The 144179-nt window shown below is 35.5% G+C and overlaps 7 protein-coding genes, 2 long non-coding RNA genes and 1 pseudogene across 12 annotated transcripts; 4 read left to right on the top strand and 6 right to left on the bottom strand.

Moving 5' to 3' along the window:
* Positions 1–5801: 5801 nt before the first annotated feature.
* On the top strand, positions 5802–9743 carry LOC121247830 (auxin-responsive protein IAA13-like). 2 transcript variants are annotated; one of them, XM_041146285.1, is made up of 5 exons: positions 5806–6539; positions 7426–7739; positions 8371–8488; positions 9031–9092; positions 9197–9743. In XM_041146285.1, exons 1-5 carry the CDS (start codon positions 5893–5895, stop codon positions 9244–9246), a joined length of 1191 nt encoding a protein of 396 aa, XP_041002219.1. In that variant the 5' UTR covers positions 5806–5892; the 3' UTR covers positions 9247–9743. The 2 variants fall into 2 exon arrangements, with proteins under 2 accessions (XP_041002220.1, XP_041002219.1); XM_041146286.1 differs by lacking the exon at positions 8371–8488 and having other exon boundaries at positions 5802–6539.
* A 2403-nt stretch (positions 9744–12146) lies between these two features.
* On the bottom strand, positions 12147–21954 carry LOC121246619 (3-isopropylmalate dehydratase large subunit, chloroplastic-like). The gene is made up of 15 exons (XM_041144812.1): positions 21788–21954; positions 21514–21648; positions 21245–21415; positions 20448–20600; positions 20286–20354; positions 20072–20188; positions 19199–19273; positions 18979–19056; positions 18706–18801; positions 18294–18343; positions 17948–18002; positions 17604–17735; positions 16936–16983; positions 16677–16835; positions 12147–12530 (listed from the first exon to the last, which is right to left on the bottom strand). The coding sequence occupies exons 1-15, from the start codon at positions 21836–21838 to the stop codon at positions 12390–12392; spliced, it is 1530 nt and encodes a 509-aa protein (XP_041000746.1). The 5' UTR covers positions 21839–21954; the 3' UTR covers positions 12147–12389.
* A 32196-nt stretch (positions 21955–54150) lies between these two features.
* Positions 54151–73771, bottom strand: LOC121246859. 2 transcript variants are annotated; one of them, XR_005937174.1, is made up of 4 exons: positions 73537–73771; positions 67613–67615; positions 62004–62010; positions 54151–54165 (listed from the first exon to the last, which is right to left on the bottom strand). It is a non-coding gene; the product is annotated as an uncharacterized LOC121246859 (long non-coding RNA). The 2 variants fall into 2 exon arrangements; XR_005937173.1 differs by lacking the exons at positions 54151–54165; positions 62004–62010 and adding an exon at positions 58626–58638.
* Positions 73772–75476: 1705 nt separating this feature from the next.
* Positions 75477–80798, top strand: LOC121246965. The gene is made up of 3 exons (XM_041145293.1): positions 75477–76187; positions 79604–79645; positions 80596–80798. Exons 1-3 carry the CDS (start codon positions 75675–75677, stop codon positions 80665–80667), a joined length of 627 nt encoding a protein of 208 aa, XP_041001227.1. The 5' UTR covers positions 75477–75674; the 3' UTR covers positions 80668–80798.
* Positions 75621–76723, bottom strand: LOC121246966. The gene is made up of 3 exons (XR_005937200.1): positions 76457–76723; positions 76337–76371; positions 75621–76205 (listed from the first exon to the last, which is right to left on the bottom strand). It is a non-coding gene; the product is annotated as an uncharacterized LOC121246966 (long non-coding RNA).
* A 9710-nt stretch (positions 80799–90508) lies between the features above and the next one.
* On the top strand, positions 90509–91090 carry LOC121247415. The gene has a single exon (XM_041145769.1). The coding sequence runs from the start codon at positions 90509–90511 to the stop codon at positions 91088–91090; it is 582 nt and encodes a 193-aa protein (XP_041001703.1).
* Positions 91091–97562: 6472 nt separating this feature from the next.
* LOC121247854 lies at positions 97563–100323 on the top strand (annotated as a pseudogene).
* LOC121247853 lies at positions 99717–102033 on the bottom strand. The gene is made up of 2 exons (XM_041146317.1): positions 101468–102033; positions 99717–100891 (listed from the first exon to the last, which is right to left on the bottom strand). Exons 1-2 carry the CDS (start codon positions 101887–101889, stop codon positions 100735–100737), a joined length of 579 nt encoding a protein of 192 aa, XP_041002251.1. The 5' UTR covers positions 101890–102033; the 3' UTR covers positions 99717–100734.
* A 12791-nt stretch (positions 102034–114824) lies between these two features.
* On the bottom strand, positions 114825–121702 carry LOC121245931 (histone-lysine N-methyltransferase family member SUVH9-like). 2 transcript variants are annotated; one of them, XM_041143852.1, is made up of 2 exons: positions 119360–121702; positions 114825–115279 (listed from the first exon to the last, which is right to left on the bottom strand). In XM_041143852.1, the coding sequence occupies exon 1, from the start codon at positions 121452–121454 to the stop codon at positions 119445–119447; it is 2010 nt and encodes a 669-aa protein (XP_040999786.1). In that variant the 5' UTR covers positions 121455–121702; the 3' UTR covers positions 114825–115279; positions 119360–119444. The 2 variants fall into 2 exon arrangements, with proteins under 2 accessions (XP_040999786.1, XP_040999787.1); XM_041143853.1 differs by lacking the exon at positions 114825–115279 and adding an exon at positions 117119–117234.
* Positions 121703–136475: 14773 nt separating this feature from the next.
* On the bottom strand, positions 136476–138778 carry LOC121245932 (ribosomal RNA-processing protein 14-C-like). The gene is made up of 2 exons (XM_041143854.1): positions 138632–138778; positions 136476–137761 (listed from the first exon to the last, which is right to left on the bottom strand). The coding sequence occupies exon 2, from the start codon at positions 137759–137761 to the stop codon at positions 136733–136735; it is 1029 nt and encodes a 342-aa protein (XP_040999788.1). The 5' UTR covers positions 138632–138778; the 3' UTR covers positions 136476–136732.
* Positions 138779–144179: the final 5401 nt, after the last annotated feature.

The following is a 144179-nucleotide window of genomic DNA, read 5'->3' as shown; positions in this document are numbered from 1 at the left end:
AACCGTGCATGCTTAGCCAACCCATCTGCAGCTCCATTTGACAATCGATTAGAATGTTGAAAGGAGACCTTAGGAAGCTGCTTCATTAAGTCCTTAATAGCATATATCAGGTAATTACCCTGCATGAAATGCTTTGAATTGCTTGTACACTTAGTAGAGAATCATATTCCACAATTAGTTCTGACATACCCATTGGAATGCGTAACTGCAGACCCCTCAAGATGGCAAGCAATTCAACTTCAATTGGATCTTGTACCTCATTCTCCCTGTCACTTGCTGACAGTAATACTTTGCCAGGAGAATCTCTTAAGATCACACCAATGCCTGATGAAGATAAATCTGCAAAAATAGCACCATCAGTGTTTAATTTTAGCACTGCAGCTGGAGGGGAATGCCACTTATAATTCATAGCTAGAGCTTGAGTGGGATTCATCACATTCTCTGTAGAGAGTTAGAGCATGTTCTAGAGAGAGTGCAGGACTTTGAATAATTCTTTCATATAAGTACTGATTTCTTCTGTGCCAAAAAGCCCAAGCCATGAGGAAGAATTTTTCTAAGCTTCCTGAAGTACCAGTCTGTATAATCTTCTGAGATAACAACAAATATCTTCTTGCTCACCATCTAAATCCAGAAAACTGAACTGCTTCTTCCAATAGGGCGTCAACAGAGAACATAAAACAAGTGCATGATTTGTATCCTCGAGTTTATTCTGACAGAGCTTGCACACATCTGCTGTTACCACCTTCTTTTTTTTCCAGATTATGTAGGTGGGAAGCCCATATATCCTTAAGAGCCCTCCAAGAAAACACTTTTACTCCACTTGGAATCTGTAATTTTCTTAATTTCTTCCAGAGGGAATAATGAGATAGAGCATTAATGGAACATTCTCCCTCATTGCTGCTAAACTTCAGAGAATAAAAGAACTTATAGGCACTTTTTACTGCAAACACCCCATTCTTATCACGTACAGTTCCATAAAAGTCTATCCTCTCGAGGATAAGGACCCAAATTTAACTGTAAAACCTCGTAAGCTTCTTTAGGAGGCAGCAACCATCTAACAAATTTCTAACGAAGCGGGAGACGATATATGGAAACTCGCAATATCGAACGGTATATCAAGTACGTACGTCATTCGTAGTAGTACTTATCCTTCTCCCTTTTTCCTGCATGCATGCACGCACAAATTTCGCTGAGGTTTGATGTTAGCATTAAATTAAGCTCACCCAGCTATATATACATATATATATATATATATATATTTATATATATGTCAATATATCATGTGCGTGTGTTTCGCCATGATCAGTGATATTCCTTTAAAACAAATATATAGCAATGCGGTCTGCATTCAGATTGTCTTCTATTTGGTCTTGCCGACTTATTTAGAAGCATGATATATATGTATGTAAACTAAGGAATTCATAGGGATTATTATATATATGACATTTGTACGTACATACGTGATCTATATCTATACGGGGGGAGAGAGAGAGATCAGACCAAATTTGAATTGCACAACTAGAGAAGGAGGCCTTTTGTCCATGAAAATTAAGCACCTAAGTAGTAAGTACCAAGGAACATATATATATATATATATATATATATATACACACACACACACCCACACACACACACAAATGAAAGTTGAATTAAATGAAGATATTTTGCGACTCACCGAATATTGACAAGATTTTAGCAATTCAAGATTTCTCTTTATATTGATCTTCTCCGTCCATTAATATTATTGTAGTATGCACGTACGTACCATGCATGCATGATTTTTATATTAATAATGTTGATCTTGCCATTCCATGCACAATATTAAACTTCTCTCATCATGAGAGTACGTACGTACGTCGATCATATCTATATATTTAAAAAGAGAATAATCTAATCAAGATAAGTTTATCTAAAATATATAAAGTACGTACTGTTCAGTATTCTCATGAACCTGATGATGATCTAATCCTTTTTTTTACCTTTAATAAATTGAAACTGATAATCTAATTATAGTTAGCTAGTACATGATCAACTATATACGTACTTCAGTAATATTAATTAATTGAACAATCTCCACAAATTAAACGTATTCTCTCCTCATTGAAATCATACATCGATCTCTAACTAATTACGTAAAAAGACCTTGTTGGAAGATAAAAAGAAAGAAAGAAAGAAAAAATATATCATTTATTTTTCTTTTTGCTTTTGAATCCAAAAGAGAAGAAAAAAAAAAAGTTAAAATAACTCTTAATTTTATAATTAGAATAATATAATTATGGAATGATATATCAAAGCTTAAGTAGGATATATCCTTATGTGCTCCATACAAACACTATAAAAAAAATGAGTTTTTGTAGCCATTTAATTGTGGCGAAAAGACCATTTGTGATCAAAACAGATTCATTTTAGTTGTAAATAATCATTTCGCTAGAATTAACTGGTCACAAATAAACAGTTTTATTATAGTGAAATCAAAGTAGTACTTGGTACTTTACTTGATCAGTTCACTTAAATATTCAATCATGTATTAATTAAGAAAAAGTTTGAAAAACTTTACACAAGGAATTCATTTTAATAGGCCCCGTAGAAAATTTATGATAACCAATATACAGTAGTACTTGAATATTCAAGCTTTTGCTAAAAAATAAAAATAGTGATCACGATTAGGATCACTAGGGACACGTAAGTACGTACGTAGCAAAGTATATATGCTCGCGCGTGAAGAGGAATCGATCAACGTACAGAAAGTAGTACTGCATGATGTGATATCATATATATCAACACAACGAACATCTTTTATAATTTAGGCTTTTAAATTCACCTTAATTTATTATTATAAATTTTTTAAATTTTAATATAAAATATAATACACAATTTAATTTTTTTAAATTTTAAAATAATAATAATATTAAAAAATAATATTTTAATAATATTTTATTATCTTAATTCAACTTAATTTAACATCTAAACTTAATTATAGACAAAAAAAAAAAAGACAAAGCACATATAAATGTTCTCTCTGAACAGATTCCATTATATATATATATAAATGAGTTCTATTACATATAATTATTTTTATATATTTTTTATATATTTTATTGATGTAATTGGTTAAAATAGTTATTTTATATTAAAAAAAGTGACGTAACTAATGACATTAATAGAGTGCACAGAGAATACGTAAAAATAACTGTATATAAAATTTTTATATATATATATATGTGATTGCTATTCATGTGGGAGAAATATTGTAGTAATTTGAGATATATCATTCATAAAGATATAGAGATTCTTATAAATTTGTAGTGCAACCTGCAATAATTAGTCAATAAAGTGATATTTCTCGTTGGAATATTAATAATGTTGTGATCGATGATCTGGTACGTAATTGAAGTGTGTATATATATATATATATATATATATATATATATATAATGCGAATGAAATAGTAGTAGAAGTAGTGGAGGAGAGAATTAGTTCATAGCAGACTTACAACCATATTCCCCCCCGCGGGCATGCATGCAAAAAATAGATCACATGCACTGCTTATCGCAGCAAAAAGCATAATATATATCTTGTAGTGAGATGATCAGTTAGCAAAACCTACAAGATCGATGCATGTACAGGTTATTTGTATTGTTCCACACTTGATCATAACCCAGCCGGGCGGGATTGTATATATTAATATTAAGGAAAATGCTAAATATACTTAAAAAAAAATTTACAAAAAAAACTTACTTATCCACGTGTCAGTTATTAATAATCTGAAAATCATAAAATTTAAAATTTAAATTTTAAAAAAAAAACTAACAGAATGAATTTTGTAAGTAAACTTGTAAGTAAACGTATAAATATATCATACAGCACTACTATGTTATTAATGTTAAATGTTTGTGTCAAGAAAATATAATTGAAAATACCAAAATTAGCTAGGTTTTTAATTATATACCTTGATCAATTTGACATGATTTTCTTACCATATATATTAAATCAATAATCCATGCATGCATTATCCCAAAATTCAACAAGTATTTATAGAGTGTGTATGTAAGCACCACATACTCTTTTTTTCATAAATATATGATACATTTAAAAAATTAATTTTTTAATAGTAAACCTTGTGTTTCTTTAAAGGAAGTGCGCGAGATTTGTACTCTTTAAAATTGTATCTAACATTACACTTATTGTATTTAAGTTTTGTAACTTATATATATGATCTATTAGTACCGTTATATATATATATATATATATAAATATATATATATATATATATATATATAAAATCTATTGATCATCTATTTTTTTATCGTCCCATTATATAGTATTAGATGATAGGTTCACAAGTGAAATATATATTAAAGGTTACAGCTTGATGTAATAGATATTAATGGCATGCAATACTTACCAATTAGTGTTTCCACTTCAGGTAATCGGAATTATGAAGACATCCTCCGAACAGTGACAGTGTATGAATATATGAGACCGAACAGTTAATAATCATGTCTAGCAAACCATGCATGGAATTTAATTAAGGTATGCATCATTAACTATGAAAAAACTGCCCCATAAAATCGGACAGCTTGATTTTAGAAGAAATAAACACATCATGTACTACACTCTAAAAAAAAAAGATCTCCAATATTGCTATATTTTGTGTTTAATTAATACCGATCTCTTCCTCTCTTTCCCAAACAATCAATTAATGACCAGACCATGCATGCATCTGTACTAGAAAAATTGTTTAGATCGATGTGGTCCCTGGAAGAATAATAATTTGTAATGAATGATAAATGCGGTTTTGTGAATAATTAATAATGAAGATGTTTTCCTAGTCTTGAAAATTTCTCACCTTTACTGGCTGCAGGCCCACTCATGCATGTCCACTGGCAATAATATTGCATCTGATCTCTTTAGGTCTCAACTTTCTAAAACAAGTTTTGGCGCCGTTTGTCGTCTAAGTAGTAGACAGCAGTACATAGAAAGAAAGAAAGGAGCAATATTGAGGAGTAAAGATCATTATAAGAATAAATTAATAATGCTTTTGCATGTAAAAAGACTCGACCTTTAGACTTTAACCTAATGCTCTTTTATAGTACTAAGAGACACCTAAGCTCAGATTAAATGAATAGGTATTAATTCTCCGTTCGAGTAATTATATATATTTGTTATATATGATCTTGGTTTGGGTACTGATCACTACTTCAAAATCTTGTTTTAAGTCTGCAATGCGTGCTCCTTTAGGTTAAGGAAGATTATATATATAATAGCTTGAACACAGAATGATTAGATTTTGTTATCTTTCTTAATTTGTTTTCCATTTTCACTTTTCTTAAGCAAGCATTTTTCTCGAGGAAATTCGCTCAGTTCAAAGAGAAATCTACAAAGAAACGGTCTTAAGTTTTCTTTTTGATGACAAGACCTTACCTGCTTTTGTAGTAAATACATAGTTGATGTGCTCAAAACACAAAAAAAATACAGTGTTGGATGGTAGTTCCCCACAAGTCCAGGTCAAAAGATCCAAGATCAACTTCTACTAACATCATTAGCAATCATATACTAAGGCTTAAAAAAAAAAAAAAAATTGCAAACATCATAATAGAAAGACTTTTATATCAATTCCAACCTTTATCATATCAGATCCAGGCTATTTTTAACAACTTAATTTTCTTCTGATCTGTATAAAGAACTGTGCCACTCGGATGGCCAAAAACAATGGAGATGGATATTGTTTAATTGGAATTTCAAGAACCAAATTGCATTTGCTTATGCCCATACTGTGAGTATTCGATCCCCCTCTCCCTCTCTAAAAAACTATTAACCTTTTTTCCTAAACTATATCTTTCTCTGCACTATACCAACATAGAAAATCAGATTCTTAAAGAGAAATGAATCATGTCAAGAAAATTTGAGGTTGGGGGTGGTGAGAGTGCAAGGCGCACTACCGGACACCTGGGCCCCAGCACCATCACCCCCTCCACCACCTCTCTTCAACCTACCCCTCCCTTCCCTTCCCTTCCCTTCCCTTCTCTCTTTGCGTGCCTTTTGCTGCCCTATACTCTCTTTTCACCCCCTCATTACTCCAAATCTTTGCATTCATTCTTTAAACTTTTCTTTGGCTCTGCTAGAAATTTGACTCCATATCTTGCTCTCATGGATGTTACTCTTGGTTTACTAGGTGGTGGTGGTGGTTCTTCTCGGGCTTCCACTAATGAGTCTACTGTGTCAAAGATGGAGGTGGTGGAGCAAGACTTCGTGGGCCTGTCCTCTGAGGCATCCTCATACCCCCCGGTTGAGGCTGAACTCGAGCTGGGTCTTGGTCTGAGCCTAGGTGGTGGTGGTGCTGCTGTAAAGGGTAAGCCTTTTGTATGGGGAGAGTGTCGTCGAATCTTGACTCCCAAAGACTTTCCTTCAGTGGTCTCTCATGGTTCCTCAGTTTCTTCTCGGTTCTCAGACAGAGCAACTGCTGTTGCTGCTGTTACTGGAACTAAGAGAGCTGCTGACTCTGTTTCACAAGAGGGTGGATCTCCTCCTAGTGCCAGGTTAGACAATTCATCAAAGTTCTTTCTCTCTGTCTCTGTCTCTCTCAATCTCCCCCGTGTTTGTTAGCAAAGAAAAACTAGGGAAAAAGTTGAATTCATCTTATGGGGTTTCGCTCTCCAATTCCAGAAAATAAAGACCTTGCAGTCAGTCAGACGAGCGGATATGTGTTAGACCATCTGTATCTGGGGTCTCAAGTAATTTGCAAGCATGATCTGATTCCCTTCCCTCCCACCACCACACCACACCCCCCCCCCCCCCCCCCCCCCCCCCCCCCCCCCACCCCCAAACTTTTTTTTTTTTTTTTTTGTTCATATTGTTTAGCTGTATTTGAAGTTGATCAGCGGCTCTAAAAGATCCTTGTATTAGTGGGAACTTGGTTTCTCATGTTGAGTTCCTCCTTCGGGTAGAGTGAAAACTTTTTCCGTGTAACGGTTTCTTTACGTGTCATCTGCCTGAATTTTTCCTTACTAGCTCTATGTCTTGCGTCTGTTTATATCTTTTCCTTCATAATCTCTTAATGGATTATGGACCATGCCTTCTTTAATCTATATGAAACAGGGAGCTTATATTTCTTATCTAGAATGCATGTCCCTTTTACTTTTGTTTCTTGTATATACTTTGTTACAATGATCATATTTCTTTATTTTTTATCTTAAGATATTCAACAGTGTAGAAGATGCTACGAATAATAGGCTTCTAGTTTTTATTAATTTATTTTTCTTATAAGTGCTTTTCTTATCAAATTCCCAGCATTCTACTTTGTTCAAGCAATTGCCTGGTTATTATGAGAAAATGGTTATGACTGATCTTTGTTTCTGTTCGTCAATCTGTTCCTTAATCATTAATGTTATCATTCCTTTGTTGTGATTTGCATTGTGAAAGCAGTCAGGTTGTGGGATGGCCACCCATAAGGGCTTACAGGATGAACAGCTTGGTAAATCAGACAAAGAGTCAAAGAGATGAAGAAGACAAGCAAATTGGAGAGAAAGATGAATCCAACGATTCTTCAAAAAAGAAAATTTATAGAAATACTGAAAATACTGCTAAAGAAAAATGTCATCTTGGATTTGTGAAGGTGAATATGGATGGAGTTCCGATAGGAAGAAAGGTTGATTTGAATGCTCATTCTTGCTATGCGACTTTGGCCGAAATGCTGGAAGACATGTTCTTTAGGTCCACCACCACTGTCAAATCCATGGGTTAGTTCTCTTTCCCTTGTGTCTTGATCCGGGATGTTGAAATTGGATTGATTTTCTAAAACGATCTTCAAAGTAAGCACATAGACATATAAAGTGAAAAAAACTTGCTCGGACAACTATAAATTTTGTCAGGCCCACTGTCTGATTGTCTTGTCCACTTTTGTTCCTAAGTTTCAATAGAAACTTGAATGATCTGCGACCAAAACTGAATACCCCAGTTGAGGTAGGCCTAAGACATCCAATGTTTACCCAATGGCCGTGTTCTCAGATAACAGTGCTGTCTTTCAGACAGTTTGTCTATAGAGGGTTACAATAATAGATTAGACCATGTCAGCTACAAAGAAATTTGTGTATTAGAGAGTATTAAAAGCAGTTGACTTGTATCCTTTATATTTTAGGTCAAAATTGTAATATCCCATTATGAATAAATGGAGTTTGTTCTGTCTTTAAAAAAAAAAAAAAAAAAAAAAAATTAGAGGTTGGGTGAGTGAAAGGGGGAAAAAAAGGGTCCAGTATGAGTAGTAAATATTTCTGCCAGTTAATAATGCACATTTTTTTTTCTGCATGTATGGATAAGCGAAAGGTTGATTGACGCTGATAGTGCATATTGTCGTTATTTGTCTTGCGTCAGGTGGAGAGAAAGAACAGGTGACAAAATCCCCTAAGCTTTTGGATGGTTCATCTGAATTTGTGCTCACTTATGAAGATAAAGATGGAGACTGGATGCTTGTGGGAGATGTTCCATGGGGGTATGCTCAATCGTTTAACATTACAACTTAAAAACGGAAAAAAAAATACATAAAGAAATAAAATGGGAGTTGGGGAAAGGGGAAAATGGGCATACATAATGTTGAAGTGAGCCTTGCCACTCTTAATGGTCCTAGCCATTGGTGGACCATATTACTAGGTGGTCTGGTTGAGGGTGTCATAAGGTTCGACTCATGAGTTGTAGCAATCTTGGAGGACCAAAAAGATTAATAGGTGGTCTGGTTGAGGGTGTCATAAGATTACTAGGTGGTACTATCTCATTTGTTTTCACAGATGAGATGAGATGAGATGAGTTGAGATAAAAGTTGAAAGTTAAAATAAAATATTACTAGAATATATTTTTTTAATATTATTTTTGTTTTGGAATGAATTGTTTATTTTATTTTGTATGAGAATTTAAGAAAGTTGTAATGATTAGATGAGATGAGTTGAGTTGAGAAGTTTCCTTAAAATAAACGAGTATATATCTCTTTTTTTTTTGTGCTGCTCCCAGTGTTTATGCTATTTTCTATTGCAATTTCAGGATGTTTCTTGGCTCTGTGAGACGGCTTCGAATCATGAAGACCTCTGAGGCTAATGGACTTGGTATTTGAAATTTACAGCTATAATTCTAATGTCTGGCATTCAAATATTTGGATTGATTTTGTTTCCCCTACTTTTTCAATTCTAGCTAACACATATATTTCCAGCTCCAAGATTTCAAGAAAGGAATGAGAGACAAAGAAGCAAGCCCATATAATGCCACTGATCTGACCATTCTCAAATTGAGTACTTGAAGAAAACCCACAGATTGAAAACAAAGGAAAGTAGAAAAGTTCATGGGACAGAGTGTCCTGCTGAGATTGTTCTTCCACTGGTTTTTATATTGCTCCCTTTTTGTTATACTCAACCAGTCTCTGGTTGTTGCTGCTTTTTTGTCCTTGTAGGTCATTTTGATTCTAGTTTTTACAGTCTCTTAATATAGTGCTACCATACAGGCCTGCCAACTTGGCTGAATGCTGCTTCACAGTATTGTAAATATGGGAGTACTTTTATCTAGAGTGTTGAGTCTGCTGCAATCTAGTGGTCTCAGTTTTTACAAGGTTGAAAAAAAAAAAACTTGGGTTGTTTTAGATTTTTAAAAATTTTGTGGTTGTGTTATTTGGCCATGTTTTCTAAATGTGATGCTCCAGCAGTGTTTTGAAAGTGTTCTTTTGTTTCTGATTTGACATAATTTCATTTTTTTTAATTACTTTACAGCTGAATCAACCTGTTCAAATTATTCTAAACCTTCGAAGTAGCAGAGTTTTGTAATTATCATTGCCATAGCTGGTTTTACGTTCACTTCTTCATGTACAGACATCGAAATATTACCAAAAGATCAGAAGGCTACCACATCATAAATGTTAACAAGTCATAACTCCTTAAAATCTTCCTTGTATTGTGTAAAAGTTACACTGATGAAAAGCTAACGATTTAACCAGTTTCGTGTAGGAAACTTTCGAGGGTGCGGTGCACGGGACTAGGGTTTACTCTGCAGGGATAGGTCTGAAGGGCCCTGCCTTGGAGAGATTTCCCAACATAAAAAAAAAAAAAAATGGTTACACTGATGGGGGTGAGTTTTGCATTCACAGCATCACAGCTGCTGCTGTCTAACTCGAACATTACAACTAACAAGAATGAACAATCTCAGCCTAATTGCCATAATTTATTAGCAATGGTAATACAAAGCATAATCAATGTATATGACGATGGCTCTGTACACCATAATTATGTCTGACTGTATATTTCTAGATTGATTTAAATTACAAGGTGGTTTTCGAGATGGCTGAGCAATTAGAATTAGGATTCGTTTTCATGTTGATTGTGTAGAACTGAAATTCAGTAAGGTTACTCAAAAGTATATATATAACACAAAATCAATGACATGCTATCTTCAGCATTTTTGCTTGACATCGTTCTCAACATTTCACACGTGTTTTTTGTTTACTTCAAAGGAAGGCCTAGGATTCTCTCTCTCTCTCTCTCTCTCACATATGATAATAGCCGACCACCAACCGACTAATCTTCAATCTTTACTTAGAATGTAAAGGAAACGTGGAAATTAAACCCTATACCCCTTAGTTAAAGTTGAAGACTTTCTTTAATTCCAGTAAGTTTGATAGTGAAAAACATTCACAAAGTTATAACTTATATTCCGTTTCTTTTTCTTTTTCTTTTTTTGTTTTTAGTTTGTGGTTTTCCTTTCTTTATTATTTGTTTTTTTCTCTTTCGTTTTTGGATAAAGGTCCGATGCTATCTGCTATCACTTTGGTGAGGTTTATGAAATACTGATACGAAGAGAGAGAGAGAGAGAGAGAGAGAGAGAGAGAGTGAGAGAGAGATGGCTGTCTTGGTTCGTAAGATTATGCGATCATGAAAACTTTGACTCCAGACGACAGCCTATTGATGAAATGAGATGCTACTTTTTCTTTAAATAATTACATTCTTTTAATTGATTGGGGAGACAACTGTATTTCACAAAGTTCTCATGAGTTAAAGGGAGACATGCGGGGGCTCTTTCAGCTTTCCTCTGTTTCCCGTACATTCTTGCTGGTTTCCATTCCATGTCTTGCAAAAAGACAGCAAATGAGCCTTAAGGGGTTCCCCCAATAGCTGTAAAGCTTTTGATTTTGTTTTTATGGCTTCACTCCAATCCTAGAAAATCCTTACTTGAGTCTGAAATATTTCAGGCCGAGAAAGGAAAAGAGACGAGAGAATTTGGAATGTGTTGAAAGCTTTTAAAATCAGTCTTGTCACTTTGACAGAGGTTTCTCTTTCTCAAAAGCTTTGTGGCGTTGAGTGCACTCTGGTGGATAATCGGGCAGTAATCTAAATACTGAACAGTGCAATCGGATCAAAGATATGGCCCCCAAACTGTATGATGAAGTTCAGCGCATTGTTTGTTGAGGCACCATGAGGCCTGGTTTCTGATTTTGGCACTTTAAATGATTGTCTTTCTGCAATTTTGTGCAGATACTACGGTTACTAGCGTTACAATGTACTTAAATGGCAAACCAGACCAGATTACATTGGCCTAGAACAGACTATTTGCTTCAGCTTCTTCTATTAGAAAAAATAAATAAAAAAAATGTTCTGGTTCAGTCAGATCGGAGAACAGACAGACTGCAAACCAGATTCCCCTGGCCTAGACTGAAATCTTCTTCGCAGTACCAAATAACTTCCGGTAAATGGTTGCTCTCTCCACATATGATCTTTGTAAATTTTCAGGCTCAACCCCAACGACGCAAGGAACAACAGGAAAAATAGAACAAATGTTGTTTTGCATTCATAATTGGTCATTTCCCTTGAGTAAAGGGCCTCCAAAAGAGAGGAAAAAAAAAAAAAAAAACAACAAACAGATAATAGAGTTTGCCAGCAATTCCTTTCCATTTTTAGTATTGTCTTCTGCGCTCCAATATTTGTAGAAACCCCCCCCTGCTGCGATGTCTGCCTATCATCACACCCCTGACGAAGATCCATACATCAAAGATTCAAAATCAGAAGCATTCAGGTTCCACTGTTACGCAGCTAGGCAGGAAAGTTCAAGGTTTTCCTATTATTTGGCCATAAAGGAAGAATAAAAACCAAAGTCAGGAATAATTATTACGATGACGAGTCTTGCCAACCCTAATCGAACTTCATTTTATTTCATGGATAATTTTAGCACAGCCATAAGACACGGTTTCTGGCCCAGGCTACAACTCACTTAAAAGCTCAATATTTAGTACCAAGTTCCTAATAATTATCATACAAAACTTCTAAGATCCATACTTCTTCTAAGGTCCGCCATTAGACCTACAGTCTTCAAGTACAAAGTAACCATGACATACATGGTGATGGTGAGCAGAGTTATGATATAGCCTACTGCAAGAACTCCCTTGGATCGGTAACATAGCCTGTCAAAGCTGATGCTGCGGCAGTATATGGAGAAGCAAGATATATCTGGCCTTCTCTGTGTCCCATTCGACCTGGGAAGTTCCTGTTTGTTGTTGACACACAGACCTGCAAAGACCATCCCATACAGTAACATTAAATTCACGGAAAACATTCTCATTGGCCTTAAACATAAGCAATCTAAGTAAAACATAAAGGGGAGTCACAATAGAGATTGAACACATCACAATGGCTAGCAGTAAACTCATGCTTGAACAAAATCAATTGGGTCCTATGTTTAGATACTCTATAGTATCTGTATGAAGAAGCATCTTCAGTCCACATCTTTGTGGGAGTATATAATCCCAACAACCATCTTTTTTGATCGCTAATCAAAGTGTTTTATTCCTAAAAGTAGGCAAAACCCAAGTATACATGGAGAATACATGAGAAATACCTAACTAGAGTTTACAATTGATAGTAAAAAGTCACGGACACTTAGTCCGTTACAAACAATGGCAAACAATGGCCCCCACCCATGAGAACAATGTTTTAAAGAAAAAGACCTTCAGCTCCTCCATTGTCTTCTCGCAGTTTTCAAAGCTTCTATCATTTTGTTCCCGCCATATACACCAACACATGCAAATAGGGACTATTTTCCAGATTGCTGTGACTTGTGAATTCCCCTAGAGACCTCTCAAACTAGCTAGAAAATCCACCAATTTGAAAGGCATGACCCACGATACGCCAAGTCTTGTAAAAAAATAGTCCCACAAGGTCTTCTTCACCTTGCAGTGTAGAAACAGATGGTCTACTGATTCACCCTCTTTCTTACATGTAACAACAGTCCAACAACATTAACTGACATTTCCTTAAGTTATCTATGGTGAGAATTTTGCCCAAAGCTATTGCCCAAAGGAAAAAGGCGACTTTGGAAGGAGCTTTTGCCTGCCAAATGCTCTTCCATGGAAATGAATGTATGTCTAGACTCGTTAAAACTCTGTGGAGTGATCTGACAGTGAATTTACCTTTCGTGGAAGGGCTCCAAATCGTCTGATCCATGGAACCCTTAGTCATATGTACAGAATACAGTGCCGCATAGAACTCTGTGACCTCCTCCAACTCCCAGTCTTGAGCTGCCCTAATGAAATCAACATTCCATTGAGGGGAGCCACTAGAAAAAAACAAGTGGTCTGCTATCGCTACATCCTTCACTCATGCAAGCCCAAATATGGCAGGGAAAGTGTCTTAAAGTATTCTTTCACCACACCAGTTGTCATACCAAAATCTGACACGAGAGTCGTCACCCACTACAATATGTGTATGTCTCCGGAAGAACTCCCAATTTTTCCTCATGGATTTCCATAGACCCACCCCATATGGGCCACGTACCTCATTTGAACACTAACCACCCCATTCCTCCCCAACCAGTGCATCTATAACAGTCTTCCACAAGGCCCCCCACTTTCGCGTTGATACCGCCACAACCATTTACCCAATAGAGCTTGGTTGAACTTCATCAAGTTGCGAATCCCCAGTCCATCTCTAGAAATTGAAGTACAAACCATCGACCAGTTAAACAAATGAAACTTGAACTCATCCCCCAAACCACTCCACAAAAAGTCGCGTTGTAGCTTCTGAATACGGTTGACAACCTTTGCTGGTAGCGGGAGCAAGGACAAAAAATAGGTGGGTAAATGGGAAGGAGTGCTTTTAATTAAGGTGAACCTACCACCTTTAGATAAATACAACTTCTTCCAAGATGCCAATCTGCGTTCCACTTTCTCAATCACTACATTCCAACAATCATCTTACCCCAACCCAAATAAAATCTTTGAAGTTAGGATCCCCCCCAACATAATGTGACTCCCCAACAACTCTGGCTCTGGAAGAAATAAAATATCACTCACACCTAACCATGTCAGCCACAAAATACATAAATACATATGTATATATAAATATATATCGATTATTTAATAACTGCTAATGGTTGACTCAAGTAGTAAGAGCCTCGGTCTTGAGAATAATATATAAAATCCTCTTGGATACATTTTGCAGCCAATTTAATAATCCAATGTGCCATTTCATTGGCAGTTCTTTTCATGTCTATTTTCCAAGCTCACTATTGATCGAAGTAGTCATCCCTCTGTGTCCTCCTATAATTAAGGAACAAATATTGCAAGAGCCCCCTAAAAAATTAACTCATCCAGATTTACCATCGAAGCTTCCTACATAGCAGTGAGAGCAGCCCTAGCTTCACCAATAATAGGGGAACATGTTTGAGATTTGTTGCTCCATATGCCCTTTATATAGCCATTCCAGCCACGACAGACTGTGCTAATCGCAACATCAAAGTTAACTTCCCGCCATCATTGGATTAGAGAGTCCCAGGTAAGGCTCTGTATGCATCTCTTTCTAAGCCTTCAAGTGTTTTGGGAATAGAATTATGATTTGTGTATCCACTTCAAGGGGCTGCCTTTTTCCTCATCTGTGGACTATTTTAATTCTGTCAAAATCGGGATGTTCAGTTTGCCCAATTTTTCGTTTGCATGAAAGAGAATCCTAACCCACTCCAAGATAGTAATATTATGAAAAGCAAAGGTATCCGATGGGCCAAGGTAATGAGATCTATAGCACACGTGCAACGGCACATTCCAATACAGACGTGGTGGTTTTGAAAGTACATTGCACAAGGGGCATTGAATGCTTCATTTTCTGATATGAACTTACCCCATTCATTTGAGCAGGGAGAATACTGGTAGATATCTTCCATAGCTGTAGCTTCAGTCATCCTGTAATCGGGCGAATTGGGCTTTCCACAACCGTTCCTAATCATGCGTTTTTGTAAAGGATTAGCTAGATCCCATCCCCTTTCATCTCCAAGTGCAAAGGCTGAGTTGACTGAAAATTGACCATCATCCTCGTGTCCAAAACCGTTTATCATTATCTTCTAAATCCTATAAAGGATATCAAGATTGCTTCAGCCCTCTCAGCTTGAAAAGCTCGACATAAATAATCTACTTTCTAGGATCTTTAGGATTGATTGATGAAAGCCTCCACAAGTGCTTCATTCAGCCTCATTGATGCATCTTTCAACTTTGGGGATAAATCCCGATAAACAGGGAACCCTTAAGCAGTCTGCAGTAATTGATTCTTCGATATTAACAATCTGCTTTGAGATCCATGAATATATTGCTTTTGCTTTCGGCCATACCAAAATTACCATTTGGTAGGTAGTTCCCTCTCAATTATTTTACCCGCAAGCTCTCCTTGTTTAAAACCACTGCCTGTCCTAGTTTTTCCACTAGTGCCCATTTCAATTCTGGCATCTTCCTCATAATCTACCCGTAGACAAATGGCATCCCATGCTTTGCATAAAATTTTGTCATTTGTGGGCAGGAAAACCCACCAGAAGTCCTTTAGTTTGCAATCAATAGATTTGCAAAGAGACTTCAGCAAGAGGAAGTTAGACATGGTGTAGGTAGGAATCATCACTGCCATTGCTTTAAAAATGTGGTTCAGCTTAGACTTGTAACAAGATAATGGTGGATAGCAAAGTATGGAGGATTAACAGTGCACAGTAATGTACATTGGAACTTAGCATTGCATGGCTCCACAAATCGTTTAAACGATGCACAAAACATCCCAGGAAAGGGTGGGCTGATTTTCTCATACCTTAAACATGATATGCTGATGTAGTTATTCAGCATTACCATCCAATTACTCTTATGCTAATTTGGTTTTCTTGATAAATATAAGTTTCATCCAAACAATTACTCTTTTTTTAGCCAACAATTACTCTTGATCTAGTATAAAGAATAATCCACTACTGGGATCCACAAAGGGTCAGAGATCAGTCCAATTTGTTTGCACATTTTGATGTGAAATGCAATTGTCTATGAACTCCAGCACAGGAAGATCAGGCCTAATTGTATCACAATATTGGTAAACAGCATAAAAATGTTACGTTGGTCAGTCTTGACAAGATTATTATCTCACTGTAATAGTGCCAGGAATAATTTGAAACTCTCAGGGCACACAAGTGGACTACATTCAGAATCTCATCCCAGATTGGCTCAGGAATTTCTTTGGAAAAATGTGGAGGCAACAACCACTAGGGTGGAACCTTAGGCAAGTTGTTTATTTCAATTTAATTATGCTATGAGTTTTTCCAAAAGATACCAGCTGGAAATAAGGATCTCCATTCAGGAAGTAAATGAATAAAGAGCTAGTTAACACTTCCAAAAGAGCAAGAGAAGTATAAAAATAACTCACCATTGGTTCATTCATGCGTGCATAGGTGTCTTTAGGGCCACCCAAGCAAGCACCACAGCTGGGACTTGCAGGAGTGTCACATCCAGCTTCTTCAAATATCTGGGAGCAAGTCTTGCCACCAGATCCTGGTACTTGGAGACCATATAAATCCATCCAAACCTACAATTTTTATCATATAGTTGCTTAAAAGTTTACTTATCTTCAAATTATTCAAATCATTGCTTTCTATCTACCCATATTGAGCTTTATAATTACAAACCTTTTGGGTTGCAGGGACAAGGAATGTTGGAACTTTGACCTTCTTGCCCTGCAGAAGAAGTGATTGCATCTCTTTAGCTTACTCCCCAAAAGTACCCGCGGGGGGGGGGGGGGGGGGGGGGGGGGGGTTGGGAATAACATTAGCAATCCACAAGAATGGCACTGGGTAAACCACTTAAGCAAAAGAAATTAAGAAGCTCCAGAAAGGAGCATAGTTACTAAAAAACATTACAATGAAGTCTTAATAACTCCAAAAGAAGCGTAAAGTGCAATCTATACCTTAATCTTAATTTGATTCTTCATTTAAGTAAAAAAGCTCATATGTCAAATATAAGAACAAAAAATATGCAAAAAAGGCATAATGCAGTACAAAAGTTATTAAGATACATGTTTCATGAACAAAACACATCCCTGATGCTTATGAATTATATGAAACTACTCATATAAGGCAGATTAGTAGTGGTTTTTCTCATGATTCTAAACAAATGGATAAAGATAAAGCAAATTAGAGACCGGCAATCAAACTTTCCAAGACTCAAGTTAAGATTAAATTTTTAAACAAAATATATCTAAAAATAACACCATATTTACATTTTAACCAAGCCATTATATAAGTAGCAAAAAAGTGCCCAGTGGTCTTATATATGATAAAGATATACAGCTTCTTACTGAAGCTAGGAAAACTTTGGCTGCAGCCATAAAATCCTCCGTCTTCCCTCCCGTACAAGATCCGATGTACACTCTGTCAATTTTCACATCTTTGCATTCTCTTGCTAAAGCCCGATTATCTGGAGAATGTGGCTGTAGAAAAATATTGAAATCGTTACTCATAAACAGAGTCAAAGCAAGCAATCCCTCTAGAACTATAACAGAAGACCCATTTTTAATTAGTAGATCGATCATGTGATCCACCACCTACATTGTTTCCTAGTTTTAATCGTATTAGGAAAGTAAAAATAAAACAAAAGAAAATTGAGCAAATCTTCTCTTTGACAGCTATCAAAATCACGCACCTTTGCTACCAGAGGTTCCAGTTTTGACACATCAAATCTGTACTCAGAAAGAAATCTAAAAGACAAGATCAAACCCATCAATACAAATGAAATCCAAAAGCGAAACAAAAGAAAAAAAATTAGTCAAAAAGTAATCGAGTTAATTCAATGTCATCAAGGAACATAAATGTGCCAAGGTAGGAAAGGTCCCCCAAACACCATTCAGAGCTGACATCAACAGATTTAACTACTAGTACTTGATGCACAGACACCCTCCCCTCTCTCTTCCAAAAAAAGTAAAGAGTTTTTTCCTCATACGTCCACATAAAGTTCTAATCATATAGACAGTACAGTTAGGAAAAACTACCTTGCTTGTTCATCACTATAAACTGGTTCATAGGCCACAGAGGTCTTATCCTGTGCAAAAGAAAATATAATATTATAAGCAAATGTTTGATATGATACATGTAGACTACACAAGAGAACATCTTCTGTCCAAAAACAACAAAGTTTTTAAGCAATAAGTTTTTCTTCAAGATGACAACCCAACCCGATTACAACAAATATGGATTTCAAAACCAGGATTGTGGTCTGCTATCATCAGGATTTAGTATTAAAACTAGGAATAAGTTAAATATATCTATATCATGATATATAGCTAAAATGGAGTGGCACGGTCTCAAAAAGTTAGCATGTTTGCATAAACACACATCTAAGTGCATGGACAAGCACAGAGGGGACTATCAAACCAAATGCATTTAATGAACTATTGCACCAACCTCAAGGTACTTATATGTGGTGCTATCAGCAGGGACAACACCATTCTTTCCCCCGGCTTCAACAACCATGTTACATAATGTCATCCTTTCTTCCATCTATACAGAGAATTAGAGAAGTAAAATTCATGATCCACTTAAAAAATAAAAAATCACTAAAAAATAAGCATGAATAACGTTAGCAGACAAATTTGTGTGGACCAGAGACTCACAGAGAATATCTATTAAAAATTTACTTACAGTTACCTACAAAAAAAAAAAAAAACATTTACTTACAGTTAAACTTTCAACAGTTGAGCCAACAAACTCCATAGATTTATATGTTGCGCCAGATACAGATATTTCACCAATAATCTGAAAGGTAAAGATTGTTCAGGAAAACAACAAAACAGAGAAGGGGAGTACATTTATATGGAAGATCCAGTTAATGCATATTGGCAATCAGGAAATTTTATTAAAGATAATAGGCATCGCCCAAGAACCTGTTTTAACTTACTTGTAAAATCAAATCTTTTGCAAGCAAATAATCCGGCATTTCGCCGTCCATTACAAATCTCAGAGTTTGGGGAACCTGCAAATTATATATAGATGAAAACTCGATATGGGAATAGTACAAATACATTTCTACATAAGACGGGAAAAACTTTGTCAATTTATAAGATGGAGCACATGTACAGGTTGCAGAAAATTGGAACATGCACATAGCTAGAAGGAAGTTGAAAGACATAATTTTCCCATACTCTGGTTTCTAGTTCTCTTATATGTAAACAGTAGCAAGTTTTAAGACTTGAGGATCTACTAGTTTTCCTATCAAAAACTAGGTGTACTCACTTGTATACATCTTGTGTACTTGGGCTATGCCTATTTACTTGGAATAAATTCCATTATTACCTATCAAAAAAAAAAAAAAAATCTACTAGTTTTCTAAAATTTAACAGAATGCGTATAGTCATGGTCATGCTTATCAATGGAAATGCTAAAAAGAGCAAAAAAAATTGTATTTTAATCATCTTTCTTGGCTTTTCAATAATAATTCAAACTACAAAGATGTTAAAGAGTCTAACACAAGAATGCATGGCTCTAATAAAATAAGACATCTGAACTTACCAAAACGGATAAACATGATACATCCCAAAGTCAAATAAATCATTTGTATGGGTATATATACACACACTAGACGGCAGTATCTTAACTACCTTCCAATCAGTGAAGAATATCTAAGTTCTTACAGTTTCTGGAAGTCCTAGAAGTGAGAATTACAATCATATTTTTGGAAACCTTAAATATGAAATTAGTTTTCCGAGCAAAAATTAAGTTGTTAAAGTGAGGAAGTCCATGTCAGACGCCAAAATAAAGCATATATATAGACCTTGAGCAGGAGTTTCCCAGTGCCCAACACAAAACCTGCATCAGTGTTGCCAATTCCAGTGGCAAATTGGCCAAATGCTCCAGCTGTACAAGTGTGAGAGTCTGTACCCAGCAGGACCTGAATGCAATGAATAGGGTTTAACAACAGTGGAACTTTAAGGCACAAAAGTTACATGAATTATTGACTTTGCAATGGATTTGATAAAAGAACTTACCTCTCCAGGCCTACAGTGACCTTCTTGTGCAAGAGCAATATGACATACGCCTTTGTAATCTGGGTTAGCCTGAAAAGTTAGGAAGGAAAATTTAGATATAAGCTCTTAAGGATAATGGATTGGCATGATGGAAAGAGAGCAAATGAGAGAGTAGAGCCATACCTTAAAATTACCAAGATCTTTAATATCATAAAAGTACTTGATGTTTTGCTCCATGCAGAAATCCCTTAGTATATCCACATTACGGTTTGCACGTTCATCACTTGTGAATATGTAATGGTCTGGTATTATTACAATCTTCTCCCGATCCCAAACCTCAATTCCAAAAAACAGTCAATCTCAGACAGTTATTACATTATTTAAAACAGTGCTAACACACACACACACAGTTCACCTCACAATCACTCGTGAGTATGGCATACACCTTCATCAAAATGATGAAGACTGTGCAGCGAAAAAAAAAAAAAAAGCATATCTCACAAGTATGCACATTTCTCGCTCATGTGAATATTGATACGATCAAAATTCACACGCTCATGTGAACCTTGACATTATCAGACTATTGTAAACTTCACGCTCAAGTGAACATTAATATGATCAAAATTCTCACGCTCATGTTGACGTGATCAGACTATCAGGTATGGTTGATTCGCGTCAGTTATCTATTTGAACTTTTGCAATCACTCTGTCTTGATTCGGTGTTAAAAATAACAACAGCTTAATGAGCATCAACACGACCTTATCGTTTTATATGGAACTTTAAATTTCAAAGAAGATATGCAAATTCTGTCCACAGATTTTCATCACATCACCGCGTCAGTTTTCCGCCACTAGATATTCAAACCACTTATAATAAAGTTCATATATTAGCTTTAGAATCAGTAATCATTAAATGTTATTGAAGCAAAAAAAAAAAGTCATCAAAAAGTCACATTTCAATGCGACAGTTTATCCAATACCTTGGCATTCTCTCCAAATTCTTTCTTGAAGATTCCAATTGAACCAGGGCCGCAAACATCATGGGTCATTAGAACATCAATGTTAACCCAAACATTCTCACCGGGGATCAACTGGGTTTTCTCAGAAGCCCTAGCCAGTATCTTCTCGGTCATCGTCATCCCAGTCTTCACCTGTAATTAACCAAAATCCCGCCATTAAATTCCACAAAACAATCAAATCCATTAACCCAAAACAAAAACCCGATCAGGCAGGATGATAGGAACCCAACCGAGCCAGTGGTCGAAGGCTTGCGTTCCGACTGCTGCGGTGCCATGACCGAACAAATTTTCTTGGAAATCGTTCTCCGGCATTTCGGAATGGAAAACCCTGACCGAGTCGAAAAAGCAGAGAACCCCAAATCTTTCTGCTGAAAAGAAAAAAGGATCAAAACAGGAACGAAATACTAGACATGGGCTATTACATTATTATCAGAAAAAAAAAAGGCGAGAAAATACTAACAGAGAGGAATCGTGGGGCAATGGGAACTGGGGTAATGTATTGACCTTGTTGAGTGTGAAAGATGTGGGAGTTGGAGCAATAGTAGAGGAAGCCATGGGTGGATGCCCTGAGAAAATGTAGAGTGAGAGACGGCGGCCAAACGCTTTGATTTAGGGATCCATGAGCAGGGGATTTTGATTTTTCTACTTGAGGTGGCTGTTTGTCTAGGGAGGGGCCTACTGGGATGGCTACTCTTCAAGACATCGATCACACAACGTGTTACAATCACACGTCACAAGGTCCCGTTCGTTGCACGTATGGCAAGTAACAGGCAGGTGTTTGTGTGTTTTGCCTCGGGCGGGGAGGATATTAGAGAGTTTAAAATATTATATTTTATTATTATTATTATTTTAAGATTTGAAAAATGTGAATTGAAATTTGAAAAAGTTGAATTGTTTATTATATTTTCTATGGAGATTTGAAAAATATGTAACGAAGAGATGAAATGAGAATTTTGTATCTCATCCTACAATAAAATCTTAAGTTGGCTGCATGTGTTATTTTTATGAAATTTTTCTAGATTTCTTTTACTTTCAAATCCATCCAAAAGTCACCATCCATATATGGTGGGAAAAATTGAATGAGAAAGATCCCGAAAATGACAGATGAAACAGTTGCAGCTATTTTCAAAGACGTTTTAGGATTCAGATATGGATACGCACAAGGAATGGGGCACATGGTCATTCTTGACCCCCCCTCCTTCAATGAAGAAAGACAAGGCATTTCTGCGTCTGGCCGAGGAGAATGAACGGAATAAAATTTGTACAGAAATGTACAAGAGTAAATTAGACCAAATTATGGGTGATATGACTGCTATGAGAAAAGATTTTTATAAGTATAAGAAATGAATGAACTTTCAGATATCTGAATTGGAGGCAAATAGTGAGTCTCATAGAGAGACTTAGCGAGATGCTTAGGCATCTCTATTGCTGCAAGCTACATAATTTTTTGTGAATGGTTTTTTATGGATGGTATTTGCATGAATGGCCTTCTGCTGTATAGTTCATGAATGGCCTTTAGAATCATTTTGCAAGAATTTTTTTCCCATTAGTTGTAACTATTTATGGTATTTCTCTGATGGTTAGTTGGTTTTCAATTCAATATAGTGATATTTGAGTATTTCTCATTGTAACACTTCGTGGGAAAAGTGTAGCTAATCTGAGTTTTTCCTATAAGCACCATTTGTGAGAAGATACTTTTTAAAAAGAGTTGATGTGGTACCAAAATAGGTACTCTGCACAATGTCCAGAAGTATTTCCCACAGCTAATGTCCATGGAAATGATATTTTCCGAAGATTTAGGGTAGTCTAAATAGATGTTTCACTCACCTTTACGGACACACTGGTTTTTCTTGGAAAATAGTTATTTCCACAAATACTTTTCATGGGAACAACAGTTATCCACCAGTTAATTCCATGGCAAACTGTCTTATTTCTCACGGGAGAAGTCTAGATCATTACTTATTTGTGGCGAAATCTAAATGTTTTCTCCATCAATCATGTTGTGGAAAAAAGTAGTTTTTTTCCACGCATTGTCGTTTTGGTAGAAAAAGAGACCTTATCTCATTAATAATATGCCACGAGTCTCCTACAAAATAAATTAGTGAGAAAAGCATTTTTCTCACTATGATATACCACTAATATCATACAATTTGATTTGCAAGATAGATTTAAAATTATATTCTCTTCCAAATCAAATATTATCATCATCAATTTCTAAAGATAATTTTTGTTCTTTATAACATAAAATTGTACTCTTCCACCTTAAATTACAATATTTTTTTATTACTCTTATCCGTATTATTGTTCTAGACATTCCATCACCTCTGTTCACTTTAGTCAAGTTGAATTGTATCATTAAAGGAGTTTACACATGAAATATAAAGTGGAAGAAGCTCACTTTTCCCATGGGCTGTTATTGACTTTTTCATTTCGAGAAGTGTTACAGACACAAAAAGATTTATAAAAATAAATTCACAAACCGATATTGTTTCATGTAATTTGTTATATCTATTTTATACTAAAAATAATTTTACAATCTAACGTACCATATTAAATCATGTTAATTTTGTAGCTTTACTTTTGTACAATTTCTTTATGGCTAAAGTATTTCTCCTTTCCAAATAAAGTAATTAAGTCCTCACCCTATTAATTTAGAGGTTGATGCACCACCATCCAGGGAGCATATAATTAGTTTTGCTCAAAACTATACTAGGAGAAATATTTGGCTAATAAACAAATTTTATAAGAGTAAATTTATAAATTGACATGACTTGATATGATATATCAGATTATAATACTTATTCCATTGTAAAGTATATAAAATGGCTTACCTCAAACCACGTCAGTTTATAAGTATACTCTTATAAGATGTCTTCGTATATCTAATACTTCTCATATACTAAAGCGAGGGATTGGTTAATTCATTCCATGATAAAAAAATCCTTTTGAAGCTAGTTAAAAACGAGTACTAATATTATTTTTTCGAAATGAAATTTCGTGAATTACCACATATTATGTTCTATCTATCCAACTTTGCATCTTAAACTAAAAAAAAAATTAGAAATGTGGGTTATTTACACCCTAAACTTTTAAATTTTGATAATTTGCACATTTGATTAAGATTTAGTTGTAACGATTGTGATGCATTCATATCGTTGATCATCAGTTTTAAGGATAAATTATATTGTTCAATATTACAAATCACAAAAGTTTAATATAGTTTAGGATACGAATTAAGAACATTGATATTTTAGGGCGCTATAAGACATTTCTTCTGTCTTCCATGACTTTACACCATGGTTGACTCCAGCAACTAGCTAGCATGGGAGCTGACCGACACAAATGCACGAACATGCTGCAACATGTCAATTAAATTGAAACAAACTCATCGGTACAAACATTTTTGGTTCCAATTAAAGATCAGGCAGCCCTCAAGTGTGCAGCTCAAACAAATCAAGGCCTTTGGCATCGCGATCGATGGAAGAGCAGCTGCAGCTTACTACAACAATGCTCGGGGAACTTCGGGCTCTGGCATGCAACTTCTTCCGCTCAATGGATACGGATGGCGATGGCCGAGTTCGACGGCTTCTTCAAGCAGTGCGGCTACAACTGGGTAGCTATGAAATTTTTTGTTGAGCTAGACTGCAATTAACCGGGACGGTAGCTTAGATTTCTGGGAAGTTCTTGTTGAAGAAAATTGTGCAGATACAGTAATTTGAAAATTAAATGCGACTTTGATATATGTAGAATACTATCTTTAAAGTGATAATTGCTTCCACTCGAAAGAATTTGCTACCGGGTTACAAGCAATTTACCTCTAGGATAAAACAAATTTACCAACTGCAGATAGTAATTTTAAAGTTTTTCCTTAAGAGTTTCTCTACAAAATTGTGTAAGTGACTGAAGATATAGGAGAATGAAATAAATAAATTCGTGGGTCTCATCCCCTATTTATAGAGAATGAAGTGGCACAATATAAAAGATCACAACTCTTAACTTGTAACTTTTCAATTGGTAGTTACTGGTTTAAAGATCATGATATTTCACTTAAAGACAAAAGGGTATATGCCTAGCCTAGTGGTCAGCAGGCGCTTCCCTTAGGAAAGGAGGGCATTGGTTCGAGCACCCAAGTGTTGTGACTGTTTGGCCCATGTGCAAGGTTTGGCCAGTCCAAACATTGAGTCCAACACTTCACAAAATAAATCAAATTATACCTGTGAAGTTTTAAACTCATGTCCTTTCATTTGAAGCAACACCCCATTACCACTGAACTAATACATCTCTTTGAAATAATGGTTCACGTAAATAAATAATAACTCACGTTCAATAAATTCACATATTTAATATCACAATCTATAATAAATGTAACAGTTCTTACCTTGTACTACGTACATCATGAAAACCAGGGCTGTCTGGTGCAAGCATTGCAGATCCTATCCTACCTCATGGGACTTTATTTTACATGCTTTGACTGCCTCGGTGACACCTACGATCTCTGTCCCAACTGCTATAGCGCACGGTGCTTCCAGCACCCCCACGCATCCTTCTTGGATGGCTACATGTTGCTCCGATTCAAGCGGGGGCTTCGCCGCCCTGTTGCAGATATCAATCTGGTAAGGAAAGTAGACCGAAACTGTCTCTTCAATAAGTAAAATATGGTTGGAATTAACTTAAAACATGGAAAGGTACTTATTTTGTTACTTTTTCGTTAGAGAATAATATAGGAAAATGATTTTTACAAGACTTGTAGATATGAGCGGACAAATCTCATCTAAGTCATGACTTTGAGACTAAAGTCGCGTCATGCCGTGATGTAGATGATCCATTTCTAATTTCCATATCTTCTCCACTTTAAGGGCCTCAAATTCGAATGGAAATCTTCATTCGAGTTTGTATGAAAATTAATGAAGCATCGGACCCTAGGCCGGTACATAATCAATCCAATTTAATTGAGCTGAATTGACCCAAAAACTGATACATGAATTATCTAACGACGCAGGCTCTAGTTCCATGCAGCTGTTGCTCCAAATACACATCGAAGGGTATACCCAGCTTAGTTTACATGAATTATCAAATACACGTAAGTTTAGTTCCTCTCTTCTTCTTTGTCCTTTGATCTTAATTTACCCAGCTTGATTCATAATTTGGATTAATATACATATTGATATTATAAAACATTTTGGATTTAACACTAACAGAATATTAATGACCACCAACATTGAATATATATATATATATATATATATATATATATATATTATCCAATTAATTACGTACTTTGTAAAAGAAAAAAAAAATGACAGATACATGGAATTGATTTTTTGAGTAAATTAGGGTACCTTATTAATGATCTCGTTTGCTTATGCTTTAAGCTAGAGGGGCATTGGTGGACGGCATTTCAAGCATTGGAGATGGCGCTTGGTGATGTCGCTTGGTGTTGCAAATATTTTGACTTAAATTGTAGCATTATGTGATGCGATTGAATGGGCAGGGCATGCATGCTGGTTACTATAATTAAGAAGGGAATGGAATTAGAAGAATAAGCATATATTGCTTTTATTTGTACTGATACGTGATAAATCACATGCATGCATGGGCATGCATATATATATATATATATATATATATTGCTCTATAAGGGCAAAATTACGGCATGCGCATGCGCATGATCATATCTAATTTTTTCTTTTGTTTTTTTTTCTTCGATTTGTTCTGCTTTAAGCATCACTGATCAATTGATTTGCTCGTACGCGATACGTACGTGTTGTTTCTTCAATAAGGAAATTTGCATCTATGATTCTTCCCTTTCTCGTTATGGCTAGCCAATATTATATATTCATCTCGTCTCAAACTAGACCGGCCAGTTGATATGATCTTCTTTCTTGATTTCTTGACATAAAACATATATATATATATATATATTTAAAAAATGGGAGCTAAAGAATATTATAGTACGTAACTGAAGAAATGAGGGCTAATTAAATAAATAAGGGTACTCGATCGATCGTATCATGTGATATTTTTTTTGTCCCAAAAGTTTAAATAGTTGAAAATATATAAGGTTATTAATCTTATTTAATATTTCAATGTTCATCAACGTTCTAGTACATAGCATTTTGCGTGTACTATTTGCTGTCGACAGTACTTAGATCTTGTTTTCATAAAATTTCTTAACTCATCTCATCTAATCATTATAACTTTCTTAAATTTTCACGCAAAATAAAATAAATAAATCAACTTTTTCAAATCTCAAAATAAAAATAATATTAAAAAAATATATTCTAATAATATTTTATTCAAATTTCAATTTTTATCTCAACTCATTTTATCGCATTTACGAAAACAAACGAAGTCTTAGAGTGTTGGCTGCCGCAAAAAGTAGAATTCCATTTCTGGTGATTTTTGTCGCCACAAAAAACAGTTGCGACAATATTTATCAACGCAAATGAGAATTTTGACAATAAATATGTTACAAATACTAATTTTCGGAAATTTTTATATGTTTGCGACGATAAAACCGCCAGAAATAGTTTTATAAAAAAATAGTAGCAAAACTGTATGACTGTCATACCTAAAACATGTATTGTAACCTACATCTTTATTTAGCAGATATTGGTAATACAACATAAGGGTCAATAGAAAAGCACAACAAGACTAGTAGTACTAACCCGGAAACAATGGTAACAAATAACAGCTTTACCCACATTACAATAATTATATCATCTTTCACATCCACAATAATATTCCACTCTCAAACAGGCTACTATGTCACTATAGTAAATTTGAACCCTCCTCAAACCTGTAGCTGTAAGTCTACCATATAAAAGTCAAGCTAGTATGAAAAGAGCTAAGGTTGAAAACATTACAAGTAATAGGGAGAACATTAAAAACTGCCCTTGCAGAAGACAACAAACATGTGTGACGTGTGTGTGTGTGAGAGAGAGAGCGCTACCCCAACTTAAAGAGGAAGCCACTTTGATCCCTTCACAAGATTTAATACATATGTGTAACGTTTTAATAGAAGGCTCAAATTATATGATATATATTTTAAAATGACTAGTTAATGATACAATTGGATATCTATTAATAGAATATTATAAAGAGCAAGAATTTCTCATCTCTAAGTAATGTGGGATCCCATATACTACCTACACGTACCTTATCCTTTTATCATATAGGGTATTCCAATACAGAATCCCTGAAAATAAAAAAAGAAAAAAAAAGATATTAAGCTTTTACTTTGTATACAAAAGTAAATATATCCTTTGTGAAGATAAAGGAACACAACTATTCCTATATGGAAACCACGAACTACACTATGGATTGCACTAATATTCTTTTTACATACTCGAAAAAGATCCAAAGTTATGAGCTACTAATATGACCAAAACACATGATCTCCTTAACTCAAATGACAACCCATTAGCTCCAACAGATATATATTTAAAGTCAGGCTTAAGATTATGGATGGCCACCATCCCTTTAAGTAATTGGAAGGATGCCCATAGCTACCACTCCAACAGCCAGCCATTGCAGTGGCTATAGACATATTTTAAGAATAATAGCAAAAGCAATGACCCACAAGCAACTCAATAAGGGCTTCGTCATTTCATCTTGTAATTGTGCTTCCCATATAAAGAAACAGGTACTGCACTTGATTTTATTTTTGAACACACAAATATTGTAATTCGTATTAGCCTTAAATACAAGTTTCTAATGAGCTATCTATGGAAATATACAACGTAAAGCATTTACATAGGAAATCAAAACTGACAACATTTACAAATAATTTTCAAACAATCCCTTGATTTACTGCTGGACAGATTTGCTGCTGATTTATTTCTTTGCTGCTGATTTGTTGCTTCGGTTGGGATTGTGACAGATCTTCATCATCTTCCTTAATACGCCCCCGCAAGAACGGACTTCCATCAGTAAGACCGATCTTGTTCTTGAGATGATCTGTACGTTGCCGTGAGAGGGGCTTGGTCAATAAGTCAGCAAGTTGATTATTGGTATGAACATGCCGGACAGTAAGCATATTTTTCTGAACCAAGTCACGAACAAAATGAAGATCAATTTGAATGTGTTTCATCCTTGAATGCTGAACCGGATTGAAGCTAAGGTGAGTGGCTCCCAAATTATCACATAACAACAGTGGAGGATTTATGAGTGGAAACTGCAATTCTTGAAGGAGAGATAAAATCCACATACATTCGGCAGCAGCTGTTGCTAATGCCCGATATTCCGCTTCGGTAGATGAGCGAGCAATCGAACGTTGTTTTTTTGAGCTCCATGATATAGGTGTTGAACCAAATAGAACTAAATATGCCGATGTCGAACTTTGATTGTCCAAATTTCCTGGCCAGTCCGAATCCAAGAAGCATACAAGAGCTGGATCAACTGCTTTTCTTATGGTGATGCCATGAAAAATTGTATTCTTCAAGTATCTCAACAATCTCTTGGTAGCTGTCTAGTGAGTTGTAGTGGGAGCATGCATGAACTGAGAAAGTTTGTTAACGGCAAAGCTGATATCAGGCCTAGTCAGTGAGAGATATTGCAGACCTCCAATAACTTTTCTGTATTCAGTGGGCATCAAATGAGGAGGTGCCATAATCAAGCTTTAATGAAACTGAGGTTGACAAAGGTGTTGTGACATCTTTGGCACCTTCCATGCTTGTTCTACCAAGTAGCTCTCGGATATATTTGTGTTGACTTAGAAATAGTCCATCACTTGTGGGTATTACTTCTATGCCAAGGAAGAAGTTTAGAGACCCCAAGTCTTTAAGAGAGAATTTTTTTCCAAGCTGATCAATTATACTTTCCACAAATGTTGGATTATTGTCAGTAATGACCAAGTTGTCAACATAAACCAAGCAATAAACAAGGATAGAATCATGGTGATACACAATTAAAGAGGAATCAGATTTCGCATTCATAAACCCAAACTCAAGTAAGGCATGTTTGAGAGCAGAGTACCAAGCACGAGGTGCTTGTTTGAGTCCATATATTGCCTTTTTAAGGCAACACACATAATCTGGTTTTTCCGAATCCCGAAAACCTGGGGGCTGTTTCATGAAGACTTTCTTAGTGAGATGACCATTTAAAAAAGTATTGTTTACGTCTAATTGTCTAAGTGACCACCCCTGCATCACAGCAATAGATAAAATTGTTCTAATTGTCACAGGTTTGACCACGGGACTAAAAGTCTCTTTGTAGTCCAAGTCAGGCCTCTGATTGAAACCTTTTACCACAAGTTTGGCTTTGAATCGATCAATTGAACTATCTGCATTTCTTTTAATCCGAAAAACCCATTTGCATCCAATTATATTGCACCCTTTTGGGGGTGGAACAAGCTGCCATGTATCATAACGCATGAGGGCAGTTAATTCCAAAGACATGGCTTCATGCTATCTGGGATCAGAAATGGCCTCAGAGACTGTGTTGGGTTCCAATGATGGAGGAATGGGATGCTTGGTGACCAAAAAAGATTTTTTTTGGTTTGTAAATGTTATTCATTGATCGGGTTACCATAGTGTGTGTGCGCAAATCAATAGTAGAGGGCATCACAGACTCGGTTTGGGTAGGAACTGATGGATGAGGTTCAAAAATTGGAACATATGAAATTTCTTGTTCAATCAACGGAGATGAGAAAGAAATATTTACTTGAGAAGGATTTGGAGCCGGAGAAGACGCAACCAGAGGTGAGCGATCCACGAAGGTATCCATTTCCGGAATCGTGAGAGGCAGAGCTGAAGGGGATGAGATTTTGGGCAAGGAGATCGGAACATGAGATTGTTTTTCACTTGAGGGCAGAAATGGGTCTGCACGATTTAGAGAGCTGGGCGAAGCGAAGGGAAAGTTCCCTTCATCAAACAGGACATGGCGAGAGTGATAAAGACGCTGCGTTTTGGGCTCCATACATAAATAGGCATTTTGAGACAGAGAGTAACCCACAAACACACACGGCGTCGCTTTGGGTTCCAGCTTATTATTGTTATAGGGCCTGGTAAAAGGGTAGCATAAGCAACCAAACTGTTTGAGTTTCATGTAATTTGGTGCTTGTTTAAACAGATGCTCAAATGGGGATTTATTTTTGAGATATGGAACTCGACATCCTGTTGATAAGGTAGGCAGCGGCTTGAAAGGCATAGGGCCAAAATGATCGAGGCATGTGAGCATCTGTGAGGAGAGTGAGCCCTGTTTCAACAAGATGGCGATGTCATCTTTCAGACATGCTATTTTGTTGTGGGGTGTGCGGAGCAGTAGTATAGTGAGCAATGCCATGGACAGATAAATAAGATTTTAACTCAATATACTCTCCACCATTGTCCGAATATAGACTCTTGATTTTGGTGTTAAATCTATTTTCCATAAGATGTCGAAATTGAGGAAAAATAGTTTTGACATTGGATTTATTGTCCATAAGATAGAGCCAAATATATTTGGTATAATGATCAACAAAAATAATATAATATTTTAAACCATCAATACTAATATCATGAGCGGGACCCCAAAACATCCGAATAAATTAATTCCAAGGGAGCATTGCTAGTCAAGCCATGAGAATTATAAGGTTGAAGATGAGATTTATTTTGAGAGCATGAATTACAAAGAGATGAGTGCCCATGATTTTTTGTGGGTAGGGAAAAAGTACGAATAATATGATTAACAATTTTTGACGAGGGATGACCAAGTCTTTTATGCCAACCGTCAGATGTAGTACATTCATGCACGTATGCTACAGCTTTTTTTGAAACCATGACCAACGATTCTGGTAATGGATACATGCCATCTTGACATTCACCTTTGAGTAGCGTTGTCCCTGTGATCTGATCCTTCACCAAGAAATAAGAGGGATGAAATTGTAAATAAACATTGTTTTATTTGGTGAAATGATGAACTGAGATAAGATTTTTGTGAATGGTGGGAACGCAAAGAGTATCATGTAAATGAAAAATACGATTAGGTGAAGCAAAAGACAAGGAACCAACATGAGATACAGACAAACCTGAACCATCACCGATTACCACCTCATCAGTACCATCATATTCTGAGTGGATTGAAAGGTTGGAAAGGTTAGTGGTCATGTTGTGGGATGAAGCAGAATCAACAAGCCATTTATGATTCTTTCCTTGAGAAGAAGCTGCACAATTTGCTGTGATTTCAGTTGAATTAAACTTGAAACAATTCTTGGCCGTATGGCCCATTTGGTCACAGAGTTGACATTTGGGCTTATATTTCTTGAAGCACGAATCTGAAGGCCCACGTCTGCCACGACCGCGAGAGCCATGTGAAGGGTTCCTCTGTGAAGAAGGCCCTCCATTTCCAGAGAAGCTCCCCTTCTGTTGCGTGTAGTTGGCAGTGGCTATGAGAGTTGCTAATTGTACTTCCAGTCGGTAGATATAATTTTTGTGACCAACTAGCAAGTCATGAAATTTCCCTAGCACGGATGGGTGCTGCAATCTCACGGAATTCTGGTCCAAGGCCATTTAAAATATAGAGTGTGAGATCATCATCCAAAACAGGATGATCTATGATTACGAGTTCATCAGCAAGCATTTTTATGCTTTGGAGAAATTCGGTGATAGATCTACTGCCATGGGTGCTCAATGTTAAATCCTCCTTGAGTTGCATTGCACGTGTTCGAGATTTGCCCGCATAAAGTCGAGTAAAAGCAAACCAAGCCTATTGAGACGTTTTGCAACAGGCAGGAAGTGGAGTGATTGTCGTGGAGGTGGAAGCCAGAATGGCATGGAAGAGAAGTTTATCTTGGCAAACCCAGTGGGAGTATGTGGCTTGGGAGGTGGCAGAATTTGTGGCATCAATGGCTGGACATTGATGTTTTCCGGTGACAATCAATAAGGTCGTAACCTATGAGCAGTGCCTCAAATTGAGCTCTCCATTGGGGAAATGTGGCAGGGGTAAGTTTTTCATTAATGGTGGTGGCTGGGTTGATTGTGATGATGGATGTTTCGGAGGAAGAGGATTGTGCAGGAACAACGGCCATGATCGAGATAGAGGAAAGAAAAACAATGTAGGAAAACTCGTTAGAGGATTGGCTCTCTTGATACCATAAAGAACCAAGGTACTGCACTTGATTTTATTTTTGAACACACAAATATTGCAATTCGTATTAGCCTTAAATACAAGTTTCTAATGAGCTAGCTGTGGAAATATACAACGTAAAGCATATATAGGAAATCAAAACTGACAGCATTTACAAATAATTTTCAAACAATCCCTTGATTTACTGCTGGACAGATTTGTTGCTGATTTATTGCTTTGCTGCTGATTTGTTGCTTCGGTTGGGATTGTGACAGATCTTCATCATCTTCCTTAATACCATATATCCTAAGATTGACCAAAAAAAGACGAAAATCACTAGCAACTAAACACAAATAAACAAGAAAAAATATTATATAAGTGTGATTGTAAAATGATGGTGACTATATAGAGAATTGAAGCCATGAATTCATGCTGTAAGTTGATTAAAAAAAAGGTAGAAATCCAATGAAGTCAAGTTAACTATACTAAATTGGCTGATTATTTCATGATAAGGATTCTAAATCCATATGAGAGAGAGAGAGAGAGAGAGAGATGCACCAAATCCTCTACTGCAACCTTGGCCTTGGTATAAAAGTGCAAATCTCTCAGATTTTCTACATGGTAATGGATACCAAACCTTTGAGTATTTATTGTAGGCATTTGACCAATAATAAACATGATAAGACAAATCTGGACATGTATAACTTAACAGTTTTATCTAAAGCTAAATGAATCATCTAGAATGTAGCAATCTAAAATATACTATTTGGAGAGATACATAAGTTAACCATTTGGCAGATCCTTTTGTAGCATAAAAATGCAGTTAGGGTGGAATTTACAACAGAAAGACCCTATATGTTAATGTATTTAATTAACACTTTATAATTTATCAACTCTACCATGTGGGTAGTGTAATTGATGAGTGGAGTATAATAATTACTTGTAGATGCTCCCAACATTGCGGTTAGAGCGCTAGGGAAATAAAGAATCCACTGCCATGCAGCAGAGGGTAGCCCCATGCACTTTGGATGTCCCACCTACCCAAAACACTTGCTTCATAATTACATTTTTAAGGTTTAGCTATAATTGATTGGTGGATTTCATCAACAAAAATGAGAAGCATTTTTTATTTTTGGCCATGCTAATAACAAGAGTACTCTGTCTTCAAGGCCTTGCCCACAAGGCATCCATGACAATATTAGAGAACTGTTCCTACCAAATGGGGATAAAGAGTCATGAGCTTCCATAACAACTTCCGAGAACTATCTTCAATTGCTGCCCCAACCCATTTAGTCAATACTTCAATTGAAGCATGATTTGCCACTTTCCTATTTTTTCTCTCAAGTATGAGCTCAGGTTTAGGCTGCATATTTCCATCACTGTCCACTAGAGGTAGAGTAGGTAGTGGAAAATTTTGATCTCCAAGCTTCTTTTTCAAGCAATATACATGAAAACGGGATGTATTTTAGATGAGGAAGGTAAGTCTAATATGCAAGCCACCTTACCAATCCTCTCAAGAACCTGAAAAGGTCCATAATATCTAGGAGCTAGCTTCATATTTCGCCTCATTGCCATAACTTTTGTCTAGAGGGCTGCAGTTTAAGGAAAACCCAATCACCAACTTCAAAAACCCTTTTAGTTATTCTCCTGTCAGCATATATTTTCATTCTACTTTGAGCCTTCTACAGATTCTCTTTTAAAAGAGATAACACCTCATCACGTGATCTCAGTTGCTGATCTACTGCAGCATTAGTAGTGGTGCCTGGGACATATGTTAGCAACTTAGGGGGAAGAATGCCATAAAGTGCTTGAAATGGAGACATACCAATAGATGAATGCATAGTGGTGTTGTAACACCACTCTGCCATTGGTAACCAAGCACTCCAATTTTTGGGTTTGGTGCCAATATATGATCTCAGATAGCCTTCTACACATTTATTCAGGGCTTCAGCTTGGCTATCAGATTGATGGTGATAGGTTGAGTTGAAGGCCAAATTAGTTCCTTGCATCTTAAACAATTCTTTCCAAAACTGGTTAGTAAAGACCACATCACAATTAGATACTATGGATTTAGGCAAACCATGGAGCTTAAAAACTCCATCAAAGAAAACCTTAGCTACTTTACTAACTGTGTAGGGGTGTGCCATAGGAAAGAAGTGACCAAATTTGGTTAATCTGTCTACCACAGTCAAGATCACAGACATACCATTAGAGGTTGTGAGGCCTTCAATAAAATCCATGGCAATGTCAAGCCAAGGAGTCTGAGGAATAGGCAAAGGTTGGAGTAGTCCTGCTGGAAACATTGTTTCATGCTTATTCATTTGACAAATCTGACACTCCTAACTAACATACCATGCCAATAAAAATCAAGCCTGACCCTCTGCAAAGTTTTGTGGTATCCAACATGGCTTGCCTTTGGGGTATGGTGGATATATTATGGAACTTTTTATTGAAATGGGGATGAGGATACTATAACTAGCTTACCCTTTTTTGAAAAAAGACCTTACTGAAGAGAATACTCTTTAGGAGTTTGACCATCTTGTTACAATGCAGTGACAATATTGCTGATATCATTAGAAAGAGCATAACTAGCTCATCCAACAAACAAGTGTAGGAAAAGATATGAGAGCTAGTGTAGCTGACTCATCTTCCATTTTCCTTGAGAAAACATACGCTGCCTTGTTTTCCCTACCCCTCTTATACTCAATTCTGAAGTCATACCTCATAAGTTTTCAAATCCATTTCTGTTGAGCCTCAGTTGCTGCCTTTTACTCCAATAAATGCTTCAAAGCCTGCTGGTCAGTTTTGATCTTAAAAGCTTGACCAAGCAAGCATGGTCTCCATCTCCCCACTGCATAGACCAAGGCCAAAAGTTCCTTCTCATACGTAGATAGTAATAATGCCATGCCTTTTAAAGCCTTGTCGAAGAAGGTTATTGGTTGACCTTCTTACATCAAGACAACACCCAATCCAACTCTTGATGCATTACACTCAATAGTGAACTCTTTTGAAAACTCTAGCAGGCTCAACACAGGAGGCCGAGATACAACAACCTTCAATTTCTTAAAAGCTTCTTCAGCTTCCCTAGACCACAAAAAGGCATGTTTCTTCAATAATTCAATTAGTGGTGAAGCTATGGAACTATAGTTCTTAATAAACTTTTGATAATAACTAGTAAGGCCCAAAAACCCTTGCAATGCCTTAATTGTTTTTGGAACTGGCCAGTCAAGCATTGAAGAAATGTTGGCTGGATCAGGCCTTGCTCCATCCCCAGAAATAATGTGGCCTAAGTAATCAACTTCAGTCACATCAAATCAGCACTTGGAGTTCTTTGCAAACAAAGTATGTTGCTGTAAAACAATCAAAACTACCCTTAAATGTGTAAGATGCTGAGAAAAATCATGGCTATAAACCAAGATGTAATCAAGGAATATCAACACGAACTTCCTGATGAAAGGCTTAAAAACATGATTCATTAAGCCTTGAAATATGGCAGGTGCATTGGTAAGCTCAAATGGCATTACCAAGAACTCGCAGTGGCCCTCATGAGTTCTAAATGCAGTCTTAGCAATATCCCCTTCTCTCAGCCTTATATGATGATAACCTAACTTGAGGTCAAGTTTAAAGAAAATCTTGGCACCATAAAGCTCATTAAGGAGCTCATCAATGATATGCATATGGAACTTGTCCTTGATGGTTTCATTATTAAGGGCTCGGTAGTCAATGCACATTCTCCAATTACCATAAGCTTTCTTCAATAGCAACACAGGTGAAGAAAATGGGCTTTGGCTAGGCCTTATAACCCATTACCTATATTATCTTCTCAATCTCAGATTTCTGACAGTGAGGATAACGAAAAGGGATCACTGAAGCTGGCTATGCACCATCCTTCAACACAATCTGATGGTGAACTGCTCTAGGTGGTGGTAAACCCACTAGTTCCTCAAAGAAAAACTTAGACTGGCCAAGCAACTCTTCCACTTCTTTCTATAATGGATCACTGACCCCACTTGTTTCTACAACCATCATTTGCAACAACCAACCCTGTTACCTCACAAAAGAGGACTTCAACAAACTCAAACCAGGTTGTACTGCCGTTGACTCAGAATTAATCCTTGTAAAGAAAGCTTCCTGCCATTCACCACAAATTGCATTGTCATATTAGTGAAGTCCTATTGGATAGAGCCCAATGTTTTGAGCCACTATACCCCCAAAACAATATCACAATCCCCTAGAGACATCACATGAAAGGGAACCAAGAATTTAGTCCCTTGTATCTTGATAACTTCCTCACATCGACCTTGGCTGAGAATCTTAGCACCATTAGCTACCTTCACCTGCAACACCACATCTTTCACCATCTACAATTTAGCTGCTTCCACAACAAAACTAGAAATCGATCACACAGCACAAAAGATTTTTGTGGTCTAGCAACGTGCCTAGGGCCATGTAAAATTTATGCCAACTCCAACTCCTACCACCATCCCCTTCGGCTCTGACTCTAATGGAGTAGAAAAGGTTAGAGTTCGGAGTCACTCTAAAAAAAATAGTCGGAGTCGAATTCAGAGCCAAAGCTGACTCCGAATATATATTAAATAAATGTAAAACGACGTCGTTTTTTTATCTGTTAGGGGTCCAAAGACATTGGATGAAACAACATCGTTCCATTTCAAGTGGAACGGCGTCAGTTTGATCAAGTTCGGGCCCAAAATCGATTTCGCCTCTTCTAATCTTCGCCCCCTCACTTTCACAGACGCTCTTCTCTCACTCCAAACCCTCTTTATTTCTCTCCTCTTTGCCGTGTTTCCATTCTTCCTGTCGTCATCGCCTACCCAACTAGGGCTGGGCAAAACTTCTGCCAGCTCCAACTTCAGTCGATGTCCGCTCCAGCTCTAACTCCGATGGAGTCGAAAAAGTCGGAGTTCCTCCAAATTTTTTTGTCAGAATCGGAGTTCATATGGGCTCCAACCTCTAAACTCCTAAGCCCATATGAACTCCGACTCAAAAAGATTAAATTGTTTTTTTAATCAGATGTAAAACGAAGTCATTTTATATCTGATACTTTAAAGTAATTAACTCAAACAACGTCCTTCCATTTCAAGTGGAACGACGTCTTGAAATGGAACGACGTCGTTTGGTGCTCATCAGCTCCAAAATTGAGGACCCCTCTTCTCCCCCTCACTCTTTCCCGGATCTTCTTCCCTCATCTTTGTTTCTCTTTGCCCCATGAGCCGTGTCATTGTTGTCGTGAAGGCATCTCAAGTCCAACCTCATCGTGTAGACTAGTTTCTGGTGAGATGCCGTAAGTATATTTTGCCCTGTTAATTTAGTTTTTTGTTGTTGTTTGAGAGCTGCCTAATTATGGAGTCCCGATTTTTAGGGTTTGAGAATTTTTAGCATTTTTTGATTATTCTATGTTGCTGTTGATTTCATTGAGTTGATTTGATTATTTATTAAGTTCAGTTTGTTGTTTAAGAGCTGTCTAATTATATAATTTTGATTTTTAGGGTTTGAAATTTCTTAGGGTTTTTCAACAATTCTATGTTGCCGTTGATTTGAATTAATGATTTCATTGTATTTTCAACAATTTTGTGTTGCCAAATCATACCAAATATTAATCTGCTGCTAAAATCAAATCATGCGGAAAGAAATAAAAAAAATCTGAAGCTCATAGAGGTGAAAGGCCGGTTGATAATGTTCCCAAAGCCGCACATCCAAGCATGTAATAGCAAATCAGTAATAAAATAAGCATTTTTATCTTGTAGTCCAACACCCAAAATCAAAGACCTTCACAAATGCAAAGAGAACATATCTCTTTTTGCTGAGTTGACCAAAGCAGCGTAACTTGAATCTGCATGTTTGTTCCACAGGAATCGTGCCTGTGGTACTCATCATTGTTTCTGTTATAAAGCAACTGAATATCATTCATTTCATAGAAGAATCAGAAACATACACATTTATTCTACAAGGTAGCATTCTAGATATCAATACTTAAGGCCCGTCTGATTCAAAGTTGATCTCAACTCATCTTATCTCATCTCATTTAATCATTATAATTTTCCTAAATTTCCATATAAAATATAATAAACAATTCAATTTTTTCAAATTCTAAAACAATAACAATATTAAAAAATAATATTTTTATAATATTTTATTAAACTTTCAACTTTCATCTTAATTTACTATCCAAACCTCACATAATTATGTAAAACTAGAATGCATACAAGTTATGTCGTTAAGAATGTTGTTATCGTTTGAACTTTTTCGTCTTGTTTATTAAGTGGATATCTTGTATATATACTTCATACGTACTGCGGCAACATCCTCTTTCATCATTCATGAAATCTTTATCTTACTCCTTTTTATTGCATCATGTGCAAACCTAAAATATGGTTCCTCAGCCCTATATGATCATGGCTATTTTTTTTTAATTCTTTTTTTCTTCTCTTTTTTTGGGTAAGGTAATACCAGATTCCTGGATTGTTATATTCTATAAGTACCATTCCTAAATTACTTTATAAAAAAATTTGATTCGAGTTTCTAATTGAATCATTAAAAAATCCATTCCAGAAATTATGGTATGATTATTGGTATCATTACTAAATTGTTTCTTGACTTCCTTCAAAATCTTTAATTCTACATGTCCCATGTCTTTCTTGCTGCTTTTCTAACTCTTAACTTTTTTTTTAAAAAAAAAAAAATAGTATTGGTCATCATACACTAAAATGGATTTTGCATTTCCAGTTTTTAGAGAAACACCCACAAATGCAACCAAATTCTAGAGCAATTTACACCAAAAAGTCACCGCTAAATTATTGATCTTCAATTATTCAAATTGAAGATTATGGTAGTTTATATGTTTGAAGATTTTAACTTGTTTCTTTAATTTATTTTTCAGCACAAGTGATATGGATATGGATGCTACACCTACTCCAGATGATCCTTCACAAGGAGATTCTTCAACTCCTACACAGATAATAGATACTTCCACCCCTAGACCCACATTTGTAGCTACGTCTTATGCAAGTAGTCGAGTACGGCCTATAGATGTTGAAGATGAAGGTATTCCTAATGAGGAGGATGAATTGGAGATGGCTGCCAGTTGACCACCACGACCTAATAAGAGAACGTCGTGGACAAGAGACCATTTCACTAAATCCTCGGTGATCATGAGAACTTGCAAACTGGGTAGAGGGTTTCATTCATGACTGATACATGGACCTCAATTCAAAACCTTAGTTACATATGTATCATAACCCACTTCATTGACAAACATATATATAGGGTTGTACGACAGAAATTCTAATTTCACAATTATCGCATTATTCTTTAAAGCAATGTGTCGAGGGAGCTTAAGTGAAATTTCTACCTGATGTTCACTCGAGCGACATGTAGAGCAAGTGTCAAGTGAACTTTTTATCTGAGCTTTGCTCGAGCGAACTTTCTATCTATCGATTCCTAAGTCACAAACAGGATAAAAAAAATTCTCAAGGACATTACCCCTAGACTATCGCCCCAAGCCAAATCGAATATGGCCCAAGTCTCATAAAAAAAAAAAAAAAACCATTATGAATCCTTGTTGGATCGAATCATCAAATCAAGCCAACACAAGAATGAACCAGGCTCAACAAACCCAACATTTACGTGAGTTGGCATGGTTCAGGATCCTTGTCAAGTTTTCAATGGATTCAACCTAACGCCTTGTTATATATTTTTGGTTAATAGAAATACTAAATGCTCATTTTCAATAAATATAAACAGAACAAAACATTTGAGGTCATGGATGCCTTTGAGTCTGTCTCTCTTTTGACATTCCCAAAGATGCCTTGTTATTGAAAGTGTGATGCCTTTCAGTCATGCGGATCTAGGAAGGTTGCATGAGAAAGGAGATTAGAAGGCCAAGGGAGGAGTGGAGAAGAAAAGGAAAAAAGAAAAGGCATTAGAAGTCATGACTACAAAGTATCGGGTGCTTTAATTTTAGTACGGGTTTGTTTGGGAAGTAAGATGATATGAGAATTCTATTAATAGTAATGAAATTATTTGTGAATAGTAGTGAAATGATTTGAGGTAAGATGTCTTATTGGATTTTAGAAAATGAGAGAGAAAATGTAGAATAAAAATATTATATATAAAGTTAAAATATTGTCAGAATACAGTTTTTTAATATTATTTTTGTTTGAAATTTGAGAAAGTAGTATTGTTGTTTCTGTTTTGTCTAGAAGTTTAGAAAAGTTGTAATGATTAGATTAAAAAGTTGAAAATTGAAAAGTGTTAGTATTTGAGTGGTGTTTGGGAAGCAAATTATGAGGAGTTTTGAGATGAAATGAGATAAGATGAAATCATATCACTTTCCAAACAAGTAGTACTACAACATTTATGGTCTTTTCCCAGAGTCAAAGTGGTCGGATTAACTCAATTAAGATGGCACAAATAAATGCAATAGTAGTTAGTTAAAAAACCTTTAACTGACCAACAGAGATTCAAACCAAAAATTGGTAATTTCTTACTAGACCAACAGAGATTCAACCATAACTCCAAAAATTGGTAATTTCTTACTAGTATAAATCAACTAAAAAGCAGTTATTCCCTCTAACATTGTGAAGCAACTATTGTAGCCACCTCCTTGTGGTGGGATCTTCCTGGAAGCATATATAGATCATGAAATTGGGAAATGATCAAACAGCAAAGAGAATTACAACAATATACATCAAAGTGCAAAATTAGATCATTTCATTTATACACATACACCATACAACCACAAAAGACCCACCATTTCAATCAGGAGAGATTTTTCTCAGTTGTGCAACCTTCAAGTCTTCATTAATTAATATTTGTAACCATAAATACAATCTTATTAATTTGTAATTCCATAACATTAATACTACAAGCCAATTTTTTTTATCGTATATGAAAAACAGGTATGCCTTCCAATCACACACTGAACACAAAAACAAAACACTTAAAGCTGTCACAATTGATTAAGTAATGAGTAGTTTATTATGATCAATTACCTAAATCTTTTCTAGCTTGTTCTGTTTTCCCCTGTTCTTGCAATTTCATATATCGCTCATGAGGCTTCTGTTTCTCTAACTACTCTCTGCAACATATATAGCTCATGAGGCTTCAAGTCTTTGGGTTCTTCCACTTCATGCTCAACTTCTTGTTGATACCATCAAGTATATATAAGGAAAGAGTTATGCATGAGAACAAGTAACTACTCGGCCTCAAACCACAATACAAATAAAAAGAGTGTTTTTATGAACAATTAATAGCAATGGCTATGGGTTTTTACCTAGGTTGCAAAGGAGGACCTTACGAGCTTGATTTCAAGGTAAGTGGCACGATCATACTTTTACATGAGCTGTAATTATTTTATTTTGCTTGGAAAGTGTTGTTTATCTACACAGTCTATTGCCATCTTCATTGGCCAGCCCCTTTTCATGAATCTTGGTTGGAACATTAAGCATCAATACATCAGAGATACACGTGCTAAATCAAGACTATGTAAAAGCAGAATATGAACACTGACCTTATCAAGAACCATAACCATGAAATCAAATCTAAACCATGAACAGAGAACTGATAGTAGTTTGGCGAAGAACCTTCGAACTCTGATCTAGGCCATGGGATGCACCTATCAAGCAAAATAAAACATTATTATTCAATGAGAATAAAGCAGCAAAAGGAAACTTGAACAAAATACAAACACTCTCTTTATGTTCAATACTTTAGCCATTGTAGAAATTGTTCATAAGCAAGTTAACTTTTTGAGAAGATATATGATTTCCCAAAACTATACAACGCAAATCAAAACAAAAAAAATAGGAAGGGAAAAAATAGGGAAAAATATGTGGAACCACACTCAGCAACAAACTAGCACTTCAATCGTAACATATCTATCTGTCTAGCCTTTTGTCATCATCTTAGGCCTCACTTGAGGAGCTGCCCATGATCAGGGAACCAACACTACACCATAGCAACTATTTGTTGGGTCATGAACATATTTATGCATGTTATCAACAAATTGATCATGAATAGATTGAACAATTTTTAAGAGATTGTGAAGAATATATTCAAATCCTGAATGTGAACATCATTATCAGAGCACAAGCCATCATTACAACAAAAACTAGCACAATAAGAAGTGAAACAAGGTATAAGCTAATCACATATTCAACTAAAATTACTTTTCAATGGATACACAACGATAGGTACATAACAATAAAATAGGGACAATACAACAATAATCTACCTTAAGAGGTCGTGTGGATGGTCAAACCAGATCAGGGAGAGAGGGGGAGGCCTTGGGTTGGACATGGATGGATCGAGGGAGAGGAGGTGGTGGTCACGACGATGTTGTGATGGTGAGTGGTGGAGAGGTGGGCTGTAGGCGGCGAATTTGGGTGGTGGAGACCCATGAGAGAAAGAGAGAGTTACGATGTGAATCATTTTATGGGAAAATGTTTTATGGATATTTTGGGCCAAAATGGAATTTTTGGCGTGTGTTGGAAATAATCATTTTTCTGGGAAAAAATGGTATTTTATGGCTAAATGTATTTTGCTATATTGTTGGTTGCATTAATGTATTTTTATCCCGAGAGTTGTTTGGTTTATACTTACCTGTGGTACCATTTTATGGTATTGCAGATTTTGATGCAGATGATGATGACGAGCCTTAGCTTGGCTCCGTTGGAGGAGTGATCTGGGATTGCTCCTGTTTAGTGAGTTAAGTTTTTATCAATTTATGTATTTACCTTTTGTATTATATTTGGGATGACTGTATATTTTTAAAGATAAATTGTATTGAATATTTGTATTTAAATTTCTGGTACTTAGTTGACTTATTTATATTATCCGCTGCGACCTTTATTGTGCACCTTTGCATGTTGCACACACACTTGAGCACATTTCGTTGGGATGCGTGACCGTGTTGTCACCATCCTGACGTCACGATTCCCTTGTTTTTATACGTGGGAGTCGGGGCGTCACACTTACACACTTTGTTTTTTTGGCCATACTCTACAAAACCTTCAGGTTGATCCATATAAATGCTTCATCTAGGTCCCCATTTAAAAAATCTATTTTAACATCCATTTGATGAATTTTTAAATTATAAATTGTTGCAATGACAATCAATAATCTAATGGATGTTATTTTTGTAATTGGAGAAAAAGTGTCAAAGAAATCAAGGTCGGCTTTTTGTTTAAAACCTTTTGCGACTAGTCTAGCCTTGAATTTTTCAACTGTTCCATCTGATCTAAATTTTTTCCTAAGAACCCATTTACACCTTATGTTTTGAAACTTGGTGGTAATTCAACTAATTTCTTAATTTTTTTAGAAATTAGTGAATTCATCTCATCATCCACAACCTCTTTCCAAAACACAAAATCCGGTGATGCTAAAGTTTTTTGTAAAGTATTTGGATTTTCTTCAATATTATAAATATAATAGTTGGGACCAAAATATTTTTCAATTCTATTTCTCTTACTCCTTTTTAGTTCAAAAATTTCTTCATTTTGTGGAGTAGAAGAACTAGCTTCAGAAAAAATATTTTGTCTAAATTCTTGACCCACACTATTTTTAGATTTAAAATGAAATTAGCATGTATGTAAGTATTTGATACATTTGGTTTTAAAAAATGTTAATTGTATTTAAGAAAAATTTATAAAATATTTATTTATCTACGTATCAGTTATTGATATGTTAAAAATTATGAAATTTAAAATTTAACTTAAAAAAATGAAAAAATAGATCTTACATATAAAATGGTAAGTAAAATTATAAGTAAAACGAGTCTTCTTGGAATATTAAACGATGAATCTCCATAATCTATGCATAGCTAGATATATTGATGTATAAATTACAATTATCAAAGTCAGTACTATTTGAAGGGCAAGGGGATCAGAGGAAATCTTTCTTTTCTTTTCTGATAATTAGCGATCCATCGTGGAGATATTTCCTCCCAACATGTCTTGTAAGTCACATCATTGTCAATAAATATGTGCTGGGGACAGTCATTGAATTCCATGCTGAATGCAGGAATCTGGTCTAAACTATGGAAACTAAAAATGACAAATGCTATTAAAAATTTTCTTTGGAGAGCAAGTCTTAAACCCATTTCAACAAAACTCATTCTGTTTAAGCAAAAGGTAGTGGAATCCTCTAACTGTCCTATTTGTTTGGCTGAACCTGAATCTGTTATTCATGCTTTGTTCAAGGAGATTACAAAAGTGTTGTATGGAAGTGACTTCATTCCAGAATCTGTTGTCCCATTTTTTCTCTTCAGTGCCAATTGAGGTCTTAGATGAAGTAGCAGTGACTGCATATCAAGTGTGGAGGAGAAGGAATTCTTTTGTTTTTGAAAGAAAGTTTATATCTCCAAATAAGCTATGTCTTCAGTCTATTCAAGCAATGGAGGATTAACAAAACTCAAGAAAGAAGTTTCAAGCCCGAGCAAAGGATAGTTCAACATTTGTTCAGAAATGGGAAGCTCCACCTCCAAATACCTTCAAGATCAACTGAGATGTAGCCATTGATAAACTTCTGTGCAAAGTGGGAGTAGGAGTGATTGTTAGAGACTATGAAGGTCAAGTGATTGCTACACTAAGATCATCAAGAGGGATATTTCTAGATGCTCAGCTAAGAGAGTCAATAGCAGTCCTTAAAGCTACCATATTATGTATTGTACTGGGGATGCATCAAGTAATCTTAGAAGGTAATGCTCTCTCAAAAGTTAAAGATATAAACAATTCAAAAGAGAAGTGGAGCTCAGATGGATTGATTATCAGGGATGTTATATTTCTCTTACAGAAAATTCATAAGTGGTTTGTTAGGCATGTTCTTAGGAGCATTAATAGTACTATTAATAAAAAAGGGTTTTTCCGGCGATTTTTCTAGTGTTGCAAAACAGAACGCCGCATTAGAGTAGTTTTTGCGGTGATTTTTTAATCGCCGCTTAATTCCGTTGAGAAAACTGATTCATCAAGTTACTTATCGAGTTGCAGCGAAAATAGTCTTTTTAACAGCGATTTATTTCGCCGGTAAAAGAAAAAACATGTTGCAACGCTCGATTTCGCCGTAATATAGTAAGTGGCGCCATTCCCTAAAAATATTTTGTTTTTCCCCCCGATTTCTTTCCCCCTCCACTTCTCTCTGTTCTTCCAAAATATTCCATCTCCATTTGCCTTTCCGAGAGATCAGCTGCTACTCCACCCACGTCCCCCAACGATTTCATCTCCACTTTCGCCCGACCACCCAAAGTTTGTTCCTTTACCACATTTTCCTCCCGCGGAAGCTACGGTCGAGATAGTATCCCCGAAGCTGATTAGGAGCCGTGCGATTCGTCTCTTTGAATCTGTGGGATTTGGGTCAGCTGCTTCCAACTGAGGTTGGTTGAGATTCAATTGAGGGAGGGGGTGCCATTGGGCCTCTTCCTTGACAAATTATCATCTAGTTTCTCATTAAACTTCAGTTGTCATGTGTAGTAGTGGCTTTCCTTGTTATGTCAAAAGCTTCAAAGGGGATGGTTGCTAGAGCTGAACACCATGCAGGTATTAATATGTACTTTGGTTTCTATACACAACAAGTAATGGAGCTTTTATCGTCTGATGATGATTTTCTCCCTTCTGCTTCCCAAACATCCAACTATTTTGGAAGAAAATGTGAGGAAGTCGTAGGGAATGGATCAGTTGAGCCTATGAAGTATACTACCGCTCTTTATTTAGCAACAGCAACGGAGCTGGACTTTCAGATTTCAAAAAAGAAAGATTGGAGGCATTGCTGCAGCAGGGCACGATTGTTCTTTCAGATGGAATTTGATGAGGTATGTTGGGTTCTACTTCCTTTCTTGTAGTGATATATTATTGTGTTCTGCATGCTTAGCATCGGATGCAGAAAGTTGGGCTGGAAAACTACTGCAAATGTTGAATCGACGTGATGAATTTAGCTTTTGTTGATTGATATTTGATTTTAGTTTTTTCAGTCAATTTTAAGATTTTTGTTGTAATGCTCAGTTCTAAAAGTTTCCTTCGGCTTTATCTATCATATAATAAAGAGCGGTAGTATTAGCTAGATTTTCCATAGATTTTCTGGTTTAAGTTGTTTTTCTTTCCAGGTCTATTGACCTTGTTATGGTACATATGTGAGTGTTGAGTTGCACAATTTTAAAGTAAAAGGGTTGATACATGATCAGGTCCCTTCTATATACTTGAACTTTTAGGCTTAAGTAGGTGTCTGCACATGTATCTTTTCCTTCACTTGTTTTGAGGTGTCAAACATGTTTGAGGTGTCAAACATAAGTCTGGAGTGGATAGTGGATACTCCACTCATTTTGTCGAACATATTGATAAAAGCTATCTTCTACCTGCTTCTCGAGCAGGTCTTATCCAACATCATACTACTTATTTTGAAAAATTGATAGGCGTAATGCTCATGATTTTTTATATATTCTTACCATTTGTACAGATGGACAATAGAGGAACTGCTCGACGTGGGCTTAATGAAGGCTCTTTAAAATACAAGGCTGGCCAGATTGATGCTGATGATCAGCTGACTGGAGCCGCACCCCACATTTAAACGAGGGCTTGCTAAAGTTGGCCATATTGGGTTGTATGGGTGGAGTTATGGTGGATATCTTTCAGCTATGACCTTGGCCAAGTTTCCTAATGTCTTCTGTTGTGCTGTGTCTGGTGCCCATGTAACGGCATGATTGATCAAGTGTAATTCTTCCTGCAACCAATGATTTGGTACTAATCCTTTGGATGATTTTGATGCTTATTTATTATTAAGGATAAAAGCTCAGTTTGTATATGAGAATACATTAATACACCACCCCATTGTAATACATATGAGTTTGGATTTTGTTGATGGGCTTGGATGGAACTTTATGTATTTATTTTGCATGTTATATTGATTAGCAACTTGAATGAATGAGTTTGGATTATGAATGGTGCATTTAGGAACAACTAAAAACCAGGCTTAGAAAGAAAATAAAGCCCAGGAAATTTAAACATGAATTCAGGTTTAGCGGCGAATTAAGTGCATTTTTCGGTGAATTTTTACTCGTCGCTATAAACTGACACTTAAATCTCCTAAACCAGCGATGTACAAATCGCAACTAAATATCAATACCGGCGACTAAATATTCGCCGCAAATAAATTTATATAGCAGAATGTATTTGCCAGCGATCTTGGAAACTCGCTGCCTCTAAATATATGGTGGCGATATATTAAATCGTCGCCATATAATTACCGATTTGAAAACCAATTCGCAGCGAGTGAAACCTTGCCGTATAATAGTATTTAGCAGCGAATATTATATCGCTGCGAAATACTATGAATAATATGGTAAATATAAAAAAATCGCCACTTATTAATAAAACCAGCGATAATTAATCGCTGCTATATGGTAATATACGGCGATTTTCTCATTGCGGCGATTTTGTGGAGTGGCTGGCAAATATATTTGGCAGCGAGAAAATCATTTTTAGCGGCGAATAGTAAACGCTGCTAATAATCTATCGCAGCGTTTAACGACAGAATCCTATATTGAATTAGCGGCGATTAATTTGTAATCAGCAGCGAAAAAAAATTCGCCGGGATATTAATATATGGCAGCGAGTTTTGGTTTCCGTTGCAGTAGATCTAAAGTGGGGCGTTAATACCAGCGATTTGCCAGCGATTTAAAAATCGCTGGGATAGATATATGCCAGCGATTTGTTGTGTATAGCCAGCGATACATAATCGCTGGCAAAATTGTTGAACCTTGTAGTGAGTGTTGCCCATGCTTTAGCCAGGAATGCATTACTACTCGCTGAAGAGTGTATTGAACTGGAGGATATTCTTCCTTGTATTCATGTTATGGTTTGATGTTTCTAATAAGATCAATCTTTTCTTCTAAAAAATAAAATAAATAAATATCTGCTGCATGTCGTAATAAATAAAAATATAAAATTAAATTATTTAAAAATAAAAATAAAATAAAATAAATTTTAAATAAATAAAAATAAACAAATCACCCCCATATCTCTAAAGCGGTTGATTCAATTCTAGCTTTCTATGAAATCGAAAAAACCAAACAGAGAGAAGGAGTATGTGCTGTAGTGCTGATTTCATTCTGGCTATAGAAATTGCAACAAAGCGAATATAAAGCTCTACGCTTTCGAAGAAGAAAAAGAAGAAAAGAACCTGTTAGGACAAAGTTGATTGAGTCTAATCCTTTGAAAACTATCGCTAATAACAAGGAAAGAGATAAAACTAAAAGATAATAAGAAAACAGATAAAACCAAAAAATAAGATAAGGAAGAGATAAACTAAAAGAAGTTGACTCAGACTTCTAAAAGGAAAGTACATCCAATGCAAATAGGACTCAATTATTCCGAGAAAGGAAATAAATATCTATAAAAGGAGGAGATCTCTACAAAGGAGAGGGAGCTCAACGACTTCTCTACACATAGACTCCACCACACATAATGACTTTGAATGATCTTCTCTCAAGGGAGACACCATCTTCAGCCTCCCGAAACTCTAAATTTCTCCATTGTATTGAAAGATATGTAAGGTCATGAAAAATATGTAAAATCTACTATCACAAAGGATTCGCGCCAAACAACCCGTGGACATAGGCATTATGCTGAACCACGTAAAATCACTTAAATTTTTATTTGTTTATTTATTATTTATTTCATGTATAATCTTGAAAAACATCGTATGGAAGCCCGAATCACCATCGTGGGCCAGTGATGATCATTTCCCCACTTTCAACCTGTTGTACAAATTTTTTATATCAACAGTTGGCATCATTTGTGGGATCAACTAATCCTCTGTACTAGGATTGGGAGAAGGATATGCTTTGACTCACGAGATAATTTTCAAGAAAGTAGATAAGATCTCATCAACCTTGCTATTTCCTATTATTTGCTCTCTTAACACTACAGTGAATGACAAAAAGAAATATAAAGGAAGAACACATGAAGTGGACGACGACGGTGCAACATGCACTGCGCACGTAAAGCACTCAAGGTAGGACCTGCGGCCACCACCCCCATAGTGCGGTGGGGTTTCATGTCGACTACCCTACATGGCAGAGATATTGAACTGGTAGAGCCCTCCACCGGTTTGTCACTGCAGAGGTGTGCTGTGCACACCTTGCACAATGCGAGCAGAGACCAACGAGTTACTGGAGGCCCACACAGGCGTCTGTGAGCTAGCGGGGCCATCGCAAGCCACCACCTGCACCGCCAAAACTACCTGTCACCGTCAAGGTCCTCAACCACAGAATTAGTTCACGTCAGGCATAATGCGAGCAAGGGACGCACGCTGTTGAAGATCCACAAAAACCAGGTGTTTGTGCGCCTATAGGACCACCACTAGCCACCACCTGAGGTGTCGGAGCTTTCTATTGCCGAAAAGAAGGTCCCCGACTAGGGAGGCTTTGCTCGACATCACCCCTCGCCACCATCACCGAGGCTCGTTGTAGAAGATCGACACCAACACTATTGCCCGCTATAAGTTTTTACTGACTAGAGCCACCAGCGGTAGCATCACGCAGAGGGGGACACCAGAAATTGCCGGCAAAGGCTTCTGTCATTGGTGGTAAGACTAAAGCATGTTTAAGGCCAACACGCAGACAAACCAACCAGTGTGTACGTCCCCTTGTAGTTGCAAGGGAGTTGGTAAGCACAACCCCCCAGACTTTTTTTGCGACCGTCGTGAATCCTCCACCCCTGACAAGATCAAAAACCACCACACCCAACAGAAGCTCCGCCCACCATAGAGCTCCTCACCATGTCCAGTACTTGTGGCAACACCCATCCACCCCGGGAAATCTCCTCTCACTTTGATCTAGGCCAACCCCTGAGCCAGAGATAGAGACCACCTGTGGTAGTTTCTGTCGCCGGTGGGCTTCCAAGTAGACAAGAAACAGAGGCGAACGCACTACCCACACCCACTGTTCCTCGCCACCCCTGTGGTGAGCCGCGATCTCGCCAAGCCGTTCACTGCCTATGGCGGGCAATAACACTGCGAGCAACATTGGATGGCAGACAACGACTTGCGGCGGGGAACGTCCCTTGGCAAGCACCTCTCCACCAGTACAAGGCCCATTCTGCCATGAAGCTCAGCACCAACTGTGAGCTCGTGGAGCGAACCTCGTGGGCACCCTCTATAGCCCGTTACTCATGTGGTGGGCAACGAGTTGTTCGCCACCAATTTTGATGTCAAGGAAGCTCCCTTGCCCACAGAGACAATGTTGGGAATAAGTGAAACTAGGACTAACGCGAAGTATAGTAGCGGAACTAAAAAGCGAAAGAAATTGATGACAATCACACAGAATGAACACCAAGAATTAAGTGGTTCGACTCAAAACGAGCCTACGTCCACTGGTGGGGTCGGTATCGAAGATTTCACTATCAACAGAGATGGAGTACAAATCAATACAACAAAACTTCACAAGGAAGTTATCTCTCAAAACTCTCTCTAGACTTCTCTCTCAAGAAAACACTAAAAAACAACTCAAATGGATTCTGAAGAAGTAAATCAAATGAGAGGCGCCGTTTGATATTTATAGGAAAAGTGAGAATTCACTTTTGTGAACATTGGCTCGAGCGAACGTCGAGCGAGTGTCGAGCGAACGTAGATATTCTGCACTTCGCTCAAGCCAACAGTTGTGCGAGAGTCGAGCGAAGCTCTCTGCCTGAACTCGCTCGAGCTGGGTGTCGAGCGAGTGTCGAGCGAAGCTCTCTGACTTGGATATTGCTCGAGCTGAATGTCGAGTGATACTTGAGCGAAGTTCTCTGTCTGAATTCGCTCGAGCTGAATGTCGAGCGAATGTCGAGCGAAACTCTCTGTCTGAATTCGCTCGAGCTGAATGTCGAGCGAATGTTGAGCGAAGCTCTCTGTCTGACTTCGCTCGAGCTGAGTGAACCTCCGCTCGAGCGAACCTACGACACTTGCACTGTTCAATCAGAATTCAAGCCACCTCATAACAAATCTCCACCTTGGCTTGAACTCTGCGAAAACACAAAAAACCTCTGACCACAAAACCAATCCCCACCACCAAATCCCTTACGGGAATAACAAAATGCGAACACCAATCAAGTCCAAACAAAGTTTGAACTTGTATACTGCAACTGGCTTAGTCATCATATCTGCTGGATTTTCTGTAGTAGCAATCTTCAGAATCTGTATAGCACCCTCTATAACAATCTCTCTGAGAAAATGGTACCTGACATCAATGTGCTTCGTTCTTTCATGATACATTTGATTTTTGGTCAAATGTATTGCACTCTGACTGTCACAGAATACTGAGATCCCATCTTGTTGTAAACCCAAATCATTGACCAAGCCTTTCAACCAAATGGCCTCCTTAATAGCCTCTGCTGCTGCCATGTACTCTGCCTCGGTAGTTGATAAAGCAACAGTGGATTGCAGTGTTGCTTTCCAACTGATAGCTGACCCACACAGAGTGAAAACATAACCTGTCAATGATCTTCTCTTATCTAAGTCTCCAGCATAATCTGAATCAACAAAACCAGTAACTTTGGAACTGAGATCGACATCTCTATCAAATATTAATCCAAAGTTCAGGGTTCCCCTCAGATACCTGAGTATCCATTTCACAGCCTGCCAATGAGTCTTACCTGGGTTAGCCATATACCTGCTAACTACGCTCACTGCCTGTGAAATGTCTGGGCGGGTGCAAACCATTGCATACATGATGCTGCCAACTGCACTTGAATAAGGAACACTAGCCATAAACTGTTCCTCTTTAGTTGTCTGAGGAGATAGACAAGCTGAAAGCTTAAAGTGCGTAGCAAGTGGTGTACTTACTGGTTTGGAATCAAACATCCCAAATCTCTGAAGCACTTTCTCAATGTACTTTCCCTGGGACAAGTACAACTTTCCAGCTTTTCTATCTCTGAAGATTTCCATTCCCAAAATCTTCTTTGCAGCACCTAAGTCTTTCATTTCAAACTCATTTCTGAGTTGGGTCTTTAACAACCCTATGTCAAATATGCTTCTAGCAGCAATAAGCATATCATCAACATATAATAGCAAATAAATGAAAGACTTATCAGATAATTCCTTATGATAAACACAACTATCATAGTTACTTCTCAAATAACCATGATCAATCATAAAGGAATCAAACCGCTTATACCATTGCCTTGGCGACTGCTTCAAACCATATAAAGACTTCTTCAATCTGCACACATGATCTTCCTTGTTTTCAACAATGAATCCCTCTGGCTGATGCATGTAAATGGTTTCTTCAAGTTCACCATGTAAGAACGCTGTTTTAACATCAAGTTGTTGTAGCTCTAAGTCATACAATGCTACTAAAGCTAGTAGCAATCTGATCGAACTGTGTTTCACCACTGGAGAGAAGACTTCAGTGAAGTCGATGCCTTCTCTCTGACTGAAGCCCTTAGCAACTAAGCGTGCCTTGTACCTTGCATCTGTATCACCCTGGATTCCCTCTTTTCTTTTGAAAACCCATTTGCAGCCAACAGTCTTTACCTTCTTTGGCAACAGAACCAAATCCCATGTTTGGTTTTTGTGAAGAGACTCAATCTCTTCAGTCATAGCTGCTCACCACTGTGCAGATTCTACGCTCTTGACAGCTTCTGAATAACTGGAAGGTTCCTGACCAACTATATTCTCTGCCGTAGTAAGAGCATACATAACCATATCTGCATGAGCATACCTCTGAAGTGGTCTGATCTGCCTCCTCTGTCTACCAGTCGCTATACTGTAGTCTTGCTCACCTTGTGCGCCGCTACTTGAATCGGAATCATGCTCATCTTCAATAGCATGATCTTGGGCGCCGTTGGGCAGCCCTTGTGATGCTTCCACCTGAAACTCCACCTGCTTTCTAACATCCTGTTCTTGTCCTGTAGACTCAGAATTCTCCTTCCTCGGACTAAGCATGGACTTTTCATCAAAAGTGACATCCCTACTGATTACAAACTTGGGTGATTTAGGATCTGTACACCACAACCTGAATCCCTTCACCCCACTGGCATATCCAATGAATATGCCCTTCTTTGCCCTTGGCTCAAGTTTTCCATCATTAACATGAAAATATGCAGGACAACAAAAAATTTTCAAATTTGAATAATCAGTAGGAGTATCAGACCATACCTCATTCGGAGTCTTCAAACCAATCGCTGTGGCTGGAGAGCGATTGATCAAGTAACAGGCCGTGTTGATTGCTTCGGCCCAGAAATCCTTAGCCAAGCCTGCATTAGAAAGCATGCTGCGAGCTCTCTCCAAAAGGGTCCTGTTCATCCGTTCAGCTACCCCGTTTTGCTGTGGAGTATGTCTAACTGTACGATGTCTGGCAATACCCTCATTTCTGCAGAATTCATCAAACTCACCTCCGCAGAACTCCATACCATTGTCAGTGCGAAGTCGCTTGATTTTCTTGCCCGTCTGATTTTCAATCAAAGCTTTCCACTGTTTGAAGTTGACAAATACATCACTCTTCTGCTTCAAAAAGTAGACCCAAACCTTCCGAGAGAAATCATCAATGAATGTAAGCAAGTATTGAGCTCCACCTTTTGACGGGACGGAAGATGGGCCCCAAAGATCAGAATGAATGTAGTCCACAGAACTTTTGGTTCTGTGAACCCCTGTAGAGAACTGAACCCTGCACTGTTTTCCAAACACACAGTGCTCACAGAAATCCAGTTTCCCTATCTTCTGATTACATAACAAACCCTGCTTACTCAGAATTGACATTCCCTTTTCACTCATATGACCCAAACGCATATGCCACAAACGAGTGACATCTGAATCTGGATCATCTGACACTGACACTGCAGCTGCACCTGTCACTGTAGAGCCCTGAAGGAAATAAAGACCATTTGTCTTATCTCCTTTCATCACAACCATAGAGCCCTTACTGACTCTGATAGCTCCACCTTCACCAGTGTACTTATAGTCCAGAGAATCAAGAGTACCCAAAGAAATGAGATTCTTTTTCAACTCTGGAATATGTCGAACATTAGACAATGTCCGGACAATTCCATCAAACATCTTGATTTTGACTGAACCAATTCCAGCAATTTTACAACCCATATCATTCCCTAACAAAACAGAACCTCCGTTGACTGATTCATAGTTAGTGAACCAGTCCCTCTTGGGACACATATGGAAAGTGCAAGCTGAGTCCAAGACCCACTTGTCACTAAAGCGACTATTGGAGTCGCTTATTGCTAGAACAAGATCTAGGTCGTTAGACCTATCATCAGCAACACTAACGGCATTAGATGAACTAGTGTCGTCCTCCCTGTTTTTCAATTTTGGACACTCGTTCTTGTAGTGACCAAACTTATGGCAGTAATGACATTTGACGTTTTTCTTACTAAACGTTGTTTGTGAACTGCCCCTGGATTTCCCCTTATTCTTCTCTGAACCCCTATCATTCGATCTACCCCTGCTTGAGGACCCTTAACAAACAAGCCACTAGCTTGTTCATTAGTGTTCTTCACACTCAATTTATTCCTCAACTCCTTAGAATTCAAAGCAGACTTTACATCTACCAAGGAAATTGTATTTCTACCATACAACATGGAATTTACAAAGTTCTCAAAAGATGTGGGTAATGAACATAAAATAATTAACGCTTGATCTTCTTCTTCAAGCTTAATATCTATGTTCCTCAGATCCATAATGATTTTATTAAATTCATCTAGGTGTTCAGAAATAAGAGTACCTTCCTTCATTTTGAGAGTGTATAACCGTTGTTTCAAATACAACCGGTTAGTGAGAGATCTCTTCATGTACAGATTCTCAAGTGCCGACCAGAGACCAGTTGCAGTCTCCTCATCAGCAACCTCTCTTAAAACTCCATCAGATAGTGACAAAAGAATAGTACTGTGTACCTTTTCTTCTTCTTCTTTCGAAGGAGCCGGAGAATCTTCAGATACCGAGACTTCTAATACTTTTGACAAGCCCTGTTGTCGCAGTAAAGCCTTCATCTTGATGCGCCATAGACTGAAACTGTTCTGACCGTCAAATTTCTCCACTTCGAACTTAGCCATAGCCATCCCTCCAGATCCTGAGCCAAGCTCTGATACCAGTTTGTTGGGAATAAGTGAAGCTAGGACTAACGCGAAGTATAGTAGCGGAACTAAAAAACGAAAGAAATTGATGACAATCACACAGAATGAACACCAAGAATTAAGTGGTTCGACTCAAAACGAGCCTACGTCCACTGGTGGGGTCGGTATCGAAGATTTCACTATCAACAGAGATGGAGTACAAATCAATACAACAAAACTTCACAAGGAAGTTATCTCTCAAAACTCTCTCTAGACTTCTCTCTCAAGAAAACACTAAAAAACAACTCAAATGAATTCTGAAGAAGTAAATCAAATGAGAGGCGCCGTTTGATATTTATAGGAAAAGTGAGAATTCACTTTTGTGAACATTGGCTCGAGCGAACGTCGAGCGAGTGTCGAGCGAACGTAGATATTCTGCACTTCGCTCAAGCCAACAGTTGTGCGAGAGTCGAGCGAAGCTCTCTGCCTGAACTCGCTCGAGCTGGGTGTCGAGCGAGTGTCGAGCGAAGCTCTCTGACTTGGATATTGCTTGAGCTGAATGTCGAGCGAAGCTCTCTGTCTGAATTCGCTCGAGCTGAATATCGAGCGAATGTTGAGCGAAGCTCTCTGTCTGACTTCGCTCGAGCTGAGTGAACCTCCGCTCGAGCGAACCTACGACACTTGCACTGTTCAATCAGAATTCAAGCCACCTCATAACAGACAACCTCGAGCAGTTCATGCAGTGAGCAATGTTCCATGGCGAGCAACGTCCCTTGGAGAGCACATTTCCACTATTACAAATCCACTCTCGCCGTGAAGGTTCAAACCAATGTTGCAGCCTAGCTCCACTACCGTGAAGGCCTCCGCCACCTTTTGGTTGTTCCAGGTCGCAACAGTCATCTACCATGCCCCTCCATTGCTAACTCCTCCTCCATCGGAAGGAGTCCCAAGTGCAGCAACCGTACTCCAAGGTGTTCCTTGGGTCATTTGGCTTCTTTATGGGCTTTTGAAGTCAAACCGCAACTTCATAAGGTAGAACTTCCTACTTGTTCTGGAGAGGCTTCTCATGCGATGCAAATTTTGTTAGAGAATGAAATACAGCTCCCAAGTGGTACTGAGCTTGGGCATGTTGACAAAATGGTCGTCTGGGAGAGCTAATGCAATGATTGACATCATGAATGACGCTTTGTCCTTAGTGCTCCAAATAAATGAAGCTGACCACATCGATGTTTTGAATAAGTGTGATAAACCATTCTCTCAGTTGTGTCTGAGAGTTCTGTCGACAACTACATTGCCACATGGAGACGCTGGTAACCACTACATACTAGACACACAGTGGAGAGCCAAATTGCTCTAGCAAGTTCAAACAATTCGCATCCAAAACGAGAGCCAAGGGCAAATAAATGACAAAGAGGATGCACTATAATGATAAAGTCCCACCTAGCAAAAAGATGGAAGTCATCCACATAGCTTGGAGCATTAGCCGTAGAGTCATTCTCAAACACCACACAAACACCTCAGCTTCTTATTTCCATCGAAACAGAGGCACATGCCAAGCGATGACAACACTCATTCCGGATAACCAGCGTCCCATGAGCAACCAAGTCTCCCCGAGCAACAACGCTTGCCCAAATTTAGAACACCATTCCCAAGGCAATGGTAATGCTTGCCCCAAGAAATTAAAGGACCATGTAGCCCTTTAGCCTTACCAGAATGCCTCAGGCTCCAACTGACCACCACTGGAATTGAATACTCACTAGGACATCATGCCACTTGGATCAGGTTTGCGAACCTCAAACTTGTGATTTGGATAATCTAATATTGCCTATTTGGTTTTTTTTTTAGCGCAGTCGAGCTCTGTCTCCTACCATAGAAGCACGGTCAAGTCAACCTCCCGCCAAAGTCAATGCTTCGCGCTCACACGCATAAGTTGACGGTCTGCACTCTCACCCATCAGTAGATGCTCTTCACTCGCACTCGTAAGCTGATGCTCTGCGCTCGCATCCATAAGCGAATGCCTAGCACGGTCGAATCCATCTCTAGCCTAGCTCTCAAAGATGTGTGCCTCCACTCGCATCATAAGAACGATCAAGGCATTCTCCACCCAAACACAAGCCGGGTGTCTCCACTTGCTCCTTATGTGCGGTTGAGGCATCCTCCCGCTAAAACATAAGTCGAGTACCTTAACTCGCACCTCTTGCCAAACACAAGCTGAGTGTATTAACTTGCCACAACTGCTGCCAACAGGGAACGAGCCTTTGAGCTCTACAATCGCTTCACGTGGGTTACCTTTGAGAACTAGTCGACAAGTTCGACAACTGCCTAGGATGGACCCAGGAGGTTAACAGGCTCCCTGACCACTTAGAGCGGCTTACAACAAACAAACTCTAACCTTAAATACCAAAATGGTCATGCCAACAGAAAATTGCATCAAGAGGCAAAAAATCTACTACTACAAACAATAGCAAAAAATAATCATGAAAATTGCACTTTGCTAATGATAAATAGTCTCATGCAACCAATCAGACAAACATTCATACAAACAAATTCCAAACCGAGTTCTACACTCGCATCTAACGCGGTCAAGTCCATCTCCCGCCTATCTCTCCAAGCTGAGCTTCGCGCTCAGAGTTCTTCACTGCTTAGCACAAACAAACAAAAAACAAAGACCAAATTTCAAAGTTTATTTTTATGTATATTATTGATTTGAAGATTCTTAAGGCCTTCTTGTTGAGTAAATCAACCTTAAGAATCACAGACAACTGTTGATATAAAGTTAACTGGGTCCAACCCATTGAAAACCTATCACTAATAATAATAAGGAAAAAGATAAAACCAAAAGATAAGGCAAGTAAGAGATAAACCGAAATAAGTTGACTCAGACTTCTAAAAGGAAATGATATCTAACGCAAATAGAACACAATCACTCTAAGGAAAGAAATAAAACTCTATAAAAAGAGGAGATTTCTACGATGGAGGGGGTTCGACGACTTCTCTACACACAGACTCCACCACACATAATGACTTCGAAGGATCTTCTCTCAAGAGAGTCACCATTTTCAACCTTCTGAAATCCTAAATTTCTCTATTGTATTGAGAGATATATGAGATCATTAGAGATATGTAAAATCATCTATCACATTGAATTTTGCCCCAAACAACTTGTGGACATAGGCATTACGCTGAACCACGTAAATCTCTTTGTCTCTCTTTATTTATTTTTCTTTGCTATTTATTATTTATTTCACGGATGATCGCAAAGAACACGTATCAAAGTTCAAATCACCATTGTGAACCGATGATGATCATTTCCCCCCTTCGGGCCTTTTGTACAGATTTTTGACATCAACAAAAACATAATCACAAAGATCTTTTCTTGGTTTTTAATTAATTAAGGAAATTTTTATACAACATTATCATCCTAATATATAAGATATAGCAAATTTATCATCATTGGATGATCTTTTATTGGATAAATCTTTATCATCTAATAGTAATAAATGCACCACATTTTATAAATAAGATAAAAGTGATATGAGAATGTGATGTATAACATTACTTATTAATAAATTTTTTTTTTTATTGAAAGGCATTAAGAAAATTCCTTGATCTTGAAGATCAATTGAATCATTAAGGTTGTCAAATTTGGGGGTATGATTTGAATCGATCCTCGCCACGAGGCAAGCTTTTGAAACAGAAAGACTCTTTCTAGTTCCCATGAATACGGCATGAGTGATGAGTCTACGGGGTAGAGACTTGGATGTCTTTAATATTAATTTAAAAAGGTAATAATTATTTTCTGAATACTGAAAGGCTTACAATCCAATCACATTTTATTTATAATTTTTATTAAAATAATATTATTTAAATATTTAAAAGCATTAAATTAAAATAAAAGTCAAACTAAAATTTTAAAAAATATATCAGTTTAATCCATAATTATAAATAAATTGTTAATAAATATTTTTCTTATTTTCTGGACCACCAAACTTTTTTGTATGACAATTAATTAACGATGTAACAATTGATGATGTAACATACTGCCGATCGAAAGTGGGTAATCCTTTTTTTAACGTTGTCAAATCTGGAACCAGCAATACTGTTCCTGGCTCGTCTCCTGAAGTAACCTCTCGTCTGTGTGCTGATTGCGTTGTTGATTTGGATAGTGTGAATTACAGTGAAATAATTTGAATTAAGGTACTTTTAAAATTTTGAAATAATGATCTCTTTAAATTTATTTTTCTTAAAATTGTAAAGACATTCTCAACATGATTGAATGTTACTTGCTAATAGGAGTGTAACTGGTCTGATCCGGTCCGGTTTTTGATAAAATTTAGGACCAAACCGGTATGTACCGGTTTTGTATTTTTTAAAACCGATTATGCACCGGTTACCCTCCTAAACCGGTATCTCCGATTTTACCGGTTTCCAATCCGGTCCGGTCCGGTTTTCTGGTTTTTTAAAATGTAAGTTTATCATTAAAAAATAAAAATCTGTTAATAAAAAAAACCTACTTCAAAAAATCTATTCTTATTACAAAATCTGCACTACTAAAAAAATATGTTTTAGTAAAAAAATATGTTTTAGTAAAGTATAGTTATATATTAGTAAAAAAAAGCTGTTTTAGTAAAAAAATCTGTTTTAGACTATATAATAGTATTACTATTATACTATTAGTATAGTTATATATTAATATTAGTTATAAACTTATATATTAGTATAGCTATATAATATATTAGACTATATAATAGTATTAATATTATACTATTAGTATAGTTATATATTAGTATTAGTCATAAACTTATATATTAGTATAGTTATATAATATATTAGACACTATATAATATAATTTAATATATATTTTTTATGTTTAAAGAATATGATCAATTAAATTTTCATCTTTAAGATTAAACTTTTATTTTATAAATTATAATAACATTATCTTATATATAATTATATTAATAACATATAATCAAACAAATTACAAATGTTCATATTTAAGATTAACATTTTATGTTATAATTTATAAATTATAATATGAAATTATTTCATATATGATATATAATTATATATATTATATATAAAAATTTCACATATAATTATATATTATATATATAACTTATATATAAAATATTAATTTTTATGTTTTTATATTTTTTTTCTCCAACTGGTCCGGTCCGGTTTCGGAAATCGTAGAATCGGAACCGGACCGATTCCGACCAGTTTGCATAATTTAAAAACCGGTTCCGGATCAGACCGATTCAAAACCGGTTCAACCGATCCGATCTGGTCTGATTTTCCGATTTAAATTTACACCCTTACTTGCCAACATGCAATGCTGACCGTTAAAGAGATGTCCTGCTACTTTGCAAAGGGAGGCAAGTCAAACAAAGCAGCTCATTTGGTAACACGGTCATCCGTCCAACGTCTATCAATCGGTCTTTCCCTTTTCAATCGCTTTAATATAATTTTAATTTTAAAATTTAAAAAAATTATATATTTTTATGTTTTATTCTAAATCTTGAAAAAACTGTAATAACTAAATAAAGAAGTTGAATATTTGAAATTAAGAAGTATTTTGTACCAAAGTGATGTTTGAGAATAAAATATCTAAAAATATATGAGAATACTTGAGTTCTCAAACAGTCAAATGCACCCTAAAATTCTGTTTCCTTGGAAATTATATATTGCAATTAGAATTAGAACCCGCCAACTGCCTTAAGGCCTGATTTGTATAGTGAGTTAAAATGATATGAAATAAAAGTTGAATAAAATATTATTAAAATATTATCTTTTAATATTATTTTTGTTTGGAAATTGAAAATGTTGAATTGTTGATTGTATTTTGTTTGAAAGTTTGAAAAAATTCTAATGATTGGATGAGATGAGTTCAGACAATTTCACTATCCAAACCAAGCCTTATCACCTCATATTCATGAACCAAATATTTAATTAACTTGTTGTAGAAGATTGTTGTAGAAGATTGAAAGGATACCTTGTGAACTTGTTTGAATTCCTATTCGCTATAAATTTGAATTTGTAAAAATTATATTTTATTGTTAAATTATCATTAATATTAATTTTGCAGTATAGTCCTTATTTATTAAAATTGTCGGTAAGCCTCCTAATTCAGAACATAAGTTGTAGTATTTTACTCGCTTGTTCAAATTCATTAGGATGGACCGAAAATTAAGTATTGTTGCATAATCTTAATGTTTTAGTTTTAAAGGATGGTACGGGTTGAAAAAGTAATAAGTGATAGATTGAGGGCATAAGTTTAATTCCAATAAAATTTGAATACTATATCTCTCTGCATCCCATGATTTACGAACCAATATAATATCCCACAAATCAAGCAAACGCAACAAGGAAGGAGTACTAGTAAAAGGAAATCCAGTCTCTGCATTGACCACCGAATAACACAAGATTTGAAGTAATATTTGACAGCAAATCATTCATCAATTAATGAATATCTTTCTTGCCCAAAATTGTACATAGTTCATGAGTATAAAAATTAGATGACAAGCATGTAAAACAAAGCAGTGAAATAATAATATTTTCATACCTCTGTTATTCTCTTTATGGTATTAGAGTATGGCCAACGTCTCCATGGCTTCCTCAAACAACTACGACAATCCTTCAAGAATTTCAAATACTAATGCCCACCCTATCATCTCTACACCTTCCTCCTTCACTACCCCATCCCAATCCATTCTTGTCAAGCTTGGTCGGGATAATTTTCTTCTGTTGAAGGTTGTTTCGGTTCCCTACTTACGTGGTCAACACATATTTTGCTTTGTAGATGATTCCATACCACCTCGACGACAATTCAATTATTCTTCCATGTCTGACAATGGTGAAATTTTCAACATCCCCAATCTAGCCTATCATCATTGGATTCAACAAGACCAAGCCCTACTCAACACCCTCATGCCCTCCCTTATTGAAGGAGTACTCACCCAAATGTTGGCTACTCAACCTCTAGACAGGTCTAGCTTGCCTTCTAGAAAATGTATACGTCTCAATATCGAGCTCGGATACTTCAAGTTCATACACAACTAGCCACCTTGTGAAAATCAAATTCTATTGTATTTGAATATTTTCAGCATGTTAAGAGCCTCAATGATACTCTCACCACAGCTGAACATCCCTCACCGAGGATAAAGTCTTTTCTTTCCTTCTTGCAAGACTCGGATCTAACTATGATCCCTTTGTGACTTTTGTCACCACTCGACTTGATCCTTTGAGTCTAGAGGAATTATTTAGCCATCTCCTTACTCACGAGATGCGCATTGAGCAACAAAATCAGGCTGTCAACCTCCCTCACTCCTCTGTAAATCTTGCATCTAAGCATTCTAATTATTGAGGAAGAACTCTACGGAATGACTCTGCCAACTCCAACAAGTCTCGCCAAAAAGGAGTAGGACATGGTGGCTATGAAGGAAATAATTCACATGGTGGACAACAATCAAGTTCATCCCGACCCTTATGTCAAGTTTGTGGAAAATTCGGTCATACCACACTTAAGTGCTATCATAGTTTTGATCTAGCATTTTAAAGTGGAAACTCTACCACCAATTCTGTTGCGTTGACAGCAACTTCGACTTCTCAGAAAGACGTTGATTAGCATCCAAACACTGGCGCCACCCATCATTTTAGAGTCGACATGAATAATATTTCTATGAGGAATGCGAAATACTCTAGCACAGATCACATTCAAGTTGGTAATGGTACAAATTTACGCATAACTCACATTGGCTCTTCCCAACTTCATGCCTTAAATAATTCCTTTCTACTTAAAAATCTCTTGCTTGTTCCTACTATTTGCAAAAATTTATTGTCAGTTCAACAATTTTCTCTTGAAGGTAATGTCTTTTGAACTTCATGCAAATTTTGTTATCATCAAGGATTTCAACTCGGGGAAGCTTCTTCATTGTGGACCTCTACATAATGGTCTCTTCTCCATGACTTCTTCTACTCACTCTTTCTCTCCATCTGCTTTTGTTGGCTTTCGTGTGTCTCTTAAAAATTGGCATAAAAGGCTTGGTCATCCTACTTTTCAGACTGTCCCCAAGATCGTCTACTAGTGTCCTCCAGTAAAAGGCTTCCAATTTGTTCTGACTGTTAAAAGGCCAAAAGTCGTTGTTTACGATTCTTGCCTTCTGAGTCTCAGTCTAAAGGCCCTTTAGATTTAATTTTCTTTGATGTGTGGGGATCTCTTCTATTGTTTCCTTAAGGGGGCATCATTAATATCTTGTTTTTATTGATGATTTTAGCAAATATATTTTGTTTTATCCTCTCACTTTAAAATTCAATGTTGAGGCTACATTTCATCACTTACAAGCTCTTGTTGAAATTCAATTTAACCGTAAGATCAAAGCCATCCAAAGTGATTGGGGTGTTGAATACCATCACTTGAACAACTTTTTAAAGAACACCAGTATTCACCAATGTATCACTTGTCCCCATACCTATCAACAAAATGGGTCCGTTGAGAGGCGTCACCGACACATCGTTGAAATGGGTCTCACTTTCTTGCTCAATCCTCATTGCCCCACACATGTTGGGAATAGGTTTTCCAAATTGCATGTTATCTCATAAATCAACTACCTACCTCGGTGTTACATAATAAGTGTCCCTATGAAATTATCTTTAGAAAACACCCTAACTATCAATTCTTAAGAGTTTTTGGTTATGCGTGTTGGCCATATCTTTGTCCCTATAATAATCATAAACTTGATTTTCACTTTAAAAAATGTGTTTTCTTGGGATACAGTCTAAATCACCATGGGTATCGGTGTCTTGATCCTTCCACGGGACGTCTTTACATCTCCCACCATGTTATATTTGATGAAAATAATTTTCCATTCACCTCCATGCCTTTATCCCCTTCCATACCTTACCATCAAGCTAAACCCCATTCCGAGAGGATGATTTTCCTCTTTTGCAGGTTGATGCACCAAAGTCAACTTCAATGCACGTTGTGGCACCTATTCCTCAAGTCCAAAGTGAAATTGACATGTCAACTCCAATTACTTGTGATGCTTCAGCGGTGCCACACACCTCCACCACTTCCTCATTGCCAACTTCTACTTCAATGCCTAATGACACGTGTGGTTCTCCACCAACTACATCGTCCATGGTGCTTCTTACTGATAGCTGTAATGATGCTCCTTCTTCAGACACCACTCATTCACGTGCCAATAAACATGCTCAGCTTGATGTTAAACAAAGTACTTGCAAATAAGGCTAAAGAAAGTTTTGCCCCTCATCATTTCTTATAATCAAAGTGCCTTCATCCCAAACAGACTTCTCACTAATAATGTGATGGTTGCTTTTGAATTACTTCATTCAATGAGGACTAGACAAAAAGGTAAAAATGGGAGCATGGGCTTGTCCAAGGCATATGACAGAATTGAGTAAATTTTTCTAAAAGCCATTATGAGAAAACTGGGGTTTGCATAGAGGTGGATAAGGCTGGTGATGGAATGTGTTGAAATTGTTCACTATGTTGTTCTTGTTAATGGTCAAGCAGGTGAAAAAATATTCCCTTCCAAGTCCCACCGGAGGTCACCACCTAGGACGCCGATGATTTCTACCGCCACAAGAGCGGCCCCCGTCCACGAAGGTAGTACGCTCCGTGTGCTGGGGATACGCACGGTGATCTCTTCACCGACTGCCTATGGACTCCATAGTCCTCCAACAGCCACCTCCCTATCGACGTTTTAGTTGTCAGCATAGTGGTCCTTGACCATAGAAAATGCCAATGGGGAACCTCCCTACCGGTCATTCCTCCTCAACCACGGGATGAGCAACATGGCCTCACTTGCTCGACCACCTATGACGGGTCCTCCTTCCTCGACCACTGGTTTAATTGACCATGCACATCAGCCAATATCCTTCTCGACCGCACACGTCTCGACCACCCTAGTAGCAAGATATGCCTTGCCCATCTCTGTCCCGACCTTGCTGTCTTGCCCATATGCATCTCGGCTCGGCCAATGCAGCCAAGACCATCCTTTCTCAACAAACACAGCCAACGCCATCTTGTCTCGGCCATTGCATTAGCATCACAAACTACATCATGGCTACATGCAAGCGACCACCTAGACCACATGAACTGGCAGCTGCACCATCCCAGCTAACTCCTCACCACCCTGCCATGTATCCTATCGGGCATCTCAACCATACTCAAGTGAGCAGTCAATGCCATGCAAGTGGTCAACATGTCTCAGCCATGCAGTCCAACATACACCTCAGACACATGCATCTCAGCCTGAGCTTGGGGTTGCTCGACCACCGCTCTCCTCGGCCAGAGTGGGTCACTTGGCCATGGGTCTTCTATCTACAGAAGCCAACCAGGGGAGTTCCTCGACCACACAGGTTTGTTGGCCAACAACCCTTCAACGACGGGGTTACTCAGAACCAAGGCCTTTGGCCGCCGCAACTTGCACGACCCATAAGTTCCTCAACCTCGCGACTTCCCCCATTACTGAAGTATTCAAAGGCAGACAACTCCCCCAGCGTAAAAAGAGAGAGAGACAGAGAGACAGAGAAAAGAAGAGTAAGAAAGAGAAGAAACAACAAAAAGATGCGGGCAACTTCAGTCAAGAAAAATCGACTACAGCGGTTAAAACACCCCAATTTGTCTCCCTAAAACATTATGTGCATTTTATTTTTACTAACATAATTGATTCTTGTGGCACGAAACACAGGCTACATAGCCCCACTTAGGCATAGTTCAGACTTCTCAATATGTTTTCATTGGAATAAATTTCTTGACACTAACATGAGTGCGGTTACCCTGGACCTCCATCATCGTCGAAACATTGATAGTCACGGGCCTCGTTAGCACACCTCAAACCTTCACCACACTCCAACAGGATGATTTAGGTGCTCAAATTTCACACTTGTGATTGGGAATTATCTACGCTAACCGGTCTGGCTTCTGTAGAATATTCAAGTGCCTCGACCTCCACTCGACTTCTCTCACTTCTACGAGGGCCAACAAGACGAGTCCAGTCTTATGAACTACTTAACCTCCGCTCAACTTTCCTCACTTCTACGAGGGGCAACAAGGCAAGTCCAGTTTTATAAACTGCTCGACCTCCTCGACATTCCCTCACTTCTACAAGGGTCAACGAGGTGAGTTCAGTCTTACGAACTGCTTGACCTCCTCAACATTCCCTCACTTCTACGAGGGTCAAAAAGGCGAGTTCGGTCTTACGAACTGTTCGACCTTCTCAACATCAACAAGGCGAGTCCAGTCTTACGAACTGCTCGACCTTCCCTCACTTCTTCGAGGGTCAACGAGACGAATCTAGTCTTACGAGTTGCTCGACCTCCGCCATGTCAACAAGGCGGGTCCAGTCTTACGCATTGCCCGACGTTACTCATGGGATGACATATCCACCAGCAAACGCCGGGTGTTCGCGCTCCTACCATAACTGCTACCAGTAAGTTACCTTCGAAAATGAGCCTTCAGAGTTAAAGTGTCTCCGAGCTCAGAAACCGCCTAAGGTAGGCCCAGGGGGTTGACGAGCTCCCAGACCATTTTGCATGGGTTACTATAAATAAACTCTAACATTGACGGTAAAATGGAAACGTTAACAACAATTCACATTGGAAAAGACAAATTCACCAACACCATTGAAAACAAAAACATCAGATGAATATACGCTTTTCTACAATAACAGATGTTCAGACAGACGCACCCTGAAAACCCTAGTATACCATGACCAAAACTCGGGTTTCAAAACCGGGCTGAAACCTTGACTAGTTAGCTCGGGTCAAACTCGAGCCTGAACCTAGATTGCATCCCTTTGTTTTTTTAATCAAAGCCTACATGTTATAAATATTTTTTCATGAAAAAATATTGATGCAACATTCAAACTCTATTTATTTAATTTTTTTAATCAAAACCTACATGTTCCTTGATCACCAATAAAATGCATGTAATTTTCTTTGTTTCAGTGCAGTTTCAATCACACCCATCTGATACATTCATTTTCCTTTACAAGGTCAAAGTCCAAGAGTTGGAAAAATTGTGACCACCTTGAAGTTGGAAAGCATTGGCTATACGGTAAAGTGTATTCAATATCTGTATGTAGTCCTAAAATGAGTCTTCCTTTTGGGTTGGAAGTGAAAATGATATATAGACGTGAGTGCAAAAAAAAAAACCATAATATGCATTTTCCTTTTAAGTTTTTGTCCATTTAGTTGCTAGAAATGAACAAAAAAAAATCAAAACATTCAAACCAGGGGAAAAAAATGGGGTACTGGGTCCTAGACAAGGTGTACCCAGGTTTTTCTATGCGGGTACCACCCAGATTTATTTCAAACTCGGGCAGGAAAAAACATGGCCAGGAGGAACAGGCCTAAACAAGGCTAGTCCAATCTTACGAACTACTCGACCTCCCTCACAGCAACAAGGCGAGTCCAGTCTTATGAATTGTTGAACCTCCCTCATGTCTACGAGGGCTAATGAGGCAGGTCTAATCTTTCGACTGCCCATCTTTTCACCACTTTCATAACGAGCTAATAGGTGGGAAAGGTCAAGGACTACCTAGCTTGCTAGGCGCCCAAATAGGCGAGCAAGTCACTTGACTGCCCGTCCACCCCTTCATTTGCACCTTACATGGTCAAGTACATCTCTTGTTGAAGTCAAGTTCCATGCTCGCACCTTACACAGTCGAGTTCATCTCCTGCTGAAGCCGAGCTCCATGCTCGTACCTTATGCGGTCGAGCCTATCTCTCTCCTAGTCTCGTGCTTGGAAATCTTTATCGCTTAAACGCAAATAAAATAGAAAATCAGGGACCCACTCCCGAGGTTTATTTTTCTACAGATTTATATGGACTAACTTTGTTGCATATTTTATCTTAAAGATTCTCAAGACTTTCTTTAGGAGTGAATTGGCCTTAAGAATCGCAAGCAACTAGAGGAGATAAAATATCTTAAGCCCATAATGGGTTTCCAAAGCCCAGCCCAAATTGGGGGGGTCTCATCAGGAGGGAAAAAAGAGAGAAGGGAGGAGAGGACAAAAGACTAATGAAAGAAAATGTGCTAGGAGGGAAAAGAGGAGAGGTAACATAAAGGAGAGGAGTGACGTAAAGAGGAAAAGAGGGCAAAGAATAAGGGGGCTTCTTCTAGACAACTGGAGGTGGGGACCGCTACTTCAACCTCTCCTTTAGCTTTTTCAACCTCAGAACTAAAGTACCAATGACAAGGCCACCTTTAGAAGATAGGTCTTCAATCTCCATTATAGTGTGAGGATAAGAGACTATGAGAGATTGTAAAATAAGTATATTATGCCGAACCCCATAGGCCTTATGGCGAACCACATAAATTTGTGTATCTCATCTCTTTATTTTTTCTGCATTTATTTATTGTTCACTGCTATAGATGTACGCACGGACTCCGTACAGCCGTACTGGATTACTGACGTTCAAACCATACCGATCAAGGCCTAAACTGCCATAGCGGGTCGGGAATGACTATTTCTCCTCTTTCGACTTATTGTGCTATTTTTAAGCATTAACACTACTCATCATCCCACCCCACACACCTTACATATTTTAAAATTGTTTTGTTTTATTTATTATTTATTATATTTTATTTTTACTAAACTAATTGAGTTGTTCTACTAATATTCATATATCACATACTTATTATGAGAAAAAAAAAATTAAAAGAGATGTAGTATAAGATGCTAAATAAAATTATTCATATTATTAAATAGCTAGGTGTTGCCTATGACCGAGAAAAGAAAAGCAAGTAGCCTATCATGATGGACCTCACCATGAAGGGACAACTTAAATTTGTTTTTTTTCAAATCTATGGTGATAAATGATGGTCTTTAATTTCTTGTTACTATTTTAAATAATGGAAATTGGACTTTTATATACATACATACATATATGTGTATGTATGTATGTATAAATAACTAATTCTAATAATTCTAATAATCAAGTTGTAAATTGATTACCATGTATAATCAGATTACTCTCCCCTCTCCCCTCAGAAACTCTTATCTTCTTAATGTTAATATCTTCTACTCTAAGGCCCCTAAAGTTTCCAACACCATGACCACATCAACTGAGTTGGTTTTATTTTTTTATTTTTTTTCAAAACGCATCGTTAGACTCCTCCCCACGTTTTCCTCATTCTCCACGTTACCTCCATTCGAATTTTTGTTTCTCCTCCCACGTTCTCCCTCCTCGCTTCAGATTCGCAAAAGTTCTCATTGGCACCAACATTCTCATCAACCAAAGAGGATACCAATTCATTTGGCTCACTTTTAGAATATGGCTCGAAGATTATACCGTTCATAGAGCTTGGGTTGAGATTAAATCCAGAGGCCCCTTTCTTGGAATTTTGAGAGATCCCATCTGATACATCAAAAAAATCTACAGGGCCAACGACACCATCACCACCAAATGTTTGCGCTTCTCCACCAGTAAGAGATGTATCAGCAACCTTTGGCTTTTCCTATAGTCAGACTTAAAGTTTGACGATGCACATTCTTTGAAATCTCAACATTATCAATAAAATGAAGAAACCAAATCAAACTAACTCACCAACTTATATATACTTTGATCCAGTTTCTGGAAATGCATCCTGAAATTCCCAAAAATTCTCAACATAATCAGCTTTTTTATTAGGTTTCGATGAGGTCATCCCACTCGCAGTATCATTGACCTTGCTTTGGGAGAATAAACCTACGATAAAACCATCTTATTTAGTCATATGGCTTGAGTTAAAATCAAACCCAAAACCCCATTCACCACTGCTATTGGAAGTTCCATTTGACGGGGGAAAGGGCTTCAGCAGAGGGATTTTCGTTTTTGGGTCCTCTTAGTGCACGCTTCGAGGAGTATCGACGGAAGAGAAAACCATGATCTGCTTTTGTGAGGGGGGGGGGAGAGAGAGAGATTTGCAGAGGGAGGGGGAGAAGAAGCTCTGGATCATTTTGAAAAGGGCAATGCTACTTTGTCGCCCAGATTTACTGTTGGGCGTGCCGTCCAGTCGTTTTTTTTTTTTTTTTTTTGCTTTTTTTTTTTTATTTTTTAATATATTTAAATATTTTTAAAAAATAAAAAAAAATATATCAATACACTTAAAAACACTTTTTTAATTATTAAATAAAAAAAAATTTGCCAAACAGTCAAAAAGAGCGGTCAAGTTGGGACGGCATATTAGTATTTTTCTTTTGAAAATAAACCCAATTTACTACATTATTAGTATGTAGTCTTGGAGAGTAGACCGACCTTAAAGCAGGATTTCTCTTTAGTAAAAGTTTAGGGCGGCATCTTTTTGATAAGTTGCTTAACTCAAATAAAAATATATAAAAAGAAAATGAAAAGAAAAACTCAGAAAAAAAAAACTGAGAAAAAAAAAATCAAACGAAAAACAAAGTTGGCTTCCAGCTCAGGCTCTCTGGATGGATTCATAGAATAGTACTCAAAAACTAACAAAAAAAAAAAAAAAAAGGTGATAATTAATATTGCACAATAGACCATTGCCTTGTAGCAGTTTTATAGGACCACTTGATCAGGCAGCGCTTCCAGGCCAGTGACGTTCGGTGATTAAAATTAAAAGGTCTGGATTTTCTACGACCTTTTAATTGTCAAAGGTTGGATTGGTTTGAATTTGTAAGAACAGGTTTGGATAGTGAGTTAATATGAGATGAGGTAAATTAAGATAAAAGTTAAAAAAAAATGTTTTGAACACTGCTTCGATCGAGGTATTGAAACGAAAAATTTCGATATCAATACCGTTTCGAAATAGCCTATATATGAATAAGTTATATATATATAAATTATATTTCAAAATAATAGTTTATATATATAAATTATATATATATATAAATTATAAATAGTCTGGTCTAAATCGGGAGTCTAAAAATGAGCCTGCAGTTTGAAGAAATGAACAAAAAAAAAAAGTAAAGGTCAAAATCTGTATATCGGCCGAAATCCAATATATCGGCCGGTACCTGCCGATACGGCTGAAACTCTTACCGGTACAAAACAATATACTTCTCTATACCGGCCGGCACTGTATATTTTGACTTTACCAGCTGATTTGAAACGAAATTCAAAATATTAGTTAAAAGTTGAATAAAATATTGTTAGAATATTATTTTTTAATATTATTATTATTATTTTGAGATTTGAGAAAGCTAACTTATTTATTATATTTTTTGTGAGAATTTGAAAATTTTGTATTAATTAGATGAGATGTATGTTGTAATAAATATCTTTGATCTAGCATATGAGGAGAAAGTCTTTGGAATTGTAAGGTCTATTAACGTGGTTAGTTTGGAGTTGAAAATTCCTGAAAAGGACAAATTCCTGAAAAAGACCATGAAAACTCTGGTTTTTAATAGAAGAGCCTGACTGGAAATTGCTGGCATAGGTGGTTCCTACTTCCTATGTACACTGATGCACATCCTTGCTAATTATGCAATGAACACTAACAACTCAACACTCTTTCGTCTTTCCAGCCCACTTGCAAATGTGCAGGTGGGAAATGGATTTATTATTTCTCATGAATCTGTCTGGGAGGGGCTCACATCTGATTAGCTAGTTGATGAGGTAATAGCTTACCAAAGCGATGATTAGTAGTTGGTCCGAGAGGATGATCAGCCACACTGGGACTGAGACACAGCTCAGACTCCTACGGGAGGCAGCAGTGGGGAATTTTCCGCAATGGGCGAAAGCCTAACGGAGCAATGCCGCGTGGAGGTAGAAGGCCTACGGGTCTTGAACTTCTTTTCCCGGAAAAGAAGCAATGACGGTATCTGAGGAATAAGCATCGGCTACCTCTGTGCCAGCAGCCGCGGTAATACAGAGGATGCAAGCGTTCTCCGGAATGATTGGGCGTAAAGTGTCTTTAGGTGGCTTTTTAAGTCCGCCGTCAAATCCCAGGGCTCAACCCCGGACAGGCAGTGGAAACTACAAAGCTAGAGTACGTTAGGGGCAGAGGGAATTTCCGGTGGAGCGGTTAAATGTGTAGAGATCGGAAAGAACACCAACGGCGAAAGCACTCTACTGGGCCGACACTGACACTGAGAGACGAAAGCTAGGGGAGCGAATGGGATTAGATACCCCAGTAATCCTAGCTGTAAACGATGGATACTAGGCGCTGTGCGTATCAACCCGTACAGTGCTGTAGCTAACGCGTTAAGTATCCCGCCTGGGGAGTATGTTCGCAAGAATGAAACTCAAAGGAATTGACGGGGGCCCACACAAGCGGTGGAGCATGTGGTTTAATTCGATGCAAAGCGAAGAACCTTACCAGGGCTTGACATGCCGCGAATCCTCTTGAAAGAGAGGGGTGCCTTCGGGAATGTGGACGCAGGTGGTGCATGGCTGTCGTCAGCTCGTGCCGTAAGGTGTTGGGTTAAGTCTCGCAACGAGCGCAACCCTCGTGTTTAGTTGCCACCGTTGAGTTTGGAACCCTGAGTAGACTGCTGGTGATAAGCCGGAGGAAGGTGAGGATGACGTCAAGTCATCATGCCCCTTATGCCCTGGGCGGGCTATAGCTCAGTTGGTAGAGCACCTCATTTACACATGCGCCAGTGTTTTTCAGAGGATTTTTTCAAATTCTAATACAAAATATAATAAATAATTCAATTTTTTGAAATTTCAAAATAATAATAATATTCTAATAATATTTTATTAAACTCATCTAAATCATCTCATCTCATCTCATCTCATTATTTAAATAAGTCCTGTATATGGATTGAATCTACCACAGTAATTTTGGGTTGTCAAAGACCCAATAATTAACAGGGCTTTCATTATGAGTGCGTTTTAATATTTAAAAAGGGAATGGTGTTTGATTAAATTGGGTGGGGATGTTTTATATAAACTGGTTAATTAAATAGAACCAAGCTAGTGGGAGTTTCTAGTAGGGCTGTGCATAATGGGCCGTAAGCCCGATCCGTCCGAAAGACCCGACTTTCCCAACCCGTGAAAGACGGGTTCATCGGGTCAAATGCCTGATAGCGGGTTTTAGGAAACACAACCCGTCGAAACCAAAAACACTACCCTTGAGACAAGAACACTACCGTAGCCTCTCATCTCCAACTCTCTAGAACTCTCTCGACCATAGCCTCCCATCTCCAACCCTAGCTCTCGGCTCGTTCCTCTGGCTCCGACAGAGCATGAAGAATAGCTTGCTGGCCAACTCTCCAGAACGTCGATTCTCTTGGTCACTTCGATTACTACTTGGGAGCTAGCTTCGATGTCGACACACTTGACCTGGAAATTTTATTATGCAATCTCACGGGTCTTTTTCTTTCCCTTCGTTTGTTTTCCTTTGAGTTTTGATTTTCCCAAGAAATTTCTACATGGATCTAACAAATGATTAGGCTTTTGTGGGTTTTTTTCTACAGATTTGGAGTTCTATGGCTATTTTTAATTTTTTGGTTTAATTAATCTTCAAGTTTCTGAAATCTGTGGGTTTTTTTTCTCCCTATTTCAATAGAATATATTGTGGTTTTTGTTGTTTGGCTCATGAGAAAACGAAGGAAAAAATGAGTTACGGCGTTGAGTAAATAAAATGAAATGGGCTACTGTTGTGGAGGACAGATACATGCTATAGATATGACCTAAAGAAAATGAAATGGGTTCAACACAACGGTATTTCTCAGAATTAGAATCTGTTGTGGCTCATGAGAAAACGAAGTAAAATGAAGAAACCCACATTAAGAGGCTCTTCTCCCACATATAAAATGAATTCCACTTTCTTAGATCCCTCGTTACAGCCTCTCATGAATCAACACCAACTCTTTCATCATGGATTCACGGCACTGTATGAAGAAGAAGAAGAAGACGGATTCGACCCGACTCGAATAAACCGGATTGGATCTGGCGAGCTCCAAGTATGCGGGTCGGATCGGGTCTAAACCCGGCTAAGGCTGGTCGGGTTGCAGGCCTAGTTTCTGGGTCAATGAAAATCAACGAGGAGGACTTTGGCAATTTGATTGGTTGAAATACGACAAACAGAAGAGAGATTTTTTCTCAATTCATAGCGCTCACGTCAGTACTCATGAGTACTTGAGCGTATTTTGTAAGCATCCAGTACCACATGAGCATCTCCAAACGAGTCAACAACCACTTTACACGGCATGACTCGTGAGCTAAAGAAATAAGGTCTATAAATATTTCTATAAAAAATTAATGATAGTAATCCAGTCGAATTTTCTGTTCCAAATCAAGTGGTTGCGAGATATTAATCCCTATAAGTAGTACTTCAGAAGCTCGATCAAAGGCCCTGCTCACATACAGCAATATTAATGGATCTATCCGAAATCAACGAGTTACGCATGGCTGCTTCAGCTTACTACAACAATGCCCCCCCGGAACTTCAAAATCTAGCATGGGCCTTCTTTAAGGAGATGGATATGAATGGGGATGGCCGAGTCAGTTTGGATGAGTATTTCACGTTCTTCCGAGCATGCGGTTACACCTGGATAGACTGCAACATGTTCTGGGCATTGGACCTCGACAGAGACGGTCGCTTGGATTTCTACGATGTCCTGGCGTTGTACTACTTCATGAAAACACGTGTGCGGTGCCGATGCTGCGGGGTGTGGCTAAGGAGGATGTATTTTACATGCCTCGAATGCTTTGACAGCGGTGGCTATACCTACGATCTCTGTCCCGCCTGCTATGCACGCGAAGAATTAATTGGGTTCCAGCACGGGCGGAATGTTCATGGCATTGTTCGCAACATCTTCTTAGATAGCTATCTCTTGCTACGGGCCAGGAGAGGCCGGATGCCCGCTGCTCCTTCAAATATGAGTCTGGTAAGGAAAAGTACTTTGCTATTATTTTTCTCTAGCTTTTTGAACGATCGAGCTAGTGAAATTAATTTTTTCCAACGAATTAGCCACGTACGTCTTGGACCTGAACTTGGTAACAGGGAAAAATATTAATTTTTAATTAATGATACAACATCTTATATATAGGCTGAAAATATCATTTATTTACCTACCTCTTATATAATTAGAGTACCTATAGCTAGCGAGCTAGCTAATAATTAATTATTTATTGTTGAGTACGAAATCTTATATACGTTTTGTAGCCATCTAATTTATACATCATGAGTCTGTCAATACTTTGTATGGATTCCTCTAAAGTACTTATCAAAGGAAACTTGATAGAAGGGGGGTGAAAAATCTGATCCTGACGTGATAAATAAATAAAAAAAAAAAAAAAATCCTCAATATTCCCCAGTAGAATGAGAATATTTATCATTTCATAATAAGTATTTTTCTTATATAGCACTTAATTAATTAATTTAAAGATGATAAAGTCTGATTCGATCCGTACGTAGAATCTCAATCAAAGAGGACGGCTATAGCCTCATGAATAGTGAATTTTCTTTGATTTCACATTGAGAAATTACTCTTTTGCCCTCATGTGCACAATTACATTTTTGTTCTCTAATTTATCATTAAAAATTAAGGGTCGGGATGTTAGGTAAAGTTTTTAATCTCATCTCATCTCATCTCATTTCATTCTCAAATATTATTATTAAAATACAAATACTTTCAAAGTAATCATTACAACTTTTCCAAACATTCCAACAAAATACAAAAAATAATTCAATTTTTTTAAATTTCAAAACAAATATAATATTAAAAAATTATGTTATAACAATATTTTAATTTTATAATATTTATATTCAATTTTTCTCTCTCATTTTTTGAAATTTCATAAAACATCATAACTCAATCTATTTTACTACTATTCACAAATTTATTATTTTATCTCATTCTCCTAACATCCCTTTAACAGTGGCTTTTGTTTAAGTTCACACTATCAGTATCACCATTTGCACAATTACATTTGTTTCCTCTATCATCATTAAAATTTTCTATTATTCTAATACTAATTAGAATATAATTGTAATAATAATATTAATGAACTTATAAATAATCTAAATTGAAGATTTTGGTTTATTCAATTTTTTAGAACAAATTAACAACTTATGATTTTTTTTTATATCTCTTCTTAGATTTAAAAGTAATACTATTTTTTGTATATAATATTATTTCAAAAAATAAAAATTATCCTCGTATTAGTTTTCATAGTAATTCATAAAAATAAATCATAGTCATTGGACTAATAATATTTTTCGTTTTACAAAATGAAATTATTATTTTTAGGTTCTAATTTATGCATAGTCTATAATTGATCTTTAATAGTTTAATTGATCACATTAACTATTTTATTTTCTGTGGTAAAGCATTTCATATTAATCTACTTGTAATGCATTTTTAAATTATTATTAAAATAATTAATAACACTTTTATCCTTTAAAAAATTATCTTGTTAAGAACATGCTTTTATTTTCTAAGGTCGATATTGCAATTCCAAATTTCAGTTCAAAAATGGGAATATTGTCTTTAAATCTAAGGAATAATATTTTATAACTATAGGATATCATTTTAAAAAAATAATAATTATTTTCATATTATTTCTCGTAATAATGAATCATAATAAATTACACTTTTTAAAATAATATTATTTTCATTTGAAAAAAATATTATATTTTTTAAATTTCAAATGAATAGTCTATTTTTGCATCTTATCATTCTAGTAAGACTTATATCCAGTAGTTTTCTGAAACAATTAAAAATAATGTTATTTTATTTTTTTCATTTATAAGAACAATATTATTATTCTTATTTACATGTCTAATTGGTCTCATAACCAGTGAAGCAATGCATGTCTTATTATGATTTCAATATATTAATGTTCTAAACATTTGATTTGTTATGTGTTCAATAATTTTATATTTTCTGTTTTTTTCATTTTTTTAAATATAATTATAATCATTTGTTAAATAGATTTATGATCATCTTTACATTTATAATAATTGTTATTCTAATTGATATGCATCTTAAAACTATATTTACCATATAAAAAATATAATAGCACTTTCGATAGGAAGTGCATACGTGCCTTGCACGTACAAACTGTTACCTATTGATATTAGAATATCATGTGGGAAAAAAAATAAATTATTTTTAACATTTTGTTCCCCGCCCTTAGTTGACATCCAAATAAAGACTCGGTCTTTCTATAATTTAAGAATGTTTCTTTTTAAGAATAAAAAAGATTTATGCTAAAATAAGAACAAAAGGCCTTGGTAACGTAATGGATGTTGAAGCTAACAATCCCATGACTTTTAATTAATTAAGGGTGCATGAAGACTACTATTGATATGATAAAATTGAGAGTTGAGGCTTATGATCATTAATTCTAGGTAAATTATATATATAATTCTGATCATCATCGAGATCGTGATCGATCGAAAATGTGCTAATTAATTAATGAGAAAATGATTGAGAAATGATTTGTACAAGCTTCAAATAGACAAACCCCATACAAACCTTTGTAAAAAAGTGGACCCCACTTTAAAAAAATATAAAAAAAACTATTATTTATTAGTGGGACCCATTATTTTATAAAAGGCTTGTATGGGACTTGTCTATTTGAGACTTGATCTAGCATCACTCTTAATTAATTAGTTAACTTGAGCTAACAGCCCGGTGATCGATCGATATTGATTGAAGAACTAATACTTTACCCCTCAAAACATTTTTAAAAATCTAACTTAGTACTTCGTTGTCTAGGTCACTTTTAGTTTTTCAACAATTTTTTCATACTTACACCTATTTTTTGTCATTAATAAAATCTCACATTCTTTTTTTTTTCACATCTCATAACATCAGGCAAGATAATATCTTAGTCTCTTTTTATAGGCTATTTGGTAAATTTATATCCTCATTTTTTCTTTTTATTTATAAAAACAGTCTTTTCCAACCCAAAAAAAATCTCACATATCTATTTTTATCTATATTATACAGACTTTACAATATTCAATCGTAGATTCAACAAAAAAAATTATTTTTATTTACTTAATTTTCATCATTTGTTTCAAAAAATCTCACATAGCTATTTTTATCTTAATTTTTATGGTTCACTTGAGTCCGATGGAGCTCAAATGAGAGGTTCAGATATGTGGCTTTCATAATTTAGATTGTCCCTAGATAGCTATCTTATATAATTAATGTTAAATGTTAATCACTATTCATCCCTACATATGACACACTTTACTAATTGTCCCCACACACCAAATCCTAGTTCCAGTCCTGTATGGTGACATGGTCCTCATGTGTTACACATAACTTGATTTAATTATTTCATGCAGGCACTAGCTCCTCAACCTCCTCCTCAACATCAACCTGCAAGGGTACGTATATATGTTTTTAAATTTCTCATATGCTATAAATATTCTTCTCTTCCCTCCCTATTAATTTCCCTCACTTGATCAATTAGTAATTTGACATTTTCTTGCCTTTTTCTATGCACATATATATTAAAAATAGTAATACTAGATACAGTTCTAGTGCATGCAAGTCTTGTACTCTCATTTTGAAAAAAATGTGAGGTCCACTATTAAAAAAATAAATTTTTCATGTAGATCACAAATTTAATTACTTTTTCAAAATAAGTGTGCGAAACTTGTATATTCTAATACTATAAATATCATTTCTCTATTAAAAATGTAGGGTTTTTTACCATATATTATATTCGCTTGAATTAATTAATAAATTTGGTAGAAATATTCTTTTTTTTTTAACTTTCATTTCTGACATTTCTTAGTTACCTGAAAGCTAGGCAGTGTTTAAAGAGAGAGTATTATATATGTTTTTTGCCCCATAATACAACTAATTTTTTAGATTGGAATTTTAAATCATCAAAACAATAGACCAGGTTACATCTTAAATTACGCACCTTATATTAAGTACTCATTATTAATTAAAGTTTAGTTGATGATATATACAAGATCATGAGGTGTTTAACACACAAAAAAAAAAAAGCGCTCATGAGGTGTGCAAGTCTCATTCAAACCAAGAAAAAGATTGAGCCTACCAAAAACTATGTTTGTTTTAGTACCCGAATCCCACTTTTTTCAAATAGTTCATATGGAACTACTTGCAGATCATCTAATTCTGCACAAGTCATTTTACCTGAAAAATAGGGTATATCCTACTTCTTGAGAAGCTAGTCTTTGTTCAAAATACATTGAAGACAATAGATCAGGATTTATATATAGTTGTTAGACCCTCGAGGGTCAGTGCATGCAGTAATCTATATATGGCTAACTAACACCCATATCTTGTTTGATTTTGTATTCAGCCTGATTGGTGGAATGTACTTCACTTATTGGATGTGGCGATAAACGCTGCTAGTCTTTGCAGCATCATGTGATATTGATATAGAGTAGTGCTACATATACTTACACTTTTATTTATAAGACTCATTTTGTTAGTTTTATTTTGAATTTCAAATTTTATGATTTTCAACGTATCAATAACTGACATGTGGAGAAGAAAGTTTTTTATAAGTTTTTCTTAAGTACATTTAGTATTTTTAATTGCTATATATCCGATTCTACATATACATATACAAATACAAGTAATGTTATACATGCACCACACTCTCATTCTACTTAATTTCATTCTAATGTGACATTAAATGACAAAGATGTTAAATATTTTCATATGAACATTAATAATTGGATTTTCGATTTTCTATGATCCACAATAATAAAAATAATGATAATTAAATATATACATTTCTCCATCTGTTTAATGAAGAATTTGATCTAACTATAAGAGAATGATCACTCTAACAACTTAGTCTCCTAAGTGTCTCCCAATGACTAGAGGCACTCTAATGTTGTAGGTGAGAACCTTTTAACCCCTCAATACTATTTATAGACTTGTAGTCATCAAGAAATCTAAGACTTTGTGTTTGACTGTGATTAGAGATATAAAGTTAATCTTATCTCTTAGGAGTTTTCTTATCCCATTATAACTCATCTATTAATTGATAAGTTTTGAGCTATTCCAAACTCTATCAAGATGGGTGTGTGAAACATAGAATTTAAATAAAACTCTTACATTATTCGACTTGGCCCATACGTCCAAAAAATAATATTTTCCGTTCATGTGTTTATTACAGGAAATTAACCATACTGCACAAGTTCATTTCCAGAAAACTCTCATAGCTCAGAATACATTTCATGAGTTCCATAATATCAATGTTAAACTAGCTACCAATGCGAGTTATAGCGGTCCTCTGTTAAAAAATAACAAATTTCCTTTCATGTGCCACAAGACTAGTAACTTAATTTAACAAGATCTTTAATTGGGACAATTAAGGTTAATACTGTAATACCTTAGGTTCCAATTCATGTATATCATAGATATTATTTTGTCATCATTCATTCACACCATTCAGTATACATATAAAGTGGAAAGACAATAAAACAGAAACAACCATAATAGATATCTTTCAATTTCCAGTAACAAAATACTAAGTATATCAATGATCTCTTTGATATGTCCGCATCATGGGTATAAGCATATGACCCATCTTTTCAACATGTCCCTTAAAATATAATCATTAACACACTATTGTTGTGAACATATTTATTTATGTACTTTTTCCTTAACATTTGTGTATTTAAATTTTCATTAAATATTTATCATTCGGAGAAAAATATTCTGATGAATTCTTACAATACTTTCTTAGCAGTTTGGCTATAAGTCGACAATTTCAAGTCCTAAGATAAATTTTCTCAATCAAATACCATACATTATGGCCTCAAACCTACCACAAATTCAGTCTATATTGCACATGAAGCAATAAGAGATATGCCTCATACTTTTTCATAAAATAACTCTACTAAATAACAAAATACATAACCATAACTGTACTTTCTATCATTAGAGTAATCCCACAAAATAGGGTCTGAATATCCAGTTACCTTAAGAGTATCAGTTCTTCTTAAGGCTACAATGTAGTCTTTAATTTCTTGCAAATAATCTTGCACTATTTTCACAGCTTTTAGGTCAAATATCGTTGGGTTACTTTGGCAACAATCAAGAATGCTAACTACAAAACTGTTATTCAACCTTATACAAGTTTGTGTAATCATCAGATTTATTATAACAATCATATAGAGGATTTCCTTAACAAATTAATCAATTCAAGAACACTGTAAAATACTGAGCATGTCACATTCTGTTTTTAAAGCATCTATTGAACAACAATTTTTCATGTAAAATCTTTCAAAATTCTATGCAGCAATACTGAGACAATCCTAACACTCATCGTCTTAGTATTAAAATTCAATCCCAATTACGAAAGATGTCTCATTCATAAATTTCATTTTTAAAGTTCTTTAGAGACATAACTTTAATGCTATACTACAAACCATAATTCATACTTGCCAAAAGTCATATGCATGCATGACCATAAATATAAATATACTCCCACTGACTTACAGGGGTATATAGATTAACAATATTTTTCTTAACTCCAAAACAGTATTGGTATTACAAATTTCAGATACCAATTTCTCAAAAAATTTGTTACCTCTTCTATGTAATCCTTTATTCGTTTCTTGTAGGATTTAGACTTTTATTCTATAATTATTTTCACTTCTTTTTTATGTAACTCTAGATCATAATGAGCTACTAATGTCATAGTGATTCTTATTGAGTTCTTTCAGATTTATTAGAAATCTCTTTCTAATCAATGCTCATTTTTGAGTGAAATCCTTAATTACAAGTCTAACTCTATATCGTTCAACATTGCCTTTAAAGTTAGGGTTTTGTCTCCAATACCCATTTACATTTGACTTTTATACATTTCAGACAATTTAGACGAAATTACAGACTTTACATTGATTCATGGATTTCAATCACTCTTTTATACATCAGTCTTTTATAAAATCACTTATTTCTATAACTTATGAAAACATATGCAAACATTCATTTATTTCTATGTCAAATTCAAATTTCGAAAATACAATACGTAACCTAACCAAAAATCAAATCAAGAAAATCACATGAGGTTACCTGCTCTGATACCTTCATGGTCAATTCTTCAACGGTGTTTCTCTGATGAGGTAGATGATCATTTCTTGTCGTTCCATGTTATCATTAATATAATCATAAAATGAACAATAACCATTTTCAAAGTACAAGAATGCACTTCACAACAATCACATCTCTAGTTTATATACTCTCACTGATTTTGCCAACCATAAAGAATTTGGCATTTCAATTTCCTTAAAATTCAAACTATGAATAGAGACAATACAACCTAAATCATTTGAATCTCCCTGAGTAATCAATAACGTACCGATTAACTATTATACGATCCAACTTTCTTTCATTTGGATTGTAAACTTTTGCTTTAGATTGACTTTTCATAATGTTTATGCCTTAAATCAAGAATACTATCACTCCACAACTCAAAATAAGTTTTTGAGACTACTTACTAGGAGCACAATTTAAGCTATATGTCATTGTCTTTAATCTTTTCAAGAAGTTAACAAAATAGGTCAGGATTATGACCTGACTCATTATACTTTTCTTTACGCTTACTACTTCAGTCCAATTCGATGATTTTCATTTTTCTACTTAGCAACATTTCATCTCCATGAGAAGTACCTCAAGAATTTTCAATGGCTTGAGACTTCTCATATAGCAAATAGATACATTCATATCATAAAAATCATTTATGAAAATAATGAAATACTTATATCTATCAAACATTATAGAGAAAATGTTTACATGCATCTATATGCATTATCTCAAGAAACTTTCTATTCCTTGTATCATCTTTTCTTGATATGTCTAATTTGTTTTCCTTCTATACAAATCAACACACATTCTAAGATTAGAACATGTAAATGTGGAAAATATTTTTTATACTAACCTCTACAACTTTTCTTGGAGATATTTTTCAAACTTTTATGTCAAAAATTATGTTTCAAATTATATGTCACAAATTGTAAAAAATTTAATAAATCGTTTTTCATTTGGTTCTAATACATGCCTCACGAGTGAAAATGAAAAACTTTTAACAAAAGAACTATTATGAAAGCAAATAAAAATTTTATTAGAAGGAAAATTGGAACAAACATAAATGACATTTTGAAACAATTTAAAATTTGAACATTTGTGCTCGAGTTCAACCACTAAAATGAGTATCACATTTATAGAATTTGATTTGAAACTTATACAGAAAAAATACATATGAACATTTGCACTCAAGTTCAATATAAAAAGAATGTATAAACATGTATGAGATCTGGTTCGAAACTTATACAGAAAAAAAGTTTGCCCTTCCCTTCGAATCATGTCTCATGCTTAAGGCACCTAAACCTTCATGTGTCATTGTTTCTTTCAAATTTCAATCGACACAATTCTTATATTTTTATCACCATCATTTTCTTCATTTTCCAAAAGATACAAATTATTTCAAACTTCAATCGACACAATTCATATATTTTCATTACCATCATTTCATTCCTTTTTCAAAAGATATAAATGATTTTTTATACAAATTAGCAAAATAAATTTGTATCTAGCTAACAATCATGCTACCAACTTTTTCATATCTCATTACTTTAATGAAATAATAATGCCTCTGAAGCAAACCATTATGTACAAAACTAAGAAATTCATATAGTTTGATATGTAGTAACTGATCCAATATTCTTAAACATCGTACTTTTCTAACCATTATCATTGTTCTCAATAATAGTTTATGTTAAGACTTAAAATGGATAAACCAGGGTCTAAAACTCTTAGTATAAATTTGACATGCTCATGTTTCTCTATCCTAGAGTCAATTCTGTGCAAAAAACCTTGTAAAGATATTCGTATACTTACTGCAAGAAAAGCATTTTAATCACATTAATGTTTTGAATTCGACACTCCCAAACAATAATAAGAATAAACGGTGTATTATCAGAATTCTCCTTTGGGAGTAAACTTTGACATACAAAATATTTAACCCAACTTTACTTTGATGGATGATCTAGTAGTATCATTATGACCCTCTTATGAGAGTAGATCTTGACATACAAAATTATTCACTCCACCAGTATTAAGTTCTATGGATGAACTAGTTGTATCATAAAAATTCTCTTTTGGGAGTAAAATCTGACATACAAAGTGTTCATTTCAACCTTACTTTTGATTGATGAACTAGTAGTGTCATCAAGACCCTCCTTCAGGAGTAGATCTTGATATACAAAGTGTTTACTCCATCATATCTACTTTACTATGGAGTTTAATGATTTTTCACCAAAATTAAGAAAATCTTGTACCTTTGGACAACCAATCTTTTTTATAATTTTTATGTAAATCATTTGTCTCATATTGGATAAAAAAATAAATATGTCATGATAATAAGAGCCAAAATAAACAATTCATATATGTATTTAATAACAATAACATATACGTAAAATTTAATACATGTATTTAACAATAATAACATGCACAAAATAAAATTTAATACATATATATACCATAAAATTTGTTAGGTACCTTCGAGTTTGGAGATCTATGGAAGCTAAAGGAAGGAGCTTTAGGGTTGGTGGTGAGAGACTTGAAGTGCAAAGGTGAAATCTGAGGAGGAATCGAGAAGGAGACTTCATATAAGGGCAAAAGGCAAAACGCATAGCAGCATTATCATACGGCATCGTTGGTTTAATAAGAATAAACGGCACAGTTTGATGTTATTTCAATAATGGGTTTATTGTAAGAAACGCACCATTTAGTATATTTAAACGGTTGAGTTTCAGTAACTTTTTAGAAGAAAAGTTAAAGGGTCTTTTATGTAATTTTCTATTAAGTTTGTTAAGTATCATGCCAGTGATGCGATTTAGGCATTCTGGAGCATTTTCTCATCTGATTTTAGTATTTTTCTAAGGAGGAGTGGGGACCTTAAATCCCCCACTGCATATGAATATTTGAGGTATTTTCCATCACTATGTCATGTGCATCTTCTTCACTGTGATTGTCTTAATTCATTTATAGTTACTGTTCATTTTTGGGAATCATAACAATTGGTTTCAAGTGTCATCGATCCTACCCATTTCCACCCAAAACAGATCCTAGCGAGTATACATTCGTCAATATCCAACCTAGAAAATACCCACACAAACACATACCACCACCATACACATACACTCATAAACCAATCCAAACAGAACCATCCACCACCATGGCCAAAAATACAAGATCTAAACACCAACATGAAGCCTTGCAGCATGAAGTGGAGACTTACCAACATGAAATCCTAGAATTGAAAACATATGTTAGTACGGTGAAGACTGATGTTCAAGAAATCAAAGATATGTTACGAACCTGGTTCAACCAACAACACAATCTTCCTCTTCCTCCTCCTCCTCCACCCCCACACCATGACCTGGACCTTGAGCTGCTTGGTTGTTTAAGGCCAACCACTATTTCGAGTTATATCAAACACCACTGCCTCAAAGGTTATTGATGGCCTCTTACCTTATGGAAGGGGATGCATTGGTGTGGTTCCAAAATGCCTCTGATGGGAGGCTTATTCTGTGATTGGGAAGCCTTTTCCTGTTCCTTACTTTTTCGCTTTGGAACCAAAGCCTACGATGATCCAATGGAAGCATTGACAAGGCTGAAACAAACCAATAATGTGGTTGCGTACATGGGCCAATTTGAAACATTGTCCAACCGCTTGAGAGGCCTCTCAAATCCTCACAAGCTCAACTGTTTCCATAGTGGCTTAAGAGATGAAGTTTGTATCCCGGTCTGGATGCAAAACTCTGTAAATTTAAATGCAGCATATGGGTTAGCAAAAATGCAAGATGAGTATCTTAACATCACCAAAAAATCAGTAAACCTATGGGAGAGAGAACACATTCTGCTGGGGGAGGGGGCAATTATTCCCAAGGTTCTTACTCGAGTGATAATTACAACAAGTGGAGGAAGCCTATGGGGGCACTAAACCAGTTTCTTCCGTGCAAATGGATGAAAAGCGACACAAGGGCTTGTGTTATCACTCTGATGAGAAGTGGAATCCTCAACACACTTGCAAAAATCCTCGCATCTACTTGATACAAGTGAATGAAGAAGAGGTGGATGAAGAATAGGAGCCACCGAGTGAAGGAAAAAGAGGAAAAACCGCCACTAGAAACACTACCCAGTAGCAAGGAGGAGCTGAAAATTTCCTTAGCTGCCATAGTAGGAACTCCCATTGTGAGAACAATGCGTTTAATGGGAAGTATTCTTGGACAGCAAGTGGTAATATTAGTGGACTCGGGAAGTTCGCATAACTTTATAGATTCAGCCTTAGCGTCAAAATTGAAGCTACCAGTGGATTACTCAGTTCATTTAAAGGTTCGAGTGGCCAATGGGCAGGGCCTTAGCAATGAGGGAATCTACAAATCAACCCAGTTGGAAGTGCAAGGTAATTTGCTAAACCCTCATCTTCATTTATTGGACCTTGTGGGGTGTGACAGGGTGCTTGGAGTCCAATGGCTAGAAACCTTGGGCCCCATAACTTGGAATTTTTCGAAGCTCATAATGACCTTTAGGTGTGATGGTCAATTCATTGAGTTGAGAGGGCTGAAGTTGAGTCCCTCAATTGTGGAAGGTAGTCAACAGTTGCTTAAGGCTAGGGGTGCTACCCGCATGGTGCGGGGCTGGGGCACCCCCTCCCCGCCCCCCGCCCCGCACCATGCGGGTGTTGGGGGTTTTTCCCCCTCCCCCCGCCCTCGGGAGGCGGGGGCGGGGTCCCCCGCCCAGGTGCCGGGGGCGGGGAAAAAACCCCCATCCGCCCCGCCCCCCGCCATTATGTTCAAAAAAAAATTTTTGGTCTAAAAATATTTTTTTAGACCAAAATTATAATATAATTTAAATAATAAATTAAAATTTATAAATACAAAAAAAATTTAAACTCATTAGAGTTAGATTTTGGATTGATTTGGCCTCCTAGGCCAATCTTTATATAGGAGGCCAAGGCAATACAATAGTCATCCTTAAGCAATGTGGGACTTACTACTAAGTCCCACATTGCTTAAGGATGACTATTGTATTGCCTTGGCCTCCTATATAAAGATTGGCCTAGGAGGCCAAAGCAATCCAATGACTTGAATATAATTTTAAGTCTTTTATAAATTGTGTATATCTATATACAATATATTTATTTAATATATATAAATAAATTTTTTTTTTTAATGTGGGGCGGGGGCGGGGGCGGGGCCCCACTGGGGTCATCCCGCCCCCGCCCCTGCTTTGCCCTCTCTATGAGGGGAGGGGGACCCCGCCCCCGCATGGGCGGAGCGGGTTAGCCCCCGCCCCCGAAGCCGGGCGGGGCAGCGGGGGCGGGGCCCCGCTGCCCACCCCTACTTAAGGCAACTATGGCTAAGGGGAAGGGCATTCTCTTGCAGATTGTATGTGAAGGGGGAGGTGGAGGAAATTCTGAATTAATTGATGAGCAATTTTCATAACTGTTAGATGAGTTCAAAGAGGTATTCAATGAACCTCAAGGGCTACCCCTACCTCATACTCATGACCACCAAATAGTACTCAAAGAAGGCACTCAACCCATAACAAACAGGCCATATAGATACATTTTTTACCAAAAAACAGAAATAGAAAAGATTGTGACTGAGTTGTTGAAATCTGGGGTGATTAGACCTAGTTCTAGTCCCTTTTCCTCCCCTGTTTTGCTTGTCCGTAAAGCCAATGGCAGTTGGCGGTTTTGCATGGATTATAGGGCAGTTAACAAGGAAACTGTAAAGGCAAAATTTCCTATTCCAGTGATAGATGAGTTGTTGGATGAACTCTTTGGGCCGATTATCTTTTCTAAGCTTGATTTACAATCGGGCTATCACCAAGTGAGAGTGATGCCTAGTGACGTTCCTAAGACGGCTTTTCGTACCATTGATAGACATTATGAGTTCTTGGTGATGCCTTTTGGCCTCACCAACGCTCCTACAACATTCCAAGGGTTAATGAACGATGTTTTCAAATCTTTTTTGAGGAAATTTGTGCTTGTCTTTTTTGACGACATCTTGCTATATAGTAAGTCTAAGGAGGAGCATGTGGATCATTTGAGGGCTATTTTAAGCATGCTGAAACTGCACTATTTATACGCAAAAAGTCCAAGTGTTGGTTTGCTGTGGAGGAAGTTAATTACTTGGGCCATATCATAAGTGCTAAGGGTGTAATAGCTAATTCTTCTAAGATTACCTCTATGTTGGAATGGCCCGAGCCCAAGAATGTGAAGACGTTACGAGGATTCCTAGGGTTCAGGGGGTACTACCGGAAGTTCATCAAGAATTATAGGCTTATTGCTGCCCCTCTCACCTCCTTACTCATGAAATTTTTTTTTTCTTGGGACTTAAAGGCCAGCAAGGCGTTTGGAGCCCTAAAGCAAACTGTTTCCCACCCACCAGTGCTAAAACTACCTGATTTCAGCAAGCCGTTTGTAATTGAGTGTGATGCCAACGGGAAGGGCATTGGGGCACTCTTAATGCAGTCCAGACAACCCATTTACTACCTCAATCAGGCCCTTAAGGGCAAGGCACTCTTGTTGTCGACATACGAGAAGGAGCTACTTGCTCTAGTAACCGCAGTGCAAAAGTGGAGACCGTACCTTCTTGGACAACCTTTTGTCATTAAAACATACCAACAAGCACTTAAATTTCTACTAGAACAGCGCTTGGAAATTGAGGCACAACAGAAGTGGATTACTAAGCTAATGGGGTACAAATTTTTTATTGAGTACAAAAGGGGCAAAGAAAATGTAGTGGTAGACGCTCTTTCAAGAAGGGAGGAAGACTTGGGGTTGTGTGCACAAATCTCATTTCCTACTGCTGATTGGGTGGGGGAATTAAAGCAAAGTTATTAAAATAGTGAAGAATACTCTGCCTTGATGGGAAACTATTGAATCGTCAAGAGTTTTCTAAGGGAACAACACTACAGCAAGGGCTGATTCTGAGGAAAAGGTGAATTCTCATTGTGCCCGATTCCCCCTTTAAACTAAAGGTACTACAATTTATACACACTAACCCCATGGCTAGACACTCAGTTCCGCATGTCACCCCCAAAGTGATGGGCAGGCCGAAGCAGTAAATAAGGTAGTGGAGGGATACTTGCGTTGTTATGCAAGTCTTAAGCCTACGGGATGGAGTCAGTGGCTACCATTGGCTGAGTGGTGGTACAACAGCACCTACCATAGCTCAGCCAAGATGTCCCCTTTCGAGACTCTCTACAGGTATGCTTCTCCAAGACTACTGGATTATATTCCAGGAACTTCTAACAATGTGATAGTGGATCAATTGCTACGAAACAGGACACAGATTGTCAACATTTTGAAAGGGAACCTCACGGCAGCACAAGCTAGAATGAAAAATTATGCAGATAAAAATAGAATAGAGCAACAATTCATGGTGAGAGAGTGGGTATACCTCCGACTTCAACCGTACCAGCAGAAGTCTGTGGCTGCTCGCCGGAACATGAAACTAGAACCACACTTCTATAGTCCCTTCAGGGTGGCTCAGAGGCTCGGTTTGGTCGCCTACAGACTGGAGTTGCCGTCCACTTCACAAATCCACCCCGTCTTCCATGTGTCGTGCTTGAAGAAGAAGATAGGGGATCAAATCCAACCATTAGCCACCCTTCCACCCACCAATGGTGACGACGAGGTGATATCGGAGCCGGAGGCTATGCGAGATTGGCATATGAGACAACAAGGAGGAAGAGTTGTGACCGAAGTGTTGATTAAATGGATTGGGCTTTCGAAAGAGGAAAACAGTTGGGAAAATTTGTGAAAAAATAGGACTTTGTAGGGACAAGGTTTTTTACGAGTAAGCTTTAGGGTCCCTGGTGAGAGACTTGAAGTGCAAAGGTGAAATCTGAGGAGGAATGTTGGTTTAATAAGAAGAAATGGCACAGTTTGATGTTATTTCAATAATGGGTTTATTGTAAGAAACGCACCGTTTAGTATATTTAAACGGTTAAGTTTCAGTAGCTTTCTAGAAGAAAAGTTAAAAGGTCTTTTATGTAATTTTCTATTAAGTTTGTTAAGTATCATGCCAATGATGTGATTTGGGCATTCTGGAACATTTTCTCATCCGATTTTAGTATTTGTCTAAGGAGGAAGTGGGGACCTCGAATCTCCCACTGTGTATGAATATTTGAGGTATTTTCCATCACTGTGTGTGCATCTTCTTCACTGTGATTGTCTTAATTCATTTACAGTTATTGTTCATCTTTGGGAATCATAATAAGGTTCCCAGCCTCCTCCTAGTGCCGACAACCATAAGCCCTGATGAGATCCTCAATCAAGCAGTGGCAACGCCGATTCGGGACTACACAGTCCCTCTGCGCCACCCTTTACGCCGCTCTTTATGAGTTGAGCCATCGGCCACCACTCACCGACCAACACAGCAACTCCACCAACATATATACACGGTGACTCATGGTTTCTCAACCCCATTACCCAGCACAAATACAATACAGCAATGGAGAAATAAGAAAAAACCTCAAAAACCCGAAACACTCAGTGACTCATGGTTTCTCAACTTTCTCCTCCATCATTATACACAACACAACAATCAGTTTTTCAATTCCTCAATGCGTAGCAACGTAAACAATATACAATATATGAAATACACCCAATAAAGGTAGATGCAAATTGCATACAAAAAAAAAAGGCAGATGCAAATTATGGTCTTAGAAGAAATAGGTACACCAAAACCAAAATACATTAATGATTGTCAGTCTATCACTGCATATCCTTTCATACAAGCAGAGTTTGATATTTTATAATCAACATCATAAAATATTTCGTCAGGTCAAAAAATAATATTTTCAGTGTTTCATAATATAATAAAATTACAATACACGAAATCACATATTCACGGTATATTTTATCGACATCATAAAAAAGTTATAACATAAAGTTCTGATACATGTTAAATATTTTCACATTAACATTAGATCTTCAATTTTCTATGATCCACAATAGTAAAAATAATGATAATTAAATACTTACATTTCTCCATCTATTTGATGAAGAATTTGATCTGACTATGAGAAAAATATCACTCTAACAACTTAGCCTCCTAAGTATCTCCCAATGACTAGAGGCACTATAATATTGTAGGTGAGAGCCATTTAATCCCTCAGTGCTATTTAAAGACTTTAGGCCATCAAGAAATCTAAGGCTTTGTGTTTGACTGTGATTAGAGATATAGAGTTAATCTTATCTCTTAGGAGTTCTTTTATCCCATTATAATTCATCTATTAACTGATAAGTTTTGAGTTATTCCAAACTCTATTAAGATGGGTGTGTGTAATATAAAGTTTAAATAAATCTCTTTCAAAAGAATCATCCAATAAAATATCATCTAATGGTGATAAATGTGTCACATCTTACATAATATAATAAAAGTGAGATTGTAGTGTGATGTATAAAATTATATATATACTACGGAACGACCCCAGGTGCGTTAGCTCGGGGGTGCACATGACATAATGATTTAAATAAAAAAAATAAAAAAATCAGTAGCTTATTTGTCTGGGAAAAGAAAATACAAGGTTAAAAAAAGACAAAAAATAAAGATTAAAAAAAAATCTAAACTTCAACAAAGTATAAGCATTGGTCTGCATCTATATTGGATTATCTATTTACTCTCTATATAATAATAAAATATTATTAATTTTTTATTTAAAAAAAAATTGAAACAAAAAAAAAATGAGTACACTATCAGAACAAAAAGGACATGAAAAAAAACGTCAATTCATGTGCGCCGCGAGGCTATTAAGGGTCTTTTGGTAAAACATGATCCTTCATTAAATTTTACAAGGGAGCTACACATCAAATGGTTAAGGGTATTAAGGACCTTTTGGTAAAATATGATCATTCATTAAATTTTACAAGAGAGCTACACATCAAATGGTCAAGAGTTTTAAATGTCTTTTGATAAAACATGACTTAACGGATTTAACGGGAAAAAAAAAAGTTACTATTTACAGTTATATGGCCACTTATTATAATAGAGTATATATATATATATATATATATATATAGTGTGTGTATGTATATATATTATATATACGCACGCACGAGGGATCGAAGTTGAAGGCCGATAATATGTAAATTGCCATCATAAGGGCAAAATTACGTGTGTATGCGGCAATTGGCTTCTTTGTTTTTCACTTTTTGGGTCCCTTTGTTATTTTTTACAACTCTTGTCGGGATTTATCCGTGCTTTAAATTAGCATAAATGGAAATATTTGTTACATTTGGTTTTATTGGATAAAGATCTTATATTTATATATATATATATATGTATATATATATATATATATATATTAAAAAATATTAATTGTATTTAAGAAAACTTATAAAATATTTATTTATCTACGTATAGTATCAATTATTAATATGCTAAAAATTATAAAATTAAAAATTAAAAATTAAAAAAAAACAGAGAGAGAGAGTAAATCTTATATACAAAACTGTAAGTAAAATTATAAGTAAAATGAGTCTTCTTGGAATATTAAACGATAACTCTCCATAATCCATGCATGGCTTGCTATATTGATGTATAAATTACAATCAAAGTCAGTACTATTTGAATTTTGAAGGGCAAGGGGATCCAGAGGAAATCTTTCTTTTCTTTTCTGATAAGAACATTGGCATTGGATTAGCCAAATACCTGTTCATCTTTAAATTTAGTAAATATCATCCATATTTACTCTATATTGAATTAGCTAAATTGTTTTCATCCAAAATATAAGCTATAGTAAATTTATTGTTCTTTTTAAATATAAAAAGAACTATAGCAAATCTAAAAATATTTTTTAAGATTATTATATTATAGATATGAGTTTTTTTTTTCATATAAAATTTTACCATCTATATACATATGAGATTATTATATTTAGTCCTTCTAGGTACAAGCGGGTTGGTGTGCCAACCCGTGTATCGATTCTTATTTTAATGTTTTTGTCAATGTTATTTTTATTTAAAAAAAAAAAGAAGAAAGACAAAAACACTATAGAAGAGAAAGAAACATCAGACGACTGGAAACTGAGACTCTTCTACGCGCGCGAAGGTCTTCTTTGGGGGTCGTCGGTCTTCTTTGTCGACTATTTGGGACCGACTATTCTGCGCGTGATGGTGCCCCGCTTTGTTGAATGCTTTGTTGAAGAAAAAAATGAAAAAGTTGGATGCTTTGTTGTTTGCTCCCCACTCTCTCTCTGTATCAGAAAAGAAGAAGAGAAAAGCAACCGTGATTGGGGTATGGATCTCCAGCTCCAACACGAGTTCATCACTCCATGTAATGGAAAGTTCTCTTGCAGACAGCATATAGGATTTTTTGCCAGATGGTTTCTCCAACTTGAAGCTCTATTTTTTATTTGAAACATAAACAAAAGGGAAAATTAAGAGATGTATTCATAATTTTAGTTTTCTCGTTCATACGTCTTCTCTAACAGCTTTGAAGCTCTATATTGTATATTGAATATTTAACACTTCCCTTTTTCAAACTTCAAAGTTCTTTGAAGCAAAGAATATCTGAACTAAGAGATGCATGGTGAAGAGGTATGCAGAGAATTTGTGCATGAGATAATGAGAGTGAGAAAAATGAGGGGTATTGGAGATCATTTCAAACCTACCTTCTTGCCAGCATCTATGAGAACCGGGTTGCAAACAAGAAGAAAAAGCTCCTTTTTAGTAAACATCAAAGGAGTGACCAACCTGGAGACAACATCCTCGTAATCATCCTGGAAGAGATAACGATAGTCGATGGCCTGAGAAGGCATGTGGAGAGAAGAGAATGGAGCTTTTAGGTGGAAGTAGAAGAGAGAAGAGAATGGAGGAGTCTAGGTATAGTGAAGGCACGCGGAGAAGAGAAGTAGAGGAGAGAATGCAAAACGAAGCATTTCAGAAATTTTCATATAAGTTAGATCTCGCCCAAAACTCATTCACATCAAGTAATATCAAAATGAGCCGTTTCATTAAACTATTCCATATCAGTTGTCGGTAAACATCAGTTCGCTTGAGAGAAGAGTTTTCCTATTATATTATAAATTATTGGATTATGAAAATAAAAATGAATATGATTATTGGAGGTTATTGAAGATTATGAAAATAAAATATAAATTAATTAAAAAAATATAAATAATAAAAAATAAGAATATTTTATTATTATAGAGAGTGTGATGACTAATACAGTATAGACTTTAAGTTTTGAATGATTAGTTAAAAATGAAAAAGTTACGTATTAATTAAAATTTGAAGAATAGGATGGCCATTACAATGCTAATGCCCTTAGTGATCGGAGATACTTCCTCCCAACATGTCTTGTAAATATGTGCTGCGTGTCGTAATAAATAGAAATTAAATAAACTTAAAGAAATAAAAATAAACACATCACCCCATGTCATCTGGCAAACCAAACCGGGCCATGGTGGGTATCATGCACCACAATAATCTGGATACGATCAGCCACCACCATATGATCAATAGCAAGGTTATCCTCCTTCAATAGCTGCATTTGCGTATTGGTATGGAAGTTTTATCTTCCTATTACTGGAGAGCTATGTTGTAAAGAAATTGGAAGCCATCCTTGCTGTTCTCATTGCAACATGGGTAGTCTCTATTGCTTAGATGTTCCGCACCCTATGTCTGAGGAACTCAAAAGAAGTATACCCGCACCTTGTAGGCAAGGTGCACTACATGGCATTGGCCAAATGCCAGTAAAAGTCATAATTTAGCTAATGTTGGCTTACATTGGATCAAACTAAAGTCATCCATAATATTAGCTACAATAAATTTATCCCACAAATCATACATGACTTGAACTGTAGCAAAGTCATATTTGATTATTTCCAACAAACCTTGTCCCGCTCGTTCTCTTTCAACTTCCTGCGGCTCGTACATTTGAGCAAGTATTTGTGTTATTTCTTCCGTCTTCCCAAGTACATTTCAGCATCCATTAAAGTTTGATTGATGGAAAATTGCACTAATGCAATGGGCTGGTGCTACATAGCAAGTATAAATGTATTTATAAATTGTTGGATTGTGAAAATGATAGTAGTAGAAAGACAATTTGTTGCTGAACTAGAAATGCTAATTTTATAGATTTTGAAAATAAAAATAAAAATAATTGTTGGAAATTGTTGGGGGAGAGTTGGAAATTATGAAAATGAAAATAAAAAAGTATTTAAACAAATAAGAAATTTTTATTAAAAAATAGATTTAAAAAATAATAATATTTTATTATTATAGAGAATGAGATAGGTAGTCTAATGTGGAGTTTAAGTTTTGAGAGAGCATTCACAATGATTTCTATATCTTATCCTTTAAAATACATTATCAAACTTCACTTTTTCTATTTCACATAATGATTTTTACAATATATCATATATCAGATTATTTATTTTTTCTTCATATCATTTAAATAATCTTTTTTTATTCTTCTTAAATATTTCATTCCTACTAATAAATTCGCAATATCCATATAGTGTTTTATATTTGCAATATATTTTTATATACAATGTAATATAACTCAGTCTTATACACACAAAATAAAAATATATAAGCCAAATAAAAATTAAAAATAAAATCAAAACGTGAAAAAAAAAATTGGCTAAAAAATATTTAGAAGACAACAAAATATTTTTGTTTTAAATTATGAATAGTAAAAGAATTTGCTTGCTTAGTAAAATAATATTTTACCATGTTAAGATATTATTTTACCATGTCAAGATATTTTACCATATTATTTCAATTTAAAATAATATAAACAATGTTAAGATATTTCCTTTCAATAAAATAATTTAAAATAAATTGTATTTTAAATTTCCCTTCAAATAATTGGATGGAACTCATTTTTTTGAACAATTCTTTAAATAATTTACATTTCTTATAAAAATACCTAAGCCATTGAGAATGTTCTAATTAGTCAAAAAACAAAAAAATCATAAGTAATGTTACATACAATCGTGTAGTATATAAATGTTGTACAGTCACTTTAAAAAATAGTAAAATTTATTATTAAAAAATTATTATTTTTCATACGAATCTCATATTTATTCATTTTTTTTAAAATAATTACACGACATTTACGTACTCACAATTATAACTATCATTTCTTATATAATAAATAATTTAATTTTTTCAAATCTCAAAATAATAATAATATTAAAAATAATATTATAATAATATTTTATTAAACTTTCAATTTTTATCTTTTATCTAAAATCCTTTCCTTTTATCTCACTGTTCAAACGGTGGCTGGTTAGTTGCTCAGCAGGTTCACGACAGTTTCCTTTGTTTCTAGCTGGTAATTGGGAGACACGGTGCGGTGAGATCGCCATGGACAAGGTAGTAGAGGGTGTAGAGGAGGCGAAGAAAGAGTGGGCCGAAGCGTCTTGTCGGACCCAAGAGCATATAAAGGCGATCGAAGAGTACGGGAAATCTAGGGAGGAGAGAAATTCGAATTCGCTTCCGAGATTGAACGGACTTGCGCAAGATGGCTTGGCTTGGCTTTGCTCTCGTCGCTCAGGTTCAAGCTCGATCTTCTTGCGCCACAGTTGCCCACCGATGATGAAGTCCAATCTGCTACCACTTTGCTCGAGTCTTGGAAGAACCAATCCCACAAGTACCTAATTCTCTCTCTCACGGCGATTGCTTGTAATGTTTCTTCTTGTTTCCTTTTTTAACTTGAGTTGCACGAACAGAACTGAACCTTTAAGCCAATTTAGTGAAAATGCTTTCATTGAGTGGACGACTTTGTTTTGGGCAGTCCTTAATTGCAGAGTAGTTTGCTAATCTTTGTTTACTGTCTTCGTTGCCAGTTTGCGATTGAGTCTGAGGAATGCCAATTTACAAGCAAAGGCTAACATGAGGAAAGCTGCTCGGGAAGAGGTAATCAACACCATGTTGAATTACTGTAGCAAAATGTTAGCCATTCCTATATATTTGAGTTAAAACTCTTTTCTTCGGTAGCTATTTCCCGCAGAAGTTGCAAAATATAGTTTTCTCATACGCTTATTTAACAAACCTCATTTTGTGGTAAGCTTGTGATTAAATATGGGAGTGCTTATAAGAGAGGCTTGGAGTGAGGTGTGATTTTACATTGTTGTGAAATTGCAGAGAGGACTACTTTTGGGTGGTGGAGGAGAATCCACAATTCGCAGACGCAACTTACAGTATGTATTATGCTTTAAGGATTTGGTCCCAAATTCAATGCAATGATTGAATTTTGTGGCTAGTTTTATGAACATGAACAAAAATAGCCATTTCCTTAACATGGATTTGTTAAATTACTGTACTATTTATAATTTTCTTTTCAGAACAAAAGCCGGAATGACATCTGCTGCTGAAAGCATCACTGAGAGACTTCGCCGCACTCGCCAATTGATGGTTCAGGTCAGTAGCTGTATTTCTTGCTTTATTTTGTCATATGGTTTTTCTTGGGATGCAGCATTAATTAATTTATTTTATTGCAATTTGGATATAGGAAGTGGAAAGAAGTGCAAGCACACTCATGACTTTTGGTAGATCGTCTATTTCATTATGATCTCAGCATTATTTCTTGTATTTGATGTACTAGGTCTGGATACTTTTTCTGTTTCTGATGGTAAGGTTATAAAGAATGACGCTTTATTAGCTGAAAGGGTTGAAAATTTTGAGGAACTATTTTGATATGGCTGCATGATTTAGAATTTACTTTAGACCATTGATCAATTAGACCAAATATAAGGTAGGGTAGAATCTTCCTGTGGTTGTTGTCCAATTGAAGCTGTGGTGAAATGTTATTCATTTTCTATTAGGGTAGCCTCACAAGGAGATGGTGTGGGCATTGTTTGGTATCTGGTTGATCTTCCTATTCATTGCTCAGTCATATTTTAATTTTTCAAGATGGATCAGCTAGATTTATGAAAGAAAACAGTCTTCAATGCTCTCAGCTCTGAAAGCACTCCCTGTTATAACCAATCTAAATGAAGATTTATGCACTTTTTTTTTAGTCCTTGCAATTTGTGCATTCAGGATGAGATCCATTTGGAGTTACCACTTCATTTGTATGTAGTATTACTATCTTATCACTCATCATTTTCCTCTAGTCTATGAATTTCACCCGGTTGTGTTCTTGTGGCTGTTCCTCTGTGGGATCCTAAAATTCTGGTCATTGGAATGTTGCCCCCGGTTTTAAAATTGAATTTTGACTGTTGTATACCAGCATCTTTCTGATGAGGTTAGAATATTTGAATCAACTCATTCGGGTTAGCTTTGAGGTAATGCTTATCTTGTTCTTCAGTCTTACATATGAAAAAAGAACTAGAGAATGTCAAGGGATGTGTAAATCTTGTCATATGTCATTTCTCTTTGTACCACCATACAATAAGTTTACACGAGTTCATATTTGTCTTGGACCTATAGAGGAATCAACTGGAGTATTAAAGAGGGCTGAAAGTGAATACAAAGGGCACCGCTCGCTGTTCATACGAACCCGAAACCTACTCTCCACAATGCAACGTCAAGATGTCATTGACAGGTAAAGGATTTTTTTTCCCTCTTCCAATGGCTAATTATCTTTATTTTCAAACAATTTATGTGAATCCCTTTATGTGAACAGGTTGATACTTGCAGTAGGAATTTTGTTATTCTCATCTGCTGTTCCCTATGTTGTCTCAAAACGCGTTGGGCTACTAAAGTTGCAGAGACAGATTACTGCTGCTTTAAAGGCTGGTATGGTGAGACAAGCAGAAGTAGGACATAGAGCTGTTGTGGATGGCATAAATCCTCCCCATGTCCATGAAAATGCAGTTCATAAGGTGGATGTTCCTTTAGAACAACCTATGCGGGATGAACTCTAAAGTTCTTTTGGTGTTCGGATAAAAAATAATGTGTCCTATATTGACGACTCTCCATTTTTTCCGTGTGCCCCTGTCTTCTATGGCTATGGCTCTTAAGCCTTGTGGGGCAATGTGATTGATCCCCCATTTCCTTCATAGCGTCTGCTTTCTATTTCGATTTTTTCTTTTATTCCCTTAGTAAAATGTTTCGTTTGTCAGTAATCCCCAAATCATTTAAGAAAATAAATGAGAAGGAAAGATGGTTTCTGGCATTTCTGCTGTCCTCGCAGTTTCTCATGGTTGGTTTCCAAAGGGCCAGCCATGTCCAAATATTTACAGTCTTTGTACTATAGATGTCGAGAACATTATACATATGGTTCACTAGGGACGAGAAATACGTCTTCGAATAAAAATTCACTAAACCCAGCATTCTGCTAATCTAGCAAAACACAGCACAGTCAAATTGGTGTACTTTTGCCGTTCTGCCGACAGAAACCTGATAAATCATGAACCGCATGTAGCCAACAGATATCCCAACACAGAGAGCGAGAGAGACAGTGCAAATGATGAAGCGCGAGTGGCTCTCGGATTGATCGAGTGCTTATGCCAAAAGCCAGAAATTCTTGTGGGTCTTTGAATTGAGAAGAAAGCCTGCATTTTGGCCCTTTTTCTGTACTCCAACACATGTGCACTTGCTATTTTCTATCAAATACTCTGCTGTGTCTACCCCTCTCATAGACCCTCCAGGCCGCCTACTCCTTTTGGTATGCAAAGGCACATACAGTGATCGATTAGGAAACAGTCTGTGTTTCTGTTTTCAAAAACTAAAATCTAATAGTACTGAAAGAAAAATAATGATAGCAAGATATTACTTTTAGGTGCAGTTTGGATAGTAAGATGAAATAAGATGAGATGGTTTTAGATGAAAATTAAATAAACTATTGTTAAAATATTATTTTTTAATACCATTATTATTTTAGAATTTAAAAAACTTGTAATAATGAAATAAAACACTTTTATTATCCAAACATTTATTTTGTTTTCCAATTTTATACGTAAACAAAGAAACATTTATTTCTAATTTCTCCGATGGGTTTTTTGGGGAACTGGTCCTATTCTTGAAGGGAACAAGTTTTCAATTTGATAAGCTGAGAAATTAATGTGCATGTTTTGAAACTGGCATAAAGCTGTGACAGGGAGAGATTTTCATGCTTGGGTTTATACAGATCTATTTTTCTCTCACACAGACAAATTGTAATTACAGTAGAAAATCTTGATGTATATTTTCGTGACGTAAAGACACAGAAGAGTAGTGTGGCACAAAGAGCACTCACCCTAATATTGCCGTTGAGAAACTCCGCCGCTGCCCTATAACTATGAGATCCACCCCGAGTGCCATGCTTTGGAAAAGAATAACCCCTGCCTTGTCCTTGCCCTCCATTTCCACTCTCTCAACACGCACGTGCAGTGTCGGTTGGGTAATTTTGCATGCATGCTTCATTTCTTCTAGAAAATCCACTTCCCCTCCATTTGATCCATCCGCACATGTTGCATGGGAAGAAGAGCTTATGCTCGGCTTTCTCAAGAACGTGGAGAATGTGTTCCGCCATGAATTTGGATTCCCAACGTGGAGGAGAATCAATTCGTCTTGTTCAAACACTGCATGAGAAAGAGCGTATTGGAGTGCCACAGCTGACTCTCGGTTTGGTTCTGCTACCACCATTACCTTCCTCGCCGCAGGTGTCCCACCTTGCATGGCCTGTATGTTGCTCTTTGATATTATATTAGCAACGGCGCCTCCGCCGCCACTACAACTGCTGCCACCACAAGCCTAGCTAGCCACCGCTAGCACCACCAAGACGGATCTGGATTGGAGGTTAGAAAAATGAAATACAGTATGAGGTGGTAATTTTTTGTCTGAGTTCGTACAGCAGGACAACAATTAGCATATTTTGTTAGCTTTGGTTCTCTGACTCTAAATTTAGTGTTGCGTTGTTTCCATGCTAAAATTGGAGGGTGGGGTGGATGTTTGTTTTTCGAGACCCGTCCTGGAGACCCGTCCTGGAGACCCGTTCAAGAGCCAACAAAGGTAAAAAATAGGGAAGAGGAATTTCGCATACAATCTAGTGCGTAAGTACTACGTAATCAGTGAGATTTACTGTTAAAAAATTAATTTTTTTCACATAATCTCATATTTTATTCACTTTTTTAAACTGATTATACAACGATTGTACAATTCACAATCTCGCGGGCACAAAACAAGCAAGCATCCTCGGCCGAATACCACGAGCTAATCCAATTTAGCCAACATCAACTTGAATTTTTGGTCTCGCCCAAGCATCACCCTGGGCAACCCCAACAAACAAGAAGCATATCTACATGCTCAAACTCTTGAGTGTAAATTTCTACTTTACACCATCCAATAGAATGGATACATGTAAGAAGTTTACTTTATTTACAGTGTGTGCAACTTTAGACTAGTACCCCTGCTTCTGTCGAGGATACGTTTGGAATTTAAAATCATCTCAATTCAAAACAACTCATCATTATAACTTTTTTAAATTCTAAATTAAAATATAATAAACAACTCAATTTTTTCAAATCTCAAAATAATAATAATATTAAAAAATAATATTTTAATAATATTTTATCATCCCAACTTAACTCAACTTAGTTCAACATCCAAACGCGCCTCATTCTCCTAAAGGAAGAGCTTCCTCCGTTCAATTTTCTTCCTTTATCTAGGTTTTCCTCTTCCTTTCAATCTCTCTCTCTCATCTCGTGAAGCTTCTCTCTCTCATCAACTTCAACCAGAGCACAGGAAACGATTGGAACCCATCTATTTCAGCCAGAGCATAGGTCGCGATTGGAAATCGATTATTCCCCCCATCGATTTCTCCTTAATCTTTGTAAGTAGATTGCTACGTTTACCACACAATTTGCATATATATGGACTTAATTGTAAAACCTTTTATTTTTTTTTTCTTGTTTGTCTCCCACCGATTAGTTTTATGTTATTTTTGTTTATGTTTTATTTATTTTTTCTTGTTTGCCTTCTTCATCTCCTTTGTTTTTTTATTGGTCCTATTGACTTCTGCGGAACTCTTCCTAACTATCCTCTTATGTAGTTTATCATCTTCCACTTCAAACTTTCCTACTTAGATACCACTCCAATATGATTGCAGATTATTCTTTCTTTTCTTTTCTTTTTATATGTTGCAGATCTAAGAAATTGGGATTAGATGGTGGTTTAGTAATTTGACGCTTCTCAGATTATGGATTTGAATCGCATTTAGCGTACATTAATTTCAAGGCTAGTAGTCATCTTGCCATTTTGGGGTGGGTGTACATTTATTGCTGCTGCTATGAACTACTTCGATTGTCTTCTAACAATCTGAGTTTGAGTTTTTGTCTGAGTTTGAGTTTGATAGTCTGAGTTTGATTTTGAGTTTGAGAGTCAGACCATATTGTTTGAGAGTGAAGTTTCCTGCTTTCAATTTATGTCTCTTTAAACACAAGGTGTCTTGGTTGCAATTGATCATTATTTTCTTCTTGTTTGCAGCTAAATACCCAAGACCTTCAGATTGACGGAGGGTGATAATACTAACTACAGCCGATAGAGATCTCGATTGAAGGGTAAGGTTCCTCGCTTCGGCTTGAGGAGAGTGAGAGCGAGAGAGAGAGAGAGAGAGAGAGAGAAGGCAAAATGGGCGAGGAGAGTTGTGTCACAGGTCTCGGGAGAGGGGAGGGCAAAAGTCCCTGCAAAATCAATTATTCTCCTGGAACCAATTCTATTTGAGAAATTCATAAGTGACATCTCATGATTGGAGCTATAAAATATTTAAACACACAAGGTCCTGCTCTCAGGCGCCCGCTTTTAAAAATATAACGTCTTCTAATAAGTGATGAATACTTCGTATATGTTCTTTTATTTTATTTTTTAATAAAACTTCGTATATGTAATCGGAAGTAAAATACTATGTTGTTTCAACGGAAATAGAAAAGCCCAAAATCTATATAAATTGAAAACCATTTTCAATTTTGAAAAGAAAGAACGAGTTGAGAAAGAGTTCAGAATCAGTGTTTCGAGTCTCTGGCAACGGTCATCTCCGACTCCGTCTGAATCTAAGCCTTACAAAATAATCACCATCCACAAACTTCTCGCCCATGCTGCCCTGCCTCCATTTCCTGGAGGTCCAGACCGTTACCACTGTGCTCCCACAATTGGAGTACGGCGGTCCAGCAGGAAATGGACCGTCGTACTCCCTCCCGATGGGATCCGCATGGCCTTCCTCGATTGGCTTGCTCTCCTTCAGCCTCCTGAGCACAACTTCAGGAACCAACCTGAGCACCGTGCCCTTCACCTTGGCATAGCCCAAGTTCGCCTCTCCCCTTCCCCCGACAACATGGAAGCCCTCGAAGCCGCCTTTTTGCATAGTGCAAGCAAGAAACTAAACATCATGGTCTCCGATCGCACCTAGGCCTCGAGCACCCCTGTGAGCTCCTTTACATCTCCCTCTACCTTCAGGGGTGAGTCCGCTAGTCTCCGCTTCGCTAAGTTCTTGAATTAAGGATTCCAAGACCGAGAGAGGTAAATCTCAGCGCAGTCCTATCGTAATAATGAGTCCAGTATTCAATCCATGGCTGGACTAATAGTACTCTCTCTCTCTCTCTCTCTCTCTCTCTCACCTACACACGTGCGCGTTTTTTAATTGATATGGAAGTCGCCTTCGTAGGTTGAGTTCCTCGCTTCCCTGCACCATATATTTGGTGTAGGATCTGGGATTCGTCACAGGAAGCTATAGTTAACCATAAGCGGAATCTAATCCCATATCGCATATTCTAGTTTTAAAGGTGACATTTGCTGAAGGTCTTTTTAATTTCTTCGGCAGAATCAGAAATTTGTTGCAGGAGCTTAGCAAAGTTAAGATTATAATAAAATATTTTTTGTTTTATTTCTAGATCAAAATAATTTATAAGATTAAAATAATTTTATTGAGAGAAGTTAAGATAATAATATATATATATATATATATTTTTTAGAGAATGGAGAAGGGGTCAAAATTAAAAAAAATGATTTGTACAAGTTTTAAATAGACAAATTTTATACAAGTCTTTATAAAAAAATAAACTCTACTTTAAAAAAGTGTAAAAAAAATTATTATTTATTAATGAGATCTATTATTTTATAAAAAATTTATATAAAATTTATCTATTTAAAATTTATATTTAACATTATTCCAAAACTAATATAGTCAATCACATGACAAGTTGAATAGCAGTGCATAAACATTTTTGCGTATATTGTGGGGCATCATTCTCCTGACTTTGACTGATTTTTATCGGTATAGTGGCCAGAATTATCTCCATCCTGATCCTTGCAGCCTTTTCGGGGCCAATGCAAACTTTGCACAACCCAATATTCAGAACGAGGAATACTATATATAAATCTTAAATAGATAAATTTTATACAAATTTTTTATAAAATAATAGATTCTATTAATAAATAATAATTTTTTTACACTTTTTTAAAGTAGAGTCTATTTTTTTACAAAGACTTATATAGAACTTGTCTATTTGAAACTTGTACAAATCATTTCTCATTCGAAATATGGTATCATCTTCACTAGGGATATGACCGATCCATCTGATTTTGAATAAAATTTATGATTAATTTGGTATGTATTGATTTTATATTTTTTAAAAATCGAGTGCACATTTATTATTCTTTTAAATCGATACCTTCAATTTTATTGATTTTCGATCTGATTTGATCCGATTTTTCAGTTTAAATAATTTATAAATTTATCATAAAAAATCTGTTTATAAGAAAAAAAAAACTATTTTAAACTGTTTTATTACAAATCGGTTACTATTTACAAAAATTTACTTTATAAAAAAAATCTACTATGTGAAAAAATATTCTGCTATAAATATCTACTTTATAAAAAAATCTTCTATGTAAAAAAAATTCTGCTATAAAAAATCTGCTTTATAAAAAAATCTGCTATGCAAAAAAAATTATGCTATAAAAAACTGCTATAAAACAAAATGTTATACAAAAAATTGCTAATTTGTTACTAATTTAAAGTATGTCAATATACTAATACTACATGTTATACATTATGGAATATATATTATATATTATATAATAATACATTAACACTAAATTATTACTAATATTATACATTATACTAATAGTGATATTAATACTATTTATAGTTATAGTGATATTAATATTAACATATTAAGTTAACTATTATAATATATTAATATATAGTAATACTATATATTATACTATTATAGTGTTACTACTACATATAGTATATATATATTACAATGATATAGTGATACTAATACTATATGTTATACATTATGAAATATATATTATATTTATATAATAATACATTGAAACTAAATTATTACTAATATTATATACTGTACTAATAGAGATATTAATACTATGTAATAATATATGGTTATAGTGATAATTATATAATATCTTATATATAATTATAATTTATATTATTATATATATTATATAATATTAAAAAATATTAGATATAATATTAAAAAATTTAATTTAAACATATATTATATAGTGAACCAATCCGGTCCTAAAAATTATAGAACAGGAACCGATCCGGAACTCTAGGCTAGTTTTTGTATTTTAGAAATCGGTTTTACGGGTTCGGGCCTATCCAGTCCAATTTTCCGATTAAAATTTACACCCTATAATCTTCATAAGCATAGCTAATGTTGACCTCCAATATTCAGTAGAGCACTGCAACAATCCCATGATCTATGGGATGCCACAGTACAATGGAATGCAGCGTCATCCTAATCTTGATCTTCGTTTGGATCATCAACTCATATCAACTCATCATTATAAATTTTTTAAATTTCAATACAAAATATAATAAATAATTCAACTTGTTCAAAACCCAAAATAATAATAATATTAAAAAATAATATTCTAATAATATTTTATCATCTCAACTCAACTCAATTCAACTCATTTCAACATTCAAACACAACCTAGTTGTTTCACCTGCAGCCAACTTTTATTATTCTTACATGACACCATCATCTGGTGGTGGAGCATTACCTGCTCCCCGAAGCAATGGGGCCTCTGGTCAGTTGCCATCTTCTAGCAGTTATGGAGTCATTGGACTATCTGCAGATGAGCATGGAAGCAACGGTCACTTTACGGATGACATTAGGGATCCTCACAGAGGGGGATTTGTGCCAGAGGCAAACCTTAGACATCGCAACCTGCCACACCTGAGAGTTCTGCAGGCTATTATTCTTTATTAATTTTTGTTCTCTCTCTATTTTAATTTAAAAAAGTGGATGGTCTTTTATTTGGAACGAACCAAATGATATGTATATTTGTGACTATTCATGTTACTTGTTTATACAAACTGCTTAACTCTTGGCTTGATATGTGTAGGAAACTGCCATACTAGATATGCCATTTTATGAGGTGGGGAATTTGATGGACCATCACATAGACATGTGTTAGGAATTTGGACCTACCAAATTCACTCCCAAGATCCACTTTTTGGTGAAATATGAAGAAAACCAGAGAAATAATAACAACACAAGAATTTACGTGGAAACTCCTAAAAACAGGAGAAAAACCACCAGACCTAGAGAAGAAAATACACTATGTGAAAAATTATTACAATCACACAATTTTTCTCCTCACCCCAAATGACACCCACAAAGCTTTTCCACTAGTAAAACTTTAACTCTCACTTCTTTTCTTTTTACAAGAAAAAGCTAATAGAGGACTTTTCTTAGAGTCACAAGTTACTAATTAAGCTTATGACTTGATGTATTTAACTAGGAGGCTAAACCTCCCTTTTATAGGCCATGGGGCCTCCTCCTTATTTTTCTCCCACCGATGTGGGACTCCAAAGGAGCATAAACCCAACAATCTCCACCTTGCGACTTTGGTCGATCCCACAGCCACGCTCCACCGCAATGAAGATCTTCATAACTTCTGCTATCATGCTCCATCATAAAAGCATAACCACTCAGAATAAACTAATTCCAAGCATTTCAATTTCGGCCCATGTCGAAAATAACCTTACTGAAAAATTATGGTGCAACTTCCACGTTTGGCTTTCCTGGAAGTTCATCAGCCATCGACATAAATTTCCACCACACCCTGCATTAATGCCAAACCAATGCATGTGTGCAAACTTGTGGACCCACTAACATTAACACATCCTCTATCATGGCAACTTTGGGAATTAGCGGCATGCCATGAGGATGTACATGTCAATTTAACAGACATCGTCTTCCATGGAGAGAGACACAACGTTAGTTTCATTACCAGTATCTTCATTTACTTACTTGGAGCCACTTGCCGAACCTGCTCCTACTCTTGGATAATTTTTCTTGACGTGCCCAGATTGTCCACACCCCTAGCAGACTACTTTCATCTTCATGGAGTTCTTCCTCTTCCCATTACCAGATACTACCAATGCTAAGTTTCCAGGTGAACCATTTCTTCCACCACCTAGTCTTCTTTCTTCAGAAAAGCGTTTACTGGTAACTTCTGAAAAAATTATTTTCTCATTCCCATGTATCAAAATAGGCTTCATATGCTCATAGGAAGATGGAAGAGACCAGATGAGCCTCAAGGCTTGATCCTCATCATCAATTTTAACTCCAATAGATTCTAGCTCAGAGACAATGCCATTGAGAACACTTAAATGATCTGAAATAGTCGTACCTTCACTCATCTGCAGTGTATGAAACTGCTCCTTCAGGTACACCCGATTTGAGACGCCCTTTGTTTGATACAACTCTTCGAGCTTTTCCCAGAGTTCTTTTGTCGTAGATATTCCATGAATATTTGCAAGAACATTCTTGGCCAAGCACAGAAGTATCGCACTTGCTGCTCTCAAATCCAGATCCTCCCAATCTTCATCGCTCATTACAGATCTGCTCTTTGTTTCATCAGTCACGCTAGTATCACTGCTGACTTCAGGGATTGGTCTGCCCTTTAACGCCTTGTGTAATCCTGATTGAATCAAAATATCATTGACTTGAACTTGCCACAAGCCAAAATTGATTCTCCCATCAAATTTCTCCACCTCATATCTGATAGAATTTGAAGCCTTACTTCCTGACATTGCCTCGATGAATTTTACTATAGAAATGAATGGTACTCACTAAGTAAGTTCCCAAGAAAGATTATTCTTTCCTAGACAGAACTTCAAGGTTCCCAGAAAAGATTGGAGGGTCACACTGGACCACTTAAATACCAATCTCCTAGACAGAACCTCCTTAGACTGTACGTATCCACACTACCACACCAAAGCTCCACCCACCAAAAAGAACCTAGTGGCTCTGATACCACTTGTTAGGAATTTGGACCTACCAAATTCACCCCCAAAATTCACTTTTTGGTGAAATATGAAGAAAACCAGAGAAATAAGAACAACACAAGAATTTACGTGGAAACTCCTAAAAACAGGAGAAAAACCACCAGACCTAGAGAAGAAAATACACTATGTGAAAAATTATTACAATCACACAATTTTTCTCCTCACCCCAAATGACACCCACAAAGCTTTCCCACTAGTAAAACTTTAACTCTCACCTCTTTTCTTTTTACAAGAAAAAGCTAATAGAGGACTTTTCTTAGAGTCACAAGTTACTAATTAAGCTTATGACTTGATGTATTTAACTAGGAGGCCAAACCTCCCTTTTATAGGCCATGGGGCCTCCTCCTTATTTTTCTCCCACCGATGTGGGACTCCAAAGGAGCATAAACCCAACAACACGGGGCTGAATATAAAGCACGTCTTATGAGGTAAGCGGAGAATGTTTATTTTGGTATAGCTCTTGCTAGGAAATGAGTACGCATATAGATAATGGAAGCAGAGTCCGAGATCTTCTTGAAAATGGGAAGATCTATGAAAAAATTTATGGACCTAGCTTATCTCATAAAATCGGTTCAACAAGATAAGACTGTTCATTCCTTATAAACATATTCAAGACCTTATCTATAAACAATGTGAGATTATTCCTCAACAATCTAGAGTAGATGGCCAACCACATGGAGGGTGTGACAAATGCTCTTTTTTTTTTTTTTTTAATTTGCTTCTAGGAAAAGGAAAAGCAATGGGTGAAAATTTGAATTAATTGATTTATTTTGTAGTATATGCTTAAATTCTGATGGGTGAACTATTTTTTGTTGTATTGTTGATTTTTTAGAGAATTAAAGCATCTTTAATCGGAACAACTTGAGCTAAAGGCCAGATAGTTGAAGATTTTCAAAGAAACATCATTCCTTTGTTAGGCAACATCCTTCAGGTAAGTTTTGTTCATCTCTCTTCAGGAATATATAACTCTTTTGCGACGTTTGGCCTAGTTCACTCGATCCTAAATTACCACTAATTTGTTTATCAGCGTGTATGGCATTTCTTTGTAGATTATGGACAATTGATATGACTGTTGCTTGTGGATCAGCTAAAGAGACGTTTTGGTCAAGAACTTAAGAATTAAAAACACTGGTATCTGCTTTATTTTTGTGATAGATTTATACAAGTGTTAAATAACAGATTGAATTCTATATAACAACTCATTCGTACTTGTTAGTGCTATGGGCATTTAAAACTAAAAGCATCAATACAAATATAGAATAAATATACAACTAATTCCATTCCTCTCACAAAGGGTGGTGTTCTCACTCCGTTCCTATTCCCATGGAGTCCCGCAAGTCAAATCGGAGCTTAATGGTTAAGCAAGCTAGTACTTCCTAATATTATAACCAATTACTATTTGCTCCATTTCCCCTCTCTCTCTCTCTCCCTTCCCCCTTTCACTCTCCTTCTCTCTCTTCTCCCTCTCTCTGTTCCCCTCTCTCTTCTCACTCTCTCCCTCCCCGACTCTCTTGGTCCCTTCCTCTCTCCATCTCCCTCTTTCAAGCTCTCACTCTTCTTACTGCTTTGTCTCTCTTACTCCCACTTTCTCGCTCTATCTCTTCATATCTCCCTCTCTCTCTCTCTCTCTCTCTCTCTCTCTCTTTCTCTCTCTCTCCCCTTCGCTCAGTCACTCTTTCTTCCTCCGTCCTTCTCGCTCTCTCTTTTCACTCTATAACGCCCCAATGGAAAGCTTAAACCACATGACTTATACTCCAAAATGATTAGTTAATTATACAATTGGAGCCTTATTTGATCATTATAAAAATCAAGAATTTCTCATTCTCAAGCAATGTGAGATCTAATACACTACCTATCCTTATACATCATATTGGGCTCCCCCGCCCCCCCTCCCCCCAAATTCTCGACTTCCTTGTTGAGCTCATCCTTCATAGGTGGCACAACTCAAGTCATACATTTCTAGTTGGGGTATACTCTAATCAATTTGTTACACCCCTTCCCGTAGGTCAAGAATGTCACATTTGGTAAAGAGATTCGAGATCATAAAATACCTCATTTATGGAATCATAAAAAATATTATCTAGCATGATAGTCTTTCATAATAAAAAAGCTGGAACATAACAAAATAACATAAACTAGTTCTAAGCCCATGTGAAAATAATACTTATTGAAGGTCTAAGTCTCTAAAAATAGTCTACTCCTGGCACTCCAGCTCTGTATACATGCAATCATCATCTGGGACATTAAAACATAAAAACAGAATAATAAATGAGTCAAAGACTCAGTAACATCATAGTGTAAACTTAACTTAACTTAACATTAGGCTTAATTTAGCAAATATTCATGCAATGACATATATACACATAGCATATAGACCATTCATCAGTAACATAGGTGGAATTAACATAATAATAGAAATACATCTAACATAATGCATGAATAGCTTACTCCATGCATTTCACATAATACACGCATGACTTATTTATCTTGTCTTTCACAAATTTAGTAGTCATCATAACATACGTGCATTGGTCCAATTGTCGTTGACCACATGTAACATATCATAACATATGGTGAATCACGCTTGAGTTCGTGGCACTGCATAACATATCATAACATGTAGTGAAACAAGCTTGAGTCCGTGTCATCACATAACATATGGTAAACCACGCTTGGGTTCATGGCACCACAAACATATCATAATATGCAGTGAAACACATTTGGGTCCGTGTTCTCACATAACATTGTAGCATATATGTGGCTTGCACATCCACCCATAACATAAGGCCAATCTTAAGGCTTGCTTATCATTCATATGTCTCTTACTTAACTTCTCGTAATGCATACGAACATCTTGACTACATGACTTTCATGGTGTATCTTACTCATATGCCTGGCATAGCATTTGATCATGGCATGCTAATTTGAATTTTTACATAACATACATAAGCATTACATAATCTAATCATGAGCGCATTCCATAAAGTAACGTAATAGATGTACATTTCAGCATAGCATAGGTAAGTGCATCATATAATCTGATCATAATTGAATGAGGGTTCGTAAAGAGGGGCTAACCTTGAATTGGCCTTACATAGCATAGCACAAGTAAAAGAACTTTTTTCATGCAGAATATAATAATTACAGCACATATAAAAGATATGATCATGCTACTTATCTCTCAACGCAACTTCTAAAATTTCACTTTGCACTTCGTTACCTATACAAAGCACTAAATGTTACTAAATTTCAAGAAAAGTATTTCGTAGCATTCTAATTGGTTAAAATCATACCACGGAAATAGTTTTGATAAGACAATCTGTGGTGCGCCGCACTTCACTGCATACAATTTTTCAGGCAGTTTACCTATGATATAAGACAGAGGCACATGCAATAGTGGCAGTTCTTTTCTCTGGTGGATTGGACTCAATGATACTTGCAACATTACTTGATGAATGCCTAGATCCCAGCTATGGGATTGAATTGCTTAATGTGAGCTTTGATGGTCAGTCTGCTCCTGATAGAATTTTTGCCAAGGTAGGAATAGAAGAGTTGAGAAGAATTGCACCATCGAGAAGGTGGAATCTGGTGGAGATTGATGCTGATTTATCAAAATGGGACCTTGAAACAAAGCATTTTATGTCGCTAATAAATCTTGCAAATACTTACAATCTTGCAAGTACTTACATGGATCTCAATATGGGAATAGCTTTATGGCTGGCCACTAGAGGCAGTGGTTGGGTGATGACATGTTTCTTAAGGCCTTGGAAAGCTCCCCATGCCAGCTTATTCAAGATGCTATCAGTGCTCTAAACCTTGAGGATAATGTTCTTTAAGAGAAGGGGATTGTTATGAACTTGATGCGATGTGATGCCGTTTTTATTTGAGAAGTCTCTCATCCATACGATGCCGTTCAATACTATGCTATGTTTTGTCATTTTTATTTTTATTAAAGCTTTGCGTTTACCTGTTAGAAGAGTGCTTTCTGATTTGTACGTTCATATAAATAGAGCAGGAGGAAAGGAGAGATTATTCTGGAATGTATTTTTTACTAAATTTACTGGAGGAATTGAGAGCCTCGAACATCCCAAGCTGCAGTCTTTTTTATTGAATTTCATCCCCTTCAATTCATCTCCATTTTCTGTCTCTATTTTGTTTTTAACATCCATTTTCAGTCTACTTCATCGTTACTCAGTGGGATCATCATAACCGCAAGTAATCATATAACGTCTTTTTCTTCCCATATCATAGCCATGTTCTTGTTAGCAGTACAGTATGAGTACCCAGCAGTTGTACCAGTGTGTCGTCCAAACGGGCCATTCTGATTGGGTCCTGAAAACTCCAGAAGGTTCAAAAGAAACTGATTTTGAAACAGCAACGGCCCAAAAAATCCACTTTGATAAAACGAAGAGTCCATCTGCAAGCGATCATGTAATCATAAGACAATGACCGATCAAAAAAATCAACAAATAACAATAGCCAGTCAAAAATGAAAAGCCGCAATATTGCTTTATCCACCATTGTAATGGGTTTTCCAAGCGTCCCTCTTTAAAGGTCAGCTTATTCCTAAAAAAAACTACTCTCTCTCTCTCTCTCTCTGAATTTTCAATAAAACAAGCATGAAGTCCTAGTGTCATTTGAATATATGTGTATATCTGATTATGGATTATGCATAGCAAGAATTATGTTTTATCCAAAATGTTTGTCCTTGAGCACAAAGGACAATCTGTCAATGTTGCTTGATCCACCTGTTTTTTTCATGTTTCCTGTCATCTATAATTTTTTCTGTGGTGAGCTGTTGTTAAATTGGAACAGTTTTATATTTTGGCTGGCGCTGGAAGGAAGTAGAAAACTGGTAGGAATTACCCTTAATTACTATTCAGTCATCACCTTGACTTGCTTTGCTCTATGATGCTATAGAGCTTACATTTGTTGACTTGCTTTGCTCTATGATGCTATAGATCTTACAAATGTAAACTTACAACCTGGTGTAACTCGATATGAGACATTATCTAGTCTCCTAAAACTTCATAACTTGACATACCACATCAAGCAATATCAATTTGTATATTTATTTTTATAAGACTTGTTAGTAAACGTTCGACGGACAATTTTTATTAAATCCAAACTACTCTAAGCAGATGGCGCAAGGCAGCAATTTTCTCTGTAAGAAAGGCAATGGTTTTTCCAAACTCTTGCAGCTGGATTAACCACAAAACATGCCTAATTCACCCAAAAGGATATTTATATACAAATAAAAGAAACACAAGAAAAAGACACCCCCATCTGCACATGCACTGATACAATTTCCATACAAGCTTTATCCAATTTTGCACTTAATATGTACAAGCTAAAAGTACAAGGGTCCATACAGCCAAGTCGACAAGCTTACAAAACCTCGTTGCAACCAGCCCCAGTGGAAATGGCTTGCAGAAAGGCTTGATCCTCCAAGTCTTGAAAATAGATTACAGTAGTTTCTTAAAATGTCAGGGTTGACCATCACAGCAGGTTTTGTGACTTGACAAATTTTGAGTTGTAAATTTCTTCACCAACTGAGGAAGTCCAAGATTGTGTACTCAGTTCAAGAACACAACCATATAACCACAACAGTGAGATATCAATCAAGTCAGAGCTTTTTTGGTAATCTGATCGGGGGTTTATATTTACAGCATCTATCTTGACGGACCAGAGAATTATGGAAGCCAGGTGACAAAATTTTATAAACATACGGTACACCTTCAGCTGCATAGATTAACAAAATACGTGAGCACATCTCCAATGGTTAAGTCAAATGTTGCAAAGATCATTTATTGAGGGATATGTAAATGGTAAATCAAAATGAACTAAATGGAGCACGCTACAAATCAACTCTCAGACAGAAAATGAAGGACAAAAAGTCTTAACAGTTCATAAATGTGGAGGTGCAAGTCATACTTCCACTGGAGCATGGTCAAAGTTCCAGTGATCACTTGAACAGGTAGATAATATCACACATACAATAATTAATGACTACAGCTGAATGCAAATTCACATATATTGGCCTTTGAAGATATTTAAATCCAACCTATCCAAAATAAATAAGAAAACATTTTTTTAAAAGGGCTCAAAAGAGCCTAGAAACAAGCTCTGGTCAAAAGATTTGCCGCTTTGATTGCAGAAATTTTACACTACTCTCATCTCAATGCAATGAAACTTAACCCCTCCGACAATGTATTTGGGAGTTGATGACGGAATGGGATGCAAAGGAAATGATAAAGTAAGAATGAATGGAACATTCATGTAAATCGCTATATATAATGTCACAAGAATATATAATATGGTAGAAAAAAATTGCGTCTGCGTGCTAGAAATGAACCAGCCAAGCATAAATCCATGATGCATTTTCCATCGTAGGTACCTGGTACAAACAACATTTTCAATGAAAACAAGTCCAAACTTCAAATTAAATTCATAAATTGTGCCACCACACATGCACTGCTAAAATTTCCATGGTCTACAAGTACACATTTATTTCCATCAAGAATTATCCCCCAAATTAAGTAGCAAACTGCTCAATCTAAGTAACTTAAGAATACCAATTTATTTCCAAAAATAGAAGCATATAATCATTTAAACACAGAAAGATATTCTCTATACTGAACACGATTACAAGGAAACTGCAGACAACAGCAAATGCCCTACATTAGGGATGTGTTTATTTACAGAAACCCATACCAGCCAACAGCAGAAGAGAAGGGGATGATATTTGAGCAGAGAATAACCACTTCCTCAGTCCCATTAAATAAGAATCTTACAAGAAAAACTAACATTTGACATGAAGCATTTAATGCCTTCACAACTCAAGTTCTTTATCTCCAAAAGTTAACTTGCAATTATGGGTATAACTTTTTTATTATGACAAGGACACCCAAAGACCGTGCAAGCGCAACGTGTCTTTTATCCGATTAAAATCCATGCCCGTGTAATTTGTCCCCATCAAACGGATCAGGTAAATCATCGGCTTTACCACCAAGACTAAGGCTCCTACCACTTAGCCAACCCTTAGGGGTTGCCTTATGGGTACAATTAAGTCATGCATTCCACAAAAGAAAAATATTTTACATTTTGGATCCATAAGATCTAGCTGAAATCATCCCTTGAATCTGGAAATCATTAACTGGCATTTACCAAAGGGAAGCAAGTGATCAAAGGAGTTCAAATAGGGTATGAATGAATGTTGACAAATCTTAAATAAATGTAGTGGAATCTTTCAAGATTTTTACTTATTTAAAAGAAAATAAATCTTTCAGGATTTAAACAACAACATTGATAAAGTTCATCTTTCATCATACTCCCCCCCCCCCCCCCCCCCCCCCCCCCCCCCCCCCCCCCCCCACCAAGGAAAAAAAAAAAAAATCCTGAAGATTACAGGATTGGCATGGTATATTTCAAGGTTGAGATAAGAAACTTCTGCTTATTTCTAGAGCTAATGGAAAATCAAATCCAACTAAACATCATAGTTTCGGTTGTAATTTGTCACTGAAAATCCATCAATCCCACATTTCTAAATCAACCACAGACAGAGAATGCCTTGGAGACATGCCTCCATGTATAATTTAAAATTTAATGATCACAAATAGCATATCTGATGTTAAGCCAGAGGAGGCTTGAACATAAAAAAAATCACCACAGCATCAATTTTACTCGGATATTTGGAGCTGCCCAAGCAAATAGAAGTATGCTTTAGCACATAAAATAATCAAAGGTGAATATTTATAATTTTGACTTCTCACCCATCCAATCACACAAAAAAAATGTTAGTTCATCTCTAGATGAAGATAAAGATGAACTTTCCGCACTTGTCAAATCCCATTCTAAGGAATTAAAGCAGTAACTCCACTTGGATAAAAAACAGACCAGATTCAGAAAAAGGGCAAGCACTAAGATACCATCAAACCTTATTCCAATCTAGTATGATTCTGAACCAAATGTAGTTGTTATTAAACGCAATTTCAATCTAATGACTATACCAGGGGGTCTGCAGTCCTTAAAATATAAAAAGGCTTTGGGAGAGTTCGTATTTCAACAAAGCAAAGTTGATGTAATAGATCATTTAGTAAAAGCTACAGGAAGCTAAACTTTTACAACCTAGCCTCTTTAGTGGTTTGGCCTTCAATGAGGTAAAAATGTAATATCGTGGACTCTGTATAAAACACTGCATAGGCAGAAGTGGGATGAATATGCTATTCCAGAAAGCTCCATTCTTTCACTTATACTTCCTTGCAATAGTCGACATACATGTACAGGGAAACAGAGGTTGTGTCAAGGGGGAGAAAAAAGAAAGGAAACTGTGAGAAAAATATTTTAGCTCTTTCCCCCGGACCACCAAAATTCTCTCTAAAATGGATGAGATTTAGAGAGGACCGTAGGGGTAAGGATCTCTGTATTTTACATTTTAATTAATTAAGACCCTTTTTTTCAAATGTTGCATGGGGTCCATACTAAACTCTTTTTCAATGGTTGCAAAAATAAACTCCATCCAAATTATCAAATGAGGAATCCTTTTAATAAACTCCATACTTACCAAGAAAAATAAACTCCAGCCAAATTAAGAATCCTTTTTAAAACCATGTGACTTGGGCCTGTGCTATAATTGTGAGGTGCATCTTGAGGCACACCAGAAGAAAAGCAACAGGCGCAAGATGGCCAGTGTGTAGTCTGAATCACACCTTTCACCTTTCTATGCCTAAATTTGTAAGGTTCAGGCCTGTCTTATCAACATTTTTCTTTTGCCTGTGTCAAGACCACCACGCTGACTGAAGTTTCTCCCGTATTATTTACAAAAGGGACGACTGCTTCCATAAGCATGCCAATCACAACTCAGGATCTCAAAAACAATTGTAGTCCAATATCAAGAAATGAAGTTAATTCTCAACACCAGCATGCCTCAAAATTTTGTCACAAATGCTCTTGGAGAAAAATATTTTCAAGTGGTGATTCCAATTCTCTCTTGTACAGGAAAAAACTAAACAATATAAAATGATGATGTTATACACCTTATCTGAAATCCCATTGAAATAAATATAGGTAGCTAGGCATCATATTATGAGCTGTAAAAAAGCCAAAGATGTGACTCTAGGCCTACTAAGCTTAGGAAGGCATTTACCTATCTGACTCCCACAGGCAACATAATTAAAGTACCTTACTCAGACCAATTTTATGCATATAGAAATGAATTGACTACACTACGAATAAGGGAAGAACTAGTGTGAACAAAATTGACCACAGAAGGCAAACCTCTAAAACAACCTAAAACAACCAGACAGTAACGCTAAACAGAAATTAACATATTCAATCAAATCCTTTCAAAGTTAATGTAAAGAAGGAAAATGGTATGGCACATAGCTAACATGTTCTGACTACAAGTCCAACAGAAATAACATAAAAGTACACTTTTTTTATATAAGTAACATAAAAGAAGTACACAGAAGAGGATCAACGCCAAAATATAAATTTGAATGGCCGGCAATAGTATGCTAATAAGACACATAAACTCCCTCTCACAGAAATGCTAGAGATTCCACTCTGAAAAGTTCCTGCCGGTATGATGACAATGGTGTATAGCTGCACAAAAAATTACATGCTGGCACAAATAGGCTACAAAGTACACATTGAACTAAAGCCAGACGAAAAAAAGAGAAAATAGAACTAGAACCAGAAGAAAGCAGAGGGCAGAGATTGGCCACAAATAATTCTTAACAGTCAGAAGGAAAACAGCGCATGCCAATATGAATCGCACTAGATAGAAAATGCTTCTTCTTCTGATAGAAAGTTGGTGAATACCTCAGTGCATCATGTCCCTCCGGACTCTGCGCTGCACCACATTCAAAAATGCATGAAGCCTTCAAAATTATTCTGTTATAATTATTCAGTTACAGATAGATAGCTTCCCCGTCCATTCATCAGCCACACCATAATCAAGGCTGAGCTCCCTCAAAGGAGGGATGTTCTCCATTGCAAACAGCATAAGGTGAGGGAACATCAAGTTATTGTGATCATATAGCACAAACTGCACCAACACATTCGGAGTTTCACTATGGCTGATATAACAAGCAACATTCCTCATTCTCGATACATCCATTGCAAAATCCAGCGGAGGAATTGAGGGAAATGTTGGACGCACAAAATCAGTAAATATCTGAGACAAATCCCCCCATTCGGCCCATCTACTCGAGAAACGATTTGGGTAAATCAACGTATCACCGTTCATCGACAAAATTTGAGCTTGGTCCCTGGTCAGAGCAACCCCGGCATACTCACATATAAAAGCACCAGCTTGTATCAAATCCAAGGACCTAACTCCCCAACCTGTCTCCCTCGACCTAAACACTTCCAACCTATTTCTCAACCCTTTCTGAGTAACTCGGTTCCGGCAACTAGGAGGGCACCTACAAAAGGGTCCACATTCAAAAATAACGGGCTTCCCTCTCAAAAGAATCCCATTGTGGTCATAAGCAATCTCTCCCCCGTTCTTCATGGCACAAAGGCAACCATCAGCACAACCCGAGGCGCATTCACACCCAGTACCATTCCCCGTCCTGTGAAATGCATACGGTGGAAACACCGTCTTCACAAGATAGTCATAATACATAGGTTCCTGATCAGTATCAATGTCATTGAAGAGCAATACCGGCACGTTCTCCTTCTTCATCGAAATATCAAGGCTAAGATAACCCACGGGCCTCGCCGTCAACGGCCTAGTCCTGAGACTCTGAGCAAACCTTAAAATGGAGCTACCCATCTCATCCTGCCCATCCATTCTCAACAGCTTATACTTGTAAACCCCAAAACCCGACTTTCCCACATCAAACCAACAATCAAGAATCCTATACAAGCCGTCGTAAACGTAAACCTTACTCGATACGCCGCCCTCGTATTTGATCCCTCTGATAACCCTCACTTCAATTCCGTAATGCATGCTTCTCTCCAATGCTAAATTCCCACCCTCCAGCTTTTGATGCGCACATTGCCTCGAGAACTTGTCCTGCCCGCCGTGACCCGTGTAGATTATCACGTCCCCGGTGTCCTCGTCGTCTTCGTACCCACCGGACACGATTATGCTGGTGGCTATTGGCTCGCCGCTCGAGCTCTGGCTGGCGGGGACGTAATCGATTCCAGCTTGGACCTGACCATGTAAGCCGACTACGCACAATTCCATTCGGAAGAAGAACAAATCACCGATGTAGATCCCCGGGATGGAGCCGACGATGCGCTTGTCCCGGTTGAGCCACAGATCGCGGTCGCGCAGGGCAGAGGCGGCCCGCAGATCCCCGCGGACCTTGCGACTGAGGCCGCCATCCACGAGACGGCGCTTCTCGTCCTCCATCATGGATAAGACGCGGAGAGAGTCGAAGATCATGCGGGTCCGACGAATGAGATCGCGGAAGTAGCGCCGGTCCTCCATGCTGAGATCCGCGACACGGACGAGCTCCGCGGAGCGCTGGAAGGGCTTTTTCCGAGAAACGACGGTTGAGACGTGGTTGTTGCCGTCTTCCTGTGGGACTGGCACGATTGCGCGAGAATCGGCACCCAAAACGTCAACTTCGCCGTAACGCTGTAACCGCTTGGCAAAGGCGGAGCGAAAGAGCTCGGAAACTCGGAAAAACTCGGAGTAGACGCTGTCTTCCCCGGAGGAAATGGCCATGGGCAGGGAGTACATAGGGGTATCCTCCGAATTGGAGAGGACGTAGGGGGTTAGGGTGGTCCCGGTGGAAAAGAACGGTTCTTGAGGAGTCGGCTGCCTTTGTAGTGGCTCGTCTGAGGGTTCGAGCTTGGGCTCGATTTTGGGTGTTAGCAGAGGCAGAGCAGCCTTGGTGGTGCTCGCGGCGGATGGGTCAGGGAGCATGTTGAGGTCTTGGAAGGGGAAAAGAGAGTCCATTTCGTTAGTTAAACAGAAAAGAAAGTGTCGAATATACAGGGAATGTGAGGTGGTGGGGCTTTTCTGCTTGTCCTAGGGTTCTGGGGTACGCTCGGGAGGTGTTTTCATGGCGGATTTCGGGGAGAGAGAGAAAGAGAGAGAGAGCTGGAGCTGGGAGAGATTTTGAGTAATGTAATAAATAATATTAAGATAAGATATACGACTGCATTTTCAAGTTGAAAATTGTCATTTCGTATTTCAGATTGATTCGGAGCATTGGAATGCTGTGACGTGAATGCCCCCTACCACTGCTTAAATAGGATTTACCGTATTTAATGAACATTTAAATCAATAAAATTTATTTAAAAAAATTATAAATGCCTAATAAATGCTGAAATGTGATAATTTAGGCATTTCTATTTTTTTATAGTTGAGGAATGCTACATATAATTATACAATACACAAGCGTCATACAGTAGTTTTAAAAAAAAGTATGATCTATTATTAAAAAATTAATTTTTTCATATAAGTTTTGTGTTTATTCATTTTTTTTAAATAATTACGCGATGCTTTATACACTTATTACTGTAATTATTATTTTTCTTTATAGTTTTATTACAATTTAGGAATAATTTTTGTGAATAAATAATATCATTTCTCAAGGTTTTTCCTTATACCACCATATCAAATATATTCTTCCTTATTAAAATTAGATTTTTGTCTTTAAACTTTTAACCCCAAACTGTTTAATTTTTTTTTTATATATAATTTATGATCCACTTAAATAATAAAAAGGAGTAACAATAATAAAGAAGGCTTGACTCAAGAGGAGAAATATTAATATATTCTCTTATGCATGCTTTGGCTCCCTCTAATAAAAAGTTATGGTTCCCTCTAGTCAAAAATATACTCGCCAAATTTTAAACATTAAAATGGATTTTTAAAAAAAAAAGGTTATATGAAAATGGATAATGTAATAAATACTTATGACAGATATACTACCAACTATTAACAAGAATGTGTAAATTATAAGTTTCTCCCTATCTATTGAGTTTTTTTAATTAATTAAGAAATTCCCCGGACATAATTATATCGGCTTAATAAATAGGAGAAAGTGTAAGTTTATGCATAACGTGGGTAGCTCGTGATATTGTTTTCAATTTTAATACTCTATTTTTCTAAAAAATTTAGAGAATTTTAATATTTTTAAAATATTTTTTCGGATATTTCTACTAGCATGCATAATGCAGCATACCTCGCAAATCATAACAAAAAGGATGAATACGCCTTTCAGGTTGTGTTTAGATGTTAAATTCAGTTGAATTGAATTGATATGATAAAATATTGTTAAAATATTATTTTTTATTATTATTATTTTAAAATTTGAAAAAATTGAATTATTTATTATATTTTGTATTGAGATTTAAAAAAGTTATAATGATGAGTTGAGATGAATTAAGATAAGTTTAGGTTCTAAACGAAGTCTCAATCTACTACCCAAAGATGAGATTGCCCCATTTCTATTCGAAACTCACCTTAACTCATCTCACCTCATCTCATCTTATCATTACAACTTTCTGAAATTCTTACACAAAATATAATAAAGAATTCAATTCTTTTAAATCTCAAAACAACGATAATATTAAAAAATAATATTTTATCAAATTTATCTAAAATTATCTCAACTTATCTCTAAATGCAAACAGAAAGGGAGTCAAGATGAGAATGTCCCCCTTAGTTTTGACTTTTTATATTATAATTTTAATATATTGATAAATTTATATATATTTATCCTCAACATTTAAGTTTGACACTCGATTAAAATTAGATATTGTTTCTAAAATCTAACTCAACTCCCAACTCCGGTTAATTCTATAAGTTGTGGTCTATTTAAGTAATAAAATAATTAACAACAATTAAGAAGGCTTCACTCATGGAAGAAATATTAATATATTCTCTTATTCATGCTTCGGCTTCCTCTAATAAAAAGTTTTAGTGTCGTCAATGTTATTTTTGAGATTTTTTTATATTATAATTTTATAATATTGATAAATTAATATAAGTATTATTCACAACATCTAAGTTTCACACTCAATTGAAATGATAAATTAATAAAGTATTATCCACAACATTTAAGTTTCGTACTAAATTGAAATTATATACTGTTTCTAAAATTTAACGCAACTTCGTTTAATTCTATAATTCGTGCTCCATTTAAATAATAAAATAAGTAACAACAATTAACCAGGCTTGACTCATGAGAATAAATATTAATATATTCTCTTATTCATGTTCTGGCTCCCTCTAATAAAAAGTTCTGATTTTGTCCATGTTATTAATATATTCTCCATTTTTCTAGAGAATTTAGATCTTTTTAAATTATTATTTTTGGATATATCTACTAGCATGCATAATACAACATTCCTCTCAAATTATAACAAAAAGGACGAATAAATATTTCAATCTACTACCTAAACACAAAATTAAAGGGAGTCGAGATGGAAATGTCCCCCATAGTTTTGACTCTTTTTAATGGGTCATACGAGTGCCACAGAAGAAATCCACCGAGGATTTCAATCGACTGTGTAAAAACTTTTTTTTTTTTAATTTTTTTTTCAAACATTTTTTTTAATTCCATTAATTTTTTTTTTTAAATTACAAACTCATTAAAAAACACTTCATTCACCATTAAATAAATAATAATAATTCGGTACAAAATTTCGGTGGAAGTAGTGTTTTCTTTTTTTTATATATTTATTCTAATATTATAATATTTATAAATTTATATATAATTACTCCAAACATTTATTTTTGACACTCGATTGAAATTAGATCTTGTTTCTAAAATTTAACCCAACCCCATTTAATTCAAATAATTCGTGGTCCATTTAAATAATAGAATAAGTAACAACAATTAACAAGGCTTGGCTCATGAGAAGAAATATTAATATATTCTCTTATTCATGCTTTGACTCGCTCTAATAAAGTTTTGGTTTTGTCCATGTTATTTTCGGTCCCCATGTAATTTACTAGCCAAATTTTAACCGTTAAAATGGATAAAAAAATAGTTATACGAAAATAGTAATGTAATAAAAAGTTATGAGAGATATACAACCAACATTTTTTTTTTTTTTTTTATAAACAATGCTTAACTGTTTTATTCCTCCGACATCATTGCATCATGCCAAATGACTTGGGAAACAAAATCTGGTAAAAGGTCCCACCAAATTACTAGATCATCTACATGACATGAATGTCCTGCCAAACAAAGGGCTACAGCAGTATTGGCCATTCGGCCTCTATGATGTATTGTAACTTTTGGAATTCTTAAAACCAACCTCCTTATCTCCTGAATCAAGCTTCCCCATATAGACATAGAATCCTGCTCTTTGTTTAGTTATTGGATTACCAACATGGAATCACATTCAACTTGAAGATCAGTAATACTCAAAAGAAAACATATTTGAAGGCCCCTCAGCACAACCAATAGTTCAATCTCTATAGGATCATCAACCTCATGTTCTGGTTTACTTACTTTGAAGATCACTCTTCCACCCTCATCTCGAAGAACCATACATGCACCTGAACTACTACCAACTTTTAACAAGCATATCAAATAAGTTTCTCCATATTTATTGAGTATTTAAAATTAATTAAGAAATTCACCGACATAATTATATCGGTTTAATAAATAAGAGGAGGTGTAAGTTTATACATAATGTGGGAAGCTCATTAGCCTCGTTTGTTTTTAAAATTCCTTTCAACTCATCTCATCTAATTTCATCTAATCATTATAATTTTTTCAAATTCTCACACAAAATAAAATAAACAGTCTAATTTTTTTAAATCTCAAAACAAAAATAATATTAAAAAATATATATTCTAACAATATTTTATTCAACTTTTAACTTTAATCTCAACTCATCTCATCTCATCTGCGAAAACAAACGAAGCTCTTAAGAGTATTTCTCAATCCAAACAACTCCTTAATGTACAATTGTCCTAAAGAATTTTTATCTTTCTATTTGTTTTTTTTTTCAAAAATGGATAGCTCACAACAATTCAGGGATAATTTTTGTGAATGAATAATATTAATTTTTTAAGACTTTTCCCTATACCATAACAAATTGATTGAAAACTAATAAAAGAAAAAGATATTCTAATATTTAAGAATAAATATGCTAAGAAAATACGTCTACTAGCAAGCATATCACAACATACCTCCCAAATCAGTAAAAAAGGATATGTTAAACCTCTCAAACCAGTACTGCTCAAAGACGAAATTAAATATAGTCGAGGTTGAACTTTGAAGTGCCACTTAGTTTTAAATATTTAAATAATATTATAATATTTATAAATTTATCTATATTTATTCATTGCATTTAAGTTTGACATCCTATTGAAACTAGATTATGTCTAAGTTTGATAAATACTTTAATCACGATGAAATTTTATAAAAATAAAATCATAAATTGAGATACGTCAGATTTTGAAATTATTTTTATTATAAAATAGATATAACATATCACAGGAAGACATATTATTTTTTAAGTTTACTTTTGTGAAATTGGTCACTTCTCAATTTAATGCAAACCCATTTAATTTTATGATTCATGGTCCATTTAAATAATTAAAAGGAGTAATAACAATTAAGGAGGCTCGAATCATGAGAAGAAATATTAATATGTTATCTTATGCCAAGTAACACATTCGTAAAAGATTTTAACCGTTGAGATAGATAATAAATATGTGAAAAACGGATATGTAATAAAACAACATCGACGGTAGATATTCTACCAACTCTAGACCAGTCTATTAAATAAGTTTTACTGTATTTATTGAGCTTTTAAAATTAATTGAGAAATTCACTCGAATAATTACAAATGTTAAACAAATACTGTAGATGGTAAAAATTTATATTCAATTTTCCGTGAAATTGCTTTCAATTTTAATATTCAATTTTCCTAAGAATTTTATATTTCAATTAAAATAAAAATAATAATAATTTTGATAGCTAACGATAATTTAGGAATACTTTTTGTGAATGAATAAAATATCAAGAATGATGTATCGAATTAACCGTACGAACCAAATTTCTTATCTGAATTTTAGGAGCTAAATTTGATGTTAATAAATATAAGAAATAAGTTCTTTAATAGTTATAAGCAGTCCAATTTAAATAAAGATTTTAAAAAAGAAAAATTGTACTCATAATTCTTATATCATGACACTATATATATTTTTGTGGAAAAGTTTCTTTAGTTCAACAAAAATAAAATAAAAAATAAAAAATATAATATAATATAATATGTAGTATAAATATGATGAGAGCATTCCGAACGGATGCTCTATAATACATTTTTCTTTAAAATATAAACAAATACTCTCAAAAGTGTCATCCAATGGATCTTGTATTTTAAAACAACTTTACATTCTACTATAGGGAACCCACTAGATGTCGAAACGCATGAAAGTACATAATTTTTTTCTTCTCATAATATGGGTCTAGAAGTTTGCGTGGGTACATGATTGTGGAATTTTACAGCATATGGAAAGAGTTTGCATCTAGGTGTATCTAGGGATGTTTGCGTCTAGGGAGAGACTTTGCATCTAGGTGTATCTAAGAAGGGGTTTCCAAAATTATATTTTGTAGTAAAAGAGCTAATTTAGGTAATGTAAGGGATGAGCTAATTTAAGGTATTTTTATTTTTGTGGTTAAAGAGCTAATTTAGCATCATAGAAGTTTCTTGTGACTCTCCTCTACTTGTTGTATGAATGTTGTGGAATTATCTATATTTTAACATGATTGTGGAAGTGTCATATTGTCAATACTCAAACATGCATATGTATATATATATATATATAAAGTGTTTTCATGTCCTGTAGGATGATATGTTGTTGTGCCCTTTTTGTTCTTTTATGGCAATGGAAATGGTTGGTTCAACAGGTTTGTTCTTTTATGGCATGCCGCATTGTCTTAACAACAATGGTTGGCTTTAGTGAAATTTATTGAAGTTAAATAACACATATTCATGCTCAACAGTACTCAATATACTCTCTTATTATTTTTTGAATAAATTTATATTTTGGTGACGTCATTTAGTAACATAGAAGAAAATATGTCTAAACTAAAACCTAGTTTTTCCTAAAACAAGGTCTATATATATAAGTACTAGCACCATTCGTGTAATCAACTCTTTTTTTTTTCCTTTTGTCCACCACTAACTTGCCTTATTACTATCCCCATTTGATAAGATGGAAAATAAAGAATGTTAGAAAAACCAAATATAGACAAAGAAACTTTAGTCCAGAAGAAGATAATTTACTAGTGTCAGCTTGACTTAATAATAAATAAATAGTGTTATTTATAGTTGAAGTTTTGAGAAAACTAAAGGTATATTATCATAATATATTAAAAAACATATTAAAAATATTCTTTCATAATTATCGAAAATGGATATTCACGAAATATATTGAATAATATCTTAAGAATATATTTTTATAATTATCTTGAATGAATATTTTTATAATATACTTTGATTATATTTTCATATAGAGAATGACATGAAGAAAAAATAGATGAGCTGATATATGATATATTGTAAAAGTCAATATGTAAAATAGAAAAAATAAATTTAATAATAAATTTTAAAATATAGGATGAAAAATAAATTGAGAATGCTTTGGATAGGACGGATTTTTAAAAAAATCTCAGTACAGAAAATTCTAAACATAAAACAAGACTACAATTTGGTTTGCTTTCAAAATCTAAAATTTTGAAAACTTAAAAAATCTTTCATCTTATAATTACAATTTTTTTTAATTTTTACATAAAATAAATAAAATTTAATTTTTTAAAATTTTAAAATAAAAATAATATTAATAAATATATTTTAATAATATTTTATTTAATATTTTAATTTAATTTCAATTCATTTCTTCTCATCTCATCTTTAAAAATAAACATGACTGATATGTATTGTTGCTTGCGGTACAGTACCGGCACCATCTTTGTGTATTTTTTGTACAATTATTGCATCCCACGTGAGATGTCGGATTTTATAAAGGGCAATAAGTATGATTTGACATAAGATATCAGATTATAAAATTATATATCTCAAGTCGCATCAATTTATTAATTTATTATTAAAAAGTTTATTTATAACACTTCCTTCACGATTTAAATTACCTTTATTCTCGTTTTAGGCTCTCTCTCTCTCTCTCCTCCCAAAACGTATGAAAGCACATAATTTTTTTCTTCTCATAATATGGGTCTAGGAGTTTGCGTGGGTACATGATTGTGGGATTTTACCATATGGAAAGAGTTTGCATTTAGGTGTATCTAAGAAGGAGTTTCGTAAAAGAGCTAATTTAGGTAATGTAAGGGATGAGCTAATTTAAGATATTTTTATTTTTGTGGTTAAAGAGCTAATTAGCATCACATAAGTTTATTGTGACTCTCCTCTACTTAATTGTATGAATGTTATGGAATTACCTATATTTTAACATGATTGGGGAAGTGTCATATTGTCAATGCTCACACATGCATATATAAAATGTTTTCATGTCCTGTAGGATGATATGTTGTTGTGCCCTTTTTGCTCTTTTATGGCAATGGAAATTGTTGGTTCAACAAGTTTGTATGTTATTCAATAGAAATTGATAGAATATATCCAAGGCATGCCGCACTGTCTTAACAAAAATGGTTGGCTTTATTGAAATTTATTGAAGTTAAATAACACATATTCATGCTTAACAGTACTTAATATACTCTCTTATTATTTTTTGAATCAATTTATATTTTGGTGACGCCATTTAGTAACATAAAAGAAAATATGTCTAAACTAAAACCTAAGTTTTTCCTAAAACAAGGTTTATATATACAAGTACTAGCACCATTCGTGTAATCAACTTTTTTTTCTTTTTTTTTTTTCTGGTCCACCACTAACTTGCCTTGTTGCTATCCCCATTTGATAAAATAGGTAACAAAGAATGTCAAATTTTGTTTGAGCTTTTATCAAAACAAGTGTTACTTATCAAAATTTAGAATTTCATAAACTTTTTAATTGAATCTGATTGAGTTCCTAGAATCCTAAGTTACTCCTCTCAATCCAAAACAAGCCATTGTTAAAAAAATCAAATCTAGACAAAGAAACTTTAATTCAAAAGAGGATAATTTACTAGTGTCAGCTTGACTTAATAATAAATAAATAGTATTATTTATAGTTGAAGTTTTGAAAAAATCAAAAGTATATTATCATAATATACTAAAAAATATACTAAGAATATTCTTTCACAATTATCGAAAATGGATATTCACGAAATATATCAAATAATATCTTAAGAATATATTTTTATAATTATCGTGAATGAATATTTTCATAGAGAGAATGATATGAAGAAAAAATAAATAAGCTGATATGTAGTATATTATAAAAATTAGTATGTAAAATAAAAAAAATAAATTTTAATAATAAATTTTAAAATGTAGGATGAAAAATAAATTGAGAATGCTCTGGATAGGACAGATTTTTAAAAAAATCTCAGTACAGAAAATTCTAAGCATAAAACAAGACTATAGTCTGGTTTTGCTTTCAAAATTTAAAATTTGGAAAACTTAAAAAATCTTCCATCTTATAATTAGAATTTTTTTTCAAATTTTTATATAAAATAAAATAAATAAAATTTAATTTTTTAAAATTTTAAAATAAAAATAATATTAATAAAAATATTTTAAAAATATTTTATTTAATTTTTTAATTTAATTTCAATTCATTTCATCTTTAAAAACAAGTGAGGCTGATACGGTTGCTTGCGGTACGGTGCTGGGACCATCTTTGCGTATTTTTGGTACAATTATTACATCCCACGTGAGATGTCGGATTTTATAAAGGGCAATAAGTCTGATTTGACATAAGATATCAGATTATAAAATTGTATATCTCAAATCGTATCAATTTATTAATTTATTATTAAAAAATTTATTTATAACAAAATATCTCAAGCCATGTAATATTCATAACTGATATAAAAAATAAAATTAAGAAAAATAAAGATACTACTATTATCAATTATGCATAACTGACTTAAAAAATAAAATTAAAAACATAAAGATATCACTATTACACAACTTTGATACTACTTAACAGAATATTTTTATTTTTATTTTTATTCTTTGACTTTAATATATTTGGATTTTTAAAAGATATGCTATTTTATTATGAAATTATAAATTAATTATGAATTGGTTGTAAGTTGTAACTATATTACTAAGTAAAACTTTAGCATTCTATCTTTCCAGATTTAAATGTTTGTTAAAAGTCTCAAAATGCACGATCATTTTCTATGAAACATATATTCTTAATTATTTTTTAAAAAATAGAGTGCCAAATGTTCCATTACATTTTAAAAAAAAAATAAAAATAAAAACTTGAAATGGAAATAAAACTTCATTAATTTCTACGTTAACTTTAAATATATATATATATATATATATATTATTCTTTTAGACTTATCCAACTTCAAGTTCACAGAAGTGACGGCAGAAAATGTTAGATCTATTAGTTTTATAGGATTTAACTATTCACTCGCACATTTTATATTTATAATTTTTTTGGGATATGATGACTTTTTTCATAAAATATGAGATTATTTTTTATAAGATATAGAGTGTGGAATGATAAATAGTAACTAACGAGAAATTTTTTTTACTTTTATAAATCAGTTTAAGAGAAATAAATTTTACTATTTATCATCCTCATACACCACTAATACTCTTTCTAAGCTAATTGAGTTATTGTACTTATCATTCTTAAATTATATATTTAATAAAAGAAAAATTAAAAAAATATATATGATATGTAGTATGAAGATAATGAATAAAATTTTATTTTGACAAAATGAGTTGTGCTGGTCGAGTACTGCTGGTGCCACCGCTGGGAGCCACCAACGGTGGATCTAGCATGTGTTTTTTTTCAATTATTTTTTATAGAAATTATTTTAAATTTTTTTAAATATTTAAAAAAACGAAAATAAATTTAGAATATTATTAAAAAATATTTATTTAATCATAAAGTAAAAAAAAATCATTGAAAAATACTTCTTTAATCATGAAGTAAAAAAATTTCATTAAAAAATATTTTCTTAATTATGAAATAAAATAAAAGATTAAAGAAGTATTTTTTAATAATATTATGAATTTTTTTATTTTTTTAAAATATTTAAAATTATTAAAAAAATTTATAAAAAACATTAAAAAAAACATATAAAAAATACACACCAATACAAACGGTAGTTACCAACGGAAGCGTTTTCTTTTAAACTAACACAAGGCCAGAATGGCGGGACCAACTATGTACTGCAAGCTGTCAATTTTCACTGTTTTGTGGGCCTTTTGATGAAGATTGTATAATTATAACAATTTTATAATTATTTTTCATATTAATTATGTTGGTCTCGTTTTGAACATGAAGATGTGTTGAGATGAGTTATAAATAATAAGAAATGAGTTGTGAATAATAGTGAGATTTATAAGTTAAAATTAATAAATAATAATAAATAATAGTAAAATGAGTTGAGATAAATTGTGAATCCAAACCGAACTCAAGTACTTTTCAATTTTATATAACTAAGTTCTATTAATAATAGAGTTACAGAATATTTATAAAAGAATTATAAGTCCACGAGGAGTGGTAATAACCATATAATTTTACTTTTATTGCAAATTAATTTATAATTAATAAATATGAGTGTGATTGTGTAATCTCATAAAAAATATTAATATTTTCTACTTTTAAATCTTACATAACTCTATTTATTTAAATTAGAATTACAAAGATATTACAATTACTCTTTTAATTTTAGTGAGAGGGTCAGTAACTTCTTTTTGTGTTAATTATAAAACAAATATTTGATATTTTTGTGTATTGTAATTTATTATTATTGAGTATTCACATATTTAAAATTAAATACTTTTGTCCATATCCAGTTAGACTTAAAATAATGCGAGCTTGACCATGTTACACCTAATTAAAAAAGACACGACATTTTTAACATTTATGCATCTAACACGACTTTTATATATGTGTGATATTCCATGAAATCGTGAGACTTTGTAATAAAATCATTACATCATTTAAAACAAAAAATAATACACAAAAAACCACCCCAGGCCTGGAATGAGAGACATTGGAGAGGGGTGACCCTAATGACAGATGGCCCATAAGGATGAGCAGACAGAACCATTTAACCCAGGGTACTTGTTGGTTATACAATCTATTTTTGAGTAACACTGAAATTATGTTTGAACGTTGAGTTGAGTTGATAAAATATTATTTTTTAATATTATTATTATTTTGAGATTTGAAAAAATTAAATTGTTTATTATATTTTATGTTGAGATTTAAAAAAATTATAATAATGAGTTGAGATGAATTGAAATGATTTTAATTACCAAGCGAAGCCTGAGACACTATTGGGGGCACCTATTAGTATATTTTACGTGGTTTTTTTTTATAAATATATTTTCTTAACATTTTTTTTAAAAAAAAAAAAAACTTTACAATAATATTAAAAAAATACTTCTTTAATAACGAAGTAAAAAAAAAAGTTATTGGTTAGAATTTTTTTTTTGGTTCTTTGTCACTTTTTTTTTTTTTCTCAAAGGATGAAATGTAGAGGAGTCAAAACCCAATTTTAAAAGGATGCGAAGACCACTCAAACTTGTTAGCTTATGAAATTCCGTAAGGTAAGTCAGCTAAATCTCATTTCAATTTATAACACGTAAGGGGATAATGACAAAAAAAAAAAAAAAATGTCAAATGACATTTTTCTAAATAATTAGACCGCATCTTGTCACAATTTATAAATAGTACGATTGGATGGAAGTAATGTTTTTAAATTATTGAGAATAATTAGATCTCGTTCGGTTATACAAATTATCTTATTTCATCTTATTATTATAATTTTTTTAAATTTTTATAAAAAATATAATAAATAATTTAATTTTTTAAATATTAAAAATTATATTCTAATAATATTTTATTTAACTCTCATATCATCTTATCTCATATCCATATGAGATCTTGGTAGAAAAAGTTTATATGCTGATTTTTCTTTCTTTATTTTATTTCGCTTGACAATTAGGTGCATTACTTGAGAGTGACGGAATGTACTCATAGCGACGCATCAATATAATAAAATAAATATGGAATATGAGTTTCGTGTATGATATAATTCACCAAAATATTATTAGCCTGCCAATAAAGACAAAAAGTGCACGAGAAAAACACTTTTATAAACCTGCTCAAACAAAAGAGATACACACTTTTAAAAACACTATATTGACAATGATGATTTTAGACGAACAACAACAATGAAAAAGTTTGTATTTATATAAAGTTTGTTATATTTTATTTGGAAATAAAAAGAAACTCACATTTCCAATCGACTCGAGTTGGTTGACTTGACTCAATATCAGATGAAGCTTCGAGTTGAGCTCAAGTTCAAATTTCACTTGAACGAGTCAAGCTCGAATAGATTTTTAGGCTTAACTTATAATCGAGTGCCTAAACTCGTGAGAATTTTAAACAAGCCAAGCTCATACATTATATGCTCGCTCGAACTCAGCTCGAATATAAGTCTATATGGGCACTCCTTTACTACGTATGGTATTAAATGTTTAAAAACTTGTATTACATAATTGTCAGTTGTTTGTAAAATAATTGTAAGTTATAATTCCTAAAAATTAATTATAAGTTATAATATATAAGTTATAATATCATAAAATTCACTTTATATGTCTATATTATGGTATAGTTATCACATTCAGATAAGTATTCGAAGAGATTTTTTCCATCCTTTGACTACCTCCAGGCTCCAATGGCGATGACGTTTCTTGGTTTGACAAAAGAAAATGACAGGTTTTGGGGGGGGGGGTAATACTGCGACAAGCTTCTTCTCTGACATTAGCCATAATAGCTGATGTTCTTGGCGTGGTTTCCAAATTCCTGGGTGGCAACCATATCAGTGTTTGGAGGAATGACAGTCTAGGCTTCTAGCCGCAGTAGCATCAATATCAAACAGTGACATGGGCCCTTACAGCACTAGCTTTTGGGTACATTTTCCACGTATCCTCGTACTAATTCTTCCATGCAATTATGTAAAGTCACATGCAGCGCATCGAGTTAATGACCCAAATGCTTTTAAACCTTTGCAGGTTTGCATGCAAGGTGATCAGCATACATAGGAGGGTACAGAGGGCAGTAGAGGCATTTACAATCATTCTAACATTCACCCAATTGCTGTACGTTCCGTTGCTTCGTGTTGGGTTGTTAAGCAGCAAGTACGATCCTGCTCACCGCGACAGAGATTACGGCCTGGGGAAAAGTGTTGAAGTCCCTACCCCAAGCAAGCAGTGCTTCTCAACTCCCAGCGCGCAACGCGCACGTTGTTTAACTGTCTATTGAATAGATATTAAATACATTTACACGATAATACAATATACATTTGTTTATAAATTGAAACTCCATATAAGTGCTTCAGACATATCTAAGAAAAAAAAAAGAAAGAGAGCTTGGAGAGTTTTGAGAGAAAAAAAGAGAGTTGAGTTGAGTTGAGTAGAGTGTGATCCTCCTCTTTTATAATATTTTCTTGTATATCACTATTTAATAGTAAAGCTCTTTTCTATAGATGTAGACAGCTGTCGAACTACGGTAAATTATTAGTATCACTGAGTACGTAAAATGTACTCTTTTATTACCGTTTTTATCCTTCTACTGTGTTGATTTCCCCAACAAAAAATACAGGAGCCGGTGCCGATCCACGCCTAAGGGTGGTGATGTGCTTACTGATTGGGTTTAAATCATGCGACAGTGCACAGTTTTTGCCATTTTTCTTTGTAGATCTCAACGTCTGTACATGAATATTTCTTAGTACTACAGTAAGGGACAACTTTTTTTTTTTTTTTTTAGTAATACTGTATACAAATTTTAAATATACAAGCATTTACAAGTTTTTTGTGAAAATACGGATCTAATCAAGAAAAAAATAAAATTTTCACAATTTTCTATGGTGGAGTCAACCTTTTTTATAAAGAATTTTTGCCAAATTTGGACATTTGAAGTTCCTATATCATTTCTTTACGAGTTTCCATCATAATTAAAAAATAATAATATTGTGTGATTTATGAGTTTCCATCATCATGCATGTACGTATTGTGTGATACCGTGATGACTTCGGCGCATCGAATGGTTTTCTTAATGTTTTAAAGGAGTTGTTTGGGAAGTAATACCCATCTAATTTCAAAATTTCTTTCCCATATATAACTCAAACATAAAACACTTTTCAGTTTCAAATATTCAACATTTTCATCTAATTAATACCTAATTATTATAACTTTTTCAAACTTTCAAATAAAACACAAAAAACAATACTACATTTTCAAATTTCAATTCAAAAATAATATTCAAACAATTTTTTAACTTTAAAATATTTTTATTCAATTTCTCATTTCCCAAAATCTAATAAAATATATTAACTTAAACCATTTTACTATTATTCACAAACTATTTCACTACTATTGACATAATTCTCATCTCATCTCGTTACCCAAACATGACCTTAAGCCATGTATATGTACAAGAATAATATTCTACACTACTCAAAATCTAATTGGAAAATTCTCAATCAAATGATAGCAAGGAGAAAGTGGATTAGTGTTTCCACTAACATGTATGCTGGCTGACTTTGCATTTCATATTAGTAACAGAACATTTACCAGTGCTCCGAGAAGTTCAGGCTCCCACAGATTTCTGACAGTAACATTGTGAATTATCAAGGAAAATACAAGCTACTTGAATAATTCAATGAAGATTCACCATAATTCACCCGATACAGTATTGTCAACCCTACAATCCCAACACAGTTCCAAATTGTTTTAACAGTGTGCCATGATTACTCAGAAATGGGAGAATGGTACAGTAAAGCATCAAAGATTAATTGCATCAGTTAGCAGAGCATTGAAACCTCAAATGATATTAGAAATTGAAATTCAAACCAGAAAACTTCTGTTGTGTCAGAAATACCATTTGATATCAGCAAAAAACACTTGCAGATATCAACTGAAAGTTGACTCTTACAACAACATTCATCTACTTTACTTGAACAGAGGAAGAGAGAGAAGGGGAAGGCGAGGGTGGGATTTCACTGAATTTTGATATGCTATTTAGGTCACTCGATGTAAGGGGAAAAAGGCGACATAAGAGGGAGAAACTCAAAAATTTTATGAGGCACTACTTCCGTTATAAACTTTCCTTGCGTCCTCCAGATCCTGGCCGCATTAGCTTCTTCTCCCTCTTTGCAATTCGCCGCATTTTCTTGTCATGAATCTTCTGTGATATATTTTCTGATCTCTTTTGCTGTTTCTCTGCTTTCATCTTCTTTGTAGTCTGCACCCTCTCTTTCCATTTCTCGGCATTCTTCTGATGCCTCTTCTTATCCTTTTGTATGCTCCTTTTCAACAGGTTTGGATCGTCATGCACCTTAATCCCAGCTGCTCTACTCGTTGCTGCTTTCCACGAATGCTTCTTGGAATTGAACTGACCTTTCTCAGGATCTCTCTTTGCTTCATGCAGTTTCTTTGCCCTTTCAAGCTCCTTAATCTTTGAAAGTTTCCTCTTCTTCTTTCCAAGCTCTTCGTCATTCCCAAGTTTGACATGAGTAAATGCAAGTTCCTTTGAAGCCTCAGCTATATCCTTATCTATTTTATCTGCAGAACTACTAGCAGTTGGCTTCTTTTCATCAGAAACACTGTCTCTCTTGCGCTTCTTCAGCTGAATTCCATTCTCATCATCTTTCCAATTCCTCTTCTTTGCTCTATTTGAATCTCCATAATGCCTATTTGCTCGGGACTGTTCAATTTTTAGATGCAGCCGTTGCCGAAGTTCCTCTAGCGTCACCTGACGATTATTATCTTCAAGGCCAGAAAGCATAGGTTTAGTTTCTACTTCCTCATTGTCATTATCATTTGTTTGCTCTTTCTCTAAGCTTTGCTTTAGCAAATCAAGGGTGGTTGTGGAAGACTTTTCTGGATCCAAACGATCTCTACGAGCTTTCTTAATGTTCTCCCTCGACCCCTTCTTTGCCAAAGCTTTTTCAGCCTTACTGAGGCCCTGAAACCATGGCTTATCCTTATCATCATTGGGTAGATAGAACTTTGCAGGGATTAACTCAATTAACTTGTCAAAAAACAAAGAATGCTGATGAATGATAGACTTCAAATCAGTATCAGGTTGGGAATCAGTTGTAGGCTTTTGCTTTTTCCTCTTCATCTGCATAGGATGAAAACGAAGCAAGAATCAATGAGAGAGAGAGAGAGAGAGAGAGAGAGAGAGAGATGCATAGTGTCGTCAAAATCAAAGTAGTTACTAGTTGCTCGAATTTTCCAGCGTATACATACTTCACTTAAAAGTTGGGAACTTGAGGGCAAGGAAATGGGATGAGTGAAAGTGGATAGATATTATAAACATTTCGTTTCTCAAGTAAAATCTTGTTTAAAAGGAAAATCATGGAAGATCATAAACTTATCGAGCTCATTCAGAAATTGGCTCAAATCACGGACAGAAATTCAATTGGTAAAATTGTAGCTCTTCGTAAAAGATTGGAAATTTCAAAAAGAGAATGCCACTCTTGATGAAGTCACTTAAAATATGTCATGTGAACAGGCGTGACTGAAAATCACAGAATTTAAGATAAACAACAGCATTTCGCAGGCACGGGTAAGGAATCATGCAACAGAACAGAAACACTTGTACGCTGAAGCGGCCGAGCACTCCCTCTGGTCATTGAGAAAAGGAGGAAAGAGATAGAATGTAACTTTCAGACCTAGTGCATATCCTGTTCTACTATCCCACAGATTTAACAGATGTTTCTGTTAAAACAAAAAAACAAACAAACCAACCAACAAAGAGGTTTATGTTTCCCAGCAACCAAACAATTAGAAACACTTTGTTTGCTTTAGCTAGCTTAAATTCTACGCAACCATTTAGTTCAGTTATAATGTTTGGTTAGATTTAGAAGTTTCCAACAAGGCAACAACAGAGAAAATCACGTCACGTACTACAAACGGAACAAACACGCAAATTTTCTCGAAGAGCAAATACAAGTGAAAAAAAAAAACACGAAAGAAATTGAAAACATACACTTCGGAAGTAGCGATTGACAGGGTGAGCTGGGCAGCCTGCCGGTTGGGTCTCACGAGAGGCCGAGAGAGAGAGAGAGAGAGAGAGGCGCGGCTGAAGGCTGATGGACGGCGAGGTTTAAGAGAAACCCTTAAAAAGAAAAATAAAACGAAATAAAAATAAACTTTGGACTGATGGGCTGTGAGATCGTGTCGCACCCGAAGGCCCCTTGAAAGTGGTCGAGTCTTAATTATGTAATGGGCTTTGATATTTGGGCCATACTTGAAGACTAAAATCTAATAATAAAAGATTAGAAATATTTTACAATGATGGGCCATCAGCCTTGTCGATCCAGAAAATTGTTTTTTGACCTATTTTTTAATAAAAAATTATATTCATTATCAATACACCATATTTTTATTTTTTATTTTATTTTTCTTTTAATCTACAACATGCCTCAAGCGGGTCAATGGAATGGTTTACGGATATATCAAGCATATAAGGTTCAAAGGAAAGTGGTTATTTCCATAAGATTATCCTTAGGTTTCTAATATGATCAATTATATTTGTGTTTAACATTATCATGCTTAAAGGCTATAAAAGAAAGTATGGATGGTTTTAGGCCTGGTTTGTTTCCACAATCATTTTTATCTCATTTTATTTAATTATTATAATTTTTTTTAAATTTCTACACAAAATAAAACAAACAATTCAATTTTTTTAAATCTCAAAATAAAAATAATATTAAAAAATATATATTCTAATAATATTTTATTTAATTTTTAACTTTTATCTCAATTCGTCTGTAAAAATAAATGAGAGTCTATTCTCATGGTAGAAACTCAACAATTAATGACTATCTCGATTTATACGGAGATGATATGCATGAGGTGAGCTTTGCTAAGAAAGTATCCCTTTTTACATTAATTTAAGTGAGATGTATAGTCTTCGTAATAGTTTTTCGACAAGCAATGTTATTAGGAATGTAATCGGTTCAATTTGATTCGGGGGAGGTTACGGATTGAAAATTTTAATCTATCATTTTTGTTAGACTAGACTGTTGGCTATCGGTTCGATCGATTCATTTAGTCCGATTTGGTCCATGAACATTTTTTTTCTTCTTTTTTCTTTTTTTGACAAAAAATTAATACAAAAAATTGATTAAATTAGTAAAATAAAAATTAAGTAATCTTTTTAACATTTTATATATGGTTAATGAATATTAAATAATTTCATTGTATATATGGTCAATGATGACCTCTTAGATAAAAATTGTATAATTAATTTATACAACTACTATATAAAATAATATTATATATACATTCGGTTGTTTTTGGTTTGGTTTGGTCCGGTTTAAAAATCCCACACCTTGAGACCGATCAATAAGACTATCGGTTAGGTTCGGTTAGAAACGAACCATTCGGCCGATTTTTCAAGTCCTGATCGAACCATTCGGTCTAATCGGTTTTTCTAGTTTGGACCGATAGTCTTACACCCCTAAATGTTATTATTCATTCTTAATTTTATCATCATTTATCATATCAACTAATGTGTTATATTTAAGTGGTTTTATACCTCAACCCAGCTTTCAATGAAAAGCTATTCAAAATATGACCAATAGAATTTAGAATAATGAAAAATATTTCTCTACTTTTAACACCCAACTTAAACGAAATTCAATGGCCAATTCCAATGTCATCTTAATAAATTGTGAGCAACTGAACAATATGCAGATGGAAACAAGGGAAATAGAAATGAATCATTCAGTACAAAATATTAGGAGTTTTGATTAGTTCACATGTCAATATAACTTTTTGGGAACACAACGATTAAAAACATCCTCATATTTTGTACTAAAAGGTTCATCTCCCGTTTCACTTAGAATGGAGAGCATCCTATTTGACTTTAATGTATCATTATGTATGGGCTAAAAATCTGCAAAGGATGTTACATATATCTATAGGACATATTAAGATATAAAAAAGAACAAAGAAAGCTTGAATATAATGGTGAGCATGATGGCAACATATATGCCAGAAAAAAAGGACCAAGATAATGTAATCATGTGGTGTGCCTACTTCAGAGAGGATAGACTGTCTTTAATTCTGAGTCGACTGCTTGACCAAAAGTGAAGAGAAAGGCTGATAGATAAGCTTGAACTGGCCTGCTCTGATCACATTGGTGCACAGCTAAGTGAGAGTCAAAAAAATCATTAGGGTCACAAATGCATTAAATTATGCCATCTCTAGGAGTTCTAGTACTACTACTACTTGATCTCCTAATATCAGACTTTGACGTTGAAGTAAACCGATGAGGTTGATTGGTCGGTAGTGCCCTACAGCCAAAGCATTGAAAGATCATGTTGACGACAACAAGTTTGGTTACCACTTCGCTTCGAAAGTTTCTGATGTGGATAGTGTCGATTGCCTTACTTCAATCGGTATTACGATTTTTTTATAATTTCTAAATTCAAAACTTTTGTATAATTTAGAGAGAGATAGATACAGAATGTTGAATCCACTGAATATATATAATATTTGAATTTATATTAATCTTGAACATATTTTATTATAGTTAAGTCCATATACTATGTTTATTAGGGCTGAACAAGAAACCGGAACACCGACTGGGACTGGCCACCGGAGCTTGGAATTGGTTGAAACCGGCTTAGAACCGGTCAGCCAGCGGAAGCATTTGGCAAAAACTGATGTCCAGCGGTTCCGTCCCTGTTTGATCTTGGACCGGACCGCTGAACCGACTGCACGGGTAATTTTTTATTTATTTATAAATTATACATATATGAGACAATGCCATTTCACTTAAGCAAGTGAAACGACGTCGTTTCAGAACTCAGTGTTTGAAAAAAATATAAAGAAAACGGCGCCGTTTCCCTTTAGGGTTTAAACTCCCTGCACCTTCTTCTTCCTCATTTCTCCTTCTTTTCATCTTTCTCTCTCTGTAACACCCCATTCCCGTAGGCTAGGAGTGTCACGTGTTTTTCATAAAAAAAACCCGACAAGAGATCTCATATTTAATAAATGAACTTTAGGATTTATTTTGTAGAAAAATGTCTAATAAAAAACATTAAATGAATAAACTGAATAAAAAATTTATGTCATAAAAGCAATTTTATTCTAGAAGGTCTGAAACTAAATCAACTGCTCCTTCTAATCCTGGCTTGCCTACTCGTATTCATCATCCTCACTTGGGTGGTTAAAAACATGAAAACAAACTAAAATGAGTCGAAGACTCAGCAAGAAATCCATCACAACGTAAACATAATAAACATAAGGTTTTCATAAAAGTTTTCATGCTGAGAGTTTAAATTCATGACTATTCATACTGATGTTTATGCTATGCATGACTGACTGATCTGATTTAACTGACTGATCTGACTGATTTATCTGAATTAACTGACTGATCTGATTGGCCAACACACTTAACCATGTGTGCGAGGTTGTGCATCGGCCCCACGTCCCGCTGCAGAAAGGGGAGCCGTTGATAGTATTCTGGCATACTGTGGTAGACCACGCTTGAGTCCGTGGCTTGCACATCCACCCTGATCTGAACTGCATTGGTACCATGCATCTGAATGACCATCTGATTAACTAATATGATCTTATCTTACACTTGAACTTAAGATAGCTTATGTGTCTTAGACACATGAGATGCATGACATAATACATACTTAATTATAATTTCTGAATTTAAACATGATGTGGAATAACATGATTGTATGCTATGCTGGATGACATGTTTGCATATGACATGAGTGGTGCAAAAATAATGGTTGTCAATGAACTGGCTTGAATAATACTTATATATAAGCTGAACTATGATGATCTTAATTTGATCAAATTACTTACCTCGCTACGCTTATTCTTGAATATCATTTCGTAACTCGACACCTATACGCAATAATATCCCACTAAGTTAAGTTCACAATCTAAAAGATAGTCAAATAAATTTTTTGTTTAATACCATAATCAATAAATCCTGATATTTAAGTTACTTAAATACTAATAATATATTATAATTTAGTAGAATACTTGAGCTATTTTAAAATAAGTCATAAAACTTCAATTCTTAAAATAAGTTTCATTTCTTAACATAATTATTAAATCTTACAAGAAACTTAATAAATACTAATATTGTTTAAATATTCTTAACATAATAATTTTATTAAAATTCTACTAAATAGACAAAGGAATATTAACAAAATATTATGCTCAATAATATACTTTAAAATATATTTCAAATTCTTTAAACACTTTCTTATAAAAATAGCCTTTGACTGATATATTTATTTAATTAAAAACTGACCTTTAAAATATTAAGCCCAATAAAATTATTAAAACTGTTGTTAAAATAAAATAAGATCAAGCCCAATTTAAAATACAAGTCCATTTAAAGATCATTAGAATCTGTAAGAGTTGAAATCTGGCCCATAATTAACATAATTATTTAATTTAACAAGAAATCTAATAAATACTAATATCATTTTAATGATCTTAATATATTTTCTTTAAAAAAAATAAAGTTTTTGGACTAACATATTTATTTAATAAAATTAAACTCAACTTAAAATATTAAGCCTAACCCAACTTCAAACAAAATAATCAAGTCCACGAGTCCAAGTCCAAATGAATTTAACCCACTTAACTATCATAGGGTAGTAGCGTAATTACACAAAATCCATAAGGAGACTTTACGGAAGGAGCTTTGCTGCAAGGGTTTTAAGGGCATCTTTGTAATCTTATTAGCATTTGTACGTAGCAAACTGAAAACCTAAAAGCAACTAAAAGTAATTTCAAGATACTTACATTATGTAGAGAAACAGAGGGTAACGGGAAGAGGTGTGCGATAACAGGGGACTCATCGAGAGGGGCTGCAAGGCACGGTGGCTGGCAGGGGTCACAGCGGCGCATCTGGAGGGTCCTCATGGTGGTGAGACGCCGAGAGAGGGAGAGAGAGTGAGGATCTATTGAGCTGAAAAGCAACCGAGTGAGAGAGAGAGAACGGAGGTAGAGTGCGACGATAGTGGCTTACCTGGGGGAGTGGGTGTGATGGGGTTGGGTTGGTCGGCGCTTTCTGTGGTGGCCGAGAGGTGGTTCAACGTCCCTTGAAGAGGCTACCGTGGAAGAGAAGCAGAGGCTTCGGGCCTCACGTCCGTGGTTGCTGCAGTGTGCCTTCGCGGCTGAGGATGGTCCGATGTTTTCTAAGGTGGCTGGTAGTGGCGTCAGCGTGGAGTTGCTGCAAGGGGAGGAGCTGCGCTGGTGCTATGATTTTTGCGTGGCTGTGCATGAAGTGGAGGACAACGTGCATGGTGCATGAAATGGAGGGCAGCGTGGAGTTGCCGCGGAGGAACGTGGGTGATGATGGTTCACGGTAGGTTACCCTGTTCCATGCGATGGTGGCTTTCATCTTGGCCTAACAAGGTTGACGGCACTGCTGATGGGTTCTCGGTTGAGACTGCTACGGTGGCTGTGTGTGTAAGGTTCTTGTTTTTATACAAATGGTTTTAGTGATTTAATAGAAGATGGGGAGGGAAGTGGCGTGAGTTGGCTTA

The sequence above is a fragment of the Juglans microcarpa x Juglans regia genome, chromosome 1S (assembly GCF_004785595.1).
Source record: "Juglans microcarpa x Juglans regia isolate MS1-56 chromosome 1S, Jm3101_v1.0, whole genome shotgun sequence".
NCBI lineage: Eukaryota > Viridiplantae > Streptophyta > Magnoliopsida > Fagales > Juglandaceae > Juglans > Juglans microcarpa x Juglans regia.
The sequence above is the reverse complement of the archived record's forward strand: the minus strand, read 5'-3'. Positions and strand labels throughout refer to the sequence as shown.

Excerpts from the sequence above, each read along its gene's own strand:
- LOC121246965 (XM_041145293.1), top strand. The coding sequence starts at position 75,675 with ATGGATCTATCCGAAATCAACGAGTTACGCATGGCTGCTTCAGCTTAC. Across the intron at positions 76,188-79,603 it reads CTCCTTCAAATATGAGTCTG|GCACTAGCTCCTCAACCTCC; the intron begins GTAAGGAAAAGT and ends TATTTCATGCAG. Across the intron at positions 79,646-80,595 it reads CTCAACATCAACCTGCAAGG|CCTGATTGGTGGAATGTACT; the intron begins GTACGTATATAT and ends TTTTGTATTCAG.
- LOC121247853 (XM_041146317.1), bottom strand. The coding sequence starts at position 101,889 with ATGCAAGGTGGGACACCTGCGGCGAGGAAGGTAATGGTGGTAGCAGAA. Across the intron at positions 100,892-101,467 it reads TTCTCAACGGCAATATTAGG|GAGTAGGCGGCCTGGAGGGT; the intron begins GTGAGTGCTCTT and ends GCATACCAAAAG.
- LOC121247830 (XM_041146285.1), top strand. The coding sequence starts at position 5,893 with ATGTCAAGAAAATTTGAGGTTGGGGGTGGTGAGAGTGCAAGGCGCACT. Across the intron at positions 7,740-8,370 it reads CACCACTGTCAAATCCATGG|GTGGAGAGAAAGAACAGGTG; the intron begins GTTAGTTCTCTT and ends GTCTTGCGTCAG. Across the intron at positions 9,093-9,196 it reads CTCTGAGGCTAATGGACTTG|CTCCAAGATTTCAAGAAAGG; the intron begins GTATTTGAAATT and ends ATATATTTCCAG.
- LOC121247415 (XM_041145769.1), top strand. The coding sequence starts at position 90,509 with ATGTCCCCTTTCGAGACTCTCTACAGGTATGCTTCTCCAAGACTACTG.
- LOC121246619 (XM_041144812.1), bottom strand. The coding sequence starts at position 21,838 with ATGGCTTCCTCTACTATTGCTCCAACTCCCACATCTTTCACACTCAAC. Across the intron at positions 20,601-21,244 it reads AATTTGGAGAGAATGCCAAG|GTTTGGGATCGGGAGAAGAT; the intron begins GTATTGGATAAA and ends TTTGGAATTGAG. Across the intron at positions 20,189-20,285 it reads GTCACTGTAGGCCTGGAGAG|GTCCTGCTGGGTACAGACTC; the intron begins GTAAGTTCTTTT and ends CATTGCATTCAG.
- LOC121245931 (XM_041143852.1), bottom strand. The coding sequence starts at position 121,454 with ATGGACTCTCTTTTCCCCTTCCAAGACCTCAACATGCTCCCTGACCCA.
- LOC121245932 (XM_041143854.1), bottom strand. The coding sequence starts at position 137,761 with ATGAAGAGGAAAAAGCAAAAGCCTACAACTGATTCCCAACCTGATACT.